A 103,215-nucleotide genomic window follows, 5' to 3' on the forward strand; every position below is an offset into this window, starting at 1 on the left:
ACAACATGCAAAAATTTATCTTTTTTTTTTTTAATTTTGGCATTTTTTTATATAATGGGTTAACCAAATTTAAAGTCCAAATTACTATTAATTAATTCACATAAGTGCATTTAAGATATAAAATGCCAAAAAAACCTTAAAGGGTTTGTCTGAGTTATGTAAAAAAAAAAATAGCACTGTAAATCTGATGGTCAGCAATATATACATAAGCTAAGCAAGTTTTAAGTCTGTACTTCTAATGATAGAAGGGATTAACCTTCCCTGAAGAATCCAGTGTGAGCGAGACACAGGGCAGATAGCAGCATCTCCGGTCAGTGCAGGGGGCGTGGCCAGCACTGTGACATCTCATGTACAGAAACAGAGCTGCTCTCTCCTGCATGCCACACTTGTGTATGAATCATCATCAGGTTCTTGGTTCTAGGCTGTTCACACTTTTTCATCGCAATTCATGTTAGCTCGTCATTCTTCAACCGTTACGTTATGGCTCCGCAAAAGTGCATTAATTCGCCAGACAGTTTCTGTTTCATCTGTGGTGAATACACAGTGTCGAAGCAACAGCAGAATATTACAGACTTTGTGAAAACAATATACTTTGCATACTTAGGACTAAAAATTGGAGATCAAGATAAAGTTTGGGCGCCTCATAAAGTATGCAAACGGTGTGTTGAGGACCTCCGAAACTGGTTCAAGGGTAAGAAAAAATCTGTTACTTTTGTTCATGCGATGTGAAAGGGTTTAATTCCAAATGGAAGCATTCAATTTCATACCCCAATCTTCACTCAGCAATTCGTCCCATCCCCCATGGCACAGATATACCAGTACCCAAGCCCCCTGCTACCTTGGAAGAAATACTTAGCTCTGATGAAGGTGAAGTTATACCTGAACCAGATGATGAATCAAGTTCTGACTTTGAAGATGATACCAGACCAAATTGTTTTCTCAGGAGGAAATGAATGATTTGAGAAGAGACTTGAATCTTCCCAAAGATGCGGCTGAGTTACTTGGATCAAGGCTGAAAAACAGGAATTTATTGTTGCCAGAAGTGTCATCTTCATGGTTTAGACATTGTGAAAAGGAGTTCATTTCTTACTTGCCCAGGAAGACAAGTTGGTTTATTGCATCGATGTCGGAGGTCTGATGGGTCAATTTAAAATCCAATATGATTCAGAGCAATGGTGTCTTTATATAGATTCTTCAAAAAGAAGTCTCAAAGCAGTTTTACTCCTACGAGAACTTGGAATTGGTTCTTCATAAACTTAAATATGAAGACCATGGTTGGCAAGTGTGTGGAGACTTTAAGGTCTTGTGCATGTCGCTCGGGCAACAAGCTGGTTATACCAAATACCCTTTTTTCTGTATCTATGGGACAGTCGAGACCGACAAAATCCTGGACCAAGAAGAGTTGGCAGCCGAGGGTGCTAACAGTCGGTGAAAAAAATGTCCTCCGAGAAACTTTGGTACCTTCCCATAAAGTTCTTCTACCACCTCTCCACATAAAATTGGGATTGATGAAGCAATTCGTAAAATCACTTCCAAGAGATGGAGAAAGCTTCAAATACTTGGTCACCAAGTTTCCATGCCTGTCAGAGGCAAAATTGAAGGAAGGTGTGTTCGTTGGACCAGACATTAGAAGGCTTATAGTTGATCAAGAGTTTGTCAATATCATGACAGATTCTCAAAAAGAAGGGTGGATTGCATTTAAATAAGTCGCACAGAAATTTTTAGGCAATAAAAAAGATCCTCACTACAAAAATATCGTCGGAAGAATGCTGAAAGCATTTCAAGCTTTAGGTTGCCTGATGAGTTTGAAAGTGCATTTCCTCCAGTCCCACCTTGACTACTTTCCTGAAAATTTGGGAGCTGTGAGGAACAAGGTGAATGATTTCACCAAGACATTAAAGAGATGGAAAGGAGATACCAAGGAAAATGGAGCATTACAATGATGGCAGACTACTGTTGGATGCTTCAGAGAGACATTCCAGATGCTACTCACAACCGTAAATGCACCAAGAGGAGCCTCACAAGGAAGAATCGAATTTAATGTGTGTAGGAGAGCTCATTTCAGTTCAAAAAAAGATTTTCATGAAAATATTGTAACAAAACTTTAATTTTATAAGTCTATTTCCATTTATTTTGAGGTATTGCCTTGTTTAACAGTTACCTAAATTGTCAGGAAATGTGATTTCCTATGACAAAATGGAGGTCATTTTCAGATTCAGCACACCAAAAAACATAAAGATTACATGGAATAACCAAAACAGCTCTCAAAAAAAATTTTTTTTGCAGACCTGTGATCTATTACAATGATGCAATTATTTTAAATAAAAATTCTACTCTGGGGTCATGTAAAGGTAGAAACAATGGATCTGTAGTTCTGAAAAGCAAATGGCAGCCAGAAGGATGGGGAAATTTTGAGACTTGAGAATTTTAGTAATTACAAAATTAAAGTTGCAAGTGTCTTTGTCTTCTGTAATAATACAGTGGCAATGGATGTACCATTGGAAGAGTTTAAGGACCAGGTAAGATACAAATCATCATGTATAAAATCCATTAATGGCTTGACTACTTCTTATGTGCTACCAAGTCAAAACCTTTAGTAACAAAATATTTCTGTGAATACAACTCTTATTGTAAATTCTGAGGCAAAAAGGCATTTGATGATTCTTCTTTAATAGCTCATTTAGTTAGATTTTGTTCTACACATCCTTAAAATTATTTGAATTATTTATTATTTTATAACAAGAGGCCAAGTAGAGTATATTAGCCTACCTTTATTCAGCATAAGCTAGAAGTAAATGAAGGTGCAGATAACAGATTTTGCATAAAACTACTCTAGCAATCGGTTAGGACAGGAATCCAGTAGACTACACATGTAAACAATGCTACAAATTCCCTGAATGCATATATAATCTATTATAGGAATTCCTACCTGCCAGTATAATAATAGCCTTGAAATTGAAACAGAGTAAAGCCTGCAACATCAGAAACTTTTCACTGCTTATGAGATGAACATAATAACCACCACCACCCTTTGTTTTAAACAAGAAATAAGGAAAATATTCTGGAATCAGTTAAACAACTCCTAATAATCACAATAAGCTCAGTACTTTGGCCTATTTCCTCTTTCCAACTATATTATGAAACCAAAAATGTAATTGTGCTAGTTAAAATGATGCAGTGGTAGATATCTTGTAACATTCAGACAACCAAGTTTGATTATGTGACTACTTTCTCACCATGAGCTAGGAAATGGCATCATTGTTTGCAAGAATAGGAGCTTGTTTATTAACTTATTTCCCACAATAGATCATATGGCTTGGTTTTGGCTGAAATTGCATGAATCCAATATACTAAGAGAGTTTGTTAAGCTATGGTTTAGCATGCTAATAGCACTTATAAACTCTGCATTATTTTTAGATTTTATACCATACTACCAAAATGAATAAATTGCATTATGTATGATTCAGTCCATAACAGAAAAGAACAATTATAAAAAATCATCAGTACCCAGAGTAGGTGAATGTGAATCTCCATGCAATTAAGTATTTTAGAGCTACACCTCACAAGTCTTGATGTTATCAATAATGTATCTTATTTGTTTTTAACCACAAGAGTAGAGAAAAACATATTTTATTTATCAGACACTTGGAGTTTGAGACTTAGAAAAATAACCGGTGATATTCTCATATACTGTATTATAAGGATTAAAGTTAGAAATGCAGGTCCAGCTTCTTCTTTTTTCCCCCCTTCTCAGGTTTTAGAATGGAGATCATTCAGTAAGGCACCTTTTGTGTCTCTAAACAAATTATGGTTGCTAGGGTTGCTAGAGGCTGTAATCCAAAATCCAAAATGTGATATTAAAGTGCCCAGTTCAGGATGTTTCAAAATATTTTTTCCTTCTTCTAATTTAAGATGTCTAAAAGAGAAAAGTAAAAAACCAATATTCTCCATAGGGAAAAAGTATTGAGAATTGCCTAAGAAAATATATGAAAAGCTGCAATTGCAATTGTCAGACACAGAAAATCATGTCAGTCATCTGAATTAAAATCCCCATTTTTAACAGTGAAATTCACGACAATCTGGCTATAAACAACAATGAGCAAGAAAATTGGCTATATATATATTTTCTCCTAATAAACCATCCGTTGCATGTGGTTACAGTTAGGCATCTTTATTGTTCTTCTTAAAACCAAGCTTACATTTTTCTATTTGTTTTACTTTGTTGTTGTATTTTTAAAATACTTTGTGTACTTTATCTCAATAATAAAGCAAATTATAAAATTACATTTACCAACTTTAAGCTAATCTACTTTGAGTGGTATTTTATGGATAAATATTCCTTGAATTTCTTAGATGAAAAATTGATACACTTCTAATGAAATGCTTCCAAGTTCTTTACAGAGAATCACAATGCATATCATAAAGTACAAAGTATTAAGGACTACAACTATGGTTTCAGGCAGCCTCTCTCCCTTTCTCTCCCTCCCCCCATTCTCTCCACCTCTGCCCATAAATTGGTGGGCATTACAGATGCTATTCAGTCTAGTTATACTTCAAGATCCTTCTATAATTTTAAGGTCAGTTTTACTTAATACATTTGCATTTCTCTCACTACTGACAAGCCATATTAAATACTGTTTCTCTAATTACTATAGCAACAAATCAATTATTTACAGCAAGATCAGAAAGAGATTGTCTTTATATACAAGAACATTATATTTACAACAATCAACTGCAAAATATGTACAAACAAGAGATGCTTTCACGGTAATGACAGTATAAATTAAATAATAAATAGCATGTTATATTCTTAAGGCACAATACCTTCTTTCCCAAACTGTACAGGAATTAAATGTTTCCCTATGCTTTTGTCTGATCACTGCAATAGTTATATTTCCCCTGTAGAACAGTTATCACGGTTAACAATACACACATCAAATGACTTATAAAAACAACTCTTTTTTTTACATCACAAATATCTGTTAAGATACGAGTTTTGTGTAAACAGTCTTTAATTTACCATTCATACTATATTCACTTTTAAATAATACTCAAATCATTTCAAAATAATACAGGTGTTAGAGGTTTTCAAGGGACAGCCAGCAATGTGTGCCTTTTCAGTTCCTATTGGAGAAGTAAAATTAGTGGAATTTTACTTTGTGAGAAACCATTGCCAAAAATGTGAATAATTTCATTCAATTTAAACATAATAATAATTTGGCGGGAATCCTATGCATATACTGAGAATTTCTTAAATAACCAAGCATGGAAGTGTATTTCACTTTCATGTAGTTGTCAAATAACTGCAATGAATTCAAAAGTGGTCTTTCAGGAGCAAAAAATATAACCAGATTAAAGCAAACACAAATAGATTTTATCCAGTTAATTGTCCCTGTCAATGGAATCCCTTTGATAAGCATAAATAGGGATAGGGACAATTCTTTCATCTGCAGTCTGTGCTATGTCCTTAAAACCTCACTGTTAAACAATATGGTTTCCCGGAACAACTTTTGGTGAGTACAGGAGTTTGGTTGCAAACTATATTCTGCAGAAAGGACCATTTATTTAGATCTTTACTTAAAAACCTTTTAAAAAAACCACCTGGGTCACCCAGAAAAAAATGGCATTATTCTTGCAGAGCAGAACCTGCATATCATTATCAAGATTGTAATTTTTATATCAAAAGCCATTTCAAAGAGAACAGACTATATAGAACAGATTACGTGTTGTAGAGGTAATGTTTGTTATTCCTGTCCTACTCTTTTTTCTGTACTGGTTTTGTAGTTTTTTGATATGGTTAGATGACTAATCAATAAAGTTTGTTGATTGTGGTAAGTCCAGGAGATTTTATTTACAATTGAAATGTTAATGTTTTTTTCAAATTCACAGTATGTTATTAAAATACAGTTACTTCCAACATTGGCACTTTCTAGAGTAAATACTTTTTCTTATATTCTACCAAGTTCTCTGAAATTTAATGGACCAATTCAAATGTTATGGCTCATAATTTAATGAAGTGCCAAGAAACATTAGCTTGAGCAATCCAATTGTGTATTTTTGCCCTCAAAACAGAACACCTTATACTTTTTTATAAAATAAAAAATACAATAAAATAGAAACTTTACATTGCCAAATTGAAAGCTCTGGTATATCATGGCACTTTTTAATACTTCCTTCCTTAAGGAAAAAACTCAGCTTCAAATAAACAATACTAGATACTCCAAATACCATGTAAGGCAGATAAATAACACATAGTGTCAATCTGATGCAGCTATACTGTTCATGAAATTTGGGGTTCAGGACTTCCATTATGTAGAAAGGGATTTAACTATATAGGTCAACAAAAAAGAGGCCAAGATAGAAAATTATCCCTACTTATTAATATCTTGGGATGCGATGGTGTTAATACAAGTTTAAAAGCTAATTTATTATGAAAACTCAAATTATGACAGAACTCTGCAAATGCAGATATTGAAAGAGTGATGACTCTCAAATTCATAGATTAAAAAGGGGGGAAATGCCAGGTTATGTCAAAAGAGAAAGGTAGACTATTCAGGATAAGAACAATTTAGTCAAACATTCCTAATTTCACATGATTTTTAAAAGAAACACATAGCAAGCACTATAATTCTTCTATGGTTAAAGTTTAGAAATTCATCCCTTTTTACTGCATTTTTTCCTAAAATTATATATTGATTTTACTCCCTGAGGTGTTCAATGGGAAATGGAAGAAATTGCCATATGTTTATCATCAACAATAAAGTGCTGTTTTCTACTTGACTGTGACATATTTTCATTATAATCATAGCAATATTTTTTTTTAAAATACTGGAGAATTAACTTTCTGATGTATATGCATTGAACAACAGTACTGTTAAGGGTCAGCATATTCTGCTAACTTGGAGCATTTCTGGGTCCTTCCCACGTTTCTCCAGGGACTGATGTTTTAAACAACAATATTAGTATCCATGAATATTAGACAGCAGAACCAGAAAAGAACAAGGCAGATTTAGACAAGTGGTTATATGCATTTCTGGCACCGAAAAAAGACTGTCAGGAAAATGCATGATAAAAGAGTCTCTTCCTAATTTAAGTCCTATGGCAGTTATTACAAAGGCTATGTATTAACTGTATAATCGGTGAATTAATTTTTAAAAATTTCCTAAATAGTAGATTTACAAATGCCCTTTTTTTCATTTTTGACACCTAATTTCATAGTTGTGCATGCTTGAAAAACAGGTGTTTTCATTACTCTTAATGCCTGTCACAATTCTTAAATCATGGTGTCTTTAGCATTGACTTTGGTGACTTAACTCTCCCTCAAAAGTTGTGGATCCATAGGCTGGTTTACCAATCTTGACTGACAGAAATCAGTGAGGATGCTCAGCATCAAGAGTATTCAAGTTTGAATAAAGGACACTGAGACTGAGGAAGTCAAGTAACACCTAGTCTAGCAAAGTGTGACTTGTAGAGTAGATTGCACTCTATGCCACATCAGAACAGTAGCACCATAAAAAGCTGGATGTGAGCTCTGAACACTGATACTATTTGGCTGTTCCACAGGGACAACCTCCTGAGCATATGTGCCCTGTCAGCTTTCAATTGTGCAGAGATCAGGAGGAATGGTAGAAGCAGGCTCCAAAAACAGTGTTTAAGCCTCGGTGACAGGAATATTCTTGCTCAGCTCCTTGATCCCATGTAATATTCTCTTCATGTGACCCACTTTGGTTACTCCTAGATCCTGAAAAAAAATGATAAGGATAAATTTAGTTCATGAAAAACTAGTCAACTGTAGAATACATATTAGTTGAATCATCCACATAATGAGAAAAAAGCAGAAGCATCTCAGAAATCAGTGCTTGAGAAAACAAGATATATTACAGAATATACTTTAAGTAGACATTATTCAGAGGCACAAATTTATCAACTGCACAGGAACAAAACTAGGAATGCAAAAAGCTTAATTCAAACAGCAATCAAGCTACACAAACAAACACATTATTTCATAAAATGAATCAGGAAAACATGTAATTCAATGCAAATAAAAGCCACAGTTTTTATTATTACCCATATCCTCCCCAGATACTTCTATGTTCATAGGAATCGTATCTTCCCAATGCTAAATAAATCTTAGCATATTATGTTTACTTAGTGTGAAAACCTACTGTATATACTCAAGTATAAGCCTAGTTTTTCAGCCCACTTTTTGAGCTGAAAAAAGCCGCCTCGGCTTATACTCGAGTCAGTGAAAAATTTGCCTGAAATGGAGGAGAAAAAGGGGCGGGGCCATGCCGCTGGGTGACGCTCGTGAATGGCCCAGCGCCCCTGAGTTTCCCCTCCCTCTGTTTGCCGCGCAGCGTGCACCGCACCATCCCCCCTCCTCACGTTCTAATGTAATGCAGGGCTATCTTACGATTCCCCTTCCTCCCCCTCCTGCCGCTCTGCAACGATGTCCCACCTCCTCCATGATATGGCAAGCAGCCACATAGCGATGTCCCACCTCCTCTGGTACAGTGATCCAATGATAGGAATCACTGTGCCGTGTGTCATAGGAGGCGGGACATCATCATCACAGCGGGACATCAGCATCATGAGGTGAGTGAAGTATTTCATTGAATACACCGGTATTGTGTGATAATAATTTGTTATGCAGAGCAAATTTTTACAATGGCTACTGTATATTTAATGGGCACAGGCAGGCTGTATATGTTATTCAATGGGCAATGGCATTATTGGTATCTATTTTTATTTTTGAAATTTATCGGTAGCTGCTGCATTTCCCACCCTAGGCTTATACTCGAGTCAATAACTTTTCCAGTTTTTTGTGGTAAAATTAGGTGCCTCGGCTTATATTCGGGTCGGCCTATACTCGAGTATATACGGTATATAGATAGTCAAAGTCAAAATAGAACTATACAGACTCAGTAAGGTATTTAATGCTAATCCAGGTATACATAACCTCATAAATTGCAAAATATATTTCCAATCATCATTTATAATGAGTTTATTAAGGCAGAGCTTCTTTGAATGATTTGAACTGCCTCTTCCTAGATTTCTTGTCACCTGAGTTGAATTGCTATTCCTAAGATAACCTGCCAATAGGTTTATTTTCTATCTCTTGATGGTTTATGTCTAGTCCCTTCTGTTATTTTCCCTTTCTCCCTCTCATACTTGGATCTAGTTTTGATTTCCTGCTAGATTTGTAGCTTTGCTGTTACCGTTTGATGGTAATAAGAAGCAGAAATCTACAAGAGAATTTTATGATGATATTCATTGTCCACAAAAATGTGGATTCATTCGGAACAGGTGTGATAGTCATATTAACAGTTGTACCTCCCTGGATCCTATTATTAGTGGAGTTGAATTCTGCATAGAAACAAAATTCATTTGTCTTGCACTAACCTAAAACTATATTATGTATCCTAGAATAGGATACATTTCCTCATAGCAATAATTAAAATATGGCTACTACTTAATAACAACATATACCGTATATTTTGGAGTATAAGACGTACCTTTTTGCCTCAAAAAAGAGGCTGAAAATCTAGGTGCGTCTTATACATCGGAAACAGCATTTTTTGCCTCCTAAAGCCCCACCCCCTTCACCAAAATGGCTGTGCACACCCATATGGAGGCTATCAGAGAGCTCCTGGGGGCTGAGGAGGTAAGAAATGAGCAAAAAATGGGTTGTTTTTGCCCCCCCCCCAAGTGCCCAGCAGCACTCTATAAGCCTCTGTAAGGCTATGCATGCATTTTTTTTGACAAAAAAGGGCCCGTTTTCACAAAAATGGGGCATTTTTTGCTCATTTTTGGCCTCCCCCACCAAGGAGCACTCTGCACCCCTCCCCAGACTATTCGTGCCTTTTTTTTAAAAAACGGGCCATTTTCGGGAGGTTTGCAGAGTGCAAAAACTTTTTTTTCTTTTTGGAAAGCTCTTTAACTGATTGATGAGAATTACATTGATCAAGTGCTCTGCCAGTAGAAACAAAGTCTTAGGTGCTGCAGATTGTCAGAGATTTCCTTCTCCAGCACATGGATAAATATACCTGGAAACATCTAGAGCCGAGGTGGCGCAGTGGTTAGGGTGCAGTACTGCAGGCCACTTCAGCTGACTGTTATCTGCAGTTCAGCGGTTCAAATTTCACCGGCTCAAGGTTTACTCAGCCTTCCATCCTTCCGAGGTGGGTGAAATGAGGACCCAGACTGTGGGGGCAATATATTGACTCTGTAAACCGCTTAGAGAGGGCTGAAAGCCCTATGAAGCGGTATATACGTCTAACTGCTATTGCTATTGGTATCTACCTACCTATCTACTTTCTGTCTCTTTCTCTCCCTACCTATCTACTGTATTTCTATCTCTCTCTATTTCTCTCTCTTCCTTTATCTGTCTACCTAGCTATGTAACTACTCTCTCTTCCTACCTAACTACTGTATTTCTCTCTCTTTCTCTCCGACTCTACCTACCTACTTTTTTAAAAAATAAATTCATCTTCAAAACCTTGGTGCGTCTTATACTCCGGTGCATCTTATACTCCAAAAAATATGGTACTTTATCAAGGAATTGTACAGGAATAGTATATTTCAAGCAATGGCAGTTGATTCTAGGAGATGCAATAGTGCTGAATTTCAGGTATACTCTATACCCTAAGGTTTGGTGTGTATATTTTACCAAAAACCTCTTCTTTTATATCCTAAAAACAAATATATTACTCTGTCTAAAACCACCTATGCAGACCAGCTCCAAGGACAGTCAGCAGTGGATGCCATGTAAATGCAAATGGCTATTTTGATGAATTCTTTATGAAAGTACCTTGAGATCTCTCCGTTCCAGATGCAGGAGCTCAGAGCCCCGGACGTCATGCCGGATGAATATATCTTTATACTCACAAAGACTGAGATGTTCAAGCCAGGCTGCAACCTCCTCTGTTCCCCAGAGGTGAACTGTCAGAGATGGAAAAGCAGGGACATTGAGTACCCCAAAGCCCAGAGGAAAGATAGTGAAAAAGGTGATCAGCAGCAAAGACCAAAGAAGCACGGAAGTGAAAGGCAAAACAGTACTAACATATCTTAGAAAGAATAGTTCACTGATTCCAAAATAAGGAAAAGCTAAAAAGTTGAAGACACTGTCTTAAATGGAGGCCAGATAATTTCTGAGATCAAGGAAGTAACTTGCCAATAGCTTGCACTTCCAATTCAGGGCCACATGCTTTTGCTCTACATGGGGCAGACCTTGAAGAGCATTCGGAGACTTCAACTTGTCCAGAATGCAGCCGCGTGAGCGATTGTGGGTGTACCTCGATACACCCACGTTACACCTATCCTCCGTGAGCTGCACTGGCTTCCAATCGGTCTCCGGATACGCTTCAAGGTGCTAGTTATCACTTATAAAGCCCTTCATGGTATTGGACCTGGGTACTTGAGAGACCGCCTGCTGCCAATTACCTCCCAAAGACCCATTAGATCGCACAGGGTTGGCCTCCTCCGGGTTCCGTCTACCAGCCAATGCCATCTGGCTACGACCCGGGGGAGGGCCTTCTCTGTTGCAGCTCCGGCCCTTTGGAACGAACTCCCCGCGGAGATTTGGACCCTCACCTCTCTCCTGGCCTTCCGAAAAGCCGTTAAAACCTGATTGTGTCGGCAGGCCTGGGATTGATGAGCTCCCTTCCCCTCTCAACAGGTGTGGTTGTTGGCTATCTTAAATGCTTGTCTTGTATTTGTGTGTTCCCTTTCCCGCTTGAGTTGTTCGCCGCCCTGAGTCCCTTTTGGGAATAGGGCGGCATATAAATAAAACAAACCTCAACCTCAACCTACTCAAAAGCAAATACTAAGAAGTTTGGATGTTTGCAATACTAAGAAGTGTCTACCTATATTAATAAAGTTTATTCAGGAAAAATATGATGCAAAATGTAAGGGATTTGTTTATCCAAGTTTACTTTTGTCATCAAAATAGATCAACATTGACAGAATGTAAAATTCCACCTTTTAAAATGTGTGTCCTAAATTTTTAGCCCAAACATATTTAGTTAATTCTGACACAATGAACTTCCTTTGCTGTATGAAAAGTCTACAATCCTATGTTCAAGATCTTGTTATCCACATACTGTCTGGAAATGGCTTTTTCCATATAGTACCTTTTGGTAATCAATTCTTAAAGAATTTAATCTCTGAGACTCATCCTTAGATAGCCTCTGACAGAGAAAACCCATGTTCAGATAGATGCATTATAATAACCATGTGTCTGAAATTGGATTAAAGAAGAAATTATTAAGATTCCTACATTTCATTTAGATTTGTTATTAACCAACATTAACCTGTTATTATTAATTGACAGGATAATTAACCAATTAGCTTGCGAAACCTTGGTAAAAGGCTTAGTTATAACACATCATAAATATTAATAAAGATTTCAATCCAATCAGTAAATTTTCTTTAATATACTATAATGGCTCATGAATAGAGGAAACTTAAGAACTAATGGTCTTTATAGTTCCTTATATCAAAGAAACAGATATTGTGAATGTCTTATTGCATGCATCTGAACCAAGAAATCCCTTGCATCTGCCTAGAAAATCAACATATCTATGTGGGCACTATTTTTGTGGTTTAGGGAGAAAAAATGCCTGGACAAAAACAGCCGGCTATCCAGCCTTTCTACTAGCTTTTAAATAAGAAATAGAATAACAGAATCTAAAAAGCTAAAGGCAAAAGAGAGAACACTGAAATGTCAGAAAACCAGTAGGAAGATAAATAACATCATTAGCTCCATAGAATGCTGAAAGATATAAGCCAACAAATCAACTAAGATAATTGGGAAAAGATTACCCTGATTCCATTTTAACTTTGATTTGAAAAGGTGTTTTTTTTAATGTCATACTAAAAATGAAAATTAAAGCTCAGGATGCATAAATGAAGATGCAGGATCCCGGGACAATGAGATATAAGATGTAATTAAAGCTTGGTAGAGAATCAATGAGAGAAAATCAATAACCAAATCTGGAAACATTAGCATGGGGGATATGGAGTTATGCAGGCTTGGGTTCAACAATCACTTCAGTTTTTAAAATTTCCAAATTTCCAATAAACCTCTTTGACCATCCAAAAATGTCCAGTATTTCAAAGTCCTAAATTCTATTTGCGGTGTGTTCTTAGTTTCTATACTTTATTCAGTCTAGTAGTATGATACAAATACAAATACAGTAATCTGCTCCAGAAAAGTAAAACACATGTTTAATATAAAAGAAAAGAAGACCTATAGCAGAAAAGTATGGAATATATAAGGAATCAGAAGAGAGGCATTGTTTCTTGTGGAAAGCACATCAAAATGCATGGGCACATTTGGATATATAGGGATGTAAAGAAAGGCAAAGAGGAATGCAAAAACAGATGGTACCCGGCAATCCCAAGCTACTGCTTGTCTCCTTATTCTTGTTGTTTTTATCCTTTTTAAATTTCACCAGACGAAATTTGCCGCTTCGGCTGCGTTTAGAATAATCCAGCATTTGGTTCTACAGAAAAGAGAAACCACAATATTTTTGTAGACTTTCAATTTATATAGGACCCCCCCCCCCACAAATGTTCATTCATTTTATCAGACTCTTCTCATAAAATGCAACACTATAATTATTTAATTAATGTTTTTATTATATTAATGGGATGTTTGACCTAGGAAAGTAAGTCTACCTATTTATCTACCTTTCTCTTTCTCATTCATTCATAAAATTTATTGGCTGCCCATCTTGCCATAAGGTAACTCTGGACAGCTTACAGTCATAAAATATATCTACATAAATAAAATTAAACTACAGATTAAGGACACGTGGGGAGGGTGGGAGTGGAATGGGGGGAGATGGAATCTGTTGTTAATCAACTGCTTCCATTGTGTTGTTCCCCACTTGGGGCCCTAAAACACCCTGAGCATAACCATAGATACTCCCTCTAACAAGTTACCTCTTCATCACTGGGCTCCATGAGTTGCCACAGCCATGGAATATCTGCTAGTTTCCTTATGTGAAAGTCCATATCTGTCAATGCAGCTTGGAGCTGTTCTTTCTGGGGAGGATCCAACTGCTACATCAGAAATGAAAATGTGAGGACACAGTTAAGACCTATAATCTGAACCGAGACCTGTCTAACCTGTAACAGAACTACCATAAAGTACATTAATATCATGTTTTTTCTGTTTTGTTGCTTAAATATTCTTCTCTAAATGTTCAAACATGGCATAGAAACAATATGGCAAAAAATTCCAAAGGTTAAGAAAAGCTGGCCTTATGCCACCAAGGTGGTGCAGTGATTAAATGCAGCACTGCAGGCTACTTCAGCTGACTGCAGTTCAGCAGTTCGGCTGTTCAAATCTCACTGGCTCAGGGTTGATTCAGCCTTCCATCCTTCCGAGGTGGGTAAAATGAGGACCCAGATTGTTGGGGGCAATATGCTGACTCTGTAAACCGCTTAGAGAGGGCTGAAAGCCCTATGAAGCGGTATATAAGTCTAACTGCTATTGCTATTCCCATAACAAAGGTATTTTTTGTGACAAAAGAAAAATATACCAAATCTGGCTTAACCCAACCATTCAACGCAGCACTTCATATCTTCTTACCCTTATGAACGATCCTTGCTTTCTCCACAGTAATACCATGCTGCATACATTACCTTTTTCTCTTTAAACTTTTAATCTATGGACAAACAACTATACTCTGCACAAATTCTACTTCAGGCAATTGTACCTTGATGTGAAAAATAAATCTTAATAGACTTATTGTCCAAGAATACAGAAATCATTTTGCTCTTTGCTTCAGTTTTGCATCTAATTAATTTCATTAAATTCAAATGAAGCATTACGAGTTTTGTAACAAGTTAGACCTTACATTCATTAATTAACTTTGATTTTAGAAGATGATTCTGGCTAATGCAGAATTTATAATGAATCTTATGAAAATTAATATTAAATTATCATTCTCAATAGCTGAGTTTCCTTTTCTAAATTCATTTAACACGTTTGAATATGTATTCTGAGAAAAATTTAGTAACAATTTGTTTAGAAATTAAAATATCTGAAAGCTAAGGCATGAATAAGTGTAAAGAATAGCTCAACCACCTTTTTTAAAGCCTCTGCCCAATTATAAACAGATCCTATGTTTACAAAGTGATAGGTGATCTTATGCTAGAATTACTGTCTGTTGTTGGCAGGTTTTGTGCTCGACTTTCAATTGTGAACAATTCCTGGAATTATGTCGCAAGTGCAAACATTTCAATGAAAGAGACCCAAATGGACTTTATAATGTCAAATGATCTTTTGTGGAATACAGAATTTATAAATGGAAACGAGAAGAGCAAGGGAGCGGATTCAAGGACAGATCAGACAGGTACTCATTCACACACCTTTTAACCATTAACTTTATGAAGAATGAACAGCCAATGTCAGAATAATGTACCTAGTATTTACAGAGAGGAGAATGATAAGTGTTGTCCAGTATTAAAGGCCAGTACTTCAATAACGAAGCAAATTATTCTTAGTGAGGACAAGTAAGATAAATAACACAACCAAACATAAATATTTCATGGTATTTTTTTCTTACCAGAGCCATTTTTCCAGCCAGAAGAAGTTCTGTTTCATTGTGCAAGGCTTTCACATTATTTACCATTTCTACTACAAGGTTGCAATTCAGGCCCTGTAGAAAGATTGTATATATAAGAACTGGAAGCTACAAACCCAATCAGGCAATGTAAGACAGTCAAAATGTACTGCAAATTACAAAGTAGTACCTCTGTAGACTTGGATTTTGCATACACTTTGTCCATAGATTTGGAGCTAGCATTGACAGCATGAGCAAGTTCTTGTTCCATATCCTGGAATGCTTGGGCTATTTCTCGAATGCTGTAGGAAAAAGTAAGAGAATGACTATTGGGTTACCTGAAGGGTCGTTCTCTGTGCATTATGGAAGTGTCCAAGCATGGGGTTAACTGTCACACTGCCCAAGGACTTGATTGAAATTCTTGGCCATGCCGCCTGGCTTCCTATAGCTTTTCAGCTTTTTCAATGAAGGCATGGTCCCGTCGGAACTCAGGTTCACATGGATGCAAATCCTCCGACAAATAAGGAAACAGTCTAGTCTGGAAGTCTGTACCCCAGGATGGGGTTGGACACTCCCGCAGTGCACAGAGAACAACCCTTCAGGTAAGCCAATGATCATTCTCCTATGCACTGCTTGGAGGGTCCAAGCATGGGGCATACCCAAGCTAAATATCACTTGGCAGGTCGAACTCAATTGTCATTAGAAAGAATACTCTATAAGACCGGAATGATTAACTCCATTTGACGTGATCACCTCCCAACAGTCGGCAAACAGTTGTAGCCGGCCCCCTATGGGAGGGTCCGTCTGGTGGTCATTTGTTGCGACGGTAGGGCCTGTTAGCCGAACCACCTCAAAATAGCCAACTGTGGAAGGGTTGGTAATGACCCCTGTCATAAAATGGTTGTCTATTCTGTACCCAGTCCGATCCTTGGGGGTAGGGACGCTGGAAGGAGAAGGAAGCGACTTGTGAATCTGATGCTTGAAATAATTGTTTGTGAAAGGAAGGGGACTTACGGTCAGGTTTGCGGGAGACTGAAGGCATCACCTTTTTATTATCTTAATTCTCAATTAAAATTGGATCTAAAGATTTCCCAAATAGTTTGCCACCTTAAAGGGAGCGGAGGCCAGCTTCCACTTGGACCTCATGTCCGCATTCCAATGGCAAAAGCCAGAAGGGCCAGCAGGTGGTAACATTAGATGTCAAGGTCCTGGACGCAAATTTCACCACATTGAGGGACGCATCTGCGGTATACTAGGCTGCGGCCACTATCTTGTTAACATCTTGATGCAGCCTGGTGTCCCCTGGATGAAAACGAGTGAGAAGTTAGCAAAGCCAGGCAATGGAGGCCCTGCTAAAAAAGGAAGCCGAGGTGGAGGCCCCAATAGCCCACACCGCAGCCTGGTGGGTCTTGTGGCAGACTTTCTCGGCTTACTTATACTTCACCTTAAGGCCCTCCAACAGCTTGGGCGGGAGAACAGACATGGAGGTAAGAGCAGCTGTGGGAGCGTCTATTGCAAGGAGCTTGAGAAGATCCTCCAGGCTGCGGTCAATGGCATAAAGTCGCTTGTCATTGCCCCCTGGGGTAGTCCAGGTAGCCAGCTGCACCCACTGGCGCTGCACTACTAGGAGCCGAGGTGGCGCAGTGCTTAGGGTGCAGTACTGCAGGCCATTTCAGCTGACTGTTATCTGCAGTTCAGCAGTTCTAATCTCACCAGCTCAAGGTTGACTCAGCCTTCCATCCTTCTGAGGTGGGTGAAATGAGGACCCAGACTGTAGGGGCGATATGCTGACTCTGTAAACCGCTTACAGAGGGCTGAAAGCCCTATGAAGCGGTATATAAGTCTAACTGCTATTGCTATTGCTACTACATCCTTGAAAAGTTTAGGGGCTGGGACCAAGTCCTGGGCCTGAATGTTGTCATCAAACAGCCCCTCCACTGGGATCAGACAGATCGATGATCCCCTGGTAGCTGGTGGGGAAACCTCCTGATGAGTGATCACCTTAGACTTATGCAAAATAGATTTGAACAATGAGGGTTTAAACGACCCACAAAGGCAGGTTGTCTGGAACCAATCCTTCGTCTCCAGACAGGTCAGGTTCCACCAGGTCGTCTTCCTCCAAGACAGCGCTAGCCACTGAGGGAGGAGGCAAAGCACGCTCATGTGCTCTGGACCTGCTTCTATGCCCCTTGGCTGATCTATTGTCACGTTCTTTCATCCCCTGGGCGATGCCCTGAGAGATTGCTGTGGTGACTACCTCCCGAATCTCTGCTAATAAGGATGGGCTTTGGTCTTCCACCGGGTGGGTCCCTGCCATGGTGGCAGAAGAAGAAGATGGGATCCTATGGAGCACTGGAAGAGAAGGAGAAGGGGAATCCCTGTCCTCCATAACATCACAGCCAAAAAGATCTGCTCCCTCCCCAAGGTAAGGAGAATGGGGCCTGGAGTCCCCAAAGGATCTATCTGGGGACAAGCCTTGAAGATCTCCCCCACAGGAAGACAAAGGGGGTTCAGATGGATCAGGGTCCTAGCTCCCTGGGGACTCAGGTGTATCAGCTTGATGAACTTGAGCTACAGCCAGTCTGCCTTTGGGCCCTGCTAGGTTGATGATCTGGGGCCCGCTGGTGCCTGGAGGCCTCTCTATCTTGGCCTGCAGCCACCTGTCTGGTATAGAGGTGCTGTCTATTCTCCTTAAGGGCCTCCCTAGCAGCCTGCCTGCCTTCCTGTGCATGGCCTATCCTGCACTGAGGTTGGGTCTTCAGGCTCTGGAGCTTCCATGATGGCCTCCTCTTCCATTGCTGCCCGATTTGGCAGCCGAAAAGATAGCCTAAGATGTGGGGAGGGGGGAGGATGGCAGCCCCACTCACCACCACACCAAAGGGCAAGCGTGTGCCAGCCGGTCACAATGCTGCTTGAAGACGGCTGGAACAAGTGTGGTGAGTCACAGGTAGGTACACAGCACGTGGAGGGTGGCAGCAGCCAAGGCCTCCAAAAGCTGCTCTGATCCAAAGCCTCCTCTCTGATATGTTCGGCTGCTAAAAAACCTGGGAATTAGTCAAACAAAATGGCCACCGGAAGTTTGGCAAAATGGCCACACCCAGTAAGCCATGCGGCCCAACTGAGACCTTCTCAAAATGGCCGTGCTCAGGAGATATGCAGCAGGGCCTCAGGGCTTCCCAAACAGTCGAGCCCAACAGAAAACTTACTGCATGGTCTGGAACCTTGCCACTGGTTGCACTGAAGCTGGACGAGTTGCTGAAGCCTTGGACAAGCCCACTGGTGAAGAGAAACAGTCCCGGTGCGAGGCGCAGCCCCAGAGAAGGCAATAAAGCCGCTGGGGGCTGAAGGCTAACACCTCTAACCAGAGAGGTAAATACAACCTATCAATCAACTAAAACACTAGGAAAAAAAGGAAGTAAAAGTAAAACACTCTAAGGAGCCAAACACAATAGGAAAAGAGGGGAAAAAAACTCTCAAACTAAGGAGCTATAGTAAAATGTGCCCTGATGGGCTTTAGAATGAATTGAAAAACTGAAGCTAAGGGAAGTCAGGAGGCATGGCCAAGAATTTCAATCCAGTTCTTGGGCAGTGTGACAGAATTTAACCCCATGCTTGGACACTCCAAGAAGTGCACAGGAGAATAGGTGAAATGCAAAGAACAAACTTTCTAGGATGTCTTATTCTGGTGCTACCTTCTCTACTGGTGACAGGAAAGGGCCTTACCTGTGAATCAGAGCTCCAGCTGCTCTGCAAAACTGATTAATGAGAGTTGATTCTTCCTCAGATATAATCTCAGGATGCAGAGTGAAAGAGGGAGGTCTGGGCAGTTCACACTTTTGTTTGTCTTCCCAAGACTTTAGGGTATTTTCAAATGCCTAGGAGGAGAGGAAAGGGACAAGAGCCCATTTGCTTTTTAGAAGAAAATATATTTGTGTATGTGTGTGTACCAGGGGTGGGTTCCAGCTGCCACTACTGCTGGTTCACTCATGGACGTGCTGCGCGCCCACACACGCAATGCAACAAAATTTGCTCTGTGCATGCACAGAAGGCAAAAACAAGATGGCGCTGCCGAGAGAACCGGTTTGGGGGCGTGGCAGGCCTGGGTCACTGCCAGTGACCTAGGCTGCCAAGTTACTACCGGTTCAGCCGAATCGGCCCAAACCAGTAGGGACCCACCTCTGGTGTGTAGAGTATATGTATAGTTTTTTCCTTATAGAATAATCCATTTATATAATAAAAATTACATCCAAACCTTTGGGCATGGGCATGTTTGGAGATTGAGATGGAGTTAGTTTTACTTTGCTGAAAAAATAACAGAGTGATAGGACATATGAATGAGTAACAAATTATTATTATATGAGCTTCTGTGTGTGGGGGGGGGAGCCCACTTCATCAAATACATGTTACAGAAATATGTGTTTTAGAAAATACAAATAGTGGTGGCAATCAACTTAACAGGGGTTATCTACTATTGATGTTATAAATATTTTGCCACTGGATAAGGAAATTCACAAAGTGGGATATCTAACCCATATTCTTATTAGGTGGATTCTCTTACCCTGTCTCTGGTTAATGTTTGTGCCCTGTTTTTATGAACAATCCAAATATATCCTGGGGGCTGAATCCAAGCCTCTCCATCAACTTGCACAGGGACTCCCTCATCTCCGAGGATTGCAATCTTCACAGTTCGGCACTAAAAAAAAAATCTAGTTTTAATTACATCCTAAAATTGTAAAAGCAACTTACAAAACGATGTCTGCTTTATGCTACCCAAAATATATTTTATATGTCCAATATAAATAAAAGATTTCCCCAAAAATGGTATTACTGCTCATACTAACTGTAGGGATTTCTAAGATCTAACTAAAATAGAACATTATTTAGAAACCAACCTACCGTATATACTCGAGTATAAGCCGACCCGAATATAAGCCGAGGCACCTAATTTTACCCCAAAAAGCTGGAAAAGTTATTGACTCGAGTATAAGCCTAGGGTGGGAAATGCAGCAGCTACGGTAAATTTCAAAAATAAAAAATCAGTGTTATTTGAAACTCAAAGTTATGTTTATTCAAGGGACCCGCTTAATTAAAGTGTTCTATAATATCAGTATGACTTATAATACTGCAAGTCTGCAATATTAAAATACTTGTATAGGGGATCCCCGGGATCCCCCGAAGAGATCAAATCACAACCAGTATGCCACCTTCTTGGTATATTGTTTTTATTTTCACTGAGTTTTTTAAAATGAGCATTATTTCATCCTTTTTTTCTTTATGTTTGATTGGTATCTGCAATTTGTGTTAATTCTGTTCATACATATAATATAAATGAAAAACCCAGCTCTCTTAAAAAATATTTTAAGTTCTTTCTGGTGCTCCCTTTTAGAATTGGCCAACTAATATTTCTGTTCACCCAACTAATGTCAGGCAGAGTTAACTGAAAAAGTAATTTTTCATGAAAGGACATTTTCCTAGGATTTTAATTGTTCTTACTGTCAGATTGCTCGTTATTTCCAGCTTGAGTCTCCTTCTGACAAGTTTCCATTGCTTCTTGTCCTGTCCTCAGGTGCTATTGCTGCCGCCGCCTCCTCCTCCTCCAACAGCACCAGCACATTTGCTGCCCAGCGCTGCGGCTGAGGTGAAGCCGCCAAAGCTCCCTCTGGCGCCCCCGCAGCGTTGGGCGGATATCCGGCAGTGCTGTTGGAGGAGGAGGAGGCGAACCAGCCTGCCATCGCCGGCCACCGCTAGCCCCGCCGCTCTTCCCACCCCCTTCCAAGCCCCACAGTCCAGCGGATGGAGCAGCGAAGCCCCGGGGCTTCGCTACTGCTCCCCGCATTTTCTGCACGGGGATCCCTTGGAGAGGGGATTCCAGCCTGCCATCGCCAGCCACCGCTAGCCCTGCCGCTCTTCCCACCCCCTTCCAAGCCCCACAGTCCTGTGGGGCTTGGAAGGGGGTGGGAAGAGCGGCAGGGCTAGCGGTGGCTGGCGATGGCAGGCTGGAATCCCCTCTCCAAGGGATCCCCGTGCAGAAAATGCGGGGAGCAGTAGCGAAGCCCCGGGACTTCGCTGCTCCATCCGCTGGACTGTGGGGCTTGGAAGGGGGTGGGAAGAGCAGCGGGGCTAGCGGTGGCTGGCGATGGCAGGCTGGAATCCCCTCTCCAAGGGATCCCCGTGCAGAAAATGCGGGGAGCAGTAGCGAAGCCCCGGGGCTTCGCTGCTCCATCCGCTGGACTGTGGGGCTTGGAAGGGGGTGGGAAGAGCGGCGGGGCTAGCGGTGGCTGGCGATGGCAGGCTGGAATCCCCTCTCCAAGGGATCCCCGTGCAGAAAATGCGGGGAGCAGTAGCGAAGCCCCGGGGCTTCGCTGCTCCATCCGCTGGACTGTGGGGCTTGGAAGGGGGTGGGAAGAGCAGCAGGGCTAGCGGTGGCTGGCGATGGCAGGCTGGAATCCCCTCTCCAAGGGATCCCCGTGCAGAAAATGCGGGGAGCAGTAGCGAAGCCCCGGGGCTTCGCTGCTCCATCCGCTGGACTGTGGGGCTTGGAAGGGGGTGGGAAGAGCAGCAGGGCTAGCGGTGGCTGGTGATGGCAGGCTGGTTCGCCTCCTCCTCCTCCAACAGGCAACAGCACTGCCGGATCCAGTTGTAGACTCGAGTATAAGCCGAGGCGGCTTTTTTCAGCCCAAAAAGTGGGCTGAAAAACTCGGCTTATACTCGAGTATATACGGTATATGGAACTTCGTTGATTACTGTCTTTACTAATCTTTGAACCTTTAACATAGAACTGTCAGGTTTAACTTTTATATAATACTTAATTTTCTATAGTCCTCTCAAAGGAAATCATCTTATAGATAAAAATAAACTTAGTAAACACCTGGGCTATCCGATGATGCTGAAGATTAATTACACGAGAGACAGCCATCTGCATACTTCCAAATACTGCAACCACTTCTAGGATCTTATCATCAAAAGAAGGAGCTGTAAATGTCTACAGTAGCAAAGAGAATTAAACAAATTAGAGTTGCTTCAATGGATTCTTTTTGCTCTCAATCATGACAAACGAGGAAGCAATATATAGACATGTTGTACTTTAAAAGGCATATGTGTATTGTAATTCTACAGAAAATGGAACAAAATAATACATTCTTCATTCTTAAAGTAAAAAAAAAGACAAATGCAAAAGAAGCAGATTTTACTTTTCATGTCACCACTGGTGACTTCATGTTACTGCTAGTCAAAAAAAAATTAAAACCATAGAAACAACAAGAATATTCTTATGAGTTCATGAAATTATGAAAAGATGAAAACGAATGCTTTGTTTCAGTATTCAGTATCAAAAAAGGTCAAAAAAGATGGAAAGGTGAGAAATACTCACATCATCTTCTTTAGTTCCTCCCCAGAAGTTTGTGCCTCCTGCATAGCTGGGGATGTTGAGGACAGCAATTCCTTGAAGACTGGGCAAAGGGATTGGACGCCCATCACACTATACAATATAAAGCCAATTTTATGTAAAGTTTTAACCAGTTTCATAGTCTTGATTAGTAAAACATCTTTAAAATGCTAGAGAACGAAGGCAACTGATCAGAATTAATTTGGGAACTTTCTACATGGTATCACTGCTGATGCAAGGAAATATTTATAATTAGAATTTTTAAAGAAATATCATAATATTTCTCACCAATGAGCTAGTCCCCGTGTAGACATTAGCATTTGGTTAGAAAAGAACCTGAAATCTTTCTACCAAAATAAAATAATGAAGGGGAATTCATTGCAATCTTTCTTAAAAATTCTAAAGTCATTTCTAAATAACTTCTATTATGAATATATGAAAATGAATTAAAGATCCAATACATTTTAAATATTGTGAACGGGTCCATAAATTTTAATGTGATTTTATTTAACATAATTTTGCATTAAAATATATAAATGATTTCTAATGCTCATCAAATTCAGCAATTCGGTATTTGTATCAGTAAGTATCAGTGAAATACAGCAAAAAATTAGGCGGTGCAGAACATTCAAAGAGCACTTCATAAAGTGTCAAAATGCATTTCCTCAAAGCACTGAGACAGCTGAGTCCTCCAGTAGTTTCAGGCTGACTGTTTTAGGTTCCTTCTCAGATTGTTTAAACTTATCTGCTCATGTACAGCTATTCTGTTTAACCAGCGGTCTCAGTGGAAGTGTTGTCCATGCAGCCTGGGAAGGCCTCTAAAACAGGTATGCTGAGCTTTGTAGAGAACATGGCTGTTTCAGGAAAGGTACTCCATTCACATAGGTATGTTTTACAAAACCCTAATAGCTAACAGAAAACTATTTGCAATTTTAAGGCACTCAAGTATGTTTAAAAGATATCTTATAACATGAAAATCACAAACCATAGCGTACAATCAAAAAGTTCATCTGTTCACTTCAAATAATTTTTCAAAAGGCTATTTTAAATACATTACCTCTAACAAAACCTTCTGTTCTAAGTTTTTGTAAGTTCTGTGTAGCAGTTCCTTTGTCCCAAGAACTCCGTACCACATCATATTTTTTGTACGACTTCTAATAAAGGGAAATAGAAGTAAAATTAAATATATGAAAATTATCACTAAAAATGTCACAATTACTTATAAAACAAGAAGTATTAAAGGAAGTATAGATGTATATTTGCAGTTAATAGGGAAAAGGTTTAAAACAATATAAAATAGATTGTACTACCTGCATTTCTCTGGATGTTCATCACGCTTGTTGTTGAAATCCAAAGAAATTTTTGCATCCAAGCCAATTCCAAAATAATTATTCATGACACATTTCTCTATGTAGCAATCACTGCAAGATGAATGATATCATAAACAAATTGTTTTCATGTGATGGAATAGTGTAGCATCCTTTCTATTTTCTATCCATATTGCAACACTGTATTTATTTATTTATTTACTTAATTACTTAACTTATATTCCACCAAACTCACTGTTACAGTAACTCTGGGTGGAAACACACACACACACACACACACACACACGAATATGATTTCCATTGAATAAAGAAACAACAGAACTAAAAACAAAGTAGAAGCTGAATGAATAATAATATATGAATTTGTTCATGTATCAGAAACATGGCTGGCCATGAATTGAACGATAAAGAAAAATATTGTGAACAATGGTGGTGTAGATTACATCCTCTAGCTTAATTCTGGCTTCTAATTTCTTTTGCTTACTCCTTCCTATTCTTTTTCTGAACTCAATGTGCTCAACCTGAATGTTGTAATGGCTACCTACCTACCTACCTACCTACCTACCTACCTACCTACCTACCTACCTACCTACCTACCTACCTACCTACCTACCTACCTACCTATAAATCTATCTATGTATCTATCTATCAGTGACGTGCGGTGAGGATTACGTTTGGTGAGGTAAGAGCCTGGCAGTGGCAAGAACGTCCCCGCCACTGCCGCGCTCCCCCACCTTGCCCCCCGCCTCCTCCTCTTTTCTTCAACTCCTGCCAACCTCCCTGCTTCCCCGCGTCTCCATTTGCATATGAATCGCGCCCGCACGAAGCGAGCCCACTGCTGACAAAGCCATAAAGAAGCCGGAAAACAGCCGCCTCCATTCAGGGCTCAGCCAGTTGCAGGAAAGCCCCCGCCCCATGCCCTCTCCTCATGAAACCCGCTCAGGGCGCCCTCGGTGCCAACCAAGAGCCAACCCAATTAATTCCCCTTCGCCTCCATAGCCCATTAAAGCCTCAGTCGGTTGGCATTTCCCCCTGGCACGTTGCTCTCTACTTGGCAATGCCATCCTTTATTTAAAAAAAAAAATAAGTAAAAAGGGGGAAACCGGTTGGAAGTGGGAGGTTTTTTTGGGGTTGGGAGGCGGAGAAGGGCACCTCGAAAAGAAAAGCAGAGGTTGAATCATGCCGTGACTGGCGGGGGCCTGATTCTTCGTTAGCGGCCGTTCATGAAACGGCTTGGGGGGAGGGAACACCCGTAGCAGACGGGGATGGAGGTGGCGGGTCGAGGCAGGGGAGTGCAGCAGTGGCGGGGACATCCCCGTCTCTGTGTCCGCCAGGTGTCTCACGTTTATACCCGCCATAAATGCGAGATGCCCAGCGGACACAGTGGCGGGGGTGCTGCTTCTCGCCGCTGCCGCGCTCTGCCGCCTCGCTCCCACCTCCTCCGTCCCCCCTGTGTCCGCCAGGCGTCTTGCGTTTATGGCGGACATAAACATGAGATGCCTGTGGGACACAGCGGCGGGGACGGCGAGGTGGCAGCCGGTGAAGAAAGGGAAGAGAAAGGGAAGAAAGGGAAGAAAGGGAAGAGGGGAGCAGGAAGGGACTCCCGGTGGGGGGGAGAGGGCTGCCCCTCTCTTCTCAAACAAGGCTGCCGTCCCTGCCTCCGCCCCTTCCCTCTCTTCTCAAACAAACTCTCTCTCAAATTGAGAGAGTTTGTTTGAGTGAAGTGAAGAAAGAAACACACACACACACACACAAATTACCCACAATAAAACATTACTTACAAATTACAATAACTTTGAATTCCTCCCCCCTGCCCCCTCCCTCTGACCCACATACCTTCCAGCTGCGTCAAAAATGCAAGATTTGGTCTAGCCAGGGCCAGGCAGGCTAGGATAGTTGCTGCTAGAGTCACCACGTGGATGACTCTGCTTAAATGTTTTAAAAAAGCCTCTAAGCCCTCTGCAGCAGGAGGTGAGAGAATCACGTGCCTCATTTGCATAAGAAATTTTTCGCTTTTTAACCTTTGCTTAACTCTTAAAAGGCGAAAAATTCCTTATGCAAAGGAGGCCCATAGTTCTCTAGCCTCCCCCTACAGTTAACACTAAGCAGACTCAAAGTCACTGTGACTTGGAGTCTGGCAGCAACTACCTTGGCCTTTTTAATTATTTTAAAAAATTCTTTCCTATTCTTCCTGAGACTGGTGAGGCCCCACCTCCCCTGCCTCCAGTGACTGCACGTCCCTGCTATCTATGTATCTATTTATGTATCCATCCATCCATCCATCCATCCATCCATCCATCCATCCACATAATTTAAAGATATTTTCAGTCTTCTTTGTACTCCAGCTAGTAACAAATATTAAATATATAACATCCTTATTTTAACTTATGTAGTGAGTAATGGGAAGATCTATTTCCTTTATTCCTATCTTAAACACTCACAGATTTTCTGGTTCAGGGTTAAATGGATCTGCGTTGATCAACAACCGGCTGATGACAGAACCTCCTGGTAGAGAGCCAGATGTCCCAGCACGGATATCTGCCAATAGAATGCAGAAGTTACAGGAAATACTATACAAGTTAAGAAGAACAAAGCAGATTTACAAATTAAGTTTACCTGCAAAATCAACAAGATATTACTTCTAAGTATGAAACATCATCTCATGTTTCTATGATTGTTGAAAGGTAATGAAGAAACAGAACTTGATTTTTTAATTTAAAAAACTACATTTAGTGCTAGTCCAGGGGTGGGTTCCTGCCAGTTCTAACCTCTTCTATAGAAGAGGTTCCACAAATCTACAGTGCCGTTTAGAACCGGTTCCAGCTCCCTCTCCCCACCCATCCGCACATAATCAAGATGAAGAGTGAGAAGAGGAATTCTGGGAGTTGACGTCCACAAGTCTTAAAGCTTTCAAGTTTGAACACCTCTGGGTTTTTTTTCTTCTAAAGGGTTAGGGGTGCAAGGATCTTATAACTTGACAGATTTAAGACTTGCATGCTTCAAATGCCAGTTTCTGAGCCAACATTTTGGTTGCTAAGAAAGAACCTTGTTAAGTGAGTTTCACCACATTTTACAAGTTGGCCATGCCCACCTAGTCACATGGCTGGCAAGCCACTCCCACCAGGTCACATGACTGGCAGGCCACTCCCACAAAGCAGGCCACACCTACAGAAGAGGTTCTAAAAAAAATTGAAACCCACCACTGTGCTAGTCCTATACAAAAAGAGATTCAAGGACATTTTCAGTACACAAAAATTGATTCCAACACTTTTTCCTGTGTTTTCCCGTATCATCCAATGGAAAGCTGTGAATGATTTCCACATATCTTTGAAAGCAAAGTTTGTTTCATCATTTTAAAAGTCTTAATTTAAAACATAGCACAATATACAGGTATTAATTGTACCTGTATTTAACAAGGATGATTTTTTAACGTATGCAAAACAACTGTAACGACTAATACATTTTCTGGACCTAAAGTGATTAAAGTTACTTGATTTATGTGCTCACCACTGACTGTGAAACATATAATCATGCAATCCTATTTTGATTAAATGGAAAGAGGGTTATTGAACTCACAGGGGTAGATGATCTTTGCATTCAACATTGGCAAGCTGTCCCGGGTTCCTGCTTGTGGAGGGAGAGAGGCAGAGCTTCCTACTGATATACTTCCTTTATTTATTAGTCTTTCACAAGGAGACTTGATAACTGAAAAATATAAAAAAGACTTTAGAAACTACAGCATACTATCTATCTTTGCTGCAATGCTGTCCATGCTCCTTGAGAGACATCTAGTTCACTATGAATCCTCACCAGATATTGTTTTCTTTTTGAGTAAACAGCAAAAGGATAATTAGGAGTTTGATTTCACAAATTTACAAACAAATCCAATAAGACTTCAAATAAAAGAGTTTGAAATAAAATTTTGAAATCAATAAGAATCCTTCCTATGCTGTCATTTTAAATTCTTTTAAAAAGACCTGCAAAAGTAATAGCACTTAGACTTATATACCGCTTCACAGTGTTTTACAGCTCTCTCTAAGCAGTTTAGAGTCAGCATGTTGCCCCCAACAATCTGGGTCCTCATTTTACCGACCTTGGAAGAATGGAAGGCTGAGTCAACTTTGAGCTGGTGAGAATCGAACGGCAATCAGCAAAATTAGCCTGCAATACTGCATTGTAACCACTGCACTAGCAGGGTTCTTAAGATAGTAATATGAAGGTTGAACATTAGAGCTAACCCAAAAGAATTAAAGATTGCAACTGAAGGAGAAGTATACTTAAATTTGACTTAACAGAACAGAGCAAAATGCTTTAACATTGGATACACTGAAGTACAGGTACCACTTGACTTACGACCATTCATTTAACAACAGTCTGAAATTATGAGGGCCATAGAATGCGGGTTTCATGTCCTGTAAAGTACCTTTGACCATTGAAAAATGTTGCAGCACTACCATCCCAGCAGTCAGTTTTACGATCTGACAGCTTGGCAACCTGTTCGCATTTATGGTTAGTTGTCAAGTGCCCTGTGATCATGTGATTGCCACTTGCATTATTCTCTGATAGCTTCCCCAGAAAGCTAATTAGGAAGTCAACAGGGAAGGTTGCAAGCTGCTGCTACCTACCGTAGAATTGTGAGTCTCTCCTAGCAGGCACATCTTTGAGAGAGAAAAGGACTACCTGCTGGGACGGAATTTTAGCTATGTATAGAGCTGAAATCACACTTCCAGCTTTAGGCAGCCCTTTAAGAGTAAAAGGGTTCTTTACTATCTGAGGGAAGGAGAACTCCTCTGGCAGAAACAGAGATCCTGAAGATCTAAGCTCTATTCCTTTAGAAGTTTCCTTTTTTTGTAGCTCTTTTGTTCTATTAAAACAAAATCTATTAGAGTATAATCATTCAGTTGACCATCCAACAGAGATCATATAGCACTTGATAATTTTTTTTTTAAATGAAATTTGACAAGTAGGTTCTGGAAATAGGCTTATAAGGAAACGGGAGATAAATAACCTGGTGTACAGAAGAGGTTTACCTTTCCGATGGCTTCTCCCTTTTGGAAATCCATAGTTGCCAATGTGTGAAGACTGTAAATTGATTTTGTTCTCATTCCTTAGATCCTTTCCTTCTTCAGGGGTGGAAAAGCCCAGAAGAAAGCTTGTTTGTTCTTGGGTTTGAGCATTCTGTTCATCAACAGCTACAAAGTAAAACAGAAACAGAGTCAGGTATCTTTGCTCATGCTATCCTGGGGGAACTAGCCAAGCAAAATATTTTCTTCAAGGTAGTAACTCAAGTGTGCTTTATCGGATGGAAGAATGCTCGAATCACTTGCTTTTATCATTTGCTTTTAACAATACTCCATAAAAGAAAGATCAGGTTGCTTATTATTTTTTGGTAAATATGCAGGGCACTGTAAAGTTGTTTTTGTGAAAGTTATAGTATGGTGGACTGGGACATATTATTAGCAGCAACAACTATAGGTAAGGATGAAATATTTCAATCCCATTCTATACAAACTATCTACATCATTTGGGAAGATAGTTCCCTCAAGAAAGGGACGAGATAATAGAACATAGCAGTGCCCCAGAAGTAGCCTTTTAGTGATGAAAGAAAAATATATAATATTTTATATTTTATAAAAATATAGGAGTGTTTGCTTTCAAGAATAAATAAATATATCTTCCAGAGATTGAAGGTATTATTTCAATCTGGAATATAACTCCCTGTACTGTACATGGATAATATGAGGTCCCAGTGCTGAAAGTTGTTCTAAACAATCATGTGAGAGAACATCCAGCCACAAGAGGACACTTAAGAGCAATTTACAAAATCATTTTGAAAATGCAAACAATTTTGAAAGTGCAAACAAATGAGGGAAACCTCTGGCATACCTAACAGAAAGGAGGAAGGAAAGTGATTAAAAAATGAACACTGGAAATGGGCTTCTGTACATACATAGTACAAATACAGAATAGCAGCAATAGCAATAGACTTATATACCGCTTCATAGGCCTTTCAGGCCTCTCTAAGCGGTTTACAGAGAGTCAGCATATTGCCCCCAACAATCTGGGTCCTCATTTTACCCACCTCGGAAGGATGGAAGGCTGAGTCAACCCTGAGCCGGTGAGATTTGAACTGCTGACCTGCTGATCTAGCAGTAGCCTGCAGTGCTGCATTTAACCACTGCGCCACCTTGGCTCTTTAAGTATCTGGACTGAAATAGCATATCTGAAAGAGCTTTTTAACTAGAGCATCATAAATTGAAGCACCCTTTTGAAACTCTACACAGCACTACACAGTCCAGAGCTTCCGCACAGCCCTTAAGATCTGGCTATCCCGTCAGGCCTGGGGATAAGATCTTCATACACCCCACCCGAATGTTGAATGAATGTTGTGTTTTATTGCTATTTTTATTTGTACTCACATATTATTTTACGTTCTGTCTTGCACCCCCTTCCCATGAGTTGTAAGCCGCCCTGAGTCCCCTCGGGGAAAAGGGCGGCCTGTAAGTGACAATAAAATACTAAAATACTAAATACTACACTTCTGGAAACCAAATGAAAGATATTTTAGGGGGAAAAGCTTCTTTTTCTAAAACCTTTTTTATAGAAAAAACACCATGTAAAACTGGATTACAATAGTAATAAATGCATGATTATACTATTTATTATTTATTTGGAATTAAAAATTAATAAATCACCAGGTGCAAATGTCACATTATCAAGAATTTCAATATTAGTAATTATTTATATATAGCATTTGATTCTACGGGAAAGTATTATTATAGACCTTAAAAGGTCTATAAAAAGACCTTTTATAGACCTTAAAAGGTCTTAAAAGGTCTATTAAAAAAAATAGTTGCAAAAAGTGCAACTATTTACTATTGCTTCCACTCACATAATTTTAATGTTATTGTTATCTCTTATTAGTTATTGATCTTATTGCTATTATGTTTTATTTTAAAAAAATATTATTTATGTATTGAATCATTATATTGTAAAGTACCATAACAATGCCTGCTTCATAATAAGCGACCCGATATTGTAATACAAAAAGCAATGATTTATTAACAGCTTCATTAGGCATTCTTAATTAGGCATTTCTTATTCGCAGCCAACTTTTTTGCTTTCTTTATCTACTTTTGAACTTTGCCCATGTTTCTGTCTTCTCTTCAGTCTGTCATAAATCTCGTTATCCAATAGCTTTATTCATCTCAACCCAGCTATTGTAATCTGAGATCCCGCTCTGCTGATGCTCTGCATGGAATGTCAACACAGAGAGTTGACATATATATTGGAATCTGACTTGGAAAATCCTTAAAAAGCTGGTATAAATAAATAAATAAAATATAACCATGGTGAATCTTCTGACAAAAAAGCATTAATTAAAACCAGTGCCATTATTCTCAGCAAATTACAAACATTTTGTAAATTATTGTCTGCAGACACTGGAGGGCACTTACTTGACAAATGTGAAACAATACCTATTGAAAGCAAATTAGCATGGCTTTTATAAAGGGAATTCTTGCCTTGTTAGAACTTCTGTTAGAACTTCAAGAATTGGTAAATATGAAGATATGAAGCTTTGGTCTACATAGGACAATGTGACATTAGAGGGATAGTTAATTAGTTGCTTTAGAAAAATAAAATTTTTAGAACACAGCACTTGTATTTTAAGAATACAGCTCTTAAATCCCAAGTCTATAGAAAGACAATAGAGGTAGTTATTTCAGGCAGTAGCTGAATTACCTTTTTCTGCATGCTCAATAATTTGACGAATGGCTTTTTTTAGACTGTTGGCTCTCAACATTAGCTGTTCACGTGGTCTAAATATCTGAGTACGAGCAATACAGGAAGACCCTGCTGACAGTTCAGTAGAAGTATCACAAGCAATGCCAGAACCATCACCATCTTCTGTTTCTTCTGCAATGGTGGGAGGTGGGTTTGGCAAAGATGATGAAGCTTGAGATTCTTCATTCAGTGTCTTCAAAAGTGAGTCCAGCTTCTCTTTCAAAACAGAGCACTACAAGAAGAAAGAAAAATGTGTACAGTGATTGTATAGCATAGGTCTATGTGTGTATGAGAGAAAGAAAATGATCCCCCCCCCTGCCCCCAAAATACCTTTCTGGCCATCACTTCTGACTCCTCCGAACTTTCTGGTGCTCTTTCATATGCTTTCCCTACTCGAGCTACAAAATCTTTCACAGTCTCACAGAGCACCCTAAAGAAGGCAGAAGAAATATACAGTAATAATCAATTCTCATTCACAACATCTAGCTTCTATCAGATAAGCTTTCTTCTTAATACTTACTTGGCTGATGAGATGACTACTGAGTGTTGGTCAGATGTCAAAATTTTAGATAAATGAGCAGCCACAGAGTCTTCATAGAAAAGTATCTGTTGTACCTTGTGAAAGTAAACAGAGAAAATTGTATTATTTCTGCCAATAATGCGAAGCACAAAATTAGAATTTGTACATGCTCAATAAAAATGCAGTCATGATTTCAATTTATTCTATGGGGAACATTATACAAGATTGTACAATGTGATAGAAAAGCATCTTTTCTGATGGGGGCAGGTTACAGATATTTTTTTAAAAAACTAAAATAAAAGTTACAGCATATTCAGACCAGTGAAATGACTGTAGTAAAACAAGAATGGGGAACATGTAAACCTTTAGATCAGGGGTGTAAAACTTGTGTCATATTGTCATCACGTGACGTATCATGACTTTCCCCCCCTTTGCTAAAACAGGAATGAGCGTGGTCGGTGTGTGATGCATTTGGCCTGCAGGCTTTGAGTTTGATACTCCTACTTTATATCTAACTTTACCTTCTCCTATTTTAAACTTCAAATCTGTTCAATTGTTTTGTTTGAACTTCTGTGAATACCTTTCATCTACATAAAGCACCATATCACTCTTTAGTGCTCTAAAGATTATATATTTTAAAGTTCGTATGAATTTTTGCTTTATTTTATTACCTCAGTTTCCAGTTTAATTTTTTCCCCTTACAATTTCTCCTTGTTTAATAATTACCTACCTCGGAACTTTCACTGAAATCTTCAAGAACTGTAGTAGCTGATGTTTGACGCGGGAGTTTTGTTTCGTATACCATAATGCTCCATCTAGTAAAAAATATTTATTACACATATTACTACAAATCAGATTCTGTTTACTATTAAAATGCATAGCAGATACAACTGATTTTGATCTTTTAAAATGATCAAAAATGTGTGAATTCAGGATCAGTAAGCATGAATATTCACAGGCCCACATATGTATACTTACATATAGATAACATCAGAGTGGGTTGCTCCCAGTTTGGCCCAAATTGGGCAAACCGGTAGTAGTGGCGGCAGTAGGCTCCGCACGGGAGCGTGCCCGAACCGGTAGTAAAAAATTTGGCAACCCACCACTGGATAACATACATAAATACACATGCATTATATTCATGCAGAGTAAGCACTGAAGTTCATTTTCCCTACATCCAGTAAAATGGCCTTAAATTACTAGCAAAAGATCACAATAATATTTACTCAAAGCAATTCCTAATCTTAAGAAATTCTAAATACACATAGTACATAATTACATAAGTATTGACTGCTACAGAAATCATAAAATTTTAAATACCATACTAAAAACAGAGTTAATGCTTTTTAGTTTAACATTTAATGCATAACTATTAAGTAGGATGTAACTAATATTGTTACAGAGCAAGGCACATATCCTCATAAAATTTTCAGACTTTACTATTCTGAATATTACCATTTATAATACCCAAGTAAATCAGATAATGCACATTAAAATTATAAATCAAACAAATTAGATTAATACTCTCTTTAAAAATACCCCTTCCAGTATTAAACTTGAACACATTCTGCCAATTTACAAAAGGCAGACATATACTTTTTTAGCTTGGAATATAAAAGCTTTTACTTAAACAGCATTTTCAGGACTGCAGAATGGCACACTATAGTGACACAACTGATCCTCCTACATAACCAAGCTTTGTTAACACACTTGTAAAATTTAAGACATCTAAACATAATGCACAAATGCCAACCATGCTGAAAGTCAGATTCCATCAGGTAATAAAGAACGATATTCAAGCTTGCATATAAAAATATGTATCTCTAGGCCTTTTATATCAACTTATGTAAAAGGATGTTTCGAAGACCTAGGTCTTCTAAAGTGACTGATCTTTTTGGGTGTTAAGTTCAGATAGTGAATGGCAATATATGTCATTTACCTATCAAGCATTTTGGTACTAGCCCTTTCCAGCTTTTCCAATATTTGAGGAAGTTGAGTATCATCATCACAAGCAGATCCCCAGCCTAGCACACGTGCAAGGTCGTTGCCAGTACCTAAAGGCAAGACACCCAACTGACACTGCATATAGGAAGGAAAAAGAAAAACAAAGCATAACCAAAAGAGCTTTATTGAAAACAGTCACAAAAGAGAAACACTGAAGAAACACTTTCTAATTTTATTAAGGCATAAAGATGCATGAAATAAAATTACCTGATAAAAAGATTAATATGTCATTCATACTATATCCACATTTTTGCATATTCTCCCTTTTATTCTCTGCCAACTGGAGTTTCCTCAGTGAATATCTAATTTGTGTGCTCCCTTTACACATAAAGTATTTATTAAAATATTTTTTCTGCATCATTCTTTTAACAGATTTGTTCAAAAGGCCCTATTTGAAGTCTTTTTCATTATCTCTTCAATCCTCACTGTAATTATGGGGTTGCATGAATGCATTATTATATAACTTTCATTTTAAAACTTTTCTAAGTATCTAAAGTTTTTGTTTTCCTTCTTTATAGGGCTGGCAACAACCAGAACAAAGCTGCTATTTCTTAATACTGAATGAGTGGATGATTAACTAATTTTAATTACAGATGTTATTAACGATGCATTTAACCTCTGGCCAAAGTTTAACATTTTAGTTTCATTGCTATGATGCTGTTGTTATTTTGATACAATAAATAATTGCACTTAATTGGCAGTATCTTTTAAGAAAATAGCTATTTAAGGCTAATAAAATAGCAGCCTAGGAATCCTTTTAAATATGTCAGGACAGAATTCTATTTGCCAGGCTATTTATGCACTATTAATTAATAACAAGGGGCTTCCCAATTTTATCATGAAAGTGTGAAAACCCCATGTTTGCCATATAAACTTTCAACACTTCATTGTTTTTCTTAACATTTTGGCATAAATGTTTGTCCTTTGGGGGGATTTATCCTTTTTCACATAGAGATAAACACTCTTGGATTAGAAAGTCACCTGTTTATGGAGACTGAGGCTATCAATTTCAGAGAGAACCCATCCAACGCTTCCATCCCCACCACACACCAGAATTCGGAAAGTGTCAAATTTCTGAAATAAACGTAAACTGAACAGGGAAAAAAATACCATTAAAGACATTATTCAAATTTTAGAATGCTATTAATTAAAATCATTTTTTTGCATTTTCTGCATTTTCAGGAATAATGAAAACATTTATTGAATTTTTAATTAATCTGAATAGGTGCTGAATTACAGGGTCATATAATGAACACAAAGTACTGTTCTTTATTAAGTGGCTATGTCTAAAAAAAACCAGTTTTGTGCATTTCAACAAACAAATGATGTTATGGAGCCTTGTAAAGGACAAGTTATTATTTTTATGTAGATGTGAATGGAACACATTGGACAACTGCTCAATGAATGAGCACTTCCTTTGCATGCAGAAGATGTTAAATTAAAGGCCTTCAGTGGCAAATGTTATGGTACTAGGCTAGATAAATAATTTGAAATTATCTAAAATATCTTCATACATATGAAATCATTCTTATTCAAAAAATAATTAAATGTCAATTAAAACAATTAAATATAAGAAAATGACAACAGTTCTGAGAAGATTGTGTTAATGTTTAACATTGTCCATACCTATTGATAAAATATACTCACAGAAATAACCTAAATAATAATGGCAGTGCAATATTTCTTATGGACAAATGTTTATATAAAAGTAAGCTCAATATCAATATGCGCAAAACAAAAAGTCTTGTTTTGAGTCTAAAACAAACAAGTTGCATTTCAAAAGTTCAGTCAAACCATTTTAGGAAGATTGTGATTTGATAGAAGTACCAGGTTTCAGCCAATAAAAAACCTGGAAGGTTGCTGTAACAGAATAGGGCAATGCTGTTGCTGTTGCACCCTCTCTTCTCTTCCACTGTCTCTTCCCAATCCTCATTATTCACTCTTAGCCAGCACCCATTTATTTGCTTGTTCTTACCTACAAATTCAACCCCTCAATTTCCCAGCAATTGCTGTTTCCTATCTCTTTTGAAAGATGTGCCATAATCCAATAGTCCTAATATTTTTTCTGTTCCTCCACTGCTGAAAAACTGTGGTCTGTAACACAACTCCATCTCCAGATCAAACATATGCACTTTAGCTGTATGCCCACACCAAAACCAATGTTTCAAATTGGTTATTCTGAGCACAAGATAAGAATGGTTAATTTTCAAAACTAGAATACAATTTGCCTACCCAAGATGAGGTCCTCCATTCATAAGATCAAAGACTTGCGCAGGATTTAACAGTTGTTTGAATCTTCGTAGGAACTTTACACCCTGGTTGTCTCCACTTTTTGAGTTGACAAAGACCAACAAAGGGCTTGTACAAGAAGGGGGACAAGTGGCTTTCCAAAAACCTGGAGGAAAAAAACAATGGTTGAGGAAGATTAATCATTAAACTATTTACAGAAGATTTATTCTAACTCTTGTTTTACCATTATGGCCTAACCTAAAAGATAAGACAAACTGATTTTTAAAAATTATTTTACAAATAATTAGTTTGAAACTGAAGTATATAAAATACAGATCTGATTTGCAATAAAATGCTGTAGTACAAATCTTTTTTAAGGGTCCAGATAGCCAGAATATTCTATTTCTTCCTTCCCATCACCGGGTATTCCAGTTCTTTTATCTAACTGTAACTCAGTGTGCCATAAGCAATAAATATGTTCAGTCATCAGAGAATACTTCTTAATTCCTGCTCTTGTGACAATACTGACACATAATAGCAACTGCAATGACTTACCATCAGAATCAATGCTGTTGAGAGCTGTGGGAGGGATGACAGACACTTTACAAAGGCCAAGGGGGCATTTTGTTGGTAATAGGTCTCTGCATGAGGTATGTACCTGTAACAATAAAATCACACACATTAAATTTTGTAGTGCTTGGTTTCTGACTTTTCATTTGCTTTTCTAATATTTTCCCACACAATAATACAGATATAAAATATCAGGAAATTTATTATGTTTAAGATTTGCATTGAAGATACAGTGATACATTGTCCTGTATTAGTGTACTTCATAATTAAGGTATGCCTTGCCAAAACACAAGACAGCCTATTAAGGCAAAGCCTTAGTTAAGTTTCAAATTCCAAATTTGAAAGGATTCAAGAATATTTATTAATTTTTCAAATGGGATTTTTTAAAACAAGGCACTTGTAAACAAGCCAACCATTTATTAAATCTCCTTTATTCAACGTAACAAAATTATTGGTGCTAACATTTATTGCAGCTTGACACTCCTGGTCATAATTGTTCCACATTTTATTATGAATGGCATTTTCTCATAACTACTTAGAACAGTGGTTCCCAAACTTGGCAACTTTAAGACTTGTGGACTTCAACTCCCAGAGTTCTCCAGACAGAAGAGCTAGCTGGAGAATTCTGGGAGTTGAAGTCCACAAGTCTTAAAGTTGCCAAGTTTGGGAACCACTGACTTAGAAGAAGGGTATTTGGCAAAAAAGAAAAAAATGAAATGCTTCCTCAACTTATGAAAATACACCTGTAACATATACCAAAGGAGAGCTAAATCGCTCAACAATGCACCATAATTACATACCATGGCTTTGCACCAAAGACAACGCCAGTCTTGCAAGCGTAGGACACTGCCACATGTTTTATCACACACTGTACATTTGGCACTCACAGGTAGATTTCCTTCCAGCCACTGATGTGGCATTGAAATCTGTTCAACCAAAATTAATTTTTCAACAAGACAGTTTTAAGAGCCATTACAATATAAACAGATATTGCTTCTTATGTTGAACACACAAATCCCTTATTTTATAACACTTTCAATAATAGCATATATTCATGTAGTTTGGAATACAGATCTGCCTTCTTAAATGCCTAAAATAGCTCTGGTGGATTAAATCAGGATTGTAGGATAGAATGCATATTTCCGGGCAAATTTTTAGAAATCTGACAGTCAGCTTACCAGTTCATCTTGTGGGTTCCCATGAAAACTAAATACCGTATTTTTGGGAGTATAGGGCACACATAAGACGCACCAAGGTTTTGAAGAGGCAAATTTAAAAAAAGTAGGTAGGTAGATAGATAGAGGGATAAGAGAGGGAGAGAAAGAGAGAGAAATACAGTAGGGAGGGAGGGAGGGAGAGAGAGTAATTAGGTAGGTAGGTAGATAGATAAAGGGATAGAGAGAGCAAAATAGAGAGAGATAGAGAGGGAGTGAGTGTAGGTAGGTAGGTAGAGGGAGAGAGAGAGAAATAAAGAGATAGAGAGAGAAATACAGTAGATAGGTAGGTAGGGAGAGAGAGTAGGTAGGTTGGTAGGTAGAGGGATAGAGAGAGAAATACAGTAGATAGGTAAGGAGAGAGTAGTTAGGTAGGTAGGTAGAGAAAGGGATAGAGAGAGAGAAATAGAGAGAAATACAGTAGGTAAGTAGGGAGAGGGAGTGTAGGTGGATAAGTAGAGAGATAGAGAAAGAGAAATAGAGAGAAATACAGTAGATAGGGGGAGAGAGAGAGAGTAGTTAGTTAGTTAGGTAGGTAGATAAAAGGATATATAGAGAGAAAATAGAGTGAGAGAGAGAGAAATACAGTAGATAGGTAGGGAGTGTGTGTTTGTGTGTAGGTAGGTAGGTAGGTAGAGGGATAGAGAGAGAAAAATAGAGGTAGACAGAAATACAGTAGATAGCTAGGTGTTTCTGCTGGTACAGCACTTGATCAATATAATTCTCATCAATCAGTCAAACAGCTTTCCAAAAGGGGGAAAACGTTTTTGCACTCTGCAAACCTCCCCAAAATGGCCCATTTTTCACGAAAACGGGCCTGTTCCCCCTCGCGCAAAAAGACATGAATAGCCTTGGGAGGGCTTGCAGAGTGCTCGGGTGGGGGGGAAGCAAAAACAAGCAAAAAATGGCCAATTTTTCACAAAAATTGGCCCATTTTTTGTCAAAAATATTGCATGCATAGCCTTATGGAGGCTTATAGAGTGCTGCTGGGGGCTGTGAGGAAATGGCCTGTTTTTTGCTCATTTCTACCTTCCCAGCCCCCAGGAGCTCTCTAAAAGCCTCCATAATGGTATGCACGGCCATTTTGGTGAAGCGGCGGGGCTTCGGGATGCAAAAAATGCTGTATTCAGTGTATAAGGTGGCGAGGTGGCGCAGTGGTTAAATGCAGCACTGCAGGCTACTGCTAGATCAGCAGTTCAGCGGTTCAAATCTCACCGGCTCAGGGTTGACTCAGCCTTCCATCCTTCCGAGGTGGGTAAAATGAGGACCCGGATTGTTGGGGGCAATATGCTGACTCTCTGTAAACCGCTTAGAGAGGGCTGAAAGCCCTATGAAGCGGTATATAAGTCTACTGCTATTGCTATTGCTATTGCTATAAGACACACCCACCAATTTTCATCCTTTTTTGGGGGGGAAAGGTGAATCTTATACCGAAAAATACGACAGTCAACTATACTTTCTTCTTTTCCTAAAATTTTTCTTATGTTCTTATTTAGAGAAGAAGAGAAATGAGGAACTCTTTCCCTGCTTCTTAACATATTCAAATATTAGTGCAACTTACAGAAATCAATCTCTCTTTCTCTCTCTCTCTCAAACTCTTTAAATCAGGTTAAACAAACAAGACAGGATGAATTTCTGCAAGAGTTTAAAGAAGGTAGGAAGCAGCAGCAGAGATTTTACTTGAAGCTCTTTTTTTACAGCAGTATCAGTTAGAGAAGCACTTCTATACCACACTTTATACATCTATCATGGGGCTCAAAGAACATAAAATATCTTTTTTCAGTCTCACTATTGCTAGGTATGATTTATTGTTTAGTCAAAGATGAATGAAAAAAGTTATCACCTCTTCTTCAAGGCTTATTGAATTCCAAAGAACTTGGAAAGAGCCAGGCAAGATATTCTTCAAATGTCTGTTTGGCATTTCTTTGATTATTGGATTGATATATTTCCATCATTTCAAGATCACCAACAATTTCTAACCTCAGGAGTAGCTGCCATTTTTAAGTAAACAGCATACAATAGTTTCTGAACTGGATGAAGTGGGAGCATCATAGAAATGTTAGAAAAAAATAAATACTCATGCACTCCAGAAAGTTAAAAATATTCCTCACTGAAACCTTCAGACTGTCTTAGCAGGGAAGTTCCCTATTCATTGTGCTTTCAATACCCTTGGTAAAAAAAACACCCTTTGAAAAATGTTATTTTACATACCCCATCTTCCTCTTCAATGATATCCTTCCCAATGGATGCCAGCGTTGTCCATTTGCAGTTATTAGTTGCCCGGACAGCACATCTCTTATGAGCCTTAAATTTGCACACTAACAACAACAAAAAAAGCGTGTGTGTATTGGGAAAAGCACATAATGTATTAAACTGTAAGAAATTGTATTTCTCGTCTTTTGCATTCTTCATTTTTGGTGTCGGATTTTGTTTATTTATTTTTGGTTTGGGGCCAGTTTCTTACTTATTGGCAGAATCAAGAATCCATAAACTGGAAGCACCTATAGAATCAAATCCTAACATGTTTTACTCATTACTATTTATAACTACAGCCATTTAATTTTTTATGAGTTTTATCAGCCTCTTTGCCAAATATCAGAGTATAAAATAAAATACTTCACTTCTATTAAAATTATTTTTATATTATCTAATTAATGGATAATAGATTTTATAAGTTAATGTAAGCCCATAATTTCATGTGAAAAATGAAGTTATTATAAATAAATATTTACCTTCACAGGACAGCCCATGAGATGTGACCCCAGATAATGCCTCTCGACACACATTGCAGTATGTTGGACGTGCATGCGAGCAAGCATACCAGTTATGCATTCCTGAAAAATGGTCCATACTGTACTGGGTAGACTGCAAATTAAATTTTAAAAAAAACTGAAGATGATTTAAAAATAAATATAACTTAAAATAAAATACTCATTTCAGTTTTATGAATCATGTTTTGTTTCAATACAAAGTTTATTAAATACAGAAAAACTGAGGAGTAAGAATGTCATTTCATAATTCAAGTGAGGAAAAAAAGGTAAATAAACTGAACAGTACAGTGGGGAGAATATAAGAAATGGATCTATATTTTTAACAAACATTACCTCAAAATGTTCACGATTCTGTACAGTTTTTAGTGCAGCAATCCAGTCTTCCATTTCTTTTCTGTTGTCAGCACATAAAATGAGTTTTCGACATGGGGTAATAACCTGTAAGGTAAGAACATTGTGTCCAAATCCCAGAAATACTAGATAAGAAGGGAAACAACAAACACCTATCTTATTAGAGTTTCAATTTTCAAAATAGCAGATTACTTTATCAGAGGTTTTGATTCTGGAGAGATAAAAGTATGCTATGATACTCTAGGATAACACTTTTTGTATAGTTTATGGGAAACTGTCCAGAGTGACTCTAAGTAAATGTGTCAGTGCAACATATAATCATAGTATTAGTATATGATTAGAGATACAAGTGAGCAGAGATATCCTATTGCGCACATTCATTAACAGTCTGCCCCCCCCCAATTCTACATAATATTTCATTCAAACTCAACACGGCCCCTGAGACATGAAGACACATTTACATACTATAATTAGAGTTTAAAACAATGTCTGAGGAAACAAAGTAAGCTATTTTGAAGGTTTACACAAAAAGAGTTAAAACTCAAGAGATTCTCTTGAGGATAGAAACAATAACAACTATAAAAACCCCAAGACTATCCCTTTCCCAACTTTGAACTGCTCCAAACATTCTCCATTCATTGTAACATAGCAGCATGATACTCTCCCAACCACTTTTACCACCATAGGTATGCAATTTGCCTTGGTTCAATTGATAAAACTTTCCTTTTCAAACAGTAAAAATTTGCATTCCTATATTAGAGAAATGAATCCATGTCTTCAGCTTTTGAAATATATGTCATGCAATTTTCAATATATAAACAGATAAATAATGCTATGTGTTTCACAGATACACATACAAAGAGGGGTCAATCAAAGTAATGAGCTACAGTGCAGTATAATTACACACACCAAAAACGGGTGGTGCACAGTGGTTACAATGCAGTATTGCAGGCTAAATCTGCCAACTGCTAGCAATTCGATCCTGACCGATTCAAGGTTGACTGAGCCTTCATCTTCTGAGATAAGTCAAATGAGGACCAAGATTGTTGGGGGCAATTTGCTGATTCTGTAAATCACTTAGAGAAGTCTGTAAAGCAATGTGAAGTGGTATATAAATTTAAGTGCTATTGTTATTGCTATATTTCTCATTTGTGTGACTATATTATCTAATATGGCCTAACAGATTCTGGCTAGTTCCCAAAAAAGAACCTATGTTAACTAACATACACACTTTACAGAAACATAATAATATCCATTCTCTGACTTCTGTTTTACTTACAAATCATCCTAAATATAACAGAACAATTACTCTTCTGTGTTCTTGTTTTGAAAACTGAGAATCACAAATCTTGCTTATATAGGGAAACTGGCAATGAATCTGATCTACAATAAATCCTGAACCATCTTTTGCCTATTTGTGAAGCAAAGAGCACAAGAACAATGCATTCTTTCCACATTGTTTAAACTATATTACTTTAGTAGAAGCCAAACAATCTAATTTACTGAGCCATACATTAAATCAGCTATATGCTCAACCCTACAAAGACGAAAGGATTTCTTTATCCAAAGCTCCTGAGCTGCCAAGTAATGGATAATAAGTATGGAAGTAGCGACAGAAGGTAGCATTCTATGAGGCATATATAATTTGCCACAGAAAGACAAAGATACAATGAAATTAGCACATTAAGAATTTGTAATATCAACCCGACAGAGGACTCCTGAAAGAAAACAGTGACTGTTGCTTGAATGTGTTACATTTTCTTTGTATTTTATAATCTCTAATTTCTGAATTTTGTAATTTATAGTAAGATAAATCTATGACAATATTTAGCCATTTTTAAAGATAGGATTTTTCCCAGAATCAACATAATCTGGGACTGAATAGTTTGAGTTACCATGACCAACTTAATTGAGAAGTAAAATTATGGCTACAAAAGGCAGATTATGCCTTTTCTCAATCTGAATTGCAATTCTATTTCCTAGTATGTGTTAATGAGAATGCATTAAAATTAAAGGAAAAAGTCAATTAATGAAAAGAAATGAGATGGAAAATCATATAGAATACATAAAATTGTGATAGAACATAGTAGTCTGGATTCCCAGGAGAGAGGGGGTACAGTTCAGAGCACTAAGAGGCAGCTCAGTTCAGATAGTTTGTATGACACAAAGAGGGTGAAAGATAAACCCTTTCGAATAGTTTTCAAAATATATGCTTAATGTAGATACTTGAATGCTTCACTTTGGCAAGATTCTGTGTACAGGTATGGAATAATAAAATAATCTGCTTAGAAGTATCATCATGAGTTTCCCACTTTTGGATCCAACAAAAAATAGATTATTCCCAGTTTAAGATTATTAAATGCACACTGTAGAGCACTAAGCAGCAGAACCAAGGGCTTCCTAAAAGATACGGCCCTGAAGCAAGGTATAATAATCTCAGGCCTACTAAATCCCAACACAGGCCACAGCCAAAACATATACTATACAGGTAAATCAAGACAGTAAATCATCCAGCAGGCTAATGACCAAATCAAACACAAGCATGCCATCAAAAAAGGAATGTATAGGACACATTTTTCTGGAAGATTACTTTATAAACAGGAAAAGTTACAGATGAGATTAATCTCAAATGCAATCTGGGAATCCATGACAGGATATAAAAATAACCATGTACCCTTTATCGCTATTAGTCCCCCTTTACAGACATCATACAGATACAGGAAACATACAGACAAAAATATCCTGCAAAATAAATACACAAAAGGGTTGATCTAATTAAGCAATCCTAAAATTACAATGCATACATAAAAACAGTCTATATATACAGACAGCTGAATTCCAGCATGTTCTATAATAAGAGCCTACTATTTTTTTGACTAGGAATGATGAAGATTGTAGTCCAAGTCATCTGAGTGGCACCAAATTACAAAAGACAGACCAAGTGAAAATATTTTAAAAAATTACTGTACAAGAATATAGACTAAATATTTTCTAAAAGTATTTTATTATGATAAAAAGGGGAAAAATTGGAAAATTATCCTAAAAATAAAGAAAAATACTACCTACTTTACAATTGTGTTGAAGAGTTTAGATGGGTTTAGTCAATTTTTAAAATTCTGAATGAATTTGAAATTGCTTCAATGATTTTAAATTTTTCTACTGACAGGTTTTATATACATTATTTTTAAATGTGATTATTAACAATCTGATTTGAATATGAAAAAGTAACTAGATCAATCTTTATGTGCTTATAATGTAAAACAATTGTCATCTATGATTAAAACATAAGATTCATGACCGAAACGTATCAGATTCAAATTCTTTCAATTCTTATTTGTCTTTCATTATCATACACACAACGTATTTACTAATTCATGTTGAAAAACCAGTATGAAGCACAGAGAATAAAATATAAGAATACAAAACATATATAACAATCATCATATTGCTTCCATGCTCAATTAGCTTATTGAAGATAAAATGCATATTAAGCCAAAACTTAAATGCTGTTTTAGATTGAAAGTCACCACCATCTGACACAAATTTTATGTATACTGTCATTCTACCTCAGAGCAATCTAAATATATTCAATAATCAAAATTTTCTTATCATTGCTAATCTCATTCAAATAAACATAAGCCTTTAAAGAAAAAAACTGAAGAAAAATGAATAAGAGTAAAATGAGTATGTGAAATAACTTTCCTTATTTCAAAATGCTAAATTAATCTCTATGTTCCCCATTTTATTTTTATTGTTAAAACAATCTCTTTTTAAAAATTCATTTCCAAAGAGAAAGAAATTTAAGATTTATTGTTTCATTTTGATTCTTTCACTGTATCAGTATAATTTTCCCAATATTTGTCAAGTGCTCTGAACATTTTCCAAAAAGAAATAAGGGCTTTGTAAAACATGTAGTAAATGTCCTTTTATCGAGACAAATGACACAATGACCAAGAGAGAGAAAAGCAAATAAATGTTACATTCGCTGGGTCTAGATTGGCTTAAAATATGTAGAAACATACCTCACACAAGGTAGTCAAAATGAATCTGCTAAATATAGCTATCCTGATGCAGCCGGCTTCTGAAAACAGCCAATACTAGTGTGTGACAGAGACTGATAAGTATAGCTGTTTCCTCTTTACTCACATCCTGCTTCGACACAGCTTTAACACAACTCTTATTTGGAGTTCCCAAGAATTTCAGAACTTTAAAAACAAGCTATAAGTAGGATATAAAATAAAATGCAATTCTGCAAATAAAATTGACTAATAACTTTTGTGTTTAACAGCCACATTATTCATGTCAAAGTTAGAACTACACACTTCTGTTACTTCAATTACTATTCAGGTCCCATTTAATATATTTTTTTATCAGTGAGGACATAAGGAAAATCAGGAAATTCTCACCAGCACAATTATAAAATAAAAGATTTGATGGGACAAACACATCAAAGTAGTAACCAAAGAGTAGATGGAAGCCTCTAACGTAAGACTAACAATTTAATTAAACATAGCATTAAAGATATATCCATCTCACAAAACGAAAACAGAGAATGACAACTGTTGGGGCTCAAATTTGTGTCACTATCTAAGAAACTCACCACAAGGAAAAGAACCCAAGTGATAAATCACAGATCTGACTCCAAAAGCACATAAAGAATGGAATTAAAAACAATTCATAGAGTAAAAGCCGTGATTTGGAGAAAAATCTCAAAAGATACATACATATAAACATGAACTATTGAAATAAACTGAGGCAAAACTAATCTTGCCCTCCAATGGAAAAATGGATCCATTTTGAGGAATTAGTCCAAAGCACAAAAAAATCAAGTTTCAAAAGAAACATTTCAGAACTAAAAACTACTGAACTTTCTACAATTGCTCATATACAAAGGCAAAAGGCCACAGAGTTATTTTTCCTTCCTTTTCTCTTTTTTAAAAGAAAAATTGAACTGGTTGGCTGGGCATATAAAAAAAAATGAATTTCCAATCTGCTTCTTTTTCAGAGAATATGTATTCATTTGAGACTCGGGAATGCTACAGAATGGAAGGCATGAGGACACAGTATCACAGTTGAGCTTCAGGGCATATAAAAAATTAAACAGGAGTACAGGATTCAGCAGGTAAGGGCAGAGATGATGGGATACAGTGGTATTCACAGATACAAATGACTGATCTTAAGCTTACTTTTTATTACAATTGTCAAATACATTCTCTAGTACAGTGGTGGCTAACCCTTTTATAAAGCTGTGACAAAACTGTGTGTGTGTGCGTGCAATTGTGCATGCGTCCCCACCCACCTGCGTGAGCAACCCCCAACCTGCACATGCGCAAGCAACCCTCCCACTGTGCATGTGAAAATGGCCTCCCCCGGCCTTCTGGAAAGCCGAAAATTAGCTGGCCTGTGCATGCATGCACGCCAGAGCTGAGGACTGCCATGCTGGCAAATATGGTATCCATGTGCCACCTGTGACATGTGTGTCAAAGGTTCGCCATCATGGTTCTAGTATAATGAAAAGCTGGAGCAGTTGCTGACTTGTAATCAGATTAGTTTTTACTATGATATAATTTTCTAAAATATGCCAATAAACAGTGATGTAAGTGATATTTCTACGCGGAGATTAAAATATAAGAAAGTAATCCCCAAATGTATACAAATTTATATAAAATTAACAATAAATAGAATACTATAATCCAAATATAAAAATGAATAGGCAGTTATAAATCATTTTCCTACAACACCTTCATCAAATTGAAAAAATTGCTATAAAAACATCCAAAATATTGGATGCTTTGAGAGTTATATGTGAAATGAGCCTTAAATATAGAATTTAATATTTTTGCAAGCTTATCTTTTATCAGTCATTTAATATCTTTTGCAAAAAACTTCAACTTACTATGGTATGTAATTATTTTTCTCTAGACTCTTGTTTCAAACTCTCCAAATATGTCATAGCTCATCATCTCAATTATAGCTTATACTGGTAATTATTTCGGTAAAGTTAGAATTGGTGACTTCTTTTACATTGAGAACTTCAACTGAAGATCATCTATTAAATACTATAAGCCAAAAATATGTAAAAACATATGTTTTTCCCTCTTTTTGACAACTTCCTCTGTCCAAGACAAATACATAACTAGTTTCTTTTATCCTTGTCCCTCAACTTCTTTCCCCAGAGATCTGAACTGATCACTTAGACATGCTAGGTTTTTATGGTAAAGCTTAGGATGTCAGTTTGCCAACTTCCACTACAAAACAAAGCTTTGCCTCCCAATGAAGTTCAATGCAAATCAATATTCCCGGGGGGGAGGGAGAAGACTATACAAATTGGCAAATAGATTCTGATCTACCATTAAATTTTACTAGAAAAGAATTAAACAATTATTTAGGGTAGCTATTTTGCCTCTATTACCATGAATAAGCAAAAACACTTTCTTTAGCCACAGAGACAAAAATGTGATCTGATTAACATTACTCATAATGTTACAACTGCTATTGGGTATGTATACTTACAATAATGCTAAGCATATCTAGTGCAGCATTGCAGGTTTCATTTTATGTAGTAAAAAAAAATTACTTAAAACATAAGTAAACTTACAAAACTTGCTTGACCTGGAAAAAAAAAGAATGACAAAGAACTGTTTGAACAGGAAGTAATGAGGGTTTTAAAACATTACCTTTAGCTCTTTGAAAAACTCTCTGTACCTCACCTTAACTTGTTCAAATAAAATGTGAGACTGTAGTAACAAGTGAAACAACTTTCTGATTGCTTCCTTGTTAATATTTATCATTCAGCCTCACCCATAGTTAATTCCATATTCCATATTGCTCTCTCTGCCTTATCTTTTCTTATTTTGCAGTAAAGTTGCTGACATGAGACTGCATTCTCTGGGAAGAGAGTCCTCTCCCAGCTCAGGGTCAAATTCCTTTCTCTAGCTCTAAGACAATTTTAAACAAACCAGAGTTGTAGCAAAACTAATAAAAGATCCATACAGTAATTGGAAAAATGCAAAAGAAACAGTCTCTTTCTAACCCAAATCTCAGAAAACTAAAATATGATTTAGAAATCCCTAAGCATATTCCTCATTTTGAAACTTAAATTTCAGTAGCCAAATAAGTTTCATTTTCTTATGGATTTAGATCTGGCATGTTCCTTTCAAATTAGTTGCATGAGTAACCAACACTCTTCCTGAAGGGGTTCCTATGTCTTAATGGGTTAGAACAGGGGTGTCAAATTTGATTTAATTGAGGGCAGCATCAGGTTGTGTTTGACCTTGGGGGCAGGGGTGGTCGTGGCCAGGGTACGTGTGGCCAGCTCGACATTCAATCATGTCAGGGGCACCTGTGGTGGCCCAAACACTCTGCCAGCGAAAATGGGCTCCCAAGCTCTGTTTTCAGATGCGACGTTCTCCTGCAATCCTCTGCCAGTGAAAATGGAGCTCATAAAGGCCGCAGGTGGCCCTCCTGAGTTCTGTTTTCGCTGGCAGAGGCACTGTGGCTCGGTCCTTCACTGTTTTCAGGGTGGGCCTGTGGGCCAGATCTAAGCACCCTGCAGGCCGGATCAGGTCCCTGGGCCTTGAGTTTGACACCCTTGGATTAGAATGATATTCCTAAAAATTACAAATACAGACCAAATTCACTTGTTATATAAGTTAACGCAGCCTTCAGGATGGAAGTCTCATGCCCTGCAGATATTTTGCTCTTCAATTTCAGCAATTTTTTGCCGTTCTCCATTCTGGCTGATGGAGGTCAATGTAAAATAGCTGGAGGATATCTATATCTATATCTATATCTATATCTATATCTATATCTATATCTATATCTATATCTATATCTATCTATCTATCTATCTATCTATCTATCTATCTATCATCTATCTATCTATCCATATATATCTATATATATATGCACGTTGCGGCCCAGCAGGAGCTGTTGGAGCTGCTGCCAGACTCCGACAGCGAGGGGTCTTATGAGTCGGCCCTGGACAGGGTGCCGACTCCGAGCAGGGTGAGGAGAGACTGGTTGGCCACCAGGTGGCGGCAGAGCATTGGATCAGAGGGAGTGTTCAGGAAAACATGTGTGAGTTGTTTTAGGATGCACGCCGTCGAAGGGCTACTCGGCGAAAGGAGCAACTGCGTAATTGTAGGAGATGATTGCGCTTAGCTGATGGTGATTAAGATCCTCTCCTGATTATAAAAGAGACTGTTTGTGCCACGCCCTGTTGGCAGGAGTCAACGTTCACGAGTCAGAGAAACCAACTTGGAGAAGTGGTTTGCTGTGAGAGCTTGTTTGTATTGACTAGGTTTGTAAGAATTACTGTCAGAGTGCTTATCTCTTGTTTATTTTGGGCTTGCAGCCAATGAGAGTCTGGACTGATTAAAAGTATTCTTATTTACGTTTCCTTGTGGCTTTCGTTCCTTAACGGAGAAGGGGGGGGTCATACACACACACACACTTTATTTACGGTCACAGACCAAAACACGAGTACTACAAAAGAGACATAAGAAAATTGACCATAGCATCATAGCAATCAGTCACCAAAAGCTTAACTAAGGGAAGTTACAGTGTTCTCCTCTAATGGTTACAGCTCTTAAGAAAAAATTGGAAACCTGAGAGGTGATGTATGAGGAGCCATCTCCAAGGCTATATACAAACAAATTATAGCCATTAGGTCTAGAAGGGACAATTTCAAGAAGAGACAGTAACTTAGATCTGTCTGCGTTATACATGGGGCAAAATAGAAGGATGTGCTCCACAGTTTCGACCTCGGCTCTGTCACAAGAGCATAGCCACTCATTAATCGGGAGCCTCTTAACACGACCATCCAAAAGTGCTGAGGGCAAGACATTAAAGCGAGCTAGGGAAAAAGCTCTTCTATACTTGGGAATAGTTAAAGTATAAAAATTGGAAACCATCCTCAATCCATAATTATTAAGTTGGTTGAGAGTCAGGGAGGAGCAAGTTTTGTTGGCTCCGGCTCGTAGATATTGTAAATCAATGTCCACAAGCCGTTGGACTACCCTAGATTGGGCGTCCTTAAGGCTGTAGTTTACCAAGGCATCCTCCGTAAAACTTAGCAGATGTAGTTTCTTCAGCAGCTCTTTCTCCCAGCGAGAAATATGGGACTCCACAAACGGCAGGGAGAGGTAACTGCCAGGAACTGCCAGAAAAACCATTTAAAGGTGTTAGTCCAGCCATACATTCCACCAATCGAATGCCCAGTTCCAGGTACATCGGGGCAAAACCAACACAAGGGGGAAGACCCAGAAGTTTTCTGAGAAAAGCAGCCTTTGATCTTTCAATGCAATCCTTGAAGCCCCATATCCATATGGGAATACCGTGAAGGGTTTGGGCCAAAGTTTTGGCTTTGTAAATACGTAGGGCAGAAGGAATGAACTGGCCATCCTGGGTATAAAAGAATCTTAAAATCTGCTGGTGACTACAGGAGGCCGAGTTCAGCACCTTGGTTCGCTGTCTAGTCCAGGCACCGGTGTTCTGAAGGAGAACCACATCATCAGCGTAAAGAAGAAGCAGGATCTTTGTAGTTGTTAGCTTTGGGGCGTGGGACTCAATATGTCCAATGTAACCGGCAAGGTCAGATTAAAATATATTAAACAAAAGAGGAACCAGAACACATCCCTGCCTTACTCCATTCTTAATTGGGCTAGGATTAGAGAGTTCTCCCTGCAGACCACACCTGACCTGGCTGGAGGTCTGATTGTACAAGGACCTAATTAAGAACAACAAACATCTGTCAATAGAACTTTTAAGCAGTTTTGACCACAACAGATCCCTAGGGACTGAGTCAAACGCTGACTTTAGGTTGATGAAAGCAGTGAAGAGTTTGCCACCTGGTATAGTAATATATTTGTCGACCAGGTGTGCTAGGACAAAGCAGTGATCCAGTGTGGCACAACCCGCTTTAAACCCAATTTGTTTGGCACCAATAATATTGGATTCCTCAACCCAAGTGAGGAGTCTGCGATGGAGATATTTAGCAGACAATTTCCCAAGAATGGAGAGCAGGCTTATGGGGCGATAGTCAGCTGGGTTGTTTCTATTTCCTCGTTTAAAAACTGGCACAATAATTGCTAAGCTCCAGGAGGTAGGTACCCTGCCAGAGGAATTAATATACATAAAGAGTCTTGCCAAAAGAGGAATGCACCATTCAGGATTGGATTTTAGTAGATCAGGGGGAATAGCATCAGGGCCAGGAGCTTTGCCTGACTTGAGTTCGGAGATAATCTCGGTGATCTCAGCATGGGTCACAGGTTGCCAGTCAGGGGGGCTACAGGAGACAGCTGTGGGTCAGGCACGGTCGAACTTGCTGACGCCTGATAAATTGCCAAGAAATGGTTTTCCCAATCTCTGTTAGAGATACAGCAGAGAGGGAGTTCCTGATGGCCCGGCAAAGAGCTGGCAGCAATTTGCCAAAATAATCAGGTGTCCTTCTGCTGGATGGAGGAGAAGTAGATCCCATTTCTCTCTCTCTTTAGCTTTCTTTTTCTTAGCAATTAATCCTTTGTACTCCTGCTTCAGGCGGTAGTAGTCCTCTGGTGGGCGTTTGTCCCCTCGGTTGCGGTAGAGCAGGTAAATCCATTTAATCTGGTTCCTAAGCATCAGGCAATCTTTGTCAAACCAAGAGTAACTTTGTGATTGATATAGACTACTCGGCCCACAGACAGATATAGACTACTCGGCCCACAAGCTTCCTTTGGACACTGTTAATTAGTGATTCAAAGGCCAAGACTATCTCCAAGCCACTACTTGCTAGTACCTGAGTATACAAGTTGAGACACTCCGGAGATGATGAAAAGGAGTGAAACTTTCTTTCAGTATTGGGAGACCATTTGATCCTCCTTGTGTACGAGGCCACATAGGGATCTAATATCTGAGGGCCCCTAGGGAGATGTACATTTGAAAAAAGCTCAATAATTGTAACCAGGGGGTAGTGGTCGCTCTCCAGAAGACAGTCCACATAAAAAGCACGGACTGCCTCTCTTAAAGGTTGAGATACCAGCACAAAATCAATAACACTACTCCCACATAAGGAACTAAAAGTAAATTTGCCAGCCAGATCACCTAGGACACGCCCATTAAGAATTATCTTGTTATGTTGGGCTGCTAGAAGGGCTAACTGAATGCCAGCAAAATCTGTTAATTCGTCCTTAGAATGTCTGGCTAAAGTCAGATGACCTATGGCCTGGAGTGTTTCTTGGGGTAGCCTCTATCGCTGGGGGGACTTGAGCTCCCAGATGGGCGTTAAAGTCACCCCCTATAAGGATGCATAATGCTGGGAATTTAGTTTTCATATAAGTAATATAGTTCTCCAGCGTGCCCCATTGAGCCTTGATATCGGCTTGCCTCCTCGTCGGGGTAAGATAAATACTGAACACTAACAGTTTGCTTTGTCCTTTCTTAATTAAAAGCGCCATAGCTAAAGAGCCACAGGGGGGTAGTTCCTGTCTCCACTTTCAAAGAAGTACAGACCAAACAAGCTAGACCACCCTTAGGCCTCCCTGCCGTAGATTGTCTAATAGCGGCCAATGAAATGGCCGTAAACTCTGGAAAGGATATCTTATCATAAGCCCAGGTCTCCTGGAGCAGGATCACATCACATGAATGGATATAATTAGCAAATTCTGTAGTACCACACCTTCGCCTCCAGCCTGCAATGTTCCACGAAAGGCATTTGAGGGGGGGGGGGGCACCAGGTTTACTAGTCATTCTGTGTGGTTAATTTTCTCCAGAGCACCCTTTGGATCCAAAAAAATACATCCATTATTAGATGGCAGGGTCATTCTCTTGCGAGGCAAAAGCAGGGGAAAAGAGAGGGGAGGCGAGCCTTGCTCATGGAGCTGTAAGGCTCTAAATGCACTCCAGTTCGTACTTGACTGGTTGCTTAGCTGGAAGGTATTCAGCAAGCGGAGTTGCCCTGCATCTCCAGATTTACGAATTAAACATTTTGGAGAAAACGCCAATGGAGCTTCTGCTGGTAAATTAGTATAAACTCCCTGAGGTCCAAAGGAATCCTTGTCAGAGAGTGATAGACTCCAAAGCTTGAACTTAACTGCATCCGGATGCTTTATGATTTGGGCTCTTTCCGATTGAGGAAGCGCACTAAAGGAGCCAAAGAGCCGTGTCTCCTCCTGGTTCCAGAAGCCGTCCTGACACAGATCAGTCCCATAGATAGGTGGAATCCCAGAGACATTGACCTGGAACCCATCTACGAAGAGACCTTGGGTGCCCTGAGCTGATGTCGCTTCTTTTGGGGCAACCTCTTCCCAGCTGATCAAATCAAGGGAAGCTTCCTGGTAAGTTGTTACATGCTGCGAGGGGCTGATTTGGCCAGTTGTAGGAGGAGCAGTTAGCCTACCGTCTGACAGAACGCCAGCTGAGGGTTTTGCAGAAGTAGGTATATAACTAATACATGGTGCAATATCCAGAATAGCATTCAAAGTTGGCTCATTAATATATGCCACTGAGGATTTTTGGGGGGCAATAAATCTCCTGCCACTCACAAGTTGTCGATTACTCAAAAGTGGCTTAATCAATATATCTTTGAAGACTCTTCTTGACAAAATGCCAAAGGATCTTAACCAGGATCCTCTTCTGAACAGTAGTTTTGGAATGTTAGAATTATCGAAACTAAGTAGCACTCTGGGACAGTATTCAGGGGAGGGTAAAGGTTCAACCTTCTTCAAATCATCAGCTTTTAGCCCCAATAACTTTAATAGATGACCCCTCACCAGCTGTATTGAACTCCAGTAAGGTAAATTGCCATTAATGGGATTAATGATGAGGGCCACCTGTTTTGGCTGTAAGACCAGGCGGCTATTCGCGCCATAGGATGCGGAATTCAGTCTGTTGGTAGAATTTCGTTGACCAGGATTTCATTGGCCAGTGCTTTTATTAAAGCTTTTCCTGGGATTTGGCTGGGAACGCCCTGTCGCCTCCACAGACTGCCGAGAGATCATCCTAGAACACCCATTGGTAGTCCAGGAGACTAAGTAGTTTAAAGTACTTACTATTCTATCAAGCTGGAGCTGAATGCTTGCTGTAGTTTCTGCAACGAGAAAAGATTGCTGAGCCAAAAGTTCTACAAGGGTAGGCTCATGCAAGAGGTGGTTAGGAGCCGCAGTTTTCAAGTAAGTCTTCATTCTCAGCTTGGGGGCAACGCCTTCAAAAGCTCCCCGACCAGAAGACCAAGCCAAAACAAAGTCCTCAATCTTAGATTGCTTCAAGAAAGGCTGAAAAGCCAAGTCAACAGGAGATCTGCTGCCCAGCTTCTTCTCCAATCCTTTTTAGGGCCTCCATTGGGGCAGGCACTCATAGTTTCCTCCTTCTCATTCCTTTCAACTCGGCGTAGTCCGAGAAGATTCTGTTGCTCCTGGGAGTTGTGTGGCTCTTCTGCAGCATCCGCATCCCGCCTCAAACTGAAGGATATTAGATTGACTATCCAGACAATCTCTCATGAGAATTAGGTAAGAATATACCAAATTTGTAAAACTGAAATATATTCTACCATTGCAGCTTTAAAAAAAAGGCAATGGCAATAAGGACTTTGTAGACCATATCTGCATTATCATTATAAATTAGATTATTAAACACAATCTACTCATTTATTGAAGTTGATTCTGAATTGTTTGTTATATAAATTGCCATTACAAATGTCAATCTAGGATAGGGGTAGTCAACCTTTTAATACCTACCGCCCACTTTTGTATCTCTGTTAGTAGTAAAATTTTCTAACCGCCCACCGGTTCCACAGTAATGGTGATTTATAAAGTAAGGAAGTCAATTAAATTAAAAAAAGGAAAGTGCTTCAGTATCGGACAAAACCCCTACCGCCCACCATAAAAGCTGGAATGCCCACAAGTGGGCGGTAGTGACCAGGTTGACTACCACTGATCTAGGATATCTATATTGCTGGTTTAGGTGTTAAAATGCCACCCTGACATCCTTGAAAGACGTTTAGTATACTCGAGGATAAAAGGAAAACAGAGAGATAAGCCAAGTGACCCAAACAGGAAATGTAATATAATATAAAATAAAAACTGGCTCTTGCTCTATTTGCAGCTTTGCAAACAAATTACAAAGATATGCCGAGAACAAAAGAACATAACACAGTTCAATGTTCCTGTTTAATTCCATTCACATTTTAAAGTATATTTTAATGTAAAATTTAAATTTAAAATTAATTATTTCATTGGGTTAATGATGGTAAAAAAATAAATATCTTTCATAAATATATTGCCAACAGAAAACAATATATATAGCTCAGGGTTGAACTGTAGAGTCCTTAGTAATCTCTGAACACCAATCAAGCTTGGAGAGCACCAAGGACTCCATAATAAATATATTAAAACCTATATATCACATACAATGGAACCATGATGTTTATAAAATTATGATGTTTATAAAATTAAAACGTTCTTATTAGAAAGGAACAATAAACCAAATAAAAAAGCTATATTAAAAATAAGGCTGTGTTTGTTCAGTTTTATACAGTTTCTAGAATCTGGGTTTCTTATTTTATATTTACAGGATTAAATGTATAAGTATAATCTTTATTGTCATTGTATTTAAGTACAACAAAATTGGTTATGTAGAGAATTTGTACTTTACTGCTTTATATTATTCATAAAATAAAATAGTAAAAATAAAATAAAATGTGATATGATTCACATTTCAAAAACTTCTAGCATATTGTGCTTTTTTCTTGTTTCAAAGAATAAATTCAATATTAAGCAGCAAAATGGGTATTTTATTCTCAAGGAAATATACCCACTCTACTGCTAATGTAAGAATATGCCAGATGTATTGTTTCGTAGATTAAACATACTGAGAAAAAAGCAGGAAGAATTAGAGAATACTACAGCTGAAATCATTTTAAATGTTTTAAATGTTATAGTTAATAATGGCATAAATGCCCAAAAAATTACTGTTTGTTCTGCAGATAGAACTCCAGGAACCCACTATTTGATAAACAATTTTAAAGATATCAAAATTTATAGAAATAAATGTTTTAAATCGCTTAAATGTGGAAATTAGGTGTTACTTTATAATAAGAGTGCAAACTTCGGATCTGATCTTCCTCTCTTTCTGTGTTGGAAAATACGACATTTCTCTGGAAGCAATATTCTCTCTCATGTACTTTCAGTCCTAAAATGCATTCATTTATGCCATAACACAGAACAGAATAACACAGTGAAATCCATCAATGTTATCACTACAAAGTAACACAAAAAAACTGATGAACTTACTCTAAAATATCTGCTTCCTGATGGATTCTAATAATTAAGAGTATGAGGTCTTCTCTTTTCTTAAATAAAGTCACAATATCACCATCAATATTTTTCTATTCTATGTCCCTGAATTTGTGTCTTCTTTCTTTTAAAGAAAGTAAGTTATTAAAAATGTGGAACAATAACTAACAGGAATATTTCTTCCCTCAAACAAATTCTGGGAAATCTGATTCAAACTGATTAGCTTTATACTGAAGGAAAAGCAGGGGCAGAAATCTCCTGCTGGTAGAAAACTCAGGACACAGTCACTGCTGGGAAAACATGTTGTTTCCGGTCTGTGGTAGAGTCAAGAGGTGCTTCCTAGAAGAGAGTGCATGAAGACTTCCAGAGATGAACTCCACCCCTACCAGAAACACAGACTTCAGTTGTGGAGGGCAGTCCTTAAATAATGAACATAGTGGAAAACTCTGCCCATTGGCACAAGAGATTCTGTCTGCTTCTATACTATAAGCCTTAATCTGTGGCTGGGAACATTTCCCCTGGATTTTCCCTAACCTCAGAGGTAGCAAATATAGACTTGGTCTTGATATTTCAATGAAAGTAATTCAGAACAGATGAAAATGACATTCTTGGTGGACAAAAAAACCATCAACACATTTCCTCAGTTTTATTTTTAAATAATGATTTAATAGCAATAGCAGTTAGACTTATATACCGCTTCATAGGGCTTTCAGCCCTCTCTAAGCGGTTTACAGAGAGTCAGCATATTGCCCCCAACAACAATCCGGGTCCTCATTTTACCCACCTCGGAAGGATGGAAGGCTGAGTCAACCCTGAGCCGGTGAGATTTGAACAGCTGAACTGCAGAACTGCAGTCAGCTGAAGTAGCCTGCAGTGCTGCATTTAACCACTGCACCACCTCGGCAACACAGAGGACAATTTAATGGGAGTAGAAACAGTTAATACTATCCAGTTTCTACAAAGTAGATATATATTATAGCTGTTTATGCTTTAAGAGTAATATTAACTATATAAAGTGGCTTCTTTAATAAAAAGCTTATTCATAAAATTAATTCAAGTTTTAAAGCACTATTTGTTTATCCAGTTCAGGAGGAGGCCTGAAAAAAGTCAGGATGCTTTAATGCAGTGGTCCCCAACCCCCGGTCCGCGGACCGGTGCCGGGCCGTGGAGTACCTGGCACCGGGCCGCGCAGCGGCCGGGGGCCATGATCGCTCTTTTAAATCCGCTCCTCTTAAATGCATTTCTCTCCCCCCACCTTTGGTCTCACCCTCGGCTCTCTCTCCCTCCCTCCCTCGCCGTCTCCTCCCTTCTCTCTCCCCCCCTCCCACACCGATCCATCGCCAGGGAAAGAGAGAGTGAGAGAGTGAGAGAGGAGAGAGAGGGGGAGAGAGGGAGGGAGTCAAGAAAACTGTTCCGGCCGCCGCTGAAATGACTCAGTAACTTTTGCGCTTGGATCTGCTTTTTCAAACCTCCCCCAATCATCATCGCCTTCCTTCCCGCCCTGCCGCGCTTGGTCTGGCTCTTTTCTTTTTTTGCTCTCTCCTCGGCTTTTCCTGCTTTCTCCCTGCAATTTTGTCACCCAGATGCATGCTGTGGTTCGCGAGTGCGGCTCGGTTTTATGTGTCCGCTTCTCTCCCTTTCTCTCCACACACCCCCCCACCTCCATTTAATTATTTTTTTTAAAGAAAGAAAACCGTAGTTCTGCCAATTGCAAAAAAAAAAAAAGGTGTGTGTGCGTGGATATCTGCCGGCGGGTGTCTGTTTGTGTGGTGTGTGTGTGTGTGTATGCGCGCGCGGAGAGAGACTGGTTGGAAAGGAAGGACAGGACTGGCGGTGTGTGTTTCTGCAGCCCCTCCGGTGGAGGCTGCACTAGCCGTCAGATCTGGTGTTTTTTTTTCCCCTCTCCTTTTTCCGGCAGGTCGTTTTAATCCTTGCTAATTACTTTCTGTTCTTCGCTTGCCAGCTTCCTTCCCACCCTCCTTCCTCCTCCTCCCCCCCCGCCAGGTGCGCCTCCCCGCTTTTACTCCCAAACAGTTATATATTTATATATATATTTATTTTCTCTCTCTCCATGGCATTCACGCGCGCGCGCTCTGTTCTTTGCCCGCCGAATGTGGTGGGGAGGGGGAGGGCGGGCAGAAAGGTTGGTCCGGGTTGAGGGTTCAGGATGGTCTTTGAGGAACATAAGTCTGTCCGGGTTGGGGGGGGGCATATTAAAGCACTTTATATTTATGTAATTGTATTTTATTTTGTAAGGCATGTTTAAATACAATAAAATAAAAGTTGTTTAATCAAAACAATCTGATATATAAACAATCAATGTGTCGTCGCGAACAACGCCCCCCCACCCCTGCGCGCGCTCAGCGGGCCACGGTAAAATTATCAAAGGCTGACTGGTCCGCGGCGATAAAAAGGTTGGGGACCACTGCTTTAATGAGTAACAAGTTCATTAGATGCAGATACAGATACACATATACATACATACATACATACATACATACATACATAACCAGTGGTGGGTTGCAAATCCCGTTTCAACCTCTATGGTTGGAACGGGACCGGGAGTGTTGTCATGGATGCGCGCAGCATGCACACGCACACGCATGCGTTCAAGCGCCTCCGTGATGCTCCAGTTGCTCCACGGAGCATCATGCAGGCGCTGTAGGCGCCATGCGCCTGCACGGAAGCTTTTAAACTCCGGTAAGGAGCTTGGACAAGTGGGTGGGCTCTCCGGAGCATTGTACTGGAACGGTATCCAGTGCTCCAGGCTGGCTCCAGTACACTCGTACCAGGGCATACCACCTGCAACCCACCACTGATGCATACATCAGTGGTGGGTTGCAGGTGGCATTGTCCTCTGTGTTGCCTATGTAATTATGTATGTATATACATAATTACATAGGCAACACAGAGGACAATTTTTTTTAATTCCACAAAACACATAGAAAGTATATACATTTTTGTATCTTCCTTATATCCTCTTATTTTCTCTCAACAAAATGACAGTTTTCAGGCAGAGAAAACTTTCTATTATCAAAGAAATATATAGTTGCTTGCAAGTCAAAAGTTTTATTTATTAATTAAATTTTGTCCAACTTCATAGCGTTTCCTGGCAATTTATAACAATAAAAAGAGTACAGTATTAAAATAACATAATAAAAAAGAAAGAATAGTGGTGTCAAAATAAAGCCACAGAATATAAAATCTTGCATACATACAGTATTTCGATAGGAGACCTATTACCCCCCCAGGAAAAGGAAAAGTTATATTTTTAAAGACTATCCCTATGAGAATTAGATAAGTGCCATATGACAGTCTGAAGGGGATGCTGTTCTAGATGGCAAGCAACATGACAGAGAAAGCCAACAGTATTTGGCTAATAAATCAAATACACGCCCAACTTAAACCATATTCTAGTTGGTTTATAGCCAAGAATAAAGCATAAGAACAAAATAAACAATAACAGGAAAAAACAACAGAAAAACCTGGAACTACAGTCACAGTTCCTTGATTCAATCTACAACATTCTCCTCTCAATCTGACCTCACCATTTCTCAAGCTTTCAGAAGATAGCCAGATCTTAAGTCCTTTCCTGAAGATTAAAAGTTGGAAATTTGTTGGATCTGGGAGAGGTGTTTCTTAAGGCATGGACTGCAATGGAGAAGGCGTGCTTCTAAAAGCAAGATAGCAATGTTTAAGGGAAGGGACCTATCTACTCTGATGGGATAGCCAGATACTTCACTGGGAAATGGTTTGCAGATAACCTAGTTCTAAATTAGATTAAAAAGAAAACTTGAGCAAAAGTTATCCTTTCCAATTACATTATTATGGGATTATTTACTTTTGTACCACCAATGTGTATAGAAGTTTATATTCCAACAGTAACACAATATGGCTGGGTGTCAATATGTATGGATTTTGGTCAGTTTAAGGATAATTATCTTATATGCTCCAGATGCTCTTTTGTCTGTGCTTTTTCTTCCTAAGGAAGCCATCTCAAATTTTTCATGGTATTTTGACTACAAAAAATTCTAAGGAAGAAAAAGCACAGACAAAAGACTAGCCTTTTGATAGTGAAATCAATTCCCTAATACTCTTCAGGTAAGAATCAATTTTATTATCTTTAGAAAAGGAGGGAGTTGACCACAGCTGGGAAAAATTGTTATTTAGCCAGTCACATAGTACGTAGAAATTCCTTTTAAAATTGTATTTATTTTTAAATATTGATAATTGTTTGCACATCTCTGAGATTATGCATAAAATAGTTGATCACTTGTAACTATCTCATTTTTTTTTGCATTTTAACTTATTTTATTAGGTTGTTTTGTTTTTTTAATTTATTATCCCATGGGTATAATATGGATAATATCAAACTGCAGTGACCTGCAACCCTTTGGACCCCATGGACCTTTCTGTGGAGGAAGGTTTTTCTGTGGACCGGAGGGAGCATGGTTTTGCCTGCTGCCTGCATGCCACAAATGGGCTTTGCTTGTTTGTGTAGCCCAGGTGCTGGAATGCCACGGATCGGTGCCACTCCATGGATCAGGGGTTGGGCACTCCTACCATACTGCATTAACAATAGTGATAGCACTTAGACTTATATGTCACTTCATAGTGCTTTACAGGCCGCTCTAAGTGATTTACAGAATCAGCATATGGCCCCCAACAATTTGGGTCTTCATTTTACTGACTTTGGAAGGATGGCTAAATTAACCTTGAGCCGGTGAAAATCGAACTGCTGGCAGTCAGCAGAATTAGCTGCAATACTGCATTCTAACCACTGTGCCACCATGGTTCAGTAGAAATATGGATACATGGGTAACTGGGTTTGGCTTATCTATGGATGGGCATATCCCTGAGTATGTACAATAACACTTTTTAAAGTGCCTGTATATCCTGCATATACGTGCTATAAATCTATCCAGGGATGAAGTGACCCTTGATTTTTTTAGCCAAAATACCATGAAAAACATGAGATGGCTTATCCCTGGGTTATACATTCTTAATAGTGTTTTGGTTGTAAATTCAAGGCTCACTTATCTACAAATGGATCTTATACACAAGTATATCATCATCATTATTATCATCATCATCATCCCATTGTCTATACCAGAGCTGTCAAACTCCCAGCCCGCAGGCAGGATGCATCATGTGCTGGCCACACCCACGCCCAGTTTAGCAAAGGGGGGGGAAGTCCTGATATATCACATGACGCTGCCGTGACAGTATGATTTTGACACTCCTGGTCTATTTACTGCAGGATGAAGGCCCTTTCCGTATGTTTTCAACCAATATGTTTGGAGTGTGTAATGTAAAGTATGTATGTATGTATGTATGTATGTATGTATGTATGTATGTATGTATGTACAAATATGTAATGATGTGAATCTTGAACTGTTTGACTTGTTTCTCGTGTTATATTAAGAAATGTTGAAAACTCATGGATATAGAGATATTCAGAGCTATTTTCCAGCTCTTCACAAATTACTCCCATTCTTTCTCCTGATACCACATAGAAATATTATATGCTTATGTTGTGATAGCAATAGCATTTATACACTTGCTTCACAGCCTTCTTTAAGCAGTTTACAGAGTCAGCATATTGCCTCCAACAATCTGGGCCCTCATTTTACCGACCTCGGAAGGATGGAAAACTGAGTCAACCTTGAGCCTGGTGAGATTTGAACTGCCAAACTGGAGTCAGCTGACAGTCAGCAGAAGTAGCCTGTAGTACTGCATTCTAACCACTGTGTCACCATGGTGATGATTCCTTTAGCAAACTTTTAAACTACAGATTACTTATTAACTTTTAAAATCTAAGCAAGAGATCTTCATATTTTATAGAGACTACAACCAAATTGAAATCAAAATTATAAACAAAATGATAGATTGTAATAAACTAAGCTTATGGGTTCTTCCTTCTTCTTTTTCTTCCTACAATTTTAAACACTGCCAAGCATGATAACTATCTGTGAGCAGCAGAACTGCATTGATTCAACAGGAAGTTCAACTGAATCCAAAATGAACTGTAGAAAGCTCCTAAACCAACATGTCTCATTTCTAACTGTATCTAAAATGGTATGCCTTTTCTGTTCATATACCTTCAAAGTATACAAATAACAAAGCTACAGAAAAACAAATTGAGAAGAAAATGCTACTCTTTAAAGATAAAACTACAGATTACCATATTTTTTTGGAGTATAAGATGCACGGGAGTATAAAACACACCAAGGTTTTAAAGAGGCAAATTAAAAAAAAAGTTTTTGCACTCTGCAAACCTTCAAAAAACATCCCATTTTTCACAAAAATGGGCCCATTTCCCCCCTTTAGGGGGCTTGCAGAGTGCTCGGGGGGGGGGGAATGGCTTGTTTTTCGTTTTAAAAAAGGGCATGGATAGCCTTTAGGAAGCTTATAAAGTGCTCCAGGGGCGGGGGGGGGGGCGGTAAAATTGAGCAAAAAACAGGCCGTTTTTTGCTCATTTCTACCCTCCCCAGCCCCCAGGAGCTCTCTAAAAGCTTCCTACAAGCTATGCATGGCCATTTTGGTGAAGGAGGTGGGGTTTCAGGAGGCAAAAAATGCTGTATTCAGTGTATAAGACACACCCAGATTTTCAGCCTCTTTTTTGAGGGGAAAAAGGTGCGTCTTATACTCCGAAAAATACAGTATATAAATGCTACCAAAGAAACTCAGTGGTATTGTCTTTTTATTTGTTAGGCAATTTTATAAGAGGTATTAATAAAATAACAAGATTTATTTTCCAGGCTAAAAACTATAATTTCATTTATTTTTATTCAACCTTTATTATGGAATCATATTATGCAGTGATTGCAAGGGATCATAGAACTTATCTAGTCTATTCCTTTCCTAGTGAAGCAACCCATTGTTACAGCATTCTGGACAGTCTCTGTTTAAATATCTCCAGTGAAGGAGAATTCACTGCTTCTGAGGTAATCTGTTTCATTATTAAACAGTTCTTATGGTTAGAAACAATTTCTTGATGTTCAGCTGAAAGCTTATTTCTTGCAATTTAAAACTCTCATCTTTTGTCTTATGTTCTGAATTAACTCTGGTAGGTTATTTCCCATTTAACATATGAAAGCCTTCAGATACTTGAAGGTAACCACCATATCTCCCCAAGGCCTTCTCTTCTCTAGGCTAAACATATCCACTGTCTCTGACTGTTCTTCCAGTCTTTCCTTCCAGGAACTTATCATTATAGTTGTTCTCGTCTGGACATGTTCCATTTGTCAATGTCCTTCTTAAAATGCACTGCATAGAAGCAGCCACTAAAAATTGTTATGCTATTCCCAAAGCTTGAAATAGTATGCTATACAGTAAGGTGCTTCAGCTTGTTGGGACAATTTAGGAATTAATATAAATATAAAAGGAGAAACATTCACTTTTGAAAATCACTTTCCATTTTTAAAATAAAATAATTATATAACCATGCAAGATTATGGTACTGCAATAATGTTTAGAAACAGACTTCAAAATTAAAGTGTGGATCCATAAACACTCTTACAACATATTTTGGCAAGGTTTCATAGTTCTGGTGAATCCCTAGTTCCATTCATCAAATAATATTCTTTAAAAAGTATTTATTCCTATGGCACAGTATAAGTATCATATTTAAGAACAAAAAATAAAACATCTAATAAATATAGAAACGGAATGAATTAAGGTAATATCTTATTAGCTTGCAGAATGGGAATTTGAACATATGCTAATTACATTTTGCCATACCCAGATATCAACAAGTCTGCAATATTAAAAGCAACTAGAGCTGCTAAGCACTTTTGTTTCATAATCTAAGCAACAGAATTACACACCACTATTTCATAAAGAAAAATATACCTTCAAGCAAAATAATCCTTCCTGCCTTTGACCTTCCTTTGCTTTTCACTTTATGCTATCCCAAATAAGAATAATAAAACAAAGATATGCTTAATCGTGATATACATTGCATGAAATCTTACCGTGAAACTATTGTTGACATTTTTAGTGCTAGATTCTGCCACACTGGCATCTGTCAGATCCACCTCATCAAAAATAATTGACTGGAAAAATTTAAAAAGGTAAGAATTAATGCCAAGAACAAAAAGAAAGTCTAATACATAAAATTTGGAGATTAATAGAACTATTAGGAGTAATTTCTTCACAGGAGATTTTCTCACCTATTTTACCAGACGGATAGCTAAATCTTTTAGAAGTGGCTGATGGACTGGAGGAATGGTAACATGACCTGTCCAAATGGTGCAATTAGGGTCTATGCTCTATGATGACACTCTATATCCATTTATCCCAGACATGTTCTATGAGTCAAAACACCATATAAAATCAGAGAAGCAGAATGCTGCCTATGCCTAGGATTATATTGGATATAATGATTTTATACTTCTACTCCCCACCATCTCTTTTGTTCACCAGCAGACATTTCATCTGCCCTCTGTTGTTACTGTGGAAGCTGGCTCTTGAAAGTTCCCTATGCATAAAACAGATGCCAGACTTGTTAAAAAGAACGTTGGTCCTTACCTGAATGTTTCTTTTCTGCAGCAAAGGCGGAAGGGGCTACAGCAGGGTTTAGTCACAGCCTGATTGGTCCAGAGACTGAGGGAATTTTCTTAAAGTCACAATCCTTCCCTATTGGCTCCCAGTTTCCTCAAGATCGAATGGAAGAGCTATAATCTTATGTAAGGCAATAACTGGAGACACATTCAGAACCATACATACACCTCCCCCCGACCGCCCCTCGCCGGGCCTATCTGAACTTCCTAGGGTGGGATGTAGCCCCCCCATCTTCGCTGCAGAAAAGAAACGTTCAGGTAAGGAATGTTCTTTTTCCCGCAGCTTGGTGGGAGGGGCTACAGCAGGGACATACCCAAGCTAAGTCCCAGGGTGGGATGAAGACCCTGGGAGAGGGGAGGTTGCCACCTGCTGAAGGAAACAACGCCCGAAAGACGCATCCGCCGAGGTGAAACGGTCCAAAAGGTAGTGTTGGATAAAGGGTGTCGGGGAGGCCCAGGTGGCTATCCTACAAATGTCCTCCAGGGGGGCCCTAGTGGCCCAAATGGCCGTGATAGCGGCACTGCGGGTGGAATGGGCCGTGATCCCTTGGGGCTAAATAGGCCTCACTAATGGCTTGTCTCAATCATCTACCAATGGTGGCAGACAAAACCCTAGCACCCAGTGTGCTGGGCTGAAAGGATAGAAAGAGTGCCTCTGACCGGCAGAAAGAGGATATGCACCTAAGGTAGATACGCAAGGCGCATCGTACATCCAGCCGGTGCCATAGGTATTCCCTCTCGTGAGAAGGAGAGGGGCAGAAGTTGGGAAGTATGATTTCCTGCGATCTATGAAACAGAGAGTTCACCTTCGGGATGAAGGTAGGGTCTAATCTAAGGACGACTCTGTCCTGGTGAAATTGGCAAAGGTCGTCCCTGGATGACAAAGCTCCCAACTCTGACATGCGTTGAGCGAGGTGACTGCGACGAGGAAAACTACCTTCAAGGTGAGGAATCTGAGGTGAACCGTCTTCAGAGGTTCGTAAGGGGCGCCCATGAGGGGCCTGAGTATGGTAGAAAGGTCCCATGTCAGGAAACGATGCATGGGGGGTGGGGAGGGGGTGGATGCAACTTCGCCATCCCCCTGAGGAACCGCTTAACTAAGGGAACTTGGGACAACGAAAAATGACCATCCCCTGCCAGGATAGAGGAGAGTGCCGCCAACTGCCTACATAGGGTGTTATGGAAGAGGCCAAAATCCAGGCTCTGTTGAAGAAACTCTAGGACCTGGGTGACAAATGCATGGACAGGGGAGAGATGAAGTCTCTCGCACCAGGAGGTGAACGCCGACCACATGGAATTATATATCTGTGTGGTTGATGGTCGTCTGGCCGCTTCGATGGTGGAAATAACCTTAGCCGAGAGGTGAGCCTCCCTTAGGAGGTGCCGCTCAAGTGCCAGGCAATCAGTTGGAGCCACTGGTGCTCCGGATAAACTAGGACCCCTTGGCACAGGGCCATCTCCTCGTGTGGAATCTCCACGGGGGAGAAATGGAGAGCTGCCGGAGGTCTGCAAACCAAGACCACCTCGGCCAATACGGGGCTACTAGGATGATGTGTGCCCTCTCTAACATTACCTTCCTCAGGGCCCCTTGGATGAGAGGGAGGTGGGGAAAAGGCATAAAAGAGTCCCGGAGGCCAAGGGCTTCTGAGTGCGTCCGTCCCCTCCGCATTGCGCACTGGGAAGCAGGAGAAAAACCGGGACAGTTGTGCATTGTTCAGACTCGCGAACAGATCCACCAGCGGGTGGCCGAAGCGGTGGCAAATCTTGTGGAACGAGTGTCCTGCTTCTTGGTATTAGAAGGGAGAACCTTCTTCTTATCCTTTTTCTTCACAAGAATTGGTTCAAGTGAGTCCCCGAAAAGGTTAGCACCTGTAAAAGGAGCAGCAGCCAACCCTCACTTGGACTTGTTGTCCATTTGCCAATTGCAAAGCCACAAGAGGCATCTAGATGTAACTGAAGTGGCCAACACTCTGGATGCAAACTTGATGGAATCTAGGGTGGCATCTGGTGAAAACTGGGTGGCCGCAATAATTTTTGTCAGATCCTGATGGACCCGTTCATCTTGGATCGGGATGCGATCCTGTAACTGGCGCAGCCACATGACGGTTGTCTGGTTAAAATAGGAAGCAGCGGCCGCTGACTTAATCGCCCAGGCGGAAGCTGTAAAATTTTTGTGTAAGATGAGTTCTGCTCGTTTATCCTCGGGCTTTAGTTTATCTGCCACATCACTGGAAATGATGGTGGAGGCGTTGGCCAGGAGTGCAATGGGAGGAGCTATGGTTGGTAACTGAAGAGCCTTGGAAAATGCCTGCTCCATATTGTAGAAGCGGCGATCATTACTAGATTGGGCAAGGAGGATGGCCGGGCCCATTGGTTCTGAACTACCTCCAGGAAGAGGGGAGGAGCTGGAACCTCCTCTTTATCTGTATTGGGATTAATAAACATAGCGAGATTAGGGTCCCTCTGTTGAGAGACTGGTGGGGGCCCCGTGCCAATATGAGTAGTCTTCTTGGCCTTGTGTAAGAGGGGCTTGAAGGCCGGAGGTGTAAAGAGGCCTGGAAAGGGCCTGGGAGTCTGGATGGATAGCCTCCTCCTTGTCTGAGAAGCCTAATTCTGGATGAGCACCCTCCCCCAATGCTGAGGCCTCGCTGACCACCATGGGGAATGGGCCCTAGCCTGGCCTAGGCCCCGGGCCGGAGAAGGAGACCTGTGATGTCTATTGTCAGAATGGGATATAGATGTCCTTTGGGAGGACCTATCCCTTTGGACTAACCCTGATGTGATGCCCCTAGATACTGCTGAGGCAATAAGCCTTCTGATGCTCTCAGGCAGGTCTAGATCCTTCAAGTCCTCCTCCGAGGGTCGCCTGGCAGACGGACCCTGTGGAGCTAGAAGGGAGGGAGGAAGATTATCCCCAGATTCCCTAGCTGAAGGCTCACCATCCCCATCCCTAAACGATCTAAGGGAGATGGGGGGAGAAGGAAAGGTCACCTGCCTGCAAAGTCTAGCCGGGGAGACAAAGGGAGAAGAAGGACTGAAACCCCTAGGGGGGAGGGAGAAAGAGGAGGGATGGGTCTCACGGAGACCTGGATCTGTCTGGAGATGCAGGCTGAACATGGTGAGATTGTTTCTCAGCTCTGGCCACTCTCTTCTCCAAGGCCTTCTGTCTGTGGAGTTCATCTCTCACTGTGGCTCTAGAGGGGCGCTGATCTGCAAAGGCTTAGAAGTCGTGGCCATAGGCCTCAATCTGGCCTGGCCTTCCTCTCTCTTCTCCCCATTGCTCCCTTCAGGGGCCTGCGCCGCCCCGGTGCTTGGAGAGGCCATGCCTCACTCACATGGCTGGTCTGCGCAGGGAGTCGAACCAGAGCCCCCTCGGCCTCGATATGTGGTCGCGCTGCCAGATGGCTTCCAAGCCGCTCTTAGGAGCTGTGTTCACTAAAGCGGCAAGGCTAGAATGACGTGTCCAATTTCCTCTGCTGTGGCAAGCTGTTAAGGTGCGGCGGCTTAGGACACGTCTGGGATAATCCCAGCGACGCGGATTGTGATTTTGGTTGGATCTCCGCGATCGTATCTCGTTGCCTTAGAGCCTCCAGGAATCTCAGCTGCGATGGGAGCCCATCACCCCTGCATACCAGGAGTCGGACAAGCCCCTTCAGCCCAGAGGCAAGGACCAGGAGCCCTGCTTTCTTATGAGACTGACTACCAGACTCGATGGCCGGCAGTCTGATAATTTAAGAATTTAGAGTATCCAATTAATCAAATTAATACAGCAATTATCAGTATCTCAAGGAGCCAAAAACCAGTACTTGGAGAGGAAACTGGGAGCCAATAGGGAAGGATGGTGACTTTAAGAAAATTCCCTCAGTCTCTGGATCAATCAGGCTGTGACTAAACCCTGCTATAGCCCCTCCCACCAAACTGCGGGAAAACAGAACCATTCAAACTAAAAGTAGGTTAAAGAGTATTTATGAATAATTTTTAAAACAATAGTCTTAGTGCAAAGAGTCATTTTTTGCACCTCTTTCATTGGAAGTTTCACCCTTTCTTGTATGGTGATTGGTATGTATGGTTGAAAAAGAACTGCTTTAGTAGGCTTTGCAGTTGAAAAAGGATCTCAGTAGAGGGAACTTGAGAGGAAGAGACAAATAAGCTGATTCACCCTTGAAATAGGTAAATGGAATAAAATTCTGAAGTCCATCTGCCCATCTCACCCTATTTGCTCTTTTGAGCAGTGGAAGTTGGGTACTTCTCAAAGCTATATCTGTCTCTTAATTTGTACCAATCACCATACAAGAAAGGGTGGGACTTTTAATGGAAGAGGTGCACAAAGCATAGCCTGCAATCGAGTCTATCACCGCCCCAGATGACGAATCTTTATTGTGGGCGAGAGATTACTTTTGAGAAAGTTGACAGAGAACCCCAGGGACTATAATGTCTGCACGGTCAGGTGGAGATCGTGAACTGCCTGTCCATGCGAGTGGGACTGCATGAGCATGTCGTCAAGGTAGCATTGGAGACTCACCAGAACGGAGCGGAGGTGAGCCGCCAATGCCGCCAGGACCTTCGTGAATGTGCGCGGAACTGAGGTTAGGCCGAAGGGGAGATCCCTGTATTGGAAGTGGAGCCCATTGTGGGAGAACCAAAGGTAACTGCGATGGGTGCAGGATCAGGATGTGGAGATAGGCCTCCATTAGGTCCGCAGATGCCAAGTAATCCCCCCGCCTGATCCCCTGAAGAATAGATCTGAGGGAGAACATTTTGAAACGCCTGTAAGCCAGATATCGATTGAGGCACGTGAAGTCCAAAATTGCCCTCCAGCTTCCTGCCCTCTTCGGGACAGTGAACAGGTTGGAGTAGTGGCCCAACCCACGCTCCATCTCTGGGACCGGTTCTACCGCATGGATGTCCAGCGGATGTTGTATGGCTAGAGACATCAGTCGGCGATGTTTTGGATCCCGGGATGCTGGAAAGGTCCTGAAGAAGTTTGGGGGCATGGAGAGGAATTCTAGGTGAAGGCCATTCCTGACCGTGGATTTTACCCAGGTATCTGATGTTATTTGATCCCACTGATCCACAAATAGTTCCAGGCAGCTGCCTATGGGAATGCTCGGGTTGGAGTCATTTCCCTTTATGAAAGGGATGGCCGCCCTCCGCCCCCATGAAAGGGCTGCCTGGACTGGCTCTGGTACCTGCCCCCGTCCTAGTAGTAAGGTCTCTGGGGCTGCCTATCTGACCTATAGGGGAAATATCTGTGTTGCTGGTACTCCGGCTCCAGAGCCTTATAAGAATGCCTGCGGTATGAAGACAGACAATTGTCCATCTTCTTGGTGTTAGTCAGTAAGACCTTCTTTTTCTCTTTATTCTCTATGAGAATCAGATCTAATGATTCACCAAAAAGGTTAGTCCCTGTGTATGGGGTAGATGCTAAGTTCCATTTGTCCATTTGCCAGTTACGTAGCAAGAATAGACGCCTAGAAGTCACCGAGGTAGAAAGGGCTCGGGACGAATATTTCACAGCATCCAGAGTGGCGTCCGCAGAAAACTGTATGGCATTAATCATCTTTGTAATAACTTGCTGCAGCCGCTCATCCTGAACAGGGATGCAATCCTGCAGCTGATGTAGCCACATGACCGCTGATCGGTTAAAGTAGGAGGCTGCAGCAGCAGATTTTCTCACCCAAGTGGAAGCGTTGAAATTCTTATGCAAGGTAATTTCCGCTCGCTTGACTTCAAGCTTTAACTTATCAGCCACATCACCTGACACGACAGAAGAAGAGTTAACTAGGGTGGTTACTGGAGTGTCCACAGTGGGTAATTGAAGTGCCTGGGAGAAGGCCTGCTCCATGTTGTAGAAGCAGCGATCATTGCTCCCAGGCTTGGGAAAGGTGGAAGGGCGAGCCCACTGATTCTTTACCACCTCCAGAAACAGAGGGCCTGGAACCTCCTTCTTATTGGTGGCCGTATTGGAAAACATGACCAGGTTCGGATCCCTAGGTTAAGGAACAGCAGGCTCCCCGGTCCCCACCTTAGTGGTTTTTCTGGCCTTGTGTAGCAAGGTTTTAAACATTGGAGGGGAAAAGAGATTGGGAAAGGCAGGAGGGTCAGGAAGGACAGTCCCTTCGTCTTCTCAAAACCCTATGTCCTGGTGAGGGTCATCCCCAAATACCGATCCCTCACTAACCACTGAGGGGAAAGGGGGTCTCGCAGTCTAATGTCTATGGCCAGAGGAGGGCCTCCTGGACTGCTGTGACTTGAACATGACTTATGATCCCCTGGAGGAAGATGTTCCCTCTGGGTGAGGGCTGAGGCAACCTCTTTTGAAATTTCTGAGGAGATAAGCCTCTTTTTTTTAAAGTTTTTTTTAATTTTCAAAACAAACACAACACATAAAATCTTCCTGTTTTACATACTGTAGAAAGTGTATCAGTTGGTTACAAAAGACTTTCGTGCATCTCTTCCACAGTCTAGAGCATAATTCATATTAACTCAAGTATTTTAACTCAGATATTTATACATGTTACCGTCATCCTACCTCCATTTTCATTTGACTATAGTTATTTAAACATCCTTCATCATAAGATATACCAAGATTTAATACATAACCACATACTGGCATTTCATTTACTATTTCTAAAATCCTCCAATAACACTAAATCCTTATGTCCTATTCTAGCTAAACATTCATAATATTTAATAACAAAGTTTTCTATCCTTTTCAAATCACTGTTTACAATTTACATCTCATTTCCTTATGTTGTACCCATACATATATATATACGTTATTATCATTATCCCTCCTTTATTTAACCATATCCTGCATCGTATCATTTCCCCCCTAGTAATTAAGACTTAACTGAATCTAACTTAATTCATTATTATTATTATTATACAATTGTATCACAGCGGCCAGTTGTTTCGCCGGATTTGGCATTGGTTACTAGTCGGGCCCCACCCAGGGACCTAGGACGTCGTAACATATTTTCGTAATATGCGTGCAGATCCAAGCAGTGTGGCTTTTTGCATTTGACTGATGGTGATTTTGTCAATTTTTAACTGTTTTAAATGTAATTCCAGTGCTTTTGGAATAGCACCCAGTGTGCCAATTACCACTGGAATTACCACTGCTGGTTTGTGCCATAATAGTTGAATTTTGATTTTTAAGTTAAGCGAAAATCCCACAAGATCTTGACCATCTGATTTTCGGTGACTTTTTCAGGCTTATGTTCCCACCAGTTTGTTGCTGTTTTAATATTATAATTTTTGCACAAATTCCAATGAATCATTTCTGCTACTGAATTGTGCCACAATTTATATACTCTTTCCAGTAATAAAACAGTGTCATATCTTCTGCCATTTGTGGCATCAGTCCTCTAATCATCTCCTTAATCAACTTTGTACGGACTCCTCTTAGCAATTCTTTTCTTATAAAATCTCTCATGTAATTTCGATGCTCTTCTTCTGTTTCCTTAATCAGCTTATCTTTGATTATCGGTAGTGTTATCAAAACTATTGTTAATAAGATTTCTCTCTTTAAATCCATAAATTCTTTTATTTTTTCCTCTTCTGTATCTTCCTATCTGGGGTAGGTTTCCCCTCCATTTAATTCCACTTTCAGTATTCCACTCTTTCCGTTTTCAGAAACAAACCAATCACCATTAATATCAGCAATTTTAATTTCTTTATATTCATTTTCCTTTTCAATTTTTGGGATTTTAACCGCCACTTTTTCCATTTGATGAACATCTTCAACATCTCCGTCATATTTTACTGCTAGATGCACTAAGTAATCCAACTTCTTCTCTATCCTCTCCCTTGTATTTGATAATTTCTGTATTTCTGAGAGTATCTTTTACAGATTTAAAACTTCTTTCTGGTGTTGAAATTGCGCCATGATTTTCAGCTGACAAACACTACTGCTCTAGCTTAGAAGGTTTTAACAAAATTAAGCATCACAATAACATTTCACCTTTCTCTGGTTAAGAATCTACTTCAAAGGAACCTATGTGTGCTTTTCTTCTTTTTATCACTCTCTATAAACAAGCTGTGAGTCCTTGAAGTGCCAAGCCAGGATAATCAGTGAAAAAAGTATTTCGTTTCCAATACACAAACCTTTAGCCTCTGAGTAGCAGTGTTACAATATTACAATGTTACCATTTCTTTTTGTATCTTTTTGTATTTCAAGTTTAAAAAAAGGTCCGATTCTTAAATGAGTTAGAAAAACATCCACAGTAATGAAAGAGGAGAGTTTTAGTCCATAGATTACAGAGAATAGTCAAAGAAAAAAAATAGGAAACTTAATCCATTCATTTTAAAAGGCTTGCATAAATTCCATCCGTAAAAATAGCATTTAAAAATTAAGATAACCCATTGTTCAAAACCAGTCCAAATTTAATTCCGCTGCTTATTTCTTCTGTTCTCCAATTTAAATTAACTTTAAGGGTTTTTTTTATAGGCACCAGTTGAAAACACTTTCTCTTTCCATATACTTCTGTTTTGGAGCCACCCAGACTTCATCAGCCATTTGGCTGGATTTTTTGTCACCATCTTGAAGAGCTTCTCTTGAATCAATCACAGACTTTGTGATGTCCCTGTGATCAGCAAGATGTATTTTTCCTGTTCACTATCTCTGCGGGACGGTTTAGATCTGTTTGGACCACCCAGAGACAAAAGTATCGACTGCGATCTCAGAGCATTGAGATCACACATCGTGTCATTGCGACTTCGGCTCCTCCCCAGGAGATAAGATTGTCCTGTAAGAGGGCCCTGAGGAGCTAGGGTATAAGGGGGAAGAAAATCCTGAGATGAACCCTCTAAGAGATCCCCTTCATCCTCCCTAACCCTCTGGGGAGATATGGGCGGGGGGATAGAGAAATCTCCTGCCCGGTTTGCCTGGAAGGCCTAGCATGGGAGATAGAGGGGAAAGAACGGCTGAAACCCCTGTGGGGAGAGCCAGATTGATGAGATCCAGGCCTTAATGGAGATCTGGATCTGCTGGGGGAGGAGGGCCTGGTGGCCTGGGCCTGTCTTTCTGCCCTGGCAATTCTCTTTTCCAGGGCATGCTGGCGTCTCAATTCATCCCTCTTAGCAGCTCTGGATGGGCGCTGGGCAGCTGAGGGCTTAGATGCTGCTGCCCTGGCCCTAGGGCCATCCACCACCCCTTTTCTGGCCTCGTTAAGGGCTCCTCTGGGGCCTGTAAAGTGGTGGTGTTCTCCGCCATTCATGCACTCACATGTCCAGATAATTTTGTTTTTGGGAGCCTTGAGGTCACCAGCCAGTGCAGAGGTCCTGCGGGAGAACAGCAGGCTGCGTAGATCAAAACTTGCCGGCCCGACTCTGACCGCAATGTAAACAGTGGTATGAGTGCCATAAAATGGCTGCATCCACGTGCGCGCTCCAAAATAGCCACAGGAAGCTTCCTGTGCCATTTACAGTACTTTTGCCTTGCCGCTCTTGCCTTTATCAGCCGCGGCTCGCTTGCTCAGGCACGACTCTCATAAGGGAATTTGAAGTCGCCCTCAGCCTACCAGCGTCTTAGAAACTTCGCAGCCGCTCCTGCGGAGCTGTCGAAAGAAGCCTGACACCCCTGCAGTCCCAGGGACCAGTCAGAGATCCTGATGCCCACGAGAAGAGTGGATTGTAAATTAATTCTCCCTCTACACACTGCGAGATGGAGGACCCTGTCCCTGCAAGGCAGCAGCTCAAATCTTAGAATTTAAGGTAGCCAATTGATCAAATTGTAAAAAAAAATGAATAAATCTACCTACTCACACATTAATTTTCTCTGGGAACCAAAGCAGTTGTTTGGACCAAAGACTGAGAGGAACTGGAAGCCAACAGGGAAAGGAGGATATTAAAAGAGATTTTCCTCAGTCTTTGGACCAATCAGGCTTTGACAATACCAGGAGTAGCCACTCCCTCGATTCTACTGGAAAATGACTCCTTGCATTAAGACTGTATTATTTTAAAAATTATTCATAAATATTTTAGGCCTCTTTAACTTACTTTTGTTGAAACCGTATGACATTTTCCAGGCTTCTGTATAAGCTTGCAAAAAGATGCCACTGTTTCAAGAAACCCGTTAAAATTGGTGTAACTATTAAGATCTGGAACAAATCTTCTCAAGTATCTAGAGGGATTTGATTCCTAGCATATCTGCTCACTTATAAAAATGCAAGCTGTTCATATCTAGAAGTATTTTTATAGAGAAATACACTTCAAAACAAAGAACCTTAATGTTGTATTCATTATATGACACATGGTCAAAACTTGAACAGACGCTCACTAGAATTCTCCACTCCAATCTACTGCTATATGAAGTCCTGACACAGTCAGGCAACTTGTTTCAACTGAAGAGATCTCCACATATCTAGAAGATACTAACAGTTCAACTTCATTTGGTAAATATTCAAGTTACCATCCATGATAATTAATATAATTATATATATAATTATAAATATAATTATAATTAATTTTTTTGAAAACTAATTTTTGCCAAGGGATTGTGAAAGAAAGCCAGGTGCATGAAGTTATTGCTCTTAATGACTACGTAACTACTTTATCAAGTGCTTCCAATACCCAGCATAAGAATTCTGTATTAGTTTCAGTTTTGTTATATAAAATAAAACTTGAAAGAGCATAGGCCCTATTGCATAGAATTGTTATTTATAATTAAATACAATGTTATACCATATATCCTATTTTTCTGATTTAATGTTGTCAAGATTTTGCAGTATCTCCAAAGTCACACCACATTAGGAGCATTTCAATATTATTGTTCTAAAACTAACTGTATTCCTATGGGTAATAAAAATGAAATGTGTGATCCTATTTTAATATTTATACTTAATGTATAAATAACATACCTTAGCAGTTTTTGCGTAGTACAAAGTTCGTCCTCTCAATTTGAAATATCGTCTTTTCCACCGCTGGAAAGAATTGGTTTGCTTCATCAATATGCCCTCTTTAATAATAGTCTGGAAGCCAAAAAAAAATTCAATAATGTTTTACATACAGCTCATTTATCAGTACTTGCTCCTCTTCCATAATAAAGTATTGCTGAGGTTGATAAAAATATTATTTGACTGCCCTCTGCTGGAAATAACTAGCACATATTTGATCTGTAAATCTTTTCTATATCCAAATGCAAGAAGCAATTGCTTCTATGTATAGAAGACACTATCATGCTATGAGAATACAGTTCATTGAGCAAAAATTATCTTATAGTCATAATATCAGACTGTAAAGAAAGGTCAGGCTAAGGCCAGCCCTGTCAATCCAGCCTAAGCTCTGATGTGACTTGTTTTAAAAAAATTAGCACACAGCAGGATGTCTCATAAACCTATCAGCCTTTGACTGCCACAGGAAACAATCTGCATAATTAAGAAATGAGAAGGACAACAATGAAGAAGCAGAGAGGCAATCTATCCAGCTGTTTTTTTTTTCCAGATATTCTTGGCCCTGTCCCCTTGCTCATTGGCTGGCTGGCCGCCATTTCTCAGGCTGAAGTGCCAAGCCTATCTTTACACAGTTCCTCCACATTTAGCCACACTTACACAGACATTCTCTATCCCCTTTCACATAATATGCATATCCAGCAATAATGATATTTTTATCTGCATTCATTTAGACACTTTAATTTAAATAAGAAAATTAGCTCAATGGGAAAAAGTCAATAAATAATCAAAGATAGGTAAATCTTTAAAACAGATGGAAGTTTTCAAACCAAATACAATGGGTCTGGCATTAACTGACCAATGCAGAGCTTCTATCAGCAGGAAGTGGCACAATATCTAGTTTAAATACTTCACTTTAGCACTCTCTCCTCTTCCCAATTCAAGCAGTTCAGCCCAGAAATGAAAAAAAATAAAAGATATTGAAAGAATTCCATAACATATTTTGTTAGTACATTCTTTATTTGAAAATAAGAACGCAAGAAGTATGAAATATAGCAGTGTTTTCAATTTAAAAGGAGTGATTTAAAAATCATTGCTGCTTAACACCATTATACTTAACAATGAATGTAATCACTAAGATCAATAGTATAAACCTTACTACATCATCCTACTGAATTCATGTCCTACCATAGGAAAAAAATCTATAATTTAAGATTGTTATATAGTTTGAAGATTCTTTAAAAATAATTTAATGTTAAATTTAAAAAATTAACTAGGTCCAAACTATTTTCTTTAGATAGTCTATACATGCCCACCTATTTTGATATGTTGTTGCATATCAAGGTCTCCAACACTTAAAAGTACCCTTTAATAGAGGGACAAATTATCTAAAATGTCTTCTTAATTGCTGCAAATTTTCATGGTTTCCCTTGCCAACTGTTTTCTCGGTAATCATGGAGGAAAAAGCAGTATAAAATCATCATTTGTAATTTGTTTACAGAAGAATATACATTCTAATTTTATTAAATAAAAACCAAATCAGAACTTTTAGGACAAAAAAAAAGAATCACCACTATAATCTACCAGGCAGCCTATATATGCCTTCTAAGTCAAGATAATCTAAACTAGAAACATTGAAATATTACCATAACTAATTTCCTGTTAATGGCATTAAATGGGACAGAAACCTTGGATTTCCTATTTTTATTAGTGATGAAATGGGGAAAACTCATTCATACTTTTCAGAGACAAAATATAGAAGAGTTAGCAAATAGGGTTTGCTTAGTTGACCTGAGCTGACCTCAATGAAGCTAAGCATATTCAGACCTGATTATATTCAGAACACGGCTCTGAACTAGACTGGAAAGTTAAAAAAAACTTCAGAAAAAGGGAATACTGAATGGCTTTTTATAAGAAAACAAAACAGTTACTGTATTCATAGGCACCAGTTCAACATGAGACACTACCTTTTTATATTCTAGGATAATCACTATCAGATGGTATCCATTATTATAATCCTCAAAATTATATAATACAGTACATTAAAGCACTAAAAATGGATGTCATTAAGCCTGACTGCCATTAATTTCCCACACACCCATGTATTTTTCAAGGCAATAGCACAGAAATTATTTGCTTCTAATCTGTGTCCATATATATTTGATAACATCTCAGTTTAGCCTACAATCTTGGTATCTCCTAATAATCTCTCACCATCTATAGAGCTTTGATTAGATTTGAAAGAGGATTTTAGAAATATAATCTCTTTGTGCATCTCCTGAAAGCAATAATGTCCGAAAAAGAAATTGTTACTTTAAAGAGTTGTATACAGGTGCTTTATTCTAATTCTGAGGCACCTTTTTACTTTGATGCACTGTAATAAATAAAGTCCAGATCTGTTTAGCTTATGATGATTAGCTATGCTCAATTAGATGCTGCCCCCTAGTTGGGCTCTACTAAAGTAAAGCGCTATAGAACTGACATACAAAAATCTCTTTTTAAGAATTTTTTCAACTCTTCATAGGAAGTGTATATTTAAAAATCAGCCAACTTTGTTAAAATTATGAGATAGGGCCATATGTATTCTTCTTCCCTATAGCTAAAACAGACAAAAAGGGCAGCTACCCTGACTACTATAAGTATACTCACATCATAATGAAGTCATGTCTTAGGTTAAATTATATATGCAATTCATACTACAATTTGCCATAAATCAGCAATATGAGTCAGCAAAATGCATAAATGAGCGATTAGATGAAATTAACAAAAATCAAATATTTTTCAAACAAATTTTAATAATTGCTTCCACCCCACTAAAGTAAGAATAAGCTATATTTGGGATGAAACAATAGAAAAACATGTATTATTGCAAGTATTTAAAACAGGTGAAACATAATCGAAGCTTAAATGCTAAAAAAGATTGATAGAGGAACAAGTGGAAGTACAAGGTGAATTATTTAGCTCTTATAAATGATCACAGAACTAAATTTGTTTCTAATTTGATTTTACATTTTATTAGCCTGAAATTTGCTAATATTAATATTTGTATCCTACTACTACTTCATTCTCTTTAAATTTATGTCCACCCATGTTTCCTAGCCAGCCAGGGTGTTTATTAACATTTACAGAACAAACTCACCTGTGCAAATGTTGAATACTCTTCCATCTCTTTTAAATGTTGGCTTTTCAAAACAAAACAAAAATCACTGCTATTTCCCCAAAATTGTGGAGACCAGCATGCACTTCCCCTTAATTGAAAATAAACCAGGGGATTTTTCCAGTATTAGAATATTTACATGACCTCCATAGGTGCATGACTTAGATATGAAAAACTAGCAAAAATGATGTCACTGTGAGTAGACTGCCTCTTTCAAAACACAGATGCTGCTGGGGGAGAAAAATGAGATTGTAGTTTACAGCTGCCCATCTCTGCAAGAGAGCTGCTGTTCTATTTATAGCCAGGCTGCTTAGAAAAGACTTTGGTGGGTTTGGGCGGAAAAGGCTGGTGATAAGATCAAAATGACTTTATAGTGTTTTTCTTTTTTTATACGTTGCTCCTTTTCTATAGTTTGTTCATTTCCCAGTTAACAGTTTTCGGTCTTTTCAATTCTAGGGAATGTTTTTTGAGCCACCAAGAGTTGAGGTGAAAGAAAAGTAGCAGTTTTCGTCTCCCTAAACAATCTTTAAAAGAAATAGGACTCCATGTTCACAGCATATTTTTAGGTATCATATGTGGGCAGTTATCCACAGTCAATGGCTAAAGAGGAGAAATCTATTACTCTGCCTCCTCACTCAAAAATGAGCAAGCACTATTATAAGAAATTTTACACACTCCCAGTAGCTATCAACTAATCATAAAAAATAATGCATTTTAATTATATTGGTCATTGTTGGTAGCCAATGCAAGCACCAATTAAAAGTTAAAAACATTATCAAGAATTTGCATTCCAGCAATGCTACTTGGGTCCCAAAGAATGCAATGAGGTTCACACATAAGAATAATTGTTAAAAATCATGCTGTGTCTTCTTTCCTGTTTCACAACCAAGATCTTGCATTGTGTTGTAGTTAAGTGAAGGTCTAAAGTCTAGACTGCCCAAGTAATAATACTTTCCTTTTCAGATGAAAAGGAAGAAAGTTTACTTTAAAAAAAGCCCTTCTGGTTAATTGATCTTCTCTAGGAGATAACAGATGAGAAATAATTTATATTTACAAGTTGACCATTGTGTAGATTCAAATAGCTGTGGCTAGATTCAAGTAATAGTGATTTGTCTGATTCAGCAAATAACATTGAGGCATAAAACAACAAATTATGCAATATAAACACACATGCTGTTACTTATGAATAATAATTTAGGATATTCTAATCAAATGATACTCCTATGAGTTCTGCAATGTTTTCTAATAAAGAAGAAAAAAATCATTTTGGGAAAAATGTATTTTTGCAATGTCTTCTGAGCAAGGTGAAAACCCGTTTGAAAAAGAGCTCAAGAAAAGAAATTGTTCCTGCTTCCTGAATATATGCATTGTTACAGTATCTCTTCTGCAGTTGCAAGATTTTTCTTTCAATCTATCTCTTTTCAATAATGGATACAATATAAAGTACTGTAAGAACATCTTCATTATTCTTCACATAGATGAGCATAAAACCATCCCTTGAATTTAGGAATCTGAATGCTAAGCAGGTGGGGAAAAAACCCATAAAGCAACTGTGAATATGTTTTACTCACTGGGATTGGAAAGTTAATTCAAACTGTAATGTAAGTCTTTGCAAATAGAGAGCACAAACTACATTGTGTCTGAACCCTATTATTGTTTCCACTTTCCACAGTATGGATGGTAAGAAGTAGAACAATCTGAAAAATCTGAAACAAATTTATGGTCATTTTGACAACCCTGCACAAAACCTCACATACATCAATTAAACAATAAAAACTGTCTAAATTCCTTACAGTAATACCTTAATTTCTATTTTCAGCTAAGAACCTACTATTTTTTACGTTCTGGATATATTCTGGATTCCTATTGTTCTTCACCATATCCTGCTGCCATATGTTCCGCAGGTAAACTATGCTGCTTGAATATAGCAGAGAAATTAAATAAAGAGAACTACATTTGTAATAAATTTATTTCTGCACCAGTGGTGAAAAGTAACACAAATTTTACTTTTAACAGCAAAATAATAGATTGTAAAGCACTACTCAAAATTATTAAGAATTTAATTAGGCTAAATTGCAAAACAAAAATCCCCTCTGCCTTATATGTTCAGTAGTTTATAATGCTTATTGTGGCTAAACTCCCACAAGGTAATTTATAATTTATCTTGTGGTATGTAATGGTATTTTTCCATAAACAAAACAGAATTCAATCTAGTAACATCTTTTATTTCAATTTAATTATAACTAATATTCAGCGATGCAACATATGACCTACATGGAAAATGTGGAACGAACTCCCCGCAGGGATTCGGACCCTCACCTCTCTCCAGGCCTTCCGAAAAGCCGTCAAAACCTGGCTTTGCCGGCAGGCCTGGGGTTGATGAGTTCCCTCCCCTCTCGACTTGTAGGGCTGCGTGACTCTTGCTTATTTTAATTGTTTGTATGTCGTTTTATGTTCCCCTTTTTCCCTTATTGAATTGTTTGCCGCTCTGAGTCCTTCCCGGAGAAGGGCGGCATACAAATAATAAAATTCAATTCAATTCAATTCAAAATATCCTAGAATTCCCTGTGACTCTCCAATATATGGTTTAGAAAAGGTCCCTGTCCAAGGCCCTTCAGAAAATAAAGCTGGACCAATGTTCTGATATTTCTATATTTCTATATTCTAAATCACGGGTGTCAAAATTGCAGCATTACTTTTTTCCCTTCCCAGAGTAGAGGTGGATATGGCCTATGCGTGATGGATCCGGCCTGCAGGCCACCCTGTTCTAAATTTACGATGCATAACATACTTTCCACTAGATAATAATGTATGTGGCAATAAGTATTTTGTTATCTTCTAGGTTCCATACCAAATGTGATTTTATTTATTTTTTTAAAATGCAGTTACAACAAACAAAAACATGGGTAAGATGGTAATATCATCTTTATTTCCATGAATATTTCAAAGTCTTACATAGACCCAGAAGTAATTTAAGAAACTAAAAAGTGCATCAGTAATCATAGCTGCATGTCTTGTTTGGGAGTCTATCAATCTTATTAGAACTTTTTCTAGCACTATGACTTGATTTACTCACATTTCTAAATAGATTCAGTGCAGTGTTGATTGGAGGCAGTACGCCCCAGTACGGGCGTACTGGAGCCAGCCCGGAGCACCAGATACCATTCCGGTATGGTGCTCCAGAGGGCCCGCCCGCCCGAGCTCCTTACCGGTGTTTAAAGGCTTCTGCGCTTCCGCGCAGGTGCATGACACATACAGCGCCTGCGCAATACTCCATGGAGCAGCTGGAGTGTTGCAGAGGTGCTAAGATGCATGCGCGTGCTGCGCACATTTGCACGTGTCCAGGAGGACGCTGGCTGCGTTCCAACCGTACCGGTTGGAACACAATTTGCAACCCACAACTGTTTTAATGAACCAAAACATTTGGGGAGTACTGCTCTGAACTTTTGGAATTAGAATTTATCAGAGCTTATGGACAAATACATCTTTGATACAATGTAACTGTATGATCATTTGTGGAAAAAAGCCACAGGATTTTGGTATTTGTGTGGCTGTGAACTGAATGAGTACAGCTGTGATAGCTCCTTTGGATGCTAGCTTAGACAAGAAAGAGCAGCTGGTTTCAGAGTTATCCAATGGGAGTAATGTTGAGGACTCAGAGCCTGAAATGTCTTCAGTGGACAACTCAGTGTAGCCAGTTGGAAATGGCAGAGATGCTATATCAAGGCAAAGCTGCTCGGGACACCAAGTTAGAATCACTGGGTAAATGGCAGCTGTGCAGACTGGGGAGGAAATGTACCTGCAACCAGTCAATTCAGACAAAGAGTTGCTGCCAATCCATGGGCCAAGCAGAGAGAGGAGCAATAGAGATCAGTGAGGCTACTCATGAGGAGGCAGACTTACTTTTCTTAATGAGGCACACAGGGCAGTGCCCATTTAATCAGGCCTTAAAACTTAGTCAGTTGCTGTGTATGTCCTGAAGATTTCATCCTGCCTTATTGTGTCTTGAATTCTGTGATGCTGCTGTTACATTTGTTATGTCTTTGTGACACTGTCATTGTGCCTTTGTTTTGCCCGGCCATGGTGTAACACATATTGTGCTTATAACATCCTTTTTAAAATTACCTGTTACAACTTTACTTGTTTTCATTCATGGAACAATTCCACACACACCCCCCCCCACACACACACAGATGGTTAATGACATTGCCTGTCTCACACATAAAAATCTCATTGTACTATATAGTACTTCAGATTTACAATTTTTTAAAGACAACTAGTTAGACTTCTCAGTGTATGCTGATAAATACCCAGGAGCAGAATATTTGCTTTGTGAAAGAAACAGAAATGAAATAGAAAAGTTTAAGACTGAACACATTTCAGGCTTTAAGAAGCTTAATGTTTTCTTGCCAATATATGAGATAAAAGGAAAATACTGTCTTAGCACATGAGATTTATTGCAGTGAATACTTAAGATCTAACTCGCTGATAAATTCAAGAGACCAAATTCTTGGCTACAGAACTAACACTTACTATAATACCATAAAACTCTCCAAAGCTTATAACCATTCAGAAGAATTAGAAGAACAATCCTACAGTGACTGGGAGGAAATTGGATTAGGAAAACAAATCCTATACTCATGGTTAATTGGAATACTGAGTATTTCTCATTGCTCTAAAGAATTGCTCTCAAAGTCAAATCACAAATGCCCCATGGAAACTAGCCCATTTGCCTGAGGGCTGAAACACTGAAGCCTTTTCATCTAATGGTAGAAAACTTACTTTTTAATGCTCACATTTCAGTCTATAATCTGTACATTGCATATGTTGCTGACATGCAACTCTCATTCAGACTGGCAAGGATGAGTGATGTTGGATATAACAATTCAGCACCATTAAATAGCCATAAGCTATCTGTTGCCCATCCAATTTCAAAAGAAGATTCAATTTCCAAAAAAGATATATTTATTTCAAATCCCCACCCTACAGAGTGTCTGTCAAATTTCCAAGCCTGTTGTTACCAGGAGCAAAAGTGGAACAACTACAGAATTTCTCCCCCCACACCCCATCTCCACATTTTTTACAGATATTCCCAGCCAAGGATCTATTCCCAGATCTAGCCTTTTGCTTCTTAATTCCATGGATAGCCCCCAAAAGACTTTCCAGTTCTCAACTTGCAAAAACAATCTGCATATCTGCAAAGCTTGCATATCTGCAAAAACAACCCCCCCCAACCCACCCATTATAAAATTACACCAGAGTCTCTTTTACCAAGACAGGACTTCCGATTCTTGCTCACCCCATTTTCTTCCTGTGGTCACATTTTTTTCTTATTTTGCAGAAAAGGGATCATTTTCACAAGGTAACTTTGTTGTCCTGAAATACTAATATGAAGTGTATGAAGGGAAAATCAAAGCACCACACTTTGTTACTCCTCCCAGCTCATATTCTTCAACAAGAAGATGAAGGATTGAAGAGAAGATTGCAATGCAGCCAACTCAAAGCTGGTGGATGTTGCAGCCTTTGTGGCTTCACATGACCTTATTTCTTTTCCTCCCTTATGGTATGTAGGAAAGGTACTGTTTTAATTAGCAGCTAACCTGCAGGCAGTAGTTTCCTCAAACAAAAACCAGAATGCCAGTTATCTATGTTCTGGCAGATGAGTTCACCCTCCAGAAGCCTCGCCTGTCCTGGCCACCTAAAAAAACTGCATCTCCCCTCAAATTTTCTTTAAAAGCTCGTCTGCATAGATTAGTACAAGTACACGTCTATTTATTATTTTTTCAGTGCTACTGCTAAATAAGTATTGTTGCAATCTACAAAAAATGACCCGGAGAGTTTCATGTTTAAAATCTCTATTCTAGAGAACCTAACCTAATCTAGAGAGCATTTTTCTGTATCTTAAACAGCTGGCTTTATATGATTAGTGAGTACATATTACATATAATTTTCAATTTTTTTTAAAAAAAATTCTTTCTAAGATCAAAACCTAAACCTAACACAAATATGTAACTGAAGACAGATTTCATCACTAAGGTGCTTAACTGCACAGCAGCTTCTATTCTATTTTCTCTGGAATGGCCTTACTTTATCTGGTCAATTTTAATGGGAAATAATTAAAACATTGTTACCCCACTTTTGTTATTTCCCTCTTTTCCATTTTTCTGCCTTATATTTATTCAGACATTATTTGTAGTCATTTTATTTTGAACACAATAGCACTACCAGTCTACAGAGTTTAGAGATGCATCACATTATTCCAGCATTTAAGAGGAATTCTTCCTTTTTAAATGAATTGGGAGGTTGGGTGGCAGACTCACTTATACATATTACTGTATATACTCGAGTATAAGCCTAGTTTTTCAGCCCACTTTTTGGGCTGAAAAAAGCCGCCTCGGCTTATACTCGAGTCAGTGAAAAATTTGCCCGAAATGGAGGAGAAAAAGGGGCGGGGCCATGCCGCTGGGTGACACTCGTGAATGGCCCAGTGCCCCTGTGAGTTTCCCCTCCCTCTGTGTCAGTTTGCCGCGCAGCGCGCACCGCACCATCCCCCCTCCTCACGTTCTAATGTAATGCAGGGCTGTCTTACGATTCCCCTTCCTCCCCCTCCTGCCGCTCTGCAACGATGTCCCACCTCCTCCTTGTTATGGCAAGCAGCCACAGAGCGATGTCCCACCTCCTCTGGTACAGTGATCCAATGATAGGAATCACTGTGCCGTGTGTCATAGGAGGCGGGACATCGCTCCCGCGGCTGCACGGGACATCATCATCACAGCGGGACATCAGCATCATGAGGTGAGTGAAGTATTTCATTGAATACACCGCTAGTTTACTGTTTTTCTTTGAAATAAATATTCAAAAACATTATTGGTATCTATTTTTATTTTTGAAATTTACCGGTAGCTGCTGCATTTCCCACCCTAGGCTTATACTCGAGTCAATAACTTTTCCAGTTTTTTGTGGTAAAATTAGGTGCCTCGGCTTATATTCGGGTCGGCCTATACTCGAGTATATACGGTAGCAACTCAACGTACATATATCATTACATTAAACCCTTTTAAGAGAATAAAACATGAGGTAAGAAAATGAAGCAAAGCTAAAAGTTTTGAATCACTTTGTGGTGAGATCAGCAGCAAACAAATTTAATAAGTAAAAGTACTTTATACCAGCACTATTCCTTATTACCTTCCATATTTTCTATTCTATGTAGTCAAGTCTTCTTTCAATAAACATTTATTTCTCACAGCAGAACTATTACCTTTCCAACAATATTTGCACAATTAAAATTTCGCCATTTTCCCCAACTTTAGTAAACATTTTATGAAGGTACACAAAATGTATCTATTTATTTTATTTTTTGCTATTTATGTATTACTTGCAATTATTAGCTTGCAACTCCATTTCCCCAGGCAAACAATTACCTGGATCTAAGATCCACTAATTGTTAGAGCCACACTCCCTGTTGCCTCATATAGTTATGTTTCTCTCATGCTATAACCATGTAATCTACATACAAAATAAATGTATGTTCATATCTTGAATCAACACACTGCATTCATTATTTATTACTTATGAATGCTATACATTAAACTATCAAGGATACATTGCGTATTCTCGTCTTAAAGTCAAACCATTTTCCAATTCATTTATTCTGATGTACTGTATGCTTTACTTCAATCATACCACTCAGTGCATTCAGCCACCATCTTTTATATATTCATCAAAACATACCATAATTCAAGACAATTCACTTAATCATATACTTTCTCTCTAAATCAAAAAAATACAATAAATTTTACTTTGTAACAAAATTTTCACTCTGTTCCTAGGAATTCTTTTTTCCTCAAGCCTACTTTCTATTCACTCGAACAATTTTTTATTTTCTCTTCCTGCAGTCACTGCACTGTATTTTTATTCATCTAATTACTTTCACTTTTCATTTTTTGATGTCCATTTTTCTCACAAATCTATTGTTGACACTTGACAAAAATGAATGGTGTTACATTCATAACCATTCATTACTCTTATAACCTTCACTCATTCAGTCTTTCATCATAAATAAATCAAAGCAACCACACCTTAAACATGTTTCTTTGCAGTTTATATGTTCAAATAGATTTATGTTCACACCATGTACATCGAATAAACAAGATCTTTTTCTAAGTAAATACTTGTGATAATTCTTATTCATTTTTAGGTCTTCAAATGGCCAGATCCTTATTTTGTATGCTTGCATCTCACTCCTACTCATCCATTCATATTGCTTAACAGATTGTTTTTGTCCTGGACTGCATTCGTTGAGAAAGTCCAGCTTTTTTTCCTTTATCACTTTTATCACCAATATGCAACTATCACTAACTATAGATGTCTAGTTTTGTACATACACATAAAAATCTAAATTGATATCAATTCATACCTATTTATATTTTAGTTCTTGCATTCATATTTAAAAATGCACTTCATTTCCATGCATGTACTTCCCATCTCTACCCCATAAAAATGAACAAGCAACACTTTAATCTACAAATACTTGTGCAAATTTACTCAATACTGGCTTGTCACTGTTCAGGAGTATCTCTGTGATAAAAATGAATGTTTTGCCAATAATTATTGTAATCTTCCACAAACATTATGCAAAAATTGTAATTATGTAAAAAGGAACTGATAGGTAAGGAAGAACAGAAAATGCTTTTAAAATGTTTGCTTTATTCTACTTCCATTTAAATAAATGTTTTAACAGTATTAGAAACTTTGTTATTACAACTGAAGTCCTTCTCTATTATGCTGAGTCATATAACATGCACATTTTCTACAAGCCCTTCAAAAGAGATGCATCATAATGCATGGAAGTTACACTGCAGATAGTAAGGACAATGGCTGTGCCTGGAACATGCATGCCAAAACAACTGGGAACAGCTTCCAGACAATCACGTGATTGTGGGAAAATATGTTGTTACTTTCTATGTTTAGTATATATTATTGTGTATTTTGAAGCACTTTTTTCAAAGGATTTACACAGTCCTATAACATATGTACCAATCACGCTATCTCTCACTTTTCATTGGATGAATGTAAGGAAAGCAGGAGCAATAAGGGTTGGATTAAAAGTCACAAAGCATTTTGATTGATTGTTCTGAAATCTTGAGTTGCCTTGGAAATGATACTTAGTTTAGCTAAAGATTTTCAAGCAGATTAAAGCAATGGAAGCTTAATGGCTGTACATAATTTCTGTTTATACTCCTTGTACTTAAAATGTTTATATTCACATACCACAAGCAAAGTGTTTGAGTTCTGTTACAGCTATATTGACGTAGGAAATGATGCAAAACATAGTAAGTGATTCATAGTTGGTTTCTGCCTTATTTGAACTCTCTCAAAAATATGGTATTCATCAATGTTAAAATTAAAACTTATTCCACTTAAAGTATTCTCATATGAGGAAGTTGCCATACCACAATGTTCTCCCTCAGTAATGCTTGCATCCTAAAATTGCACTCATGAGACTGATATACCCTTTTTTCATAATTGTAATAGAATTGCTTTTTCACAGTTTAAATGTATTGTTTAAACATTATCAAAATATTTAAGGAGGAACATTTCAAATATTTGTCATTCAGTTTTATATAACTGAAGGCTTGATCATTACTTTTTTTCACAAATATAAATAATAATGCATCTGTACAAAATGTATGGTTTCCTATGAAACAAGCAATTAGGAACATTTGATATACACTGCCAGGAACTCTAAATTGGCACCCAAATGAAAAGAAAAACGACACACCAATATTAAAAGATAAATAATGGGCTTGGAAAATGTTTTATGAAGCTTCCACCATATCTGTTATGTTTTATACTTTTTATGAATTATGTGCCAGACAAATTAATCAAGTTACTTTGTGTTTACTATAGGTTTGGCTATTGCATTACAAATAAACATTCATTCATCTGTTTCATTTGTCACATGCCCTCATTTGAAAGAAACTTTTTTTATAGCTAATAGTCCTGATTTTCTCTATTTTATGTATTTGGAAAGTGAGAAGCCTAGAATAACTCTTCTCAGTCCTCAATTAAATATTATACCATGTATACTTGGATTAATTGTTTTGTTGGAAACAAGTATATGTTCAATGTACTTGATCCCATACAAGGACTACATTGTTCCTGCATTCAAGCTGTGCAGCTTCCCTGCCCATTTGTGTTGCAGATTGAAACAATGATCAGGAAATAGATATTCTGAAACACCTGAAAAAGTTTTCATGTGAAGGAGTCCCTTCCTCAACCAAAGAAAAAAATAAAATTCAGAGGAAGAAACTCACGGCAGCTTCTAGGCAGCCTTCCCTTAGCCTGGATCCATGGAAGCAACAGAGGGTCTATTCAGGTGAAAAGACCCCAGTAGGATAGACCAGACAGATGGACAGGTTGTGCCTACAAGGCAAGACCTAGAAAGATATCTTTGAAACCACTGTTGGAGTTTAGGAAGCAGACTTAACTGAGCTGCTTGGGATACCTGCTAAGAAGTAAAGGGCTTCAAAAATTGTGCGTTCAACAATTGCCTTCAATAGCAAAACTCCAAAGACGGTGGAAGGAGATCTGGACATAAATGTATCTTCTTTGGAAACTGAAGGACAACTTGTGTGCAACCTGTGTCTAATAATGCTCAATTGCAGCACCCAATATTCCTCACCCTGGACTAGACTAGCTGGATCTTCTAGAAGTAGCATTTATCAATGACTGGAAAGCCAGATGATTTAAATGTAATTGTTCAAAGTTAATTTCTTTTGTATTAATTTCTTGCTCCTACCCCAAAAGACTTATCCACATGTGACACTTGTAACAGATTAGATTTAAGAACCCAGATATAATGCTGGTGTGAAATCAGAAATTCATTGCTGTAATTCTCCCTAGTAGGGAAAGGCAGCTAAATTTATCTAATTTAAGATTTAAGATAATCATGGATCTTTTGCCAAAACAGTGATGGTTTTATTCATACTTATAAGAACTTCAAGTACTGGATTCAAACCAGAAAATATAACACTCCTCTCTCTTTCTAAGGCGCTTACCTTTTTACAGTTGCGCTATAAAAATGCTGGCAGAAAATCCGGGAAGATTGTGTGATACTACTTTCTAAATTCTGGACATTCTGAACCAAAACAGTTACATAGTGTACATTTGTGAACAGTATGTATATTATATATGACTAATAAAACTCAATTATGTCAGACAGTTACCAAGTTTGTACCCCTAACAAGTTGGCCATTGAGAAGTGGCAGTCATTAATGTTCATAGGCAGAATCTTCAGAACATTTTATGCTGCAACTAAATACAACATTGCCTCCCATTGAGGGAGAGTCGTATAAGTTTCTTAACTCTTAAAACAGTGGAAAGATCAGTGATTGGGTTCACTCTCTTTTTTCTTTTGAAAAAAAAAAGAGCAACTATTTGCTGCCACCTAGACAGGGAGTAAATATAAATTATTTTATCCTAGTCATCACCCCCATGTAAGATAAAGATTAAGGCTTTCTCAGTCCAACTGTGTCCAACTCCAGGAGGCATTGCTCATCTCAATTTCTTAGCTGAGGGGGCCAATGTGTCGAAGGTCCTGAAATGATACCTAATTATCTATTTGCATTTGCATGCTTTCAAATTGCTAGGTGTGCAGGAGCTGGGGCAAATAACAGAAGCTAACCCCATTGTGCTGTGCTCGGGTTTTGAACTTTCTAGGTGAAAAGCTCAGTCTATATATATGAATGATTCAGAAGAAATGATGGGGTGGGGGGAGGCACGATGGCTGAGCTGAGCTTATCTTTTTTTACTGGTCAGGATGTACCTAGTTGACTGTTCAATATTTTAGACAGACTCTCTGAAAAAAGCTTGGACTGAATAAGCAACCAGATAGAAGCCAGTCAGTAATGACAAGTTAGCCTACTGAACTCAGTTTAATTTATCCTTATTAAACAGATAATGTTTGGGCACATTCAAAGAGCATTCAAAGCACTCATCGGATCAAACTATCACATCACCCAAAGGAAGCATTGGTAGAAACTTTGGTTTAGCTGTAATCCTTTTGGGGAGTTCACCCAACCACTATGCTGCCTAAAGGGGGAGTTTGCTCACAGGATCAAGGATGAGCAAGCTAAAGAGAGGATTCTTTATGCCAAAACCTGGTTTCCCATAGAGAAGGTGAGAATAGTTTGGTTTCAATCTAGAAGGATGTCACAGTTTAAACTAAGTGCTTTAACATGCCACAGAAACCCACACACTCCTATGCTGGCTCTCAAACCACGATGGCTAGATTTCCGTACTTTGCTAAGCCAAAACCCAACATATGAGTTCGAAGCAAGTATAAACCTTGCCAGCGGGGACGGGCCATCTTTACCCAGTCTCAAGTCCAACATTCCCCCAAACTCCCCAAGAGAATCGAGGCTGCGGTGCCAGGGGCTCCTCTCGCCTTTGTGCACGATGCAGCGACGAGCCCCAGCGCTTGAGCGTCCATGCCGAGAAGCAAGCGCATCTGCTCCGGGCAAGCCAACTCCACCGCGCTCCTTTGCTAGCAAAGGCGCAGCCCCACCGCTGTCACCTTCACTGGCTCACCTGGGCTCCTTCTCTGCCTGCGTGACCCTGTGGCCGCGCTCCGATCCGTTACGGAGAACGGGAGGAAAGAATGAGGCTTGGAAGGACAAGGCTCCCACGAGAGAAGGGAGCCCACAGGCTCTCCCCCCCCCTCGCCCGCCCTGGGGGTCCTGGAGGGAATGTGCGGGGGGGGGAGAAAGGGGGGGACTCCGAAGGGAGGTCTTCCCCTTGCATACCACCCCACGGCTGGGGCTGGAAGTGAGAACCGAGCTGGGAGGTTGCAGGCCCCGCGCGTTTTCCGCCTGGAAAAGGCAGAGTGGGGATGAAATGGAGGGTGGGAAGCCACGGGAGGGGGGGAGAGGCAACCGTCGCCTCTGCTCCCCTCAAGGCCCGACCCTCGTAGCCCTCACCTTCTGGCGGATCTGGCCGGAGGTGGAGACTTTGCGGATGAGCTTCTGTGGCGAACCGGATTCTTGCTCCGGCTCGCTGTCCGACGACTCTTCTGCCGCCGCCGTAGGAGCAGCGGCGGTGGCCCCGGCCTGGGGCTGCGAGGCGCCCGTCGCCGCCGCCACCGCCGCCGCTGCCGCCATGCTGCACGGTGAGGCGCGGAGCGGGCAGCACCACCTAGTGCCTCGAGCGACGCTGTGCAAGCGCCTGCCCTGCGTGGGCTCCGCAACAGCAGGGGAGAGAGAGAGAGAGAAAGAGAGAGAGAGAGATGCCGGCAGGCTCGTGGGCGGGCCGTGTCCGCGCTTGCCCTCTGGCGGGCCGGCTTCGCATTGGCCCGAAGCAGCCGTCCACTCAGTGAGTGGGAGCTCGAGATTCACGTGAATTAACGGACGGGATGTTCAGCTCCATGACTAAAGCGTCCTTAGATTCTGAGTGGGGCAGAGTAATTAATCTACACCTTTTATTCAGGGTTTATTTCTCTGCCATGAATCATTCTCCACTTCGGTAACCTGAAATGATACAGATTATTCAGCGACGGCACAACTCTGCCATCCACTGTTAAAAAGTTTAGATCAGGTTGCTTTCTGCCTACACAGTTCCTGCCCTTGCGAAGTGGATTCATTCAGGGTACCTCTCCACCTTTCTTTGATTCTATTATAGTTCGGTTCTATTGTAGTTTCTAATATGCTGCTGCTTAAACGAGGAGCAAATGCACTAAATTGTCTCTTCAATATTGTGGAATCACAGACGACAGATTTAGCTTTATATTGGGAAAGAACTGTCACACAAAACAATTTCCAATGGGACCATCTGTCCATGCTTTTAAGCAGTAACTTTTGAGGTAGGTTTCAAGTCAATTACTCACTTTTCTCACTCTCATAAGCTTTATTTATTATTTTAAAAGCACACATTTCGTATGTGAATCTGTGCAACAACAAATGCACTAGCAATAACACAGATACATAACTATAACAGCAACCAGTACATTACTCTGGTTTTGAGGTCTGAGTCAAAGACTCGGAACATTTAGACAAATGCAAATATTACTATGCAGGGTCATCCAACATCTTAGCCCAAATTTCGTAGGTCTTTAAGGCCTTACAGAATGCCAGCCAAGTCGCATGACAGAGTGTCCTGAGTATATACTAAGTCCCACTAGGTCATTGTTTTTCAACCTTTTTTGGGCAAAGGCACACTTTTTTCATGAAAAAAATCACGAGGCACACCACCATTAGAAAATGTTAAAAAAAATTAACTCTGTGCCTATATTGACTATATATAAAGTGTTTTATACACTTTACACCTTACACTATGTCACGGCACACTAGTGTGCTGCGGCACAGTGGTTGAAAAACACTGCACTAGGTGACAGTGCCTCATAGAGAGGACCTGAAGGATGTTTAACTCTGTTTGCTCTGTTGGTATGGGCAGAAACAGTTGGAGATAGATGGTTCCAGAAATTAACTGGGTTTATGCCATGATGGGCTTTTCAGATGATTACCTGTAGCTTGTATTGCTGGAGGACTATTGGAAGGGCAGTCTGAGAAGCAGTGATGATATATGGGCAGACCAGGGTGTCCTCAGAAGTGTCCATACTGCTGTATTGTAGCAGGACAATTGAAATACAATACTGTTTAAAGGCAGCCTCTGTAGAATATATTGTAATAATCTAAATGGGAGGAAACTAATGTATGAATGACTATGAATAGGACTTCCATGTTTTTAAGAAAGAGACAATTGATACCCAACATAGATTTGTGCTAAGGCCCTCTTGGCCAAAGTAGTAACCTTCTTTGAGCAGAAGCTGTGAGTCCAACTGGATGTCCAAGTTGCACATCAACTGTGCCTTAGGGAGTACAAGCCCATTCAGACTTAAGAATGCAAAATCTCCAAATTCCAGATTGCTCAAAACCCACAGCTGCTTCTTCTGAAAATCAAATCAGTAGCCATTTAATTCACCTTTTTCCTATACTGCATCAACTCAGACATTTTGACGTAAACACTTGAATAGCGTTCAATACATTTTTTTAAAAAACATGATTTGGTGCTGTGATATAGAGCGTGACCCATCAAAAGCGCGTTCCACAAAAGCGCGGTCGACGAAATCGCGTATGTGACATCATCACAACGCGACGAAAAAGATCGAAAAATTGAAATAAAAATTAAATTACAGCAAGCCGATTCACATAAAGGTAAGGGTTAGGTTAAGGGTTAGGGTTAGGGTTAGGTTAAGGGTTAGGGTTAGGGTTAGAGCGTTAGCGTTACGTTTAGCGTTAGGTTAAGGGTTAGCGTTAGGTTTTTCGTTACGTTAAGGGTTAGGTTTAGGGTTAGGTTAAGGGTTAGGTTTAGGGTTAGGTTTAGGGTTAGGTTTGGGGGGGTTAGGGGAAGGTTTTAGCTTTATTTTTACATTTTTCTATCTTTTTCGTCGCGCTGTGATGACGTCACATACGCGCTTTCGTCGACCGCGATTTTGTCGTCTGCGGTTTTGTGGTAGAACCATATAGAGAATGTGAGAAACTGGCTAAGAAATGTTGTTTATCCTCACAGAAAATGTATTGTTGCATTATGTGTGCATCCAACAGAGAGGTCTGGTCTATCCTGACTTCCTTCCCACATATACTTCCAAGATATTCATTTTTATCGAAGAACATTTGCTAATTGTTATTCACTTTAAAATTTTATATGAACATATACAAAACATGATGTATAAAGTTGCATTAGAATTATTCCTTATATTTTCTTTTTCAAGTAAAAGGCATGATTAGAATAAATAAAAATTATAATTCAGCAAGACAGATACAGTACTCTGATTCCCCTTCAGGTTCCCTCAAGTCAGTTCCTGCTAGAATGCTGTAGTTCAATTGTTATAATTCAGCAGGATGAGGGATGATAGTAGTTGACATTCAACACAATTAGAATTCACAAAATTGAAGAAAGCTGCTTATAAATTTCCTAGTTATGTAAAAACAGTTCATCATTTTATAATAAAATGGGATCTACTTTCCTTACTGCAACTAAATGTAATGGTTTTATTTTATCTCCAGTACACAATAAACTGTGTTTAAAGATGATAGAAGAACTAAATGATGGTGTGAGAAAACCTTATACTTTTTTTTTTTTTACAAATTCTGGGGAAATGGTGAAGTGCCAGGTGGCTGAATGTGTGCAAATGTTGATTCTCTGTTCAAATGGGAAAATCCACCAAACTGCAAACCAAGAAGTTTCATCAATATGTGGGAAGATTTTAGACCAAGTCACAAAGCAAGCCTTGAAAGTAAAGTGATAATTATGAGAAATGTGTTAGAACAAATCTTGCTTACCGTATATACTCGAGTATAAGCCGACCCGAATATAAGCCGAGGCACCTAATTTTACCCCAAAAAGCTGGAAAAGTTATTGACTCGAGTATAAGCCTAGGGTGGGAAATGCAGCAGCTACGGTAAATTTCAAAAATAAAAAATCAGTGTTATTTGAAACTCAAAGTTATGTTTATTCAAGGGACCCGCTTAATTAAAGTGTTCTATAATATCAGTATGACTTATAATACTGCAAGTCTGCAATATTAAAATACTTGTATAGGGGATCCCCGGGATCCCCCGAAGAGATCAAATCACAACCAGTATGCCACCTTCTTGGTATATTGTTTTTATTTTCACTGAGTTTTTTAAAATGAGCATTATTTCATCCTTTTTTTCTTTATGTTTGATTGGTATCTGCAATTTGTGTTAATTCTGTTCATACATATAATATAAATGAAAAACCCAGCTCTCTTAAAAAATATTTTAAGTTCTTTCTGGTGCTCCCTTTTAGAATTGGCCAACTAATATTTCTGTTCGCCCAACTAATGTCAGGCAGAGTTAACTGAAAAAGTAATTTTTCATGAAAGGACATTTTCCTAGGATTTTAATTGTTCTTACTGTCAGATTTCTCGTTATTTCCAGCTTGAGTCTCCTTCTGACAAGTTTCCATTGCTTCTTGTCCTGTCCTCAGGTGCTATTGCTGCCGCCGCCTCCTCCTCCTCCAACAGCACCAGCACATTTGCTGCCCAGCGCTGCGGCTGAGGTGAAGCCGCCAAAGCTCCCACTGGCGCCCCCGCAGCGTTGGGCGGATATCCGGCAGTGCTGTTGGAGGAGGAGGAGGCGAACCAGCCTGCCATCGCCAGCCACCGCTAGCCCCGCCGCTCTTCCCACCCCCTTCCAAGCCCCACAGTCCAGCGGATGGAGCAGAAGCAGCTCCGGGGCTTCGCTGCTGCTCCCCGCATTTTCTGCACGGGGATCCCTTGGAGAGGGGATTCCAGCCTGCCATCGCCAGCCACTGCCAGCCCCGCCGCTCTTCCCACCCCCTTCCAAGCCCCACAGTCCAGCGGACGGAGCAGAAGCAGCTCCGGGGCTTCGCTGCTCCATCTGCTGGACTGTGGGGCTTGGAAGGGGTCGGGAAGAGCGGCAGGGCTAGCGGTGGCTGGCGATGGCAGGCTGGAATCCCCTCTCCAAGGGATCCCCGTGCAGAAAATGCGGGGAGCAGCAGCGAAGCCCCGGAGCTGCTTCTGCTCCGTCCGCTGGACTGTGGGGCTTGGAAGGGGGTGGGAAGAGCGGCGGGGCTAGCGGTGGCTGGCGATGGCAGGCTGGAATCCCCTCTCCAAGGGATCCCCGTGCAGAAAATGCGGGGAGCAGCAGCGAAGCCCCGGAGCTGCTTCTGCTCCGTCCGCTGGACTGTGGGGCTTGGAAGGGGTCGGGAAGAGCGGCGGGGCTAGCGGTGGCCGGCGATGGCAGGCTGGTTTGCCTCCTCCTCCTCCAACAGGCAACAGCACTGCCGGATCCAGTTGTAGACTCGAGTATAAGCCGAGGCGGCTTTTTTCAGCCCAAAAAGTGGGCTGAAAAACTCGGCTTATACTCGAGAATATACGGTAATTAATTTCATCTCATTTGTTTATTTGATACATTCTTTAATAATTTGAATATATAGGCAGGGAGATATCTTAATTGGTAGTGGTACTTGTGAAGATGATAGTAGACTGCTAACTGTATATAATCCAACATATATAGTTTTATTGCAAAACAGCAAATACAATTAATAAGCTGAGCTACAAAAATATAACTTCCAAATCAAGACAATTAATTGTGCCACTTTATTAGGCTTTTTCAGACCCACATAGATTATAATGTTATGTTCAGAGATATCGGAGCATACTCAGAGAAGAGCAACAAAGATGATCAAATAACTAGAAATTAGATCCTATGAACATAAATCAGAGAAGCTGGATATGTTTAACCTTGAGAAAAAAGAATGATTGAGAGGGGAAAATAATTGCTCTTTTCAAAGTGAACATTAGAAAAATAGTAAGAACAGTTTGACAGTGGAACACCCGTTTGGAGAAGTGGCAGGGTCTCCTTAATTGGATGGATTCAACTGCTAATAACTAGTCTGTACTTCTACATTTATAGTGAGGCAAGAAGCTTAAGTAAAAAGACAAGAACCACACATCAACTCAATTTAACTATTCTGTTTCTTAACAAATACAAAAGTTATGGCCTCTGCTAAATTTGTCCCTTCTCCCTCTTTCATTCAGTATTTGGATACTCCATTTTGCTTTCTTCTACAGAAGCTTCATCTTTCAGTTGCTGCCGAGCAAACTCCTCAAACACCAGGTCATCTTGGCCACTAACGAAAAGATAAGGAGTCTTTGAATATCACACTTTCCTAATATTTGATATTAGGAAACTCATTATTTTCTTTTTGCCATGTTTAAATGTATAATTTGTCTATTCCAGGAAGTGGAAGCTCTGCAAAAATGCTGTGGAGAGAGAGAAAAGAAAGGAAACAAAAAAGGAAGGAAAAGAAAGAAAGGAAAGAAAGAAAGACAGACAGACAGACAGACAGAAGGAAAGAAAGAAAAGAAAAGAAAAGAAAAGAAAGTGGTTTCCTGTAGTTTCTTATACACTGCAGTTTGGCTTCCAGATTTTATGTGATAATATTTTGGCCAGGGTGATTAGCTATAAAGGAGTAAAGATTTTCATCCCAGAAATGCTCTGGGATCCTTCAATAATAAGGAAGGCTGTATAAACTATATTATAGGTATTAGGTCTGCAGCTTTATTCCTCACTAGCATTCATCTCCATTGTTCTGTGATGCATTTTCTGCCACTCTAGGATTTACCTTTATCTGTTCCTGTGAGGCACTTCCTGTTCCTGTTGGATACATACACACACACACACATACACACACATACATACATACACATACATACATCATACATACATACATAATCACACACACATACACACACACTCTCTCTCTCTCAATGATGGCTTGTATAGTCTGTTAACTGCTTTTTGATTAAATTACTTGAAACATGGTGTCACTTTGCACTACTGAAAGACTGGTCATCTGAAAGTACCCAGAGTGAGCTATTGATCACTGATGTTGGAGAGAAATCTGCAACAGAAGTCAAATTTGTTGTTTCATTCAACTGAATCCAGAGTTGAAAGGTATAAAAATAATAATCAAATACTCAGTTTCTTTGATCATGGATCCCACATAGAGAGGCCCTTTGATGCATTGTTCCAATAAGAGACTTGGTTGATTAAGGCTTAATCCATTCTTTGTGATCTACAGCTCTTTCTATCCAACACTCAATGGCCACAGTTCATTTTGGTTTTGCTTGGACTGACATGGATGCTCAGAAAGACAAAAATCTTGTTTGTCTATTCAAAGACTTAGATAGATATATAACAATGAAAGGTAGTTTGACAGTTGGCTTTTTGAAATAAATTTACCTTAAGATTGGCAATGGTTATCAAGTTTTATGCATATGGTTTTTGCACTAGGTTCTGTGAGGTGCATTTTGAGAACTGCTGAGTATACATTTTTTGACATCCTATTCGATGAAGCAATAGACCTACAGATTGTCCTCAACTTATGGCCATAATTGGGACCAGAATTTATGTTGATAAGCAAAGTAGTTGTTAAATGATCCACACCCAATTTTATGACCTTTTTTGTTACATTTGTTAAGCAAATCACTGTAATTGTTAAGTGAATCATCTGGCTTCCCCCATTGACTTTGCTTGTTGGAGCTGGCTGAAGGCCAAAATTTATGTCATGTCATGTTATTTTACATTTTTTGGGGAAATTCCACTAAACTCAGAGAAATTCCATTCTGAAATTTGTATCTGAAAAAATTAAGTTCCCACTCTTCTTCATCACAGATAATACAGAAAGTTCTGTCCTGCAGGATACAGAATTATCAGCTTCATGTGAATACTTAAGAGCAGAATAGGAAGAGAAAACTAATGAAATAATTCTTACCTTTCCTTTTCTGTAATCACATTGAAAAAAAGAAAAAGGGAGAGGCTTAGCTAAACATGCTTCTACAAAAACGTAAAGAAGTGCCAATATGAGTGAGAAGAAGGTTGCAATATAACAAAAGACATGAACTAGCAATTTATTCTGAGTCCCAGAGACACCTGGTGATTTCCTATTATGTGACTGATATATTACCGGGATGGTCTCACAGTAACAGCCAGAATTCAACATTACTGGAACGTGGAGTTCTTTTTAGTTAGTCACCACTGTTCATTTAAACAAGCTGATCACAGCAGGAGTCTCTTTGGAGTTCTTAAAGCCAGCAAATCTACTGCCAGGTAAAGCTAGGCAGAAAGTAAAAAGCATAGTACATCCATTTGTGTGTTTTTGACTCAGTAAATTGTCTTTAAAACATCAAGAAACTGTCATTTTGCACAGACTTAAGTACATTCAACTATCTGTTGCAGTCAAAATGTTTCTGTCTTGGAAATGGGGGGCATTATGAAGTCTAAAAACACCAGGCCCTTGCTGCCACTCTTTGGTTTAATTTAGAGAGGTCCTAATAAAGAAAGTGTGGTTGAAAATGCAAATAGTGTTTGCTTTTTCAGTAATTTCTGTGGAAGATTCTGTGAAAGAGGATGCTTGCTTTAAAAAAAAAACATCTTGCAGCCAGTTAATTTTATAATAAGGTTATTTTTAACTCCTATAACTTTAATAAGAGTATAACATACATTAAGTAAACATACAATATGTCAAATTTTCCATTGTTTATCTTCATGCCTTCAAGTCTCAAAGCTTGAACTAACACATTGTCACCAATCACAGTAAATAACCAACTCTTCCTTTTAACATATCTAGGTCTTTGTTATTGTTAATATTTTTAGTGTAATTTCATACTAGCAAATGCACACTGCCCTCAAAACTTGTAAGAAGCATTCACTGCAGTATTATATAAAAATGAGCAAGACTGCATGTGTTCACTAAATTTATAGACAATCCTAACAGCTAAGCTTGCTGCATAAGAATTAAAAAAGAAATCATACTGAATTCATTAAGGGTAAATTACAGAAAGTATGTTTTATTAATTCATCTATATTTCCTATTTATAAATTGCCCATCTCCCTCAGGGACAGTCCCTGTTTCTAAATATATGATATTTATATTTAAATATTTCATTATCTTTTTATAGCTATGAAATATAGCTGCTCTAAAGATGGCAATTGAATCACAGTTTTTTTTTTTATTATTATTATTATTATTATTATTATTATTATTATTATTATACTACAATTGTATCACAGTGGCCAGTTGTTTCACCGGATTTGGCATTGGTTACTAGTCGGGCCCCACCCAGGGGCCTAGGACGTCGTAACGTATTTTCGTAATATGCGTGCAGATCCAAGCAGTGCGGCTTTTTGCATTTGACTGATGTTGATTTTGTCAATTTTTAACTGTTTTAAATGTAATTCCAGTGCTTTTGGAATAGCACCCAGTGTGCCAATTACCACTGGAATTATCACTGCTGGTTTGTGCCATAGTCGTTGAATTTCGATTTTTAAGTCCTGGTATTTTGCAATTTTTTCATGTTCCTTCTCGGTGACCCTGCTATCACCTGGTATTGCAATATCTATGATTGTAACCTTGTTTTTCTCAACCAGTGTGATGTCTGGTGTATTATGCGCCAGTATTTTGTCGGTTTGTATACGGAAATCCCACAAGATCTTGACCATCTGATTTTCGGTGACTTTTTCAGGCTGATGTTCCCACCAGTTTGTTGCTGTTTTAATATTAAAATTTTTGCACAAATTCCAATGGATCATTTGTGCTACTGAATTGTGCCGCAATTTATAATCAGTCTGCGTGATTTTTTTACAGCAGCTGAGTATGTGATCAACAGTTTCATCAGCTTCTTTGCAAAGTCTGCATTTGGCATCTTCAGAAGATTTTTCGATTTTGGCCTTAATGGCATTTGTGCGGATAGCTTGTTCTTGCGCAGCCAGGATTAGTGACTCTGTTTCTTTCTTTAATGTACCTGTTGTTAACCATAACCAAGTTTGTTCACTGTCCACTTTATCTTTTATTTTTTCCAGAAACTGGCCATGCAGTGCTTTGTTCTGCCAACTCTCCATTCTTGCTTTTATCACATCTTTTCTGTATTCTTGTTTCGTCTGTTGGGCCTTCAGTAGATTTTTGTTCTTTACTTCGATTAATAGATGTTCTTGACTTTCTTTTAAATAATCAGCCAGTGCATGTTTTTCTTCTTCAACTGTTTGCTTCACTTGTAATAATCCTCTGCCACCTGATTTTCGGGGCAGATGTAGTCTATCAGTATCACCACGTGGATGTAAACTGTAGTGCATTGTCATTAGTTTCCTGGTTTTTCGGTCCAAAAGGGCCAAATCAGCTTGTGTCCAGTTAACTATACCAGCTGTGTATCTTATAACTGGTATTGCCCAGGTATTTATGGCCTTGATTGTATTTCCACCATTCAATTTAGATTTCAAAATTTTCCTAACTCTGTTGGTGTACTCTCGCCTGACAACAGTTTTTACTTCTCCATGCTTGATGTTATCCAACTGCAGAATGCCTAAGTATTTGTAGGCTTCATTTTCTTTGCATTTAATTAATTGGCCATTGGGCATTTCAATTCCCTCACATGCAGTGATTTTGCCCCTTTTTATGGATACAGTGGCGCATTTTTCCATGCCAAACTGCATTGAAATATCGGTGCTGAATACTCGGACTGTGTTTGTCAATGATTGGATTTCTATTTCTGACTTTCCATAGAGTTTCAAATCATCCATATATAGTAAATGCGAAATTTTTTCAGCTTCTTTGGCTGTTTTGTAGCCTAATTTCATTTTTTTTAAGATTACTGATAGTGGGATCATTGCGATGATGAAGAGAAGAGGTGAAAGTGAATCACCCTGGAAAATTCCTCGCTTGATATTAACCATTCCGTAGATCTCATTCCCTACTGCCAACTCTGTTCTCCATTGTTTCATCGCCTTTTCAGTAAAGGATGTAATATTTTTGCTAATGCCAGTTGTTTCTAAGCATTTTATGATCCAACTATGTGGCAGTGAGTCAAATGCCTTTTTGTAATCAATCCAGACCATATTCAAGTTCGTTTTTCTGTTCTTACAATTTTCTAATATCATTTTATCAATTAGAAGCTGATCTTTTGTGCCCCTGCTCCTTCTTTTGTTGCCTTTTTGCTCTACTGGCAAGATGTTGTTTGTTTCCAAATAATCCATCATGTTATCTGCAATAATGCCTGTGA

At 39.2% G+C, this 103,215-nt stretch overlaps 2 protein-coding genes across 3 annotated transcripts in view; both read right to left on the reverse strand.

The window, feature by feature from the left end:
• Positions 1-3,614: 3,614 nt before the first annotated feature.
• DGKD (diacylglycerol kinase delta) lies at positions 3,615-92,845 on the reverse strand. 2 transcript variants are annotated; one of them, XM_032225122.1, is made up of 30 exons: positions 92,594-92,844; positions 76,427-76,537; positions 64,977-65,057; positions 41,714-41,818; positions 41,342-41,474; positions 40,821-40,927; positions 38,196-38,321; positions 37,381-37,483; positions 36,829-36,991; positions 35,578-35,686; positions 34,532-34,671; positions 33,323-33,407; positions 32,593-32,687; positions 32,403-32,502; positions 32,031-32,304; positions 29,318-29,479; positions 27,864-27,992; positions 26,729-26,825; positions 24,270-24,380; positions 24,017-24,113; positions 22,945-23,052; positions 22,444-22,557; positions 20,134-20,268; positions 19,299-19,450; positions 15,766-15,877; positions 15,579-15,671; positions 13,948-14,067; positions 13,391-13,505; positions 10,811-10,941; positions 3,615-7,741 (listed from the first exon to the last, which is right to left on the reverse strand). In XM_032225122.1, the coding sequence occupies exons 1-30, from the start codon at positions 92,771-92,773 to the stop codon at positions 7,652-7,654; spliced, it is 3,678 nt and encodes a 1,225-aa protein (XP_032081013.1). In that variant the 5' UTR covers positions 92,774-92,844; the 3' UTR covers positions 3,615-7,651. The 2 variants fall into 2 exon arrangements, with proteins under 2 accessions (XP_032081013.1, XP_032081014.1); XM_032225123.1 differs by lacking the exons at positions 10,811-10,941; positions 13,391-13,505; positions 13,948-14,067 and having other exon boundaries at positions 92,594-92,845.
• A 4,808-nt stretch (positions 92,846-97,653) lies between these two features.
• SAG (S-antigen visual arrestin) overlaps positions 97,654-103,215 on the reverse strand; it is an 18,966-nt gene continuing 13,404 nt past the window's right edge. Inside the window, exons 14-15 of the mRNA XM_032226006.1 lie at positions 99,936-99,945; positions 97,654-98,288 (exon numbers count right to left, since the gene is read on the reverse strand). Coding sequence (XP_032081897.1) covers positions 98,189-98,288; positions 99,936-99,945 — 110 coding nt within the window. The 3' untranslated portion in view covers positions 97,654-98,188. The remainder of the gene's footprint in view (positions 98,289-99,935; positions 99,946-103,215) is intronic.

This window comes from Thamnophis elegans, chromosome 10, assembly GCF_009769535.1.
Source record: "Thamnophis elegans isolate rThaEle1 chromosome 10, rThaEle1.pri, whole genome shotgun sequence".
Lineage (NCBI taxonomy): Eukaryota > Metazoa > Chordata > Lepidosauria > Squamata > Colubridae > Thamnophis > Thamnophis elegans.

Coding starts and splice junctions, on each gene's coding strand:
- DGKD (XM_032225122.1), bottom strand. CDS start 92,773: ATGGCGGCAGCGGCGGCGGTGGCGGCGGCGACGGGCGCCTCGCAGCCC. Junction 38,322..40,820: donor TCATTGAAGAGGAAGATGGG/GTATGTAAAATA, acceptor TTGGTTGAACAG/ATTTCAATGCCACATCAGTG. Junction 14,068..15,578: donor TGGCTGGAAAAATGGCTCTG/GTAAGAAAAAAA, acceptor TTTCTGATGTAG/CAGTTGGATCCTCCCCAGAA.